The 144,179-nt window shown below is 41.2% G+C and overlaps 2 protein-coding genes across 16 annotated transcripts; both read right to left on the bottom strand.

Annotated features, from left to right (window-relative positions):
* Positions 1-36,029: 36,029 nt before the first annotated feature.
* On the bottom strand, positions 36,030-98,812 carry LOC143022662 (uncharacterized). 4 transcript variants are annotated; one of them, XM_076180987.1, is made up of 9 exons: positions 98,671-98,812; positions 98,108-98,190; positions 96,658-96,700; positions 95,927-96,036; positions 40,045-40,235; positions 39,241-39,337; positions 37,987-38,345; positions 37,185-37,408; positions 36,030-36,709 (listed from the first exon to the last, which is right to left on the bottom strand). In XM_076180987.1, the coding sequence occupies exons 5-9, from the start codon at positions 40,232-40,234 to the stop codon at positions 36,485-36,487; spliced, it is 1,095 nt and encodes a 364-aa protein (XP_076037102.1). In that variant the 5' UTR covers position 40,235; positions 95,927-96,036; positions 96,658-96,700; positions 98,108-98,190; positions 98,671-98,812; the 3' UTR covers positions 36,030-36,484. The 4 variants fall into 4 exon arrangements, with proteins under 4 accessions (XP_076037102.1, XP_076037103.1, XP_076037104.1 ...); XM_076180990.1 differs by having other exon boundaries at positions 36,038-36,709; positions 38,095-38,345; positions 95,927-96,700; XM_076180988.1 differs by lacking the exons at positions 96,658-96,700; positions 98,108-98,190 and having other exon boundaries at positions 98,671-98,799.
* Positions 98,781-141,588, bottom strand: LOC143022663 (uncharacterized). 12 transcript variants are annotated; one of them, XR_012966114.1, is made up of 8 exons: positions 141,449-141,588; positions 130,654-130,774; positions 122,039-122,330; positions 121,261-121,422; positions 119,798-120,034; positions 116,912-117,058; positions 107,189-107,606; positions 106,800-106,922 (listed from the first exon to the last, which is right to left on the bottom strand). XR_012966114.1 is itself a non-coding variant. In XM_076180994.1 (5 exons), exons 2-5 carry the CDS (start codon positions 117,049-117,051, stop codon positions 98,861-98,863), a joined length of 732 nt encoding a protein of 243 aa, XP_076037109.1. In that variant the 5' UTR covers positions 117,052-117,058; positions 119,798-119,955; the 3' UTR covers positions 98,781-98,860. The 12 variants fall into 12 exon arrangements, 4 of the variants coding, with proteins under 4 accessions (XP_076037109.1, XP_076037108.1, XP_076037106.1 ...); XR_012966121.1 differs by having other exon boundaries at positions 122,099-122,330; XR_012966118.1 differs by having other exon boundaries at positions 130,715-130,774; positions 141,449-141,586.
* Positions 141,589-144,179: the final 2,591 nt, after the last annotated feature.

Here is a 144,179-nt window from a genome sequence, read left to right as displayed (position 1 = left end):
AGGCCGAGACAAACATACAAAACTCAAAAAAAAAAAAAAAAAAAAAAAAGTGGCTCTACTCGCAAAACATCGATACTCGAAGGACACAAAGAAAACCATTCAGTCTCATAACGGAAGTTATTGAAGGCGAAGAGTTCCATGCCACTCCCATTCTGAAAGAACTCGGAGTCTTTGGCTGGTGTGAAGGTGTCTCTCAAAGAACTCCGCGGCAAAACGTCACGACGAAAGAAAAGAAAGATTGAGGATTTTGTTGTTATTCTAGTGCAAAGGCATTTCGGGTGGAAAAAAAATGTACCGCTATTGAGCGTAATATAATATGATTTGGAAATAAAAATTTATTCTGTTAAAAAGAAATATTGACCTAGGAGAGAAAGAGAGGGAGAGGAAGAAGATGAGAGAGAGAGAGGGAGACAGATGAGAGAGAGTCACAGAGAGATGGAGAGAAAGAAGCGGAAAGATAGGGTGAGACTGAGAAAAGAGAGTGACAGAGAGAGAGAAAGAGAGAGAGAGAGGAGGGAGAGGCAGAAAGGCAGAGAGAGGGAGAGGTGGAGAGGAGAGATAGAGAGAGAAATAGAGAGAATTTTTATGGTCATTATTTTGAAGAATGAAATCCAGTAAGGTGGGACAGCCAGATAGACAGAGGGAAAGAGAGGAAGACAGAGAGAGAAACAGGGGGTGACACAGAGAGAGACAGAGAGGAAGAAAGAGAGAAAGGCAGATAGGGAGACAGAGAGGAAGACAGAGAGGGAGACAGACAGAGAAGGAGACAGACAGAGAGGGAGACAGATAGGGAGGGAGACAGGGAGACAGTTAGGGAGGGAGACAGGGAGAGAGATAAAGAGAGACAGAGAAAGAGACGGAAAGAGAGACAAAGAAAGAAACATAGAGAGGAGAAGAGAGAGGGGAAGAGAGACAGAGAAAGAGAGAGAGAAAGTAAGACAGAAAGAGACAGAGATATGTACAGAGATAGAGGGGCAGAGACAGGCAGAGAGACATAGAAAGAGACAGAGAAAGAGACAGAGGGAGAGACAGACAGACAGAGAGAAAAATAGAGAGGGAAAGAGAGTGAGAATGAGAGTGAGAATGAGAGTAAGAATGAGAGTGAGAATGAGAGAGAGAGAGTGAGAGAGAGAGAGAGTGAGAGAGAGAGTGAGATAGAGAGTGAGAGAGTGAGAGAGAGAGAGTGAGAGAGAGAGAGAGTGAGAGAGAGTGAGAGAGTGAGAGAGAGAGAGTGAGAGAGAGAGAGAGTGAGAGAGAGAGAGTGAGAGAGAGAGAGTGAGAGAGAGAGAGAGAGAGAGAGAGAGAGAGTGAGAGAGAGAGAGAGAGAGAGAGAGAGAGTGAGAGAGAGAGAGTGAGAGAGAGAGTGAGAGAGAGAGAGAGAGAGAGAGAGAGAGAGAGAGAGAGAGAGAGAGAGAGAGAGAGAGAGAGAGAGAGAGAGAGAGAGAGAGAGAGAGAGAGAGAGAGAGAGAGAGAGAGAGAGAGAGAGAGAGAGAGAGAGAGAGAGAGAGAGAGAGAGAGAGAGAGAGAGAGAGAGAGAGAGAGAGAGTGAGAGAGAGAGAGAGAGTGAGAGAGAGAGTGAGAGAGAGAGAGAGTGAGAGAGAGAGAGAGTGAGAGAGAGAGTGAGAGAGAGAGAGTGAGAGAGAGATAGAGTGAGAGAGAGAGAGTGAGAGAGAGAGAGTGAGTGAGAGAGAGTGAGAGAGAGAGAGAGAGAGTGAAAGAGAGAGTGGACGAGTTGATGGCTGTTACTTTTAAGAGAAGATCCTGCAAGGTGGGGGCAGCCACAGCTCGGAAGAAAGAAGTCGAGATGTATCCACATGATACACGAGACGCCCAACCCATTAAGGGGAGTTACGACCTCTGTTTAGGAACAGACGCTCGTGGTAAGGAAATACTAAAGTTAGCACGGAACATGTAATTTCGCCGAAGTTGTTTTAGCCAACTCGCTGAGGAAATATTGAAGTTAGTACACAACTTCTAATTTCCCTGGCCGTGTCTTGGAGGTTTCTTAAGGTGCTGAGTGTTACAGTTCATGGGCTTAATGGGTTCTTGTTGTGATGGGTGGTGGAGGTTATCCGTAGATGGGTAAGATCGTTCTGTGTCATATAAAAGAATCTATTAAGTAGTAATATCTACGCGCGCGCGTACACGCACATACACACACACACACGCACATACACACACACACACACACACGCACATACACACACATACACGGAAACACACACACACACACACACACACACACACACACACACACACACACACACACACACACACACTCTTTAGCACTGAATTTATGTTATGAAAGAATTGTCAGTGTAGACCATGGCACAGAGTTGTGGGGAGTTTTTGAAATATTTTCAAACTTAAAAGAATGATATCATAAAAAAGAAAAACAATTGATAAACATGAGGGCATAATTTGGGGGCTTTTATCAATTACTATCATTGTCACCAGGAAATGCCACCCAGTTCGAGGAAGATCCTTTCTCCGTGGTCACTGCATAGGACCAATTTCAAGCCGTCGAGGTCTGTTTTAACACACCAACTGCGAAAAGTCATCTAGATAGGTTAACGCCAAAACTGCAGCGGGAATTGGTGTGCGTGTGTGTGTGTCTAAATGAAATTGCTGGCTGGTGGTCAGAACGCCACGAAAGTGGACCAAATGGCGGTCACAGTTTTAAAAGAGATAAATATAAAGTAATCGTTTCTGCTGGGCAGTCGGGTCCTCGCCAAGTCCGTCGGTTAGGTATTGTTGCCTTAGTTGCTTCAGAGGGTCGGATCGCTGTCATAACGTCAAAATCGTTTCAGACCGCGTCGGTCCGACACGCTACCCTCACCGCCCCCGTCCACGATGCTACCATCACAGCCACCACCATCACTAATACCAGTACCAACAACACCACTACCACAACAAACATCACCATAACCACCACCACAACAAACATCACCATAACCACCACCACAACAAACATCACCATAACAACCACCACCACAACAAACATCACCATAACAACCACCACCACAACAAACATCACCATAACAACCACCACCACAACAAACCACCACAACAAACAACACCACAACCACCACCACAACCTATATCATCATAACTACCACCACCAAAAACAAACACCACCATAACAAGCACCACCACAACAAACATCACCAAAACCACCACCACCACAACAAACATCACCACAACCACCACAACAAACATCACCACAACCACCACCACAACAAACATCACCATAACAACCACCATCACAACAAACATCACCATAACAACCACCACCACAACAAACATCACCACAACCACCACCACCACAACAAACATCACCCTAACCACCACCACCACAACAAACATCACCACAACCACCACCACAACAAACATCACCAAAACAACCACCACCACAACAAACATCACCACAAACCACCACCACAGCAAACATCACAACCACAACAACAAACATCACCACAACCACCACCACAACAAACATCACCACAACCACCACCACAACAAACATCACCACAACCACCACCACAACAAACATCACCACAACCACCACCACAACAAACATCACCACAACCACCACCACAACAAACAACACCACAACAACCACCACCACAACAAACATCACCACAACCACCACCACAACAACAAACATCACCACAACCACCACCACAACAAACATCACCACAACCACCACCACCACAACAAACATCACCACAACCACCACCACCACAACAAACATCACCACAACCACCACCACCACAACAAACATCACCACAACCACCACCACCACAACAAACATCACCACAACCACCACCACAACAAACATCACCACAACCACCACCACAACAAACATCACCACAACAACCACCACAACAAACATCACCACAACAACCACCACCACAACAAACATCACCACAACCACCACCACAACAACAAACATCACCACAACCACCACCACAACAAACATCACCACAACCACCACCACCACAACAAACATCACCACAACCACCACCACCACAACAAACATCACCACAACCACCACCACCACAACAAACATCACCACAACCACCACCACCACAACAAACATCACCATAACCACCACCACCACAACAAACATCACCACAACCACCACCACCACAACAAACATCACCACAACCACCACCACCACCACAACAAACATCACCACAACCACCACCACCACAACAAACATCACCACAACCACCACCACCACAACAAACATCACCACAACCACCACCACCACAACAAACATCACCACAACCACCACCACCACCACAACAAACATCACCACAACCACCACCACAACAAACATCACCACAACCACCACCACCACAACAAACATCACCACAACCACCACCACCACAACAAACATCACCACAACCACCACCACCACAACAAACATCACCACAACCACCACCACAACAACAAACATCACCACAACCACCACCACCACAACAAACATCACCACAACCACCACCACCACAACAAACATCACCACAACCACCACCACCACAACAAACATCACCACAACCACCACCACAACAACAAACATCACCACAACCACCACCACCACAACAAACATCACCACAACCACCACCACCACAACAAACATCACCACAACCACCACCACAACAACAAACATCACCACAACCACCACCACCACAACAAACATCACCACAACCACCACCACAACAAACATCACCACAACCACCACCACAACAAACATCACCACCATCACCATCACCATCACCCTCAAAACCTTCGCCACCATCACCACCACCGCCACACTCTCTGATGAATAGCGCCATCCGGCTTACCCAGAATGAAATGCACAAAGTACGCAGTCATGGCATCTGTTGACTAAAATTGTCTGCCATTTGCTAATGAATTTAATACAAAGGAGAGGCCTTCCTGGGCTGGCGTGAATCGTCTGGTCACAATTGCAATAGTGTATGAAAGAACCAAAGACTTGTTTCCGGTTTAATTAAAATGGGTTTATCTTTACGAATGGATAAGGTGGATACCCTTAGATGAATAAAATTGCTTTTGGCGGCACTTAGCACTAGGTACAAAGAGTTCTGGTGCTGTTTAACGTTCGGGTGTGAGGAGAGGTGAAGGAGAAAAGCGTCCGAAGAGTTCAAAGAAGAGTTTTCGAACTAAAGTTTAAGTAAAGAGTTGAGTTTTTGTCGAGAGCTGAGACAGCGACGCCGCAGTTAGAAGAACGTTCTAGAATTAAGTGCAGAAGACTGTATTGGCCGAGGTATATCCTTTTACAGGAAATAGATGTAACTCGTCTAGATTGCCCAGGGTGTGTTTGGTTTGTGATACGGTAGTTCTAAGTGAGCTTGTGGATAGGATTTGTCTCTGTTCTCTCTCTTTCTCTCTCTTTCTCTCTTTCTCTCTTTCTCTCTCTTTCTCTCTCTCTCTCTCTCTCTCTCTCTCTCTCTCTCTCTCTCTCTCTCTCTCTCTCTCTCTCTCTCTCTCTCTGTGTGTCCAATCTCTCTCATTTTCTCTTATTTTCTCTCTCTCCTGTCTCGTTTTCTCTATCTCTCTCCTTTCTATATATGGAAGTAATAGGATAAATTATTTGATAGGGAAAGAATAGAAAGAATAAACAGACAGAAGAGGCTGCGTGCGAATTGATGATAAAGAGCACGTAATGGAATGAAAATAGAGGAGAGGGATTTCGATGAGGAGGAAGTGGAACGGAGAGAGTAAGGAAGAAGAAGAAAAGGAATTGAGGGAAGGGGTTAAAGGAACGAGGAAGAGGACACAGACGAAGGAGACTCAAACGGAGAAGTGAGAGTTAGGCCGGCCACACACGTGCAGTTTAAACTGACAGTTATAACTACTCAGTTATAACTGTCAGATGAAACTGCACGTGTGTGGGTATATCAGTATCACTGAGACAACCACTTATGTGCAGATTCAACTGACAGTTATAATTGAACAGTTGTAACTGTCAGTTTAAGCTGCACGTGTGTGGATATATCTGTATCGTTGAGATACCCACACATGTGCAGTTTCAACTGACAGTTATAACTGTTCAGTTATAACTGTCAGTTTAAACTGCACGTGTGTGGGTATTTCAGTATCACTGAGATACCCACACAAGTGTAGTTTCAACTGACAGTTATAACTGAACAGTTGCAACTGTTAGTTGAAACTGCACGTGCGTTGGTATATCAGTATCACGGAGATACCCACACACATGCAGTTTCAACTGACAGCTATAACTGAGCAGTTGTAACTGTCAGTCTAAACTGCACGTGTGTGGATATATCTGTATCGTTGAGATACCCACACATGTGCAGTTTCAACTGACAGTTTAACTGTCAGTTTAAACTGCACGTGTGTGGGTATTTCAGTATCACTGAGATACCCACACACGTGTAGTTTCAACTGACAGTTATAACTGAACAGTTGCAACTGCCAGTTGAAACTGCAGAAGACCCTGAAGGTTCATCCTGAAAGGTCAAGGGTCATCCTGAAGGGTCGTCAGATGGGTCATCCTGAAGGGTCGTCCAGATGGGTCATCCTGAAGGGTCGTCCTGAAGGGTCATCCTGAAGGGTCGTCCTGAAAGGTCATCCTGAAGGGTCATTCTGAAGAGTCATCCTGAAGGGTCGTCCAGATGGGTCATCCTGAAGGGTCGTCCAGATGGGTCATCCTGAAGGGTCGTCCTGAAGGGTCATCCTGAAGGGTGGTCCTGAAAGGTCATCCTGAAGGGTCATCCTTAAGGGTCGTCCTAAAAGGTCGTCCTGAATGGTCATGAAGGGTCATCCTGAAGGGTTGTCCTGAAGATTCGTCTTGAAGTGACGTCTTGACAGGTCCTGAAGGGTCATCCTGAAGGGTCGTCCTAAAGGATCATCTTGAAGGGTCGTCCTAAAGGATCATCTTGAAGGGTCGTCCTAAAGGATCATCCTGATGGGTAGTCCTCAGGGGTCGTCCTGAAGGGTCGTCCTGGAAGGGTAATCCTGAACGGTCATCCTGAAGGGTCATCCTGAAAGGTCGTCCTGAAGAGTCATCCTGAAGGGTTGTCCTGAAGGATCATCCTGAAAGGTCATCCTGAAAGGTCGTCCTGAAGAGTCATCCTGAAGGGTTGTCCTGAAGGATCATCCTGAAAGGTCATCCTGAATGGTCGTCCTGAAGTATCATCCTGAAGGGTCATCCCGAAGGATCGTCCTGTAGGGTCATCCTGAAGGGTCGTTCTGAAGGGTCGTCCAGAAGGGTCTTCCTGAAAGGTTATCCTGAAGAGTCGTCCTGAAGGGTCGTTCTGAAGGGTCATCCTGAAGGATCGCCCTGAAGGGTAATCCTGAAGGGTCATTCTGAAGGGTCGTCCTGAAGAGTCACCCTGAAGGGTGAAGGGTCGTCCAGAAGGGTCATCCTAAAGGCTCGTCCTGAAGGGTCATCCTGAATGGTCGTCCTGAAGGGTCATCCTGAAGGGTCATCCTGAAGGGTCGTCCTGAAGGGTCATCCTGAAGGGTCGTCCTGAAGGGTCATCCTGAAGGGTCGTCCTGAAGGGTCATCCTGAAGGGTCGTCCTGAAGGGTCATCCTGAAGGGTCATCCTGAAAGGCTTCCTGAAGGGTCGTCCTGAAGGGTCATGCTGAAGATTCGTCTTGAATGGTCGTCCTGAAAGGTCCTCAAGGGTCATCCTAAGGGATCATCCTAAAGGGTCATCCTGAAAGGTCGTCCTGAAGGGTCATCCTGAAAGGTCGTCCTGAAGGGTCATCCTAAAGGGTCGTCTTGAAGGGTCTTCCTGAAGAGTCGTCATGAAGGGTCATCCTGAAGGGTAATCCTGAAGGGTCATCCTGAAGGGTCGTCCTGAATGGTCATCCTGAAGGGTCATCCTGAAGTGTGGTCCTGAAGGGTACTACTGAATGGTCATCCTGAAGGGTCGTCCTGGAGGGTATTCCTGAAGGTTCGTCCTGAAGGGTCATCCTGAAGGTTCACCTAAAGGGTCGTCATGAAGGGTGATCCTGAAGGGTTGTCCTGAAATGTCGTCCTAAAGGGTCACCCTGAAGGGTCATCCTGAAGGGTCATCCTGAAGGGTCGTCCTGAAAGGTCATCCTAAAGGGTATTCCTGAAGGGTCGTCCTTAGGGGTCATCCTGAAGAGTCGTCCTGAAGGGTCATCCTGAAAGGTTGTCCAGAAGGGTCGTCCTGAAAGGTCATCCTGAAGGGTCATCCCGAAAGGCCATCCTGAAGGGTCGTTCTGAAGGGTCATCCTAAAGGGTCCTCATGAAGGGTCGTCCTGAAGAGTCGTTCTGAAGGGTCATCCTGAAGGGCAATCCTGAAGGGTCGTCCTGAAGGGTATTCCTGAAGGGTCGTCCTGAAGGGTCATCCTGAAAGGTCGTCCTGAAGGGTCATCCTGAAAGGTCGTCCTGAAGGGTTATCCTGAAAGGTCGTCCTGAAGGGTCATCCAGAAGGGTTGTCCTGAAAGGTCGTCCTGAAGGGTCATCCTGAAGGGTCGTCCTGAAGGGTCATCCTGAAGGGTCGTCCTGAAGGGTCATCCTGAAGGGTCGTCCTGAAGGGTCATCCTGAAGGGTCATCCTGAAGTGTCGTTCTGAAGGGTCATCCTGAAAGGTCATCCTGAAGGGTCATCCTGAAAGGTCATCCTGAAGGATCGTCCCGAAGGGTCATCGTGAAAGGTCATCCTGAAGGCTCGTCCTGAAGGGTCATTCTGAAGATTCGTCTTGAAGGGTCGTCCTGAAGGGTCATCCTGAAGGGCCGTCCCTTAGGGTCGTCCTGAAAGGTCCTGAAGGGTCATCCTGAAGGGTCGTCCTGAAGAATCATCCTGAAGGGTCGTCCTGAAGGGTCATCCTGATGGGTCGTCCTGAAGGGTCGTCCTGAAGTGTCGTCCAGAAGGGTCTTCCTGAAAGGTCATCCTGAAGGGTAGTCCTGAAGGGTCATCCTGAAGGGTCGTCCCCAATGTTCGTCCTGAAGGGTCAAGGGTCGTCCTGAAGGGTCATCCTGAAGGGTCGTCTTCAAGGGTTATCCTGAAGGGTAGTTTTGAAGGGTCATCCTGAAGACTCGTCCTGAAGGTTCGTCCTAAATGGTATTCCTGAGGGTTCGTCCTGAAGGGTATTCCTGAAGGGTCGTCCTGAAGGGTCATCCTGAAAGGTCGTCCTGAAGGATAATCCTGAAAGGTCGTCCTGAAGGGTCATCCTGAAAGGTCGTCCTGAAGGGTCATCCTGAAAGGTCGTCCTGAAGGGTCATCCTGAAAGGTCGTCCTGAAGGGTCATCCGGAAGGTTTGTCCTGAAAGGTCGTCCTGAAGGGTCATCCTGAAGGGTCGTCCTGAAGGGTCATCCTGAAGGGTCGTCCTGAAGGGTCATCCTGAAGGGTCGTCCTGAAGGGTCATCATGAAGGGTCATCCTGAAGTGTCGTCCTGAAGGGTCATCGTGAAGGGTCATCCTGAAAGGTCATCCTGAAGGGTCATCCTGAAAGGTCATCCTGAAGGGTCGGCCTGAAGGGACGTCCTGAAGGGTCATCCTGAAGGGTCATCCTGAAGGGTCATCCTGAAGGGTCGTCTTGAAGGGTCATCCTAAAGGGTGGTCCTGAAGGGTCATCCTGAAGGGTGCTGAAGGGTAGTCCTGAAGGGTCATTCTGAAGGGTCGTCCTGAAGGGTCGTCCTGAAGGGTCAACCTAAAGTGTCTTCCTGAAGGGTTATCCTGAAGTGTCGTCCTGAAGGGTCATCCTTAAAGGTCATCCTGAAGGGTCATCCTGGAGGGTGGTCCTGAAGTGTTATCCTATGGGGTGGTCCTGAATTGTCATCCTGAAGGGTCTTTCTGAAGGGTGGTCCTAAAGGGTCGTCTTGAAGAGTCATCCTGATGGGTCGTCCTGAAGGGTCATCCTGAAAGGTCATACTGAGGAGTTGTTCTGCGGTCCTGAGGGGTCCTGCGGTCCTGAGGGGTCCTGCGGTCCTGAGGGGTCCTGTGGTCCTGAGGGGTCCTGCGGTCCTGAGGGGTCCTGCGGTCCTGAGGGGTCCTGCGGTCCTGAGGGGTCCTGCGGTCCTGAGGGGTCCTGCGGTCCTGAGGGGTCATGCGGTCCTGAGGGGTCCTGCGGTCCTGAGGGGTCCTGCGGTCCTGAGGGGTCCTGCGGTCCTGAGGGGTCCTGCGGTCCTGAGGGGTCCTGTGGTCCTGAGGGGTCCTACGGTCCTGAGGGGTCCTGCGGTCCTGGGGGGGTCCTGCGGTCCTGGGGGGTCCTGCGGTCCTGGGGGGTCCTGCGGTCCTGGGGGGTCCTGCGGTCCTGGGGGGTCCTGCGGTCCTGGGGTGTCCTGCGGTCCTGGGGTGTCCTGCGGTCCTGGGGTGTCCTGCGTCCTGAGGGGTCCTTCTGTCCTGAGGGGTCCTGAAGGGTGAGAACTAGATTCACAAATGGTCCCACATACCGATAACGAGCCCTTTAGTGAAATCCGGGCGACTCTGAAATATTGATATCTGAATGTTGGTTTATGAGAATCACGTTGGGAACCATACAACTGAAGTGCATTGTTATATCTAACGTAATTCATTTCCATGACTGATTGTCTATCTATATCTATATCTAACTATATATCTAAATCTGCCTGCCTGCCTGTCTACCTGCCTGTCTGCCTGCTTGTCTCTGTCTTCCTGTCCGCCTGCCTGCTGTCTGTCTGTCTATCTGTCTGTCTGTCTGTCTGTCTGTCTGTCTGCCTGCCTGCCTGCTTGCCTGTCTGCCTGTCTGCCTGTCTGTCTTTCTGTCTTTGCCTATCTGACTGTCTGTCTGTCTGTCTAGCTATCTAGCTATATTTCTTAGGACTATGAGTAGGTATAGTGCAATTGGAAGACTGGATAGAAGAGCACACTCAAAGTGGAAATACAAAATTAAGATTACCAGACTAGTGGAAAAAATAAGCTCAGTTAAATCTGACAAGGATATCTTGATAAATTGAGAAAAAAAATGAACGAGACGTTTAAAAGATGTTTTCTCTCGGTATTTACAAAAGAGAAGAGAGATACGATACCTGACCTCAAGAAGGATGATGCAGACATAGTCATCGTATTAAAACAGTAGAGGAGGATTTGTAGAAATTAATTCAAATTAGCCATATTTAGTTTTAGGAGAGTTAGGATGGAATTTGTTTACTATCTGTTTTGAGCTTCTGTAATAGACTTAGTAACCATGTAATTAGTGAGCCCTGAAACTATTAGTTGTTTTAAAAGAAGGTTAGATAACTTCATGGATGGGGATGAAAGGTGTTGATGGACTTGGAACTGCCTAGTGTAGGCCTTATGGTCTCTTGTAGTCTCCTTTACAATTATATTCCTATGTTCTCTCTTTTCTTCTGATGTTCTCTCTCTCTCTGGGTGGTCTTTAATAAGGCGCTATTCACACTAGCGGTTTCAATTATAGTATGAATTAATGGAAGCGTTCACACAAAAATTCACGGTTCTCCCTTGACTATGCAATAACTCCGTGGTTTCCATGCGGTTCAAACCGGTAATGTGAACAGGGCCTAACGCAAGGAGATTCTTAATGCTTTTTTGTCTTTTAAGTAGAGGTATGCCTTACTAACCTATCTCTTTGGGATCTATTTTGGAAAGCCCGAGGGATAAGGTCTCTGTCTGGCACTTAGCTATACTATTCAGTTCCACCGAGATATCGTTGAAGCCTGTTGTCTTACGAATCAGAGTAAAAATACACCGTTATAGTCTACGTTAGGCTTTATGGATTCTACTTGGCAGCTTAGCATGAGCTAAAACAAAGACAGACTTAAGCAGGTAGAAAAAGACAGACGTCAAATTTAGACACAGATAGACGAAGAAAAAGGTAAGGACAAAGGCGCATAGACTGATATATAGACAGACAGACAGACAGACAGGCAGGCAGAGAGAAAAGAAGAGAAAAAAGGGGACAGAGAGAAAGTAAAAGAGAAAGGGGATGACAGAGAAAGGGAAGGACAGAGAAAGGGAAGGACAGAGAAAGGGAAGGACAGAGAAAGGGAAGGACAGAGAAAGGGAAGGACAGAGAAAGGGGAAGACAGAGAAAGGGAAGGACAGAAAGAAAGGAAAATACAGAAAGGAAAAGAGAGAGAGAGAAAGGGAGAGACAGAAAAATGGAAATATAGAGAGAGAAAGGGAAAGGAAAAAAAAAAAAGACATAAGCACACACACAGGTCTAAATCACCACCCGCACAGTCCTAACAATCTTGTGATGCCCCAGTTAAAACAATTGTTAATATGAGTGCGAATATATACCAAATATAATGATTTATTGATATATGTTGTTGTTAATCACACCACCAGCAAATAAGTAATTGACAACCAGGTCGAACAACGAGTACAAACAAATCACTGTTTGAATTGGACAGTGTGAACAAAATGGTAAATTAAACATATAGATAGGTGTCGGGTTGCTCAAGTTGGTGCACACGTATATGTGAACATATGTACACACTTATGTGCACATGCGTAAGAAAGTACACATAAATTCTCCCTCTCTCTCTCTCTCTCTCTCTCTCTCTCTCTCTCTCTCTCTCTCTCTCTCTCTCTCTCTCTCTCTCTCTCTCTCTTTCACACACATACACACGCGCGCGCGTGCGCACACACACATACACACACAGTCACACTCTCTCTCTCTCTCTCTCTCTCTCTCTCTCTCTCTCTCTCTCTCTCTCTCACACACACACACACACACACACACACACACACACACACACACACACACACACACACACACATACACATACACACACACACACACACACACACACACACACACACACACACACACACACACACACACACACACACACACACACACACACACACAGAGCACGCTCGATTACACAGACCTATTGATTGCTCTGTTCCTTGTTATCAGTATTCGGGTTATTTATGGCATTTTTCAACAGATAAAAGTTTTTAATTTCCTTTTTGGAAGATGTATATGTGGAACACACCGCTGCGTCATTTAGTGGACCATTCCACTTATTGCATTGTGGTAAAGTATTGTTTTGGTACGTTAAGGTTCCTCACCATGTCACGATGTTTTATAACTTTGAGCAGATAAAAGTTTTTAATTTCCTTTTTGGAAGATGTATATGTGGAACACACCGCTGCGTCATTTAGTGGACCATTCCACTTATTGCATTGTGGTAAAGTATTGTTTTGGTACGTTAAGGTTCCTTACCATGTCACGATGTTTCATAACTTTGAGCTTTGCTTCAAACATAAGAACATAAGAAATAAAGGAGACTGCAAAAGACCATAAGGCCTACACTAGGCAGCTCCGTATCCATCACCACCTGTCATCCCCATCCATAAAGTTGTCTAATCGTTTTTTAAAACAACTGATAGTTTCAGCGCTTACTACATGGTTACTAAGTTTATTCCATTCATCGACCACCCTATTTGTAAACCAATTCTTGCCTATTTCCTTTTTAAATCTAAATTTGTCCAGTTTATACCCATTACTGCGAGTCCTGCCCTGTTGTTTTATTATGATGACCTTGTTTGCATCACCCTTGTTATAGCCTTTGATCCACTTGAACACCTCTATTAGATCACCCCGCACTCTGCGTCTTTCCAGAGAGTGTAAGTTTAGGTGCCTAAGCCTCTCTTCGTAAGGCAAATTTCCGAGTCCTTGTATCATTTTGGTCATTCTTCTCTGTACTGATTCTAGTGAATTTATGTCCATTCTGTAGGACGGAGACCAAAACTGTGCCGCATAGTCAAGGATGGGTCTAACTATCGCTAGATAGAGTTTAATAATTACCTCTGCACTTCTATTCGTTACCGTCCAAGCAATGAAACCTAATGCTCTGTTTGCTTTATTTCTGGCGCTAATGCACTGCTTCCTGGTTTTAAGGTCCGGACTCACCAGAACTCCCAAATCCCTCTCGCACTCAGATTTTTCTAAACACGTGTTATCTAAGTTGTATCTATTTTTGGGGTTGTGTAGCCCTACGTTTAACACGCTACACTTAGAGATATTGAAGTTCATTTGCCATTTCACCGACCATGTTAACAGTTTATTAAGATCATCCTGCAGAATCTGGGCGTCTTCTCCTGACCTAATTAGGCGTCCTATTTTAGTGTCGTCCGCAAACTTACTAACATCACTATTTAACCCATCGTCTAAGTCGTTTATATACATAGTGAACAACAAGGGACCCAAAACCGAGCCCTGGGGGACCCCGCTAGTAACATTGCCCCACCTAGATTTTATTCCATTTATGGTGACCCGCTGTTTTCTGTTACTAATCCAAGCTCTAATCCATTCTAACACTTTTCCTCCTATGCCATGGGCTTTGATTTTATTTAGTAGTCTCTGATGTGGCACTTTATCGAACGCTTTGCTAAAGTCAAGGTAAATAACATCGTAATTTTCATTTTTGTATGACGCCTTATATACCTTAGTGTAAAAGGATAGAAGATTAGTCACGCATGACTTACCTTTGGAGAAACCATGCTGTGAATCACGAATTAAATTATGCCCTTCAATGTGTTCTCTGAGTCTATTTACTATTATTGATTCAAGCATTTTTCCTATAACCGATGTCAAACTGATTGGCCTGTAGTTGCATGTGGTCGATCTATCTCCCTTCTTAAAAACAGGAACAACGTTTGCCTGCCTCCAAGCAGTTGGAACAGAACCAGTGTCTACCGATTTATTGAATATTTCAGTTAACTGGTTGCAGATTTCAAATTTACACTCTTTAAGCATTCTTGGAAAAATTTCGTCCGGACCCGGAGATTTTGTAGCTTTAAGTCTGTCAATCTGCTTGATAACTTCTTCTTTACTAATGCTGATATTAGTTAGGCTATTTTCTTCATCCCCTCTGAAAATCGGATCGCAGTCAGGTACTTTATCTAACCTCTCATTAGTAAACACCGATAGAAAAGAATTGTTAAACTCCTCACTCATTTTTTCTTCCGATTCTATCATGACATTTTCATCGTTTTTAATTGGTCCTATTTTTTCTTTATTTTTTGTTCTATAGAGGTGAAAGAAACCCTTTGGGTTGGATTTTGCTTGACTGGCAACCTTGATTTCATAATTACGTTTCGCTGAACGTGTATTCCTTTTAACCAGCTTTGCCATTTCGTTATATCTTGATCTAAGGTGTGATTCCCCGTTTTTTATTTCTACGTAAAGTCCTCTTTTAATTCCGATCTCATGTTTCAATCTGTCCGTCATCCATTTGGGAGTATTACTATTTTTCCGTATTGACTTTAGGGGGATAAATGTGTTTTGTGCATTAATAATTAGATCAGTTAGATTGTTATACATTTCATCTAAAGTACTGACCTGATTTTTGGGCCCTCGCCCCGAATCGACCTGACCTAAGGTATGCGTATTACTCTCTGTGACCCAGACCTGACCTAAGGTATGCGAATTTCCCTTCTTGACCCAGACCTGACCTAAGGTATGCGTATTACACTCCTTGACCCACTTCTGACTATCAGCCCCGCAACGAGAATCAAGAATGTTTGAAACGTCCGGATTGTTTTTCGTATTCAATTTCAAATAGGTTTTTATATTGTCAAAGTTTGCTTTCCTGAAGTCTGGTACTTGAACGTTATTTGTACTTTTTATTTTTTCCCAAATAATATTAAATCTTATTTCTTGATGATCGCTAAAGCCTAGACTATCGCCCACTATTACGCTGCTAATTTGGTACTCATTATTTGTTAGAATTAAGTCCAGGGTATTTTGTCCCCTCGTAGGATCGGTAATCATTTGTTTTAGGAAATTATCCTGCACCACATCTAGGAATTTCTTCGCTTCATGATCTCCTATTAAAGTTTCCCAGTCAATGTTTCTATAGTTAAAATCTCCCATGATTACAACGTTTTTGTACTGGGACGCTCTGTGAATTTCATGAAATAGGGAATCAGTCTGTTCAATGCTACGGTTAGGAGGTCTATACAAGACGCCAATGATAACTTTCTTATTCTTGCCTATAATCTCTACCCAAATAGATTCCGTACAGTCCTCTTCCTTAATCGAATTGTTGATAATATAGTTTAATGTATTTTTAACGAAAAGTGCTACACCTCCCCCATTCCTGCCGACCCTATCCTTATGAAAAAACTTATATCCTTCTATTTCGATTTCCGGAAGGAAATGTTTATCAGCCATGTTGATCCAGGATTCAGTAATAGCTATAATATCGAAATTTTCTACGCATGCTTTACCTCGCAGCAAATCAATTTTGTTCATTATGCTCCTACTATTTGTATAGTAAACTTTAAGTTTATCTTCCCTCCACCTGCTTTGGTGATTTTTTATACAGTCCTCTAAGTTGTTTCTATTGCCTAAACTATATTCCGATACTTCCCCCCCTACTCCCACATAATCTACCCGAAAAAACCCTGTAGGATGCCTACTTCTCGCTCAAGGGATTCAGCAAGGAGCCGAAATCCTCTGGGAGACAAGTGCACTCCGTCCCTTGTGTATAGGTGATTCTTACCAAAAAAGCGGTCCCAGTTGTCGACAAATGCCCATCCATTAGCCTTACAATGTTTTGCCAGCCTGCAATTCATTGCAATAGCCCTGGAATGCCACATGCCTCCAACTCTACGCCTCGGAAGGATTCCACATACTACAGGAACACCTCCCCTATTTCTGATCTTGTCTAGCGCATCTCGGTACCGCGCAAATAATTCCTCACTCCCTAACTTACCTATATCATTTCCTCCGGCACTTAAGCAAACTACTGGGTCCTTACCTTCCCCTACTAGACACTCTTCAATCCTATCTCTAACATCACCTATGCCCGCGCCGGGGAAACACACCTGCGTCCTATGCTTCCTATCTTTGTCGCAGAAAACCCTGTCTAAATACCTCACTTGACTGTCTCCTACTACCAAAATCTTACCTGTGGGCAGGGATCCAGCGTCTGCCCTTTCCTTCTTCTCTTGGATTTCATTAGTTCCTTCTTCCTGCAGATTTGCCAGCACTTGAAACGAGTTTTTGCATTTCAGTGGGGCTGGTGAGGACTTTTTTCCACTTTTCCGCATCTTATTTCTCACCGTATTCCATCCATGCTCATCGCTAATATTGCCTTCCGTATCATGGGCCTTCGAGCGGAGAACTCGATTCTCCTCTTTAAGGCACTTAACAGCATCCTCCAAGGCTTCAATTCTACTAAGTAGAGATTGTACCTCTTCGGCGCTGAACACAGTGACACATTCACTCGCCATATCGCTAACCGTTTCATTGTTTTTTTTTTTCATTTTTCATATTCAGCATTAAAGGAAACAGTCTGGTATTTCTGTGATTTATGTCCTGCGATTTATTGTTGATATTGTTACAAATGTTATGTTTTGTAATCATTATTTTTGTTATCGATTCATTTGATTTATTAATTTGTTTATGTCTACATTTATTTGTGTATATAATTTTTGTTTGTTTATTTCTTCATTTATTCATCTGTAAATTTATATTAATTTTTTTAATCAGCTTCTCTAATAACTTGTTATTCATTTGTCTATTTTGATGACAATGAGCCATCCACCATTGGCTGTTGTAGGCTGATAGTTATACAGAGTATATCATACAAATGGGGATGTTTATTCACTGAGGTTGTCTTTGTACTCAAAGGTTGTGGATCAACAAGCCTGTTTATTATCAGATTAAATAATTCTCCATTATAGTATGAGGAAAATAAATAAACAGAAAAATAAATATATTTGATATTCAACTATATAATTATGTTAAAGCTGTCAAGGAGGTTAATTAGTACAAGTTTAGTGAAGAGTACGTATTCCTTGATATTCTATACTAATTACCATCTCATCCTCATTGCTGTCTGTGTTTGAAGAGATATCATATTCTGAAAAAAATGTGCGATTATATTTTGAGAATAAAGGAAATATACTATTTTGAAAATATGTCTTTATATATTAAGGACAGAAGAGATATTGCTTTGAAAAAAAAACGCGTGCACATGTTTTGAGAAAAAATATATGTGTTCGTAACCTGTGAACGTTTTAATCTTCATGTAAATTTTAGTTGTTCCCCATGTGAGTGCCTAAGATGTGCTCAAGATAATCACCTCAATGTGTCTCGAGTCACAAAGGATTATAAAGGCGGATGCGAAAAAAATCATAATAATAGATGAATAAATAAAAACTATAATAATGTAAATAACATATAAAATACATAGATAAATGCATAGGTATAGTTGAATAATAAACAAACAGGTAAATAGTAAATGATAATATATTGACATATACCTAATAATAAATGAAAATCAAACAGACAAATGATAAAAAAAACAAAAACAAATAATATGAAATTTATAATCATCACAGCATCTTGCTTAGGTGTTTATCTAAATGATTCTTAAAGCTTCGAACTGAACTACATTGCACTGCCTCTGCAGGAAGTTGCATCGAATGGAAACCGAAAACCCCACAGAAGCTTCCTACAAACATTTCTAGGAAGAAACTTCGATCTTGTGTCTGCTCTATTAGTATGTGGAACTGTTTATATTTCAAGAACTTGTCGTAGTGAATGGAGGGGAGCAGTCACCGGTTCACAGCACTCCTTGTGTAATTAAGGTTTTGGAAATACAAAGCTCATATGAAGAAATCTTGGGTCTAGTTCGAAGAATGACTGCCAGCCCCTCGAGGACGCACCTCCAAATGAAAGTGATGATATTGGAGATAGAAGGCAAATCGGATGGATACTGCTGGAAGTTCAACAATGTTTCTTTAGCAAAATGAAATTCCTTTCTTTTATACATACTGACTACTTAGTTTACATGGATGATACTACAGTCGTACCTAGGTACTCGACCATAATCCGTTCTGAGGTGGTGGTCGAGCACCGATTTGTTCGAACACCGAAACCAATTTTCCCATAAGAAATAATGGAAAGTATTTTAATCCGTTCTTACCATTAAGAAAAATACCTAAAATATTATAAGAACGTGTATCTAAACAACAATGAAGATGTAAATGTGCACAAGCAGTACATGATAAAGATAAATAAAGCATTATAAACCATTTTGTATAATTTACTTACGTTTTGGAGAGTGGTTGATGGCATACAGGAATGGATGTGGAGAGGACGGGAGGGAGGGTTACTCCTTGGAAGGGGAATCCCCTTCCATGATGACGCTAGGTAACGCGCCTTCAGGGGTTTTCTCCCTTCTCTCTCTCTTCCGTGGAGGTGAATCTGGCTGGGCAGTAGCCTTCCTCTTTTCTTTAAGAAGGAACCTGTCCATTGTCAGTTGCTTCTGCCTTTTCTGCACTATTTTTCGGAAGTGCGCCATAACAGTGTCATTGAAAATTATCACAGCACGGTTACTGACTGCTGTATCAGGATGGTATTTTTCAACAAACGCCTGCAACTCACCCCACTTAGCACACATGTCATTGATCACTGCACTGGAAGCCTCCTCTCTTACATCCTCATCTTCTGAGGATTCCTGCTCCTGAACCAAATCTTGCTGGTGCTGTTGTTGCAGGTACAATAACTCTTCTGTGGTCAACTCAGAAGAGTGGCCTTCCACAAGCTCATCGATGTCCTCCCTGTTGACCTCAATGCCCATACTTCTTCCCATGGAAAGAATGTCCTCCATGACAGCATTTTCTTCAGTAGTACATGTACCAGCAGGAATAACAGCAGCAGTGCTTGGACCAGCCTCATACTGGAAACCCTCGAAGTCCCTCTCAGGTACACACTCAGGCCAAAGTTTTCGCCATGCAGAGTTTAATGTCCTATAAGTGACGTTACCCCAAGCTTGGTCTATTATGTTAACACAATTGAGGATATTAAAGTGATCCTTCCAAAATTCTCTAAGGGTCAACTGGGTATCACATGTCACATCAAAACACTTTCGGAAGAGGGCCTTGGTGTACAGTTTTTTAAAGTTAGCAATTACCTGTTGGTCCATAGGCTGGAGTAAGGGAGTAGTATTGGGGGGCAAGAACTTCACCTTGATGAAACTGTATTCATCTGTTAAGTCATCCTCTAGACCTGGAGGGTGTGCAGGGGCATTGTCCATCACTAAAAGGCATTTTAATGGCAACTTCTTTGCTATGAGGTATGCCTTAACTTGGGGAGCAAACACTTCATGGATCCATTCAGTAAAAAATTGTCTTGTGACCCACGACTTAGTGTTAGCTCGCCACATAACTGGTAACTTAGTTTTTATGATGTTATTTCTCTTGAATACACGGGGATTGTCTGAATGATACACTAATAAGGGCTTGATCTTACAGTCTCCACTAGCATTGGCACACAATAACAGCGTTAGCCTGTCCTTCATAGCTTTCAAGATTCGTAAGGGTAGCCTAACTACCTAGGACATACTTAGTAATATCTCTTAATCAGTCCATTTGTTGGATGACCCAATTTTGTGTTTATTTATTTACTTATTCCTTTATTATTCTGTATCCACTGAAGTCAAAAAGGTAGTTCAGCATGTCTTGTAAATGTATTATACTTTAACTTGAACATATTTTTTCCACCGAAACCTACTGGGAACGCACGCCATGAGAATAAGATGTAAAGCTTTGTCAGGCAATACCAAATGTAAAAGGTGAGTTCTGCCAATTCTGTATCAGTATAAGCTCCAACCAGAGCTGTTTCCCAAATTTTCGTGATCCACAGGGGTTCAATTTAAGGGGACGACCGAGGATGAGGTTGATGGATGGGGTGAAAGGGGCGTTGAGCAAAAGAGGAATGTCTGTTGAGCAAGGAAGGGAGAAGTTGAGATGGGGATGAGTGGGGAGTGGCTGTGTTTAAATGATACTGTTATGCAAAGAAAGGAGGGGCGGGTGATGGGGGGGGGGTGTTTACGTGTGAAGGATATTTTGACGCAGCCCGAAGGAATTTCTCTCCGTCTCCTCTTTTTCTGCATAAAGGGACGGAGAGGAGGGGCTCGCCGATTAAGTGAAGCGGCATTGCTGTGGATGTACTGTGTCTCGCTACATTGCCTCTGACCGAGGGCAGTAAGCGGGATACAGGGATGACCCGTCATCCATGATGACCTAAGATTGCAGAGGGGAGAGGGTGGTGGAGGGGAGTGGAATAGGTGGGAGTAGGTAAGTACTTCCTTAATAAGGGGTGGAAAAGCTCTTGGTATACAGATAGATAGTTTAATTGTAAGCCAATACTGTGTTAACGATACTACTCTCACGATGACACTATATAACCAAACGGATATCAAGATTACACAGATTCCAGTTCCTTTTTCCTCTCAGATGCCACGCCGTCAGGGATAAACTAAGTCTCCCGAGATAAACAAAGCTTCAAAACATTGTAGTGCTTCTGACTCATATCAGTTGTTCTTCTTCTTCAGGCGTCCCTGGGGAACACCCTCCTCATCACCACCTACTGTATGCTTGCCTCTTCCGCTTCTTCCTTTCATCTTTTCATCGCAGGCACGTCCTCCTTTAGCGTCGATTGATCCATCCTCTCCACGACTCCAAACTCTTATCCTTTTTTTTTCTTCTATAATCTTTGGTTTCATTTCCTTCAGCACTGCCTTTATTTCCTTTTTTTTCTCGCAGTCTGTTCTTCAGGTATTTTGATGTCCTGGTTACCTCCTTATGTTATAACTCTTCTCTTTTTATTCTTTCCTCCTGTCCCTCATTCGATTTTCTTTTCCCTCTTCCTTTTCTTCTTGATTCTCCTTCTTCTCTTCCTTTTCTTCTACCTCTTCTTTCTCTTTCCATTTCCCCGTTCCTCCTCACCACCATTTGAATCTCCTACGTTTCTTCCACAACTCCTCTCTTCCTCCTTCCCGTCCTCCTCTTCCTCCATCTTTTCTTCTTCTACCTCTTCTATCTCTTTCCATTTCCCCCGTTCCTCCTCACCACCATTTGAATCTCCTACGTTTCTTCCCCAACTCCTCTCTTCCTCCTTCCCGTCCTCCTCTTCCTCCATCTTTTCCTCCTTTGCGAACTCCTGTTGATATACTCGCCTTCACCCTGTCACTGCTCCTGAAGTGTCAGAGTGTCTCACAAGGAAACTAATTACGCGAATTCCTAATTATGGCGCCGCGCAACAGTCTATTTCCAGTTTCTTCATTTGTCGCCTTTCTATGTAATATTTCCAATTAGGTCACCTTTTCTCAAAGGCGTCTCACGCCCCAGTTTTTCTGCAAGACCTATTGCTTTTTTCACTTCACGCTGTCGCTCTTCTGTCGTGTTACTGTCCTGGGATATACGCCTCCCTCCTTGTGATGGTTACCTTACAGAACAGTGTTGTTTCCCCAAAGTATTATTTACATCAATTCCACCACTTCTCATGTGACTTAAACTTGTAATTGAAGTTTGCATGGTTAGTATAGGCATATTGCCAATGGTCAGAATATAAAGTAAAAGCCGAGTGCGTGAACGAAACAGTTAATCGGGGTTGGCAGTAAACCAATTACTCTGCATGGTATCTTCACCAGACTTGGAAATTCAAGAAATTAATAGTTTGTTAAGGAATACATTGGCATATATATATGTATATATGTATATACATTTGCATATATATATATATATATATGCATGTATGAATGTATGTATATACATATGCATATATGTATATATATGCATGTATGAATGTATATATATATATATATGTATGTGTGTGTGTGTGTGTGTGTGTGTGTGTGTGTGTGTGTGTGTGTGTGTGTGTGTGTGTGTGTGTGTGTGTGTGTGTGTATACAAACATATATATGGAGGCAAATGATGATAGGGGTTCGAGAAATGCATTTTCGTTCTTTCCGTCATGGTCGGCACAATTTTGCAAATCTGTCTCGTCCGCCTTCGAAGAGGGGGAGCCTCGCGTCTGGCGAAGGGCGACTCGAAGTTTGTCCAGGAGGACTCTTCAAAATGCCAAAACGCATCAACCATGAAGATCACCATCATCTACAAGATAAAAAACCGTCCGGACTTGGCGGTTGGTGGAACTTCGCCCAAGGAAGAACCCAAGGAACAGGAGACTGCCTTTCAAGAGAAAGGAAGCCAATAATAAGGCAGCCGGTGCTAAGAGAAAGCGCCTGGAAGTCCCGCCCTCCGGCGGCGGCAGCAGCAGCAGCAGCACGTGTTGCCTGTGACTGCTGTGAGCCAATGACGGACGTGGAGGAGGGAGGCCTGACCTCCGGCATCAGCAGCACCCGCAGAACCTGCGACTGCTGTGAGCCCATGTCGGGAGTGGAGGAAGGGCTCTGAGGTCCCCACAAAAGAATTTCTGATTATTCTATACACAAATGTGACAGGGAAGATCTTCTGGGTATCTTAGGACTTTTTTTGAACACTGAAAATTTACACCAGAGTACTCCAGTAATTCGAAGGTTATTTGAGCAAAGTGCTTATATGTATAGGAGACGCGACAAAGGGCATCTTGAAACGTTCTAGATTCAGACAAGAGTTTCTGGGTCCTTTTCCAGTTCCTGGGCAACGACAAGAGTGTATGGGAACCTCCAGTATCCCACTCAAAAGTGGTTTCTGAACGAGGAGTTTCTACGCACTTTAAGAGTTCCTTAGCATGGAAAAGAGTTTCTGGGTTCTTCGAGATCTGTTGGACGCTGGAAAGAGGTTCTGGCTAATTAAAAGTGTGTCCGAGTACTTCAGGTATGAAAAGGGCATTGAAAAGAGTGTCTGGACACTGGAAGGTTCTGGACACTGACGAAAGTTTCTGAGTTCATTAAGACCTCCTGGGTATTGAGGAGAATTTCTGTGTGCTTTGAAAATGCAGCCTGGGCACTTCCATTATTTCATGAAAAAAAACGGAGGGAAAAAACTGGATATTCTTTTTACGAGTTTGTTGGCAAGTAAAATGTTTGATCACTGAAAACGTTTTCTGGGTACTTGGAGAAAGTCTGAGTACTTTGTGTGTTGCTTCCGGAAAGGGTATTCAAAAGGAATATCTAGGCACTTCGAAAAGCTCTGGGCACTGACAAAATTTTCTTGATTCTTCATTAGCTCTTGGGAACAGGAAAGACTTCCTGGGCACTACGAGTGTCTGGGCATTTCCAATACTCTATGCAAAAATGGCATTAAAAAGAATGGCTCGTTTTTTCCAAGACCTTTGGTCACTGACAAAAGTCTCTAGGTACTTCGAGATTGTTGGAGCACTTCGAGGAGACTTCGTGAATGAGGCATTTTTTCCATAAGAAAAATTTGGAAATAGTTTTACATACCCTTTGTAATTCATATACGTAAGCACATATTTCAAACTGACGAAATCCACTGCATTAGATTTGTCAAAATGAATGGAGTCTCACAAGTAGAATATTCTCCTACTTCATTTCTTATAGCTTAATAAAATCGGCTGGCGTCAGCAAGAATGACATCTCAGTTGGGGGCCACTGAGATTTGTTGGCTTCATGTGCCAAGTCACGGTATTAATCACCTCGCTGCCGAAGTGACGGTGGATGGGTGGGTGCCAAGGTTATTGATAAAATAACATGACTGCAGTCTGTAAGCCTCAATTCTGAAAAATCAATCTAGTGTCTCAATTATTTTTATATGTTTATTTTTTGCCTCACACCAAATTATTCTAAACAACTAAGAAGCTTACATAAGTCAAAAGGATTTGTTAAACGAACTCACTGGACGAATGTCACTCAAGGTTTTTTATCTTTTAATGTAAACACAAATTATTTTATTCAGCTGAGGGAACTTAGCCCAATGAAGCCCAAATCAATTCCGGCGATTTGTTGACAAGGCTCTTCCTGGCCCGCAACTATTCCTTTTAGCCCAAGTAGTCATGAGCAAACTTTACAAAGCCCGTTCAATAAGCCCAAAAACATTTCAGGAGCCCAATTTTTCTCTTCATAGCACAAGAGGCTATTTTCCATGCCCGTTAGCCCATTTGTATAATAGCATATTTCTTTCTTGGTGCCCATAAGAAGACATATCAATGTCTTTTATGTAACGAAGCCTATTTAATAAGCCCTTAAAGCGTTTATCAAAGCCCAGAACATCTTTTCGTTGCCCTTGTCGCTTAAGCATTAGCCCATTCAATTTCAGCCCATATAAGAAAAAGCCCGTTCGTCCTTACAGTCAGTCAGTCACGGGGAGCGTCGGTCCCTTCTATGGCTGCCCAAGCCAAGTCTTCGTAGTGAGGGACTTCGACTCTTGCCCTCGAAGTCGGAATCGGGGTGCGCCGGTCCCTTCATGGCTGCCCAGGCCATTCTTCTCTTGGAGACTCTCTTCGTCGGCGACTTAGCCCCTTGAGGGACGCTCCTTTACGAGCACTTATTAATCCAAAATCTCCTGCGCCCAACTTCCTTGATTTTCCGTAGGGCAGGATCACTCTCGGGTAGAAACTTGCTCATGACACAGATTGATATTATGATCAAGAATAACAGGTGTATAGTAGTAGCACTAGTAGTACCAGCAACAGTAATAGTAGTTGCAAAAGTAATAGCAGTGATAGTAATAGTGGTTGTGGTAGTATCAAAATAGGATATAAATAGGAGTATAGTATCAGTAATGTACTGCAAAATTAGTAGCTGTAATAATCGTAAGCGCGAACACACAATATATATATATATATATATATATATATATATATATATATATATATATATATATATATATATATATATATATACAAAGGATTACAAAGGCGGAGTATGCCGACAGGAGCCATTTTGGTCCATATCTAGGTCGGATGCGAAAAAATCATAATAATAATGAATAAATAAATAAAAACTATAATAATGTAATTATCAAATGAAATACATAAATAAACGCATAGGTACAGTCAAACAACAAACAAACAGGTAAATAATAAATGATAATAAATTGACATATAACTACCTAATAAATGAGAATCAGACAAATGATAAAACAAAAACAAATAATATAGAATAAATAATAATCATTACAGCATCTTGCTTAGGTGTTTATCTAAATGATTTTTAAAGCTTCGAACTGAACTACATTGCACTGCCTCTGCAGGAAGTTTATTCCATTCATTAACTACACGGTTGGCAAAGTTGTTTCTACCCACTTCCAAATTGAATCTATTTCCGGACAGTTTGAGACCATTGTTTCTTGTCTGATTCTCATTCAATGTGAAAATTTTGTCACTTTTGATGTCAATTCCCTTTAGAATTTTAAAGACCTGTATCAAGTCACCTTTGAGTCTACGCCTTTTTAGGGAAAACAGATTCATATGTTTTAGTCGATTTTCGTATGATTTATTTTTGATATTTGAAATCAGTTTTGTGGCTCACCGTTGTATTTTTTCCAATCTGTCAATGTCTTTAATGTGATTCGGTGATCATACGGAAACAGCATATTCCAAATGTGGACGAACTAACGATTTATATAGCTTGTTAATGAGTGATGGACTTTTGAAGTCAAAAGATCGCGCAATCAGTCCTAGAATCTTACTTGCTTTCTCAGAGGCTGAAATACACTGCTTGGATGATTTGAGGTTGTTACTGATAATTACGCCGAGATCTTTTTCACTATCCACTTTTGTTAACGAATTTCCAAATAACTTGTCATCGTACTTACTGTTATTTTTACCTATGTGCATTACCTTGCATTTACTTGTGTTAAATTTCATTAGCCACTTTTCAAACCATTGCTGTAATTGATCTAAATCTTCTTGAATATGTAATTGGTTTGAGTGATCATTTGCCACTCCGCACAGTTTTGTAACATCAGCAAATTTGGAAACAGTAGATTTTAGTCCATGGTCTATATCATTTATATATACTATGAATAGAAGTGGTCCAAGAACGGAACCCTGAGGAACTCCACTTGTAACATTTTTCCATATAGAAGCTTCCATTCTCGTGGGACATCTCCGGATATGATGGATTTCTTGAAAATAATTTCTAATGGAACAACAATCTCATTTTTCATTTCCTTTAATATTCTTGGATGCCAACCGTCAGGCCCTGGTGTTTTATTAACTTTGAGTTTATCTATACACCTTTTAATTTTTTCTTTTGTTATATTTACCGTAGTGAGTAAGTTTACCCTAGACTTTTCACACGTTTCAGTTTGGAATTCACTTTGAGGTGTTTCGTTTACGAATACCGAGCTAAAATAATTGTTTAAGATATCACACATTCCTTCATTTGAATAATCAAGTTGACCGTCAGCAGATAATAGTGGACCAATGTGATTCCTAACAAACTTTTTATCTCTAATGTGACTATAGAATTCTTTGGGATTCTCTTTGGATTTATCAGCGATGTTTATTTCGTATTGTCGTTTTCTTTTTCTTATTGTCTTTTTTAAATCTCTCTGTATTGACACATAACTTTCATAGTCATTAGATGCACCCGAGCACTTATATTTCTTATAAGCCTGTCTCTTTTTAGCAATACTTTTTCAGTTTCCTTGTCGAGCCACTTTGGGCGAGCCTGATTTGGGGGACGTCTGTCCTTAAAAGGAATGTAAGTTTGAATCATCTTAGTGAGCGTATCTTGAAATATTTCCCACATCTGATCTACAGGTCTTTCGATTAATTTTGCATCCCAATCTGTAAGCTGAAGCTCCTGTTTGTTCCAAGTGTCCACTATTCTATGTGGAAAACTGTTTTTCTTCATTTCTCTTCTGTAGCTATGTTTTTTTTTTCTTTCCATGTCCTCTTGTGTTTCTCTTGTCCCAGTTTAGTAATCTTCTCTATCAACTATCTCTGTGCCTTTCATGATTCTGTAGATGGTCAGTAGGTCACCTCTCTCTCTTCTTTGCTCCAGCGTCGGTAACTCCAGTTTAGCCAATCTCTCCTCATATGATAGGTTTGCAAGTGCAAGTGCCATTTTTGTTGCTGCTCTCTGGATTTTTTCTATTTTCTTTATATTCTTTTTGGTACTGGGTGACCACAATGTCGCCGCATACTCTAGTCTAGGCCTTGTTAATGTAACCAATATTTTTTTTTCATGTTTTCGTCCAAGTATGCAAATGCCACTTTTATTAATCTTAGCAAGTTGTAAGCCTCCCCGAAATTTTGTTAATCTGTTTGTCATAGGATAAGTCGTTTGTGATAATTGCCCCCAAATCTTTTTCGGATCCTACCTTCTTTACTTCCTTGGTTCCAATTGTATATTTTCCTGATATTCTATTTTTGCTTTTTCCAAACTCCATTATGCTACACTTCTTAGTATTAAAGTCCACTTCCCATTTCTGACTCCAGTTCCATACCTTATTCAGGTCTTCCTGCAGTGTTTCACAGTCCTTATCAGTTTCTACTTTCCTAACAGTTTGGCGTCGTCTGCTAAGAAGCTCATGTAACATTTCACATCCTCGTCCATGTCATTCACATAAGTAGCAAACATTATTGGTGCCAATACAGATCCTTGCGGTACTCCACCGATCACCTCTTTCCAATCTGAATATTTTTCTCTGAGCACTACTCTCATCTCTCTACCAGTCAGGAAGTCCTCTAACCCTTGTATTCCTCCTATGTGTTCCATTTTTTTTTTTTTTTTTTGTAATTTTCTGTGTGGTACTTTGTCAAAAGCTTTTTGCAAGTCTAGGAAGGCACAATCAGCCCATGTGTGTGTGTGCGCGCGCGTGTGTGTGTGTGTATACACATACATATTATTTTACTTTCTCTCACGCTATGTTTTTCAGTTTCACAAATAACTCTTCTTATTTTTCCAAATATTTTTTCACAGAGAAAACTATTTATGAAATATTTAATTTCATATATCAAACGTTGCATTTTTAGGAAATGCGATTGCGCATTGAAACACAGTGGGCGAAGTCGAGTGTTAGACGTGAAGTGGATGGTGGGAGGGTACTATATTATTCAAAATGGAAAGAAAATGTTACAAATATCCTAGCATAAAGATTGAGAACCTTCCCCCCGGATATAACAGAAGTAAGAAATACTGTAGTGACATCAACAATAGCTACCGGAAAGTTGAATAAGTATCAACTAAACTGAAAATTTATGGAACTAAATTGTATACAAATGGAGTACCAGTTGATTGCTTAGTCGATCAATTCATATATACATTTATAGTCATGATTCAGATACTGAATATAGGAAGAAAAATAAGAATAGTACACTGATTTGGCTTACGACATGTAAAAGTAATACACAATGCAGAAATATGTATTTTGTGAATAATTCTATATAATTATAATAATAGTAATGGTGTCAACATTGATATTTTATGTCAATTATAATAAGGGCATGTGGTCTTCATTAGGATAATTCCCTTGCTTCACCTAAATCTGCATGTTCCCCATAAAAATTGGATCAAAAGCATATTTAACAGAATCAGATTCCTTCATAATGTGCTGTATGATTTTGTGTATAATAATTATATAATACCCAGTAAACATGCCCGAAATGGCCCACTTTATGCCCATTTCTGGTTTCCCTCTTAGCCAAAAGTGGGCCTATTCAGGCTTGCCATTATGCCGTAACGGTACCGTTTTGGAACCTTAATGGCATCGGCAGTGTTTGCACACAGGCTTTTAAATGGGCCGGTTATGGCTGCCGTCATTGTTCAACAAAGGGACCAGTTCTGGCCCCTTTCAGGTTTTCCTTAATGGAGCCGGTTCAAGTCCAATAACAGGCCGGTTACGGCAGCCATAACTGGGCCACAACGCGCCGGTTCTGGGCCTTTTTGGGATTCCCTTAACGCAGCCATTTATATACAGATACAGCCCAGTTATGGCAAATGTTATCCCCCCCGGCAATGGCTCATTCACGGTTAACCACAAATATCACCGGTGCTGAGAAATCATATTTTCTAAATTTGCTAAAATTGTTTGAATAACTATTATATATACACGATGCCAAAATAGAATGTACAAACTATAATTATCAGCGACTAACACACACACAAATGATAAGTCAATGTTTATACAGCCTTTGTCTAAAACTCAGTCCGTTATAAACAGACATAGTAAACATGGCGTTTGTCTCTGATATTAATAAGCTTACATTTTGATATTTTGCATATCGCATATATCCTAGACATACACAAATTTGGAAACAAATTCTCAACACCCGTTAAATTGGTCATATATTTCGGCAGAATTTCATTTTACATGTGATCATTTTAATTTACATACATATACCAAGGCTTTTTCCCCCTTACAAGGGGGGTAGCCAAAAAGAAAAAGGCATAAAATCATTCCCACCCATTCCATCCTTGAATACACTCCACACCCCTCCACCCTCCCTCTTATCTTAGCACCTCCTGAATGACGGGTCATCCCTGCACCTTGTCCACTGCCCTGGGTCAGAAGCAGTGTCACAAGACACAGCACATCCACACCAAGGCCGTTTCATTAAATCGGCGACCCCCCCCTCTCTGTCCCCCCCATTGCATAAAATGAAAGGACGGGGAGAAATCCCTTCGGGCTGCGTCAAATTTTGCTCACACACACTACCTCACCCCCCATCCACCCCCCCATTCCACCTCATGCCATCATAACATCATCCATATACAACCACTCTCCATTCACCCCTGTCTTCTGTCCTCTCCCGTCCTTCCTCAACAAACATTCCCCTCTTCCCCAAAGCCCCCTTCACCCCATCCATCCACCTCATCCTAGGACGCCCCCTCATGTTCACTCCCTCCACATCTGCCTTCCACACCTCTTTTACTAGTCTTTCTTCACTCATTCTTTCCATGTGTCCAAACCATCCTAATATTCTTTCATCAACCCTATCTCCCAGCTCCCTTTCCACCCCTGTTCTCCTCCTCACCTCCTCATTTCTCACTCTATCTAGCCTAGTAACCCCCATCATACTTCTCAGACACCTCATCTCAAACACATTCAAACTCCTTCTCTCTTCTTCTCTTATGTTCCATGTTTGTACCCCATACAGTGCTGTTGGCACAATCACTCCTTCATACAGTCTCCTCTTAGCATCCATTCCCAAATGTCTATTCCTCATCACACTCTTTAATCCACCAAGGCATTTACTCGCTTCTCTCAATCTACAATCTACCTCCACTTTCACTCCACCTTTCCCTGCCACATTTGCACCCAAGTATCTAAAACTATCCACTTCCTCCAGTCGCTCTCCCTTAATGCTCACTTCCAGTCTACTGCCACTTTCACCCCTTGTACATCTCATCACCTTACTTTTACCCACATTTATCTTTAGCTTTCTTCTATCACATACTCTCCCAAACTCTGTCACCAACTTCCTCAATCCCTCCTCCGATCCTGCCACAAGCGCAGTGTCGTCCGCAAACAACAACTGGCTCACCTCCCACTTTTCTCCATTTTCTTTAACCATCTCCAATCCCTTGCCCACTACCCTTGCATTTACCTCTCACACCACCCCATCCATGTATAAGTTGAACAGCCAGGGTGACATAACGCATCCTTGATGAAGTCCCACCTTTACCTCGAACCACTCACCCTCTCCATTTCCAATCCTGACACAAGCTCTACTATTCTCATAAAAACTCTTGACAGCTCCCAGAAGCTTTCCTCCTATCCCGTATATCTTCATAACCTCCCACAGTGCCTTTCTGTCTACCCTATCATAAGCCTTTTCCAGATCCATAAAAGCCCAAAAAACATAATTCCCCTTTCCTATAGCTTTCTCACATGTCTGTCTTACCACAAAGATCTGATCTACACAACCTCTACCTGTCCTAATTCCACACTGTTCCTCACCAATTACTCCATCTGTTCCTCTCCTAATCCTCTCAACCAAGATCCTCCCATAAGCCTTCCCAACTACACTCAACAAACTAATCCCTCTGAAACTACTACATTCACATTTTAATTTAGTGTTTGGAATTAGGCAAATGCATTAGAACCAATTGTCATTTTCACAAATGTCTAATATATAGTAATAGCTGTTGATCACGAGTCCAACACGTGATCCAAAGACCTGGTGAAAGACCAGGTGAATACACAATAACAAGAAATATTAATTTAACAAATATTATTTTATTTGCAATTGTACAGAAGAACTATGTATGTTGTACGTTATCTGACTTCTAGGTGTCGACTGGGTCTGACTTAATGGCATTATACTTATTTTAAACTAAGACCAATTAAGACTTCTATTATCAAACGGATGTAGCAGAGTCCTGCTTCCTCCTTTTTCTGCCTCCACATCTGTCTGAGGCATTTCTCAGATAAATCATGATTTCCCGCTCTACATGGGCTTGCACAGCACCTTCAATGCAAGTTAAACGGAGGATAGCACCTGAAAAGTGGAAAGAATTAATTATGTTAATAGATATTTATTGGCTGCTTGTTATTGTGGCAAAGTAGCATGCAGTCGATACTTTAGGGTCTATATGGGGCGCCCCTACGGACCAGAGCCACACATCATTTTGTCTATGAGAGAAGAAATTCTGTTCATAGAGAAATGATGACACTTTTATACTACGACTGTCCCTCCGTTATGCTGTCCCCCAACCCCTTGTTGCTGTCCTGTACCATTTCTCTGAGTATTCTCTTTCTGATTGGGGGAATTCCCTGTGGTGGGGGAAAAGAATACTGCCACCAAGTTTTCCCACTTGGATCGTAAGAGGCGAGAAGAAAGGGATGGGGAGAGGGACTAGGCATCCTTCTCCCTGTAGCCCCAAGGGGCAATTTCCTAAAACGAAAAGAAAAGGCATAAGGGGTGCTGGCGGGCCTCGGGCCAGCACCCTAAGGTTTGGGTCTTTTAATGTGCGTGGATGTGGTACAGATGAGAGTAAAAGGGAAGAGATAGGTAGTATGTTTGTGAGAAGAAAGTTGGATGTGTTGGCTTTGAGTGAAACTAAGTTGAAAGGGAAGGGTGAGTGTAAGTTTGGGAGTGTAAGTGGGAGGTTATCAGGAGTGAAGAGAGGGCGAGGGAGGGAAGGGGTGGCTATTCTAGTAAGTGAGGAGATAGGTAAAGGGATAGTGGAGTGGAAGGAGGTTTCCTCAAGGATAATGTGGATGAAGGTGAAACTGGGAAAGGAGATGTGGGTCTTTGTAAGTGCATATGGGCCGGGCAGTGAGAAGAGCATGGAAGAAAGGGAGGCCTTTTGGATAGATTTAAATGAGTGCATAGAGGGTTTAGGAAGAAATGTCAATGTAATAGTACTGGGAGACCTTAATGCTAGAGTGGGAAATGGTCCAATCGATGGAGTGGTTGGGAAGTGTGGAGTTCCAGGAAAGAATCGGAGTGGAGAGTTGATGGTGGAAATGTGTCTAGAAAGAGAGTTGATGATAGCAAATACAGTGTTTCGGAAGAAAGTCAAGCATAAGTACACATGGGAGAGGGTGGTGGAGGGAAGGGTGGTAGATAGAGCGCTAATGGATTATGTAGTGGTAAATAGGATTATGATAGGAAGAGTTAAGGATGTACATGTGCTAAGGGGAGAGGGTGGGGGAATATCAGATCATTTTTTGGTGGAAGGTAAGTTGAAAGTGGAGGATAGATGGAGAAGGAGGAAAGGGACAAAAGGTAGGGAGGTTCTTAGAGTGAACTCCTTGAATGAAAAGGAAAAGGAGAAGGAGTACGAAAAGAAGCTGAAGGAGGAGTGGGAGGGAGTAAAGGATAGAGCAGAGATGGGTGTGGAGGAGGAATGGGGATGGTTCAAGGAGGGAGTCACAAAGTGTGCAAGGATGGTGTGTGGAACAAGAAGGACAGGGGGAAATAGAAGAAAGGGTAGTGAATGGTGGGATGAGGAAACAAAGAAGGTTGTAGAAGAGAAGAAGCGAGCATTCACAGATTGGTTACAAAAGAGGACAGGGGAGTCATATGAGACGTACAAAGAAAAGAAAAGAGAAGTAAAGCAAAAGGTAAAGGAGGCAAAGAGGAGAGCAGATGTGAAATGGGGTAGGAGTATGACAGAAAATTTTGAAAGTAATAAAAAGATGTTTTGGAAAGAAATTAAGAGAGGAAGAGGAGGCGAATCAAGTAGAGAAGAAAAGGTAAAAGGTACAGATGGAGAGTTGATAATGGAAGAGATGGCAGTGAGGGGAAGATGGGCAGAATATTTTAGGGAGTTGCTGAATGTGAAGGAGGATAGGGAAGGAAAGATAGCTGCAGTGGGAAATACGAAGAAAATGAGAGTGATGAGTGAGGAGAATGGAGGAGAAATAAGGAAGGATGAGGTGAAGGCAGTTGTAAAGATGATGAAAGCAGGTAAGGCACCTGGTCTGGATGGATGTCATGCAGAATGCCTGAAAAAGGGAGGTACAGTGATGGTGGACTGGTTGGTGAGATTATTTAATGTTTGCTGGAGAGAGGGTAGAGTACCGGAGGACTGGAGTAGTGCCTGTATAGTTCCTCTTACAAGGGAAAAGGGGACAAGTGTGAATGTAGTAATTTCAGAGGGATTAGCCTGTTGAGTGTAGTAGGGAAGGCTTATGGGAGAATCTTAATTGAGAGGATTAGGAGAGGAACAGAAGGAGTAATTGGTAAGGAACAGTATGGATTTAGGACGGGTAGAGGTTGTGTAGATCAGATCTTTGTGGTAAGACAGATATGTGAGAAAGCTATAGGAAAGGGGAAGGATGTTTTTTGGGTTTTTATGGATCTGGAAAAGGCTTATGATAGGGTAGACAGAAAGGCACTGTGGGAGGTTATGCAGATTTATGGGATAGGAGGAAAGCTTCTGGGAGCTGTCAAGAGTTTTTATGTGAGTAGTAGAGCATGTGTTAGGATTGGAAATGGAGAGAGTGAGTGGTTTGAAGTAAAGGTGGGACTTCGTCAAGGATGTGTTATGTCGCCCTGGCTGTTCAACTTATACATGGATGGGGTGGTGCCAGAGGTGAATGCTAGGGTAGTGAGTCAGGGATTGGAGATGGTTAAAGAAAATGGAGAAAAGTGGGAGGTGAGCCAGCTGTTGTTTGCGGACGACACTGCGCTTGTGGCAGGGTCAGAGGAGGGATTGAGGAAGCTGGTGGCAGAGTTTGGGAGAGTATGTGATAGAAGAAAGCTAAAGATAAATGTGGGTAAAAGTAAGGTGATGAGATGTACAAGGGGTGAAAGTGGCAGTAGACTGGAAGTGAACATTAAGGGAGAGCGACTGGAGGAAGTGGATAGTTTTAGATACTTGGGTGCAAGTGTAGCAGGAAAAGGTGGAGTGAAGGTGGAGGTAGAATGTAGATTGAGAGAAGCGAGTAAATGCCTTGGTGGTTTAAAGAGTGTAATGAGAAATAGACATTTGGGAATGGATGCGAAGAGGAGACTGTATGAAGGAGTGATTGTGCCAACAGCACTGTATGGGGCAGAAACGTGGAACATAAGGGAAGAAGAGAGAAGGAGTTTGAATGTGTTTGAGATGAGGTGTCTGAGAAGTATGGTGGGGGTTACTAGGCTGGATAGAGTGAGAAATGAGGAGGTGAGGAGGAGAACAGGGGTGAAAAAGGATTTGGGAGATAGGGTTGATGAAAGAATATTAGGATGGTTTGGACACATGGAAAGAATGAGTGAAGAAAGACTAGTAAAAGAGGTATGGAAGGCAGATGTGGAGGGAGTGAACATGAGGGGACGTCCTAGGATGAGGTGGATGGATGGGGTGAAGGGGGCTTTGGGGAAGAGGGGAATGTCTGTTGAGGAAGGAAGGGAGAGGACGGAAGACAGAGGTGAGTGGAGAATGGTTGTATATGGATGATGTTGTGACTGCATGAGGAGGAATGGGCGGGGGTGGGGGGTGGGGTAGTATGTGTGAGTTAATTTTGACGCAGCCCGAAGGGATTTCTCCCCGTCCTCGCCTTATATGCAAAGGGGGACGGAGAGGGGGGGTCGCCGATTAAATGAAGCGGCCTTGCTGTGGATGTACTGTGTCTTGCGACACTGCTTCTGACCCAGGGCGGTGGGCAGGGTGCAGGGATGACCCGTCATCCAGGAGGTGCTCAGATGAGAGGAAGGGTGGGAGGGGTGTGGAGTGTATTTAGGGATGAAATGGGTGGGAGTGTTTTTATGCCTTTCCCTTTTTGGCTACCTCCCTTGGAAGGGGGAAAAAGCCTTGGTATATCTATGTATGTAAAAATCAGTTGAACAAATAGAATTGATAAGACATTCAGAACCTCTAAGTTAGTATTTTTCCTTAAAACGAGTGAAGAAAGCTGAAGTAGACTTCGATCTACATAAAAGTTCAAAACGTTTATGGGGAATTATAAGTTTTTTGTACTAAGATTAGGTTTCAGTAAGTACTGCTTGCTAGCTTGCAAGAAATGCATAGTATTAGAAATAGATCCAATTCGACGTTTATTTATTTAAATGCCTTCTAAAGTAAGACAAAAGGGATATAACAAAAAAAACAATCATGCAGAAACATGTGAAATAGACAGTGTAAACACCTATAGCTAATAACTTCAATAAATTACGTTAGTGATCATTGTGCCCAAAACCATATTTCAGCACCCTAACAAGTAAACCAAAATAGGGTCGATATATAGAATCTTGACATTATTAAAAACAACCCCCCAATGGCCCCCATATACCCGGGTTATTCGTTTAATATAACAAGGGGCATCTGATGCACTTTCAACAATCTCAAACTGTAAATAAGAATAAAAAATTAATAACGAAAATGATGCTATTCATTCCCCATACATATCACCAGTATTTCGATATCAATATTCATTAAAAAATAGTTCTCTTAGACCAAAGATAAAACATACCAATCCAGACTGTAGACAGCGTTGTGGATTTAAAACCCCGTTTTGCCTCCGCATCATCCTTGCTCTTCCAGCCCTTCGTTCCAATCCAGTTGAATTTGACCTGGAGCAGGTGGCTTAGTAGCGAAGAGCCCATCCTCCTGACGCAGTCCCGTAGGTCAAAGCCTCCAATCAAGCAGAGCTTGTTCTCCTGAAGTAGAAGAGGTATTACACAGAAATGAACTATGAATGACAAACTTAAGCAGAGACAATTATTAGAAAGAGAAGCCGGGTTAGGGAGCAGGATGGAGCCTAAAAAAAGTATTTAAAAGTCGAATAGCAATAATAAATTAAAAACAAAGAGACACCTACTACAAAATAACTGCAGCAACAAAATGTGCCCTCTAAAATGACACAATCGTAGTTGGGTCAGAATTACCAGTAACAATCCTTAAAATGCTATTGTATGTACTCGTGTAAAACATGACAATAAATAAGGTACGTTCTACAGACACTAGACAATATAAGAAACGTTGGTAAATACAATATTTGGACAGAGTCATCATAATTTTCTAACAGAAGTAATTGGCAAACGATTAAATGCATCTGAGTGGTACTCCTTTTTTGTCGCATATTAATCTAGATAATTTCAGAAAAGCTAGCGTACACTGAAAAAACGTTCTTACCAATATCTTTTGGTGTTTTTTATCTTCATTTAACCAGCCCTCGAATACGTCAAACTCCTCTAAGGAGGTGAGTGGCAACTGCATTGGAAGCTCAGCGTCATCAACCTTTCTGCTCGTTTTATTGAGCTTCTGCAGCTCTGCCCTGCAGGCTCTCACCTCAGCATGCAGCTCCTCCAGATCATGTTTCAATTCCATTAAAACGGTAAGAAACTCTACATCTCGCGCTGCAAAAAGGGTAAAATACGCAAAATGAATACCATAAACTTTTTATTTTTAAAATTATCTTGCATCTTACACAAAAAAAATATTAACATTGTACTAAGCTCATTCGGTTAGCATAAAAATAAATTATTTCACAACTTTTGAGAATGAGAAGTACATTCAATCATTCATATGACAGAAATGATAAGCAGCCCTTAATTGAAATTAAGTAGAATCTATATTATCATCCATAGAATCTATATTATCATCCATTAGAATCTATATTATCATCTATAATCATCCAGGAGGGCTAAGATGGGAGGGAGGGTGGAGGGGAGTCGGGTGTGGGGATGGAAAGGGTGGGAGTGATTTTATGCCTTGTTCTTTTTTTGGCTACCCCCCCCTTAAAGGGGGAAAAAGCCTTGGTATATGTATGTATATTATTTGGAAAAGTTAATAACTCAGGCATAGCTTCAAACCAGTAAAAGTTACCACCAGAACTAGTGCTAAGAATAATTTTTTAAAACAAAGCAAGAAATTTTAAATATATTATTTTCTCGATAGAAATTGACTGAAATAGGTTTAACAGATAAACAGATACCTGAGTTAACAGGTGCTGTTGACGCTCTAATTGGGGTACTGGTTGGAGCTAGGCTGGATGTATGAATTAATATGTCAGACACACCCCCTGCATTGTCGAACATGATACCTGAGCTAACGGGTGCTGTTGAAACGGGTGCTGTTGACACTCTAATTGGGGTACTGGTTGGAGCTAGGCTGGATGTATCAATTAATATGTCAGACACACCCGCTGCATCGTCAAACGTGTCGAATTGCGCAATGTTCACTGACACAACTGATGGCATCTTTTGGATTGCAGGTGCTTTGGCCAACTTTCTTTTTGCTTTTGGAACATAGTCCTCTTCCTCGTCGCTACTAGGAGGGTATCTTGATCTAATCCTGCAAAAAATTCAAATCACCCCTATAATAAAGAACATGATTTTCACCATTCCTAAACAATACACACAAAAAACGTTTCTACATTAATATCCAATAAGGAAAATCACATCTGAAATAAGTAATGAAGCTGGGTATGCACCAAAAATATGGGCACACAAGTTCTAAAATTCATACAATGAATGAAGTCAATAATAAATGAAAAATGTATACCTATGAAAAGCAAATTAAAATCAATGTAATTCTACTGAATATTTTGGTCCACAATCACAGTAACTAAGTACACCTTACCTACTACAAGAACACAACAATAAAATCCAAATATTATCCCATTATATATCTCTTGTATATGGAGTAATATAACCAACTACTAAATATAAGGAATTATTTAAGGTCAGATATAAGCATAGGATTTTACAAGCAATACAAAAGTTACCCATCACCAATTAAAGCACCAATCACCTCCCACTAATTTATACTCACAAATAAAAAAATAACAGCTTCATTATCCTGCAAAATTAGGATGATATACAATATATAAGGGTTTCAACCAAAATATTTCTGATAATATATATATTATCCAGAAAAGCCGGCACAAGATAAATCAGGACAGAAACTTTTCATTCATTTATTACCCTTTTTGAGGATGTCCTGTTTTGTATATCAAATCTGCCTATTATATATAGTTATTGCTCCATCTCAGTTCTTTATGTAATTCACATTGATTAAATAATAGATTGTAATATCTCTTTTTGGTTATGGTTTTGTCAATTTATCTCCCCTCACACTTCTCCTTCACTCTATTATGTAAATAATCATATTTTTGCTTGGAGTTGCAGATCGCAGCTATCTGCCAGCTATACCTGATAAGCTAAAAGTGCATGAAACCAATTTATACCTTCTTGCTCCTCGTCCAAGCTCCTCTTCACCTTGGCTGACAGGGTTATCTGTCTCTTCAGCCTCCCTTGCTTTCCGTCTTCCATCTTCATATGTATCTGGAGGGCAAAAAATACCAAAAACCTCATATGAGTTTTATTGGAGAAAAATAATTTAAGATTATAGGAGAATTCTAGGGAATTATTTCAAAATTGTTCAAAGCCAATGTGATAAAGAGGCACATGTTTTTTAACTGCCTTATCAATTACAAAACCTGAGAATATTTCAAATTAAAAGATACCATAACCCAAAAAATGAACACAGATTCTTTATAACTTACTATCAGCAGTTTTAAGAACAAAAGAAAAAATCAGCAAATGAACTGAATTCAAAGGGGTGATATAATAAATAAGGAAAATAGCTGTAAAGTAAAAAAAAAACAATCAAAAGTTTAGTGGACACTTTATTATTAGAATTAGATCACATGAAATCTTTGCAAATGAATGTATTCTAACAAAGTCATTTACCACCAAAGAATATTTACCTTCAAGTCTCATCAAGAGATATAATTATGGGGGGAAACAATTATTTCTTATCATTTTAACTGACTGAATTTATTTATCAATTTACATATGATATATCTTCAGCATTTAAAATGTTTAAAAATAAGTTTTATACTCAATTACAGAATCGACAGCAACTACAATTACAAAAACTTAACTTGAATGTACCAAGGAAAATCAGAGAGGGGATATATTAAGAGTTAATCAGTCCATATGTCACAAATTTAATTATGTCATTCCAAGAATGATCAGATATTACATACCTGCCGCACAGATGACACGCATCTTATGCCTCTCCCATGTGTGGTCTGGCACCACCCTATCTTTTATCATCTTTGTAATTGCTGTCAACGATTTACTCTTTGGCCACCAGGTCTCATCCTGCCCCAGGATCCATCCACTGGGGACCATCTCAACAGTATTATTATTGGTGAATGCGACAATAACATACATTCTGTGGCAATTAAAGGCTAACATTAGCTTAGGCATAGGTATTGTTTACAGCATAGAGAAAATTTCAAGTGGCAGCAAATAGTATTAATAAATCAAAATATATGATATAGTATCATAAAATCAATAATGACAGAAATATCTGACTGCAGATAAGTTCTAACCATGTTCAGAAAACAAATAATTATATTCATAGCTTACATTTTACAAGAAAGTTTAGTTTAACCTTGTTTTAGGCATTGACATTTGGTTAAATTGTGTATTACGTGATATCATTTATTTGAAACAACAACCCTATCTATTTTTAAAATGATAATGTTTCTAGGCATCACCGAGTGAAAACTTACTTTTACTTTTAACAATAAACATTACTGGTAAGACTGTGTATCTAACATTTGGATATTTTCTACTGCATTTGCACTGAACACTTCCATTTAAAGTTAAAATACACACTAATAGTACATATATTTTTGTCTTTCTAAACACAGTTTAATACCTTTAATTATTACTATATTCTCAAAATATATAGAATGATGTAGATTAATTGTTTGGGCTCAAGCTAAATATAAGGTAAATACAGGCTTGAGGGGTAATAGGGCAAAAAATACTATATTAATCCATAGTATTATATTGGCATTTGACAGTTACAGTTCACTGGTAGGTCGAAAAGTGGGTTTCAGACATTCTCAAAACATGACTATTTTATAATTTTTAGTAATACCTGATATGCATTATCCCAACCTTTGGTAAAATGATTCAGCCAAATGGTATAACACCATATATATTGATATAAATCTTAATAGAATAATACTATCTCATGAAACAAAGAATATATAAATTAAGACAAAATCCCAATTTCAATGTTCTAATGTAATTTTACATAAAAGATAAAAATGACAGCTAAAATGAATGTATTAGAGGAATTGCAGCAGAGTTGGCACAATTGGGCAGTAAGACATACTTGCCTGATATGACTGTAACATTTGCTACTAACAATTCACTGTAAATTAGAAACAGCATGAATATTCAATTTTGAAGATTCTACTGGATAATCAAATAATAAACCTTGAGTCATGAAACGTTTATACACTACAAAAATTTCATCATTTTGGCTAAAAATATTTTGAACCAAACATACTGTGCCTTGAATTTGAAAACAGTTGTTGCCTGTTTTTCTACTTATGACAAATTTCCCATTATGAAATTCAGTATACTGTTTATATTTTGAAAGTAGATACTGAGCTGGGACAGGTCCTTCATAATGTTGGCCTTTAGGATGAAAATGTGCAGCAACCTGAGGCTGCATTATATTTGAAATTTCTGTTAATCTCCTAATTATTTGGGGTAATGCACCACTAGGTTTTCTTAACATTCTCTTCAAAGCTCCAAGAAAATTCTCAAAAGGGAAGGATGAAAATGAATCTAGAGGTCCATGCAACTTTACATCATCAGGAAGATGCATTAGAGAATGTACATTATAGGTCACAAACTCTGAACCATACAATCTCATGAAATGCTGAATAAATGACAATAGAAGCTGCTGTGCATAATCACAATGAGTTGAAGCTAGCTTGGGATTGGCTAAAATATGAACAGCAGCAGATAGAAGCATGAAATTATGGTATATTTCTAGAGGAAGTCTGTCAATTAATGAAACCAAGCCTGTATATAACAGAAACAATCTATATTCAGTAGCTTTTCATCGATCAATATCATCTAAGCCACGAGGTTTTCTTGAAAATTCTCGAGGGATAAATTGTCTTAAACTTTGAAGTCTTTCAGATATACTATCTTTAACTTGTCTCCCTATTCTTACAGTCAATGGTCCTTTCAACCAAAGCCAAATTAGCTTCTTCATTACTCCTAAACACACAAGGTGCACGTAATCCAAAGGCACTTGAGACACAAGACCAACACCTAATCTTTTAAGAGGGGATTCTCCTTTGTGGTGGTCTCTATCATGCATTTCATCAAATGCTATGTCAGTGCGCAACTGTTCATTAGTATCTGGAAATGTTATTTTCTTCTCAAAAACACCAGACTGGTCACACTTTTCACATCCAGTATAGCCAGTGTGCCCTTTAATACATTTGATAAAGGATCGTGCTGGAGCATCACAAACAAAAGCCTTTATAACTACCTGATAGGTCTTATCTTCATATTTTATTCCATTTACCTTTAACTCTCTCATTTCATCAATGAAATAAGAAAGAAATTCTTCAACACTACCTGGCTTTGAATCACCACAAAATATACCAATAGCAAAAGGTTGTGATTTTGCTGTTCCTGGAATTAACCCCAGAATAGGCCAAAACTGAGTTTTGGCACTTTTAAACAGTGGTAGACCATCAATAATTATATGTAACTTTAGTACGACTTGCTCCAGTAAATCACTACGGTATGTCAGCTGATTTAATATACCAGTAGCAACACCAAAATGATAATACTCACCACCTTGTATTTGCACAATTTGATCAATCTTCCCTATTTTAATTAGTGTTCTTGGATCTTTAGGGAGGTATGGTAGTACTAGACTCAAAATTTTAAGTAGTTCTTTTAGTGCAATATGAGTTACATTAAACTGTACTGCCCATCTGGACAATAAATCCATCAACTCAATTTGAAAAGTCTGTGAGTCACCATTTCCATCATTATCGGATGATACATAATCATAGTCAGAAGAATCATAATTATTATGACAATCACTATCATGCAGGATAGTATTGTCTTCCTCAATTTCAAAGCCAACCATTTCTTTATAAGACTCTTGTGAAGTTTGATGTACCTCATTACTATCTTTATATTTAACTATTTTGTACATAAATAGAACTAGATGGCAAACTATGTGCTACTTTCACAATGTTAACATTTTGGTTATGACTAGAATCAACAATATCCACATTTTCTGAAGACTTCTTCATAATATTTTCTAAATGATGATTTACATAATTTTTTATTTTTCGACGTTTTGTCCAAATTGACATTGCTAATTTTTAAAAATATTGAATACTAAATTGTTTAATACTTGAATTATTTTATACAGCTCTATACAGCACAATAAACAAATAACTCAGATATGCTTCAGTGATTATACCTAACAATAAATTTATAAGTAGAGCTCTAGCCTTACCCAACACAACTCACTAGTATTAGTAACAGTAACAAGTAGTATCAAATAGAGCCCACAACTGATATAAAAAAGGCTGTGGTTGAGATGTTTTGACTATAGGCCTACTAGTTTAGTAATATTAAAAATAGAATTATTCTAGTGTAGGTGTAGAATTGTTTTTTTTTAGTTTTTAATAACTGTTAGGCCTAGAGGCTTTTAATAAACAACACTATACATGATAATATTGCTTAACCTAATTTCGAAATTCAGGAATTAAAATAAAAATTACTTAAGCTGGCGTTGATAGCTTACAACGTTATAGGCCCAGTGTCTGATAAACTGATAAAGTGCCAGACTTACACATTGTCGCTCACCCAAGGAAATTTAATGCAACAGACCCGCTATAAAATCATTACCAAACAAACTGCTGCCACTGAAGTGTAATCACTAGGCTATAATGTATACGTTATGTCATTGCTTTGTTACCTGGTAATGAAAAGTGGAATCGACACAGCAAAATGAAAAATATATCAGCCCGTGAAAAAACACACGCTCTTGTAGTTTCTTTGGATTCAAAATGTGAGATCGGAACTCTTTGGAGCATGCTTTGAAGGCTCGGACGTTATCTCCGTAGATGGAATGGCGCGAGATGTAACGTTATAAACACTGCAATCTATCTTAACCGGGCCAGAACTGGCCCATTTGTACGTTATGATTAAACGATAGCATTCCGGTATGATAACGGTACAATTTAAAGTTGGTTATAAAATGGCAGCATTTAACTGGCCCCGTTACAGTTAGCTTAAGGCAAAACAGAACTCGAACTGCCTTAACATGCCGCAAGGAAACTAGAAACGGCCCATTTTAACCATGTTTACTGGGTAGTTATTGTCTTCCACAAAGATTGAAGATTCCATGACTGGGTGTCCACATGGTTGGAAAGTACCTGGTGAAGATTGTTATTATCTGGCCAACTCAACCCATTACACTGACTGGAACAATGCACACCACACTTGCAATGCTTACCATGGAACCCTTGCAACGTTTATGGATGGTAAGAAGTTTTTGGAGGTCCATGATTAAGTAAAAAAAATCAGGTATGACCTTTCTGGTCTTTTGAAGATGAAGTTTAGTGTTATCAGTTGGTATGCAGCAAGTATTTCTTTTGCTTTTAGATGTTTTTCAATAGAACATCCATGATCCTCAATTCCAGATATTCTTTAATTATTAATATGAAAATGTGAAAAATGAGACAACACAACCATGTAATAATATTAAATATGATATGCATGGCTAGATTTAAGGCAGGGCCACCAGGGCCACGGCCCAGGGCCCTGTCTGTGTATTTAGGGGCCCCACGCCAAGTGCATTACAATAGTATAAGCACTTTTTTGGTGTATTGTGTTAAAGCAAATAATCAGCAGACTGTGACTGAGCTCTACCATGAATGTAACCAAACTTCGAGGTGGCTGAGAGCACATTGCATGAAAACTGGGATGATACTTTAATGGGGTAGGTGGGTGAACCTGACAGTGCCCTACATACTTTCAGGGCCCGGGGCCCCGCAACATGTAAATCCGGCCCTGACGAAATGTAATGATTACAGGATTTAGATACGGGTGCATCCGCTCATGGCGCCACCATCACACATGTACTGTTTACAACGCAATCTTTTGTGGCCCATTTAAATAAGTATGTCTCAGTTTGAATGCTTGCATCGTTCAGCGCATGCACATGGTACTCAAATTATCTTGTTGGGCAAGTGTATGCCCAATTCTTGAAATACAAACAAATTTTTACCGATTTAAACGTAAATTTGGATATCAACCTTGGCAAAATAGTTTTCTGAGTAAAAATATTAAAGTAAGGCATTAATAACCAATATTGAAAATTAAAGAACCACATTTTTTAACCTATTTTCTCCCAGAAATGAGAAGCTTAATATCGTTGGTTAATCTACATTTGAACTTCATTGCAATACATGTAGGCATTTAGTCACGCGCAAAACCATGCGCGGCACTGCTGTCACCATCTTTTACGCCCTGTTGGATTTTGATTTTTGTTTGACTTAGTTTGAACAAAAGGACAAAAGGTAGGGAGATGCTTAGAGTGAACTCTTTAAATGAAAAGGAAAAGGAGAAGGCATATAAGAAGAAGCTGAAGGAGGAGTGGGAGGGAGTGAAGGATAGAGTAGAGCTAGGAGTGGAGGAGGAATGGGGATGGTTCAAGGAGGGAGTCACAAAGTGTGCAAGGATGGTGTGTGGAACAAGAAGGACAGGAGGAAACAGAAGGAAGGGTAGTGAATGGTGGGATGAGGAAACAAAAAAGGTTGGAGAAGAGAAGAAGCGAGCTTTCACAGATTGGTTACAAAATAGGACAAGGGAGTCATATGAGAGATACCAAGAAAAGAAGAGTGAAGTAAAGCACAAGGTAAAGGAGGCAAAGAGGAGAGCAGATGTGAAATGGGGTAAGAGTATGACCGAAAATTTTGAAAGTAATAAAAAGATGTTTTGGAAAGAAATTAAGAGAGGAAGAGGAGGCGAATCAAGTAGAGAAGAAAAGGTAAAAGGTGCAGATGGAGAGTTGATAATGGAAGAGAAGGCAGTAAGGGGAAGATTGACAGAATATTTTAGGGAGTTGCTTAATGTGAAGGAGGAAAGGGAGGGAAAGATAGTTGCAGTAGGAAGTGCTAAGAAAATGACTGTGATGAGCTAGGAAAATGGAGGAGAAATAAGGAAGGATGAATTGAAGGCAGTTGTTTAGATGATGAAAGCAGGTAAGGCACCTGGTCTGGATGGATGCCATTCAGAATGTCTAAAAAAAGGAGGTATAATGATGGTGGACTGGCTGGTGAGGTTATTTAATGTTTGCTGGAGTGAGGGTAGAGTGCCGGAGGACTGGAGGAGTGCCTGTATAGTTCCACTTTACAAGGGAAAAGGGGACAAGTGTGAATGTAGTAGTTTCAGAGGGATAAGCTTGTTAAGTGTAGTTGGGAAGGCTTATGGGAGGATCTTGATTGAGAGGATTAGGAGAGGAACAGGAGTAGTAATTGGTGAGGAACAGTGTGGATTTAGGACAGGTAGAGGTTGTGTAGATCAGATTTTCGTGGTAAGACAGATATGTGAGAAAGCTATAGGAAAGGGGAATTATGTTTTTTGGGCTTTTATGGATCTGGAAAAGGCTTACGACAGGGTAGACAGGAAGGCACTATGGGAGGTTTTGCGGATATATGGGATAGGAAGAAAGCTTCTGGGAGCTGTCAAGAGTTTTTACGAGAGTAGTAGAACATGTGTCAGGATAAGAAATGGAGAGAGTGAGTGGTTCGAGGTAAAGGTGGGACTTCGTCAAGGATGCGTTATGTCACCCTGGCTGTTCAACTTATACATGGATGGGGTAGTGTGAGAGGTAAATGCAAGGGTAGTGGGTCAGGGATTGGAGATGGTTAAAGAAAGTGGAGAACAGTGGGAGGTGAGCCAGCTGTTGTTTGCAGACGACACTGCGCTTGTGGCAGGATTGGAGGAGGGACTGAGGAAGTTGGTGACAGAGTTTGGGAGAGTGTGTGAAAGAAGAAAACTGAAGATAAATGTGGGTAAGAGTAAGGTGATGAGGTGTACAAGGGGTGAAAGTGGCAGGAGACTGGAAGTGAGCATAAAGGGAGAGCGACTGGAGGAAGTGGATAGTTTTAGATACTTGGGTGCAAATGTGGTAGGAAAAGGTGGAGCGAAGGTGGAGGTAGAATGTAGATTGAGAGAAGCGAGTAAATGCCTTGGTGGATTAAAGAGTGTGATGAGGAATAGACATTTGGGAATGGATTCTAAGAGGAGACTGGATGAAGGAGTGATTGTGCCAACAGCACTGTATGGAGCAGAAACATGGAACATAGAGAGGAAGAGAGGAGTTTGAATGTGTTTGAGATGAGGTGTCTGAGAAGTATGATGGGGTTACTAGGCTAGATAGAGTGAGAAATGAGGAGGTGAGGAGAACAGGGGTGGAAAGGGAACTGGGAGATAGAGTTGATGAAAGAGTATTAGGATGGTTTGGACACATGGAAAGAATGAGTGAAAAAAGACTAGTAAAAGAGGTATGGAAGTCAGATGTGGTGGGAGTGAACATGAGGGGACATCCTAGAATGAGATGGATGGATGGGGTAAAGGGGGCTTTGGGGAAGAGGGGAATGTCTGTTGAGGAAGGGTGGGAGAGGACAGAAGACAGGGGTGAATGGAGAATGGTTGTATATGGATGATGACGTGATGCATGAGGTGGAATGGGTGGGGGGATGGGGGGTGAGGTAGTATGTGTGAGCAAAATTTGACGTAGCCCGAAGAGATTTCTCTCCGCCTCCTTTTATGCATGGGGTGATGGAGAGGAGGGGTCGCCGATTTAATGAAGCGGCCTTGCTGTGGATGTGCTGTGACTTGCGACACTGCCTCTGACCCAGGGCAGTGGACAAAGTGCAGGGATGACCGTCATCCAGGAGGTGCTAAGATGGGAGGGAGGGTGGAGGGGAGTGGAGTGTATTTAGGGATGGAATGGGTGAGAATGATTTTATGCCTTTTTCTTTCTGGCTACCTCCCTTGTAAAGGGGAAAAAGCCTTGGTATATGTATGTATGTAGTTTGAATGCTTGGAGCATTCAGCACATTTGCAGGGTATCAAAATTATCTTGTTAAACAAGTGTATGCCCAGTTCTTCAAACCTTTACTGATTCTTACCGATTTCAATGCAATTTTTTATATTAGCCTTGGTAAATTAGTTTTCCAAGTGAAAATCTAAAGGCAAGAAACTAAATTATATAATATTTAATGTAATAATGTTGTTTATTAGCCTCTATTCTACCGGATATGAGCAACTTTGAAATCGTTGGTAATAGTGCACTTGTGCAATTTAAGAATCTTGAAGCTTAGATGCCTACTCGACATATCGTTGCCATGGCAACGTGATAGGTGTTGGTAAGAACGGTGTAAGAGGAAGGTCCTTCAATGTTATTGACATGCTCAGGTAATTTTTTTTACCCATAAAATCTTCACATGCCAAGTTGCATGTCAGTTGTGCCAGGGGTTTGGGTTTTATTGATTATTTCTAAATTGACAACAGTTGCTATGGGAACGTGATAGGTGTTAGTAAGAATGGTATAAGAGGAAGGTCCTGCAATGTAAGTGACATGCTCAGGTGATTTGTTAACCCATAAAACCTTTTCATGCTAAGTTGCCTGTCAGTTGGGCCAGCGGTTTGGATTTTATTGATTATTTCTAAATTGACAACAGTTGCCATGGCAATATGATAGATGTTAGTAAGAACAGTATAAAAGGAAGGTCCTGCATTGTTTTTGACATGCTCAGGAGATTTGGTGACCCATAAAACCTTCACATGTCAAGTTGCATGTCAGTTGTGCCAGTGGTTTGGATTTTATTGATTATTTCTGAATTGACAACAGTTGCCATGGCAACATGATAGGTGTTAGTAGGAATGGTATAAGAAAGTCCTGCAATGTTAATAACATGCCCAGGTGATTTGTTGACCCTTAAATTTAACCTTCACATGCCAAGTTACATGCCAATTGGACCAGTGGTTTGGATTTTATTGATTATTTCTAAATTGACAACAGTTGCCATGGCAACATAATAGATGTTAGTAAGAATGGTATAAGAAGAAGGTCCGGCAATATTAAAGACATGCTCAGGTGATTTGTTGACCCATAAAACCTTCACATACCAAATTGCATGTCAATTGGGCCACTGGTTTGGATTTTATTGATGATAATAAAAAAATTGACAACTTAATAGTTGCCATGAAAAGGCAAATATGGTATGATGGAGATGTCACACATTGTTTTTAACATGCTCGTATGATTTGTTGATCCATAAAACCCAAGTATTCCAAATTTCAATAAAATTGGACCAGTGGTTTGGAGTTTGTGTGTATTTCTTTACCAAAATCTTTACAAATTACCACCCTTAATTCTAACATTTTGTCATGGTAAGGTCTAGCCAAAAATGCGAAATTAAAAAATAATTTAAAAAATCGTGTCTCCCTTATTTTTCAAGCTATTTAAAAAATTTAAAAAGCATTTTGTTTCTAATAAAGTTGCCTTTCATATGCAACAATAAGGATTAAAAAAATAAAAATTTTGTGCCCGTATCTACAGGATTACTTCATTTTTTTTACAGAACATCCATCTGCATGGGCTGGAGCCACAAATGGTCTTCCTGATCTACAGTATATATGTGAGTGTGGATCAATGGCGTCTTGGTCAGCATTGATGCATGGGCTGCAGGAAAACCAACACTTAAGACATCAGTAGGCTGCATGGACCTGTGGAGTGCCTGCAGATTACCAACCCCAAGATTTAACTTGCAGTTACAGATACTCATTCATTTGCAGAAAAGAACAGCTTGGTAAGATATGAATAATAAAGTGACATATACTTATCTGCATGATATTAGATATGATATTAATTTCTTGGTCATAGTTGTAAGTTTGTATATTGAATTTAAGTTAGTAAGAAAAAACATGAAAAAATAAATGTTGATTTGAATGAAGCATCATAATCGTGTTCTTAGGGCTCTTCTGGCAGTGTTGTTTATGTTCCGTAATCTGTTTAGACTTTGTAAATGGATGTGCCATTTATTAGACTTTTTTGTATAGTCTTATAAAAGAAGCTCACTGGCTGAGCCGGTTAGGGTTTCATAACTTGCGGCGAAGGTCAAGGGGATGGCTGTTTGAACCCTGCCACCGGCAAAGTTGAACCAAGGGCATAGTGGTTCATTAATTTCCACACTACAAAGTCCTTTGTGAGGGGCACTGTCCTAGCCTTCCAATAAGGGGGAGTTTGTGACATTAAACCATATCTTACAAAACATGCCTCAGTTTTTGGGGATAAGAATATCACCATCAGGTTCCCATGCACGTCATAAAAGGTGACTAATTGGGATGGCAAAACAACCAGGAATCCTCCTGTCTGTACTTTTCTTCTGCAAATGTTAAGACAGAAGAAGGTCTGGAAGGAAGACTGTAACTAAAATCCCAGTAATTGGGTATTTATCTAGTTGTATTTTACGGGACGAGAGCTATGCTCGTAGTGACCTGTTCTTGTATCTCTCTGCATCCAGTGTATTCTTAAAATCCCCCGTTTAGTTTGTTCCAGACATCAATCACTCCGTGTGGGAAGCTATTCTTTTTCAAATCTCTTCTGTAACTGTCTTTCTTTAGCTTCTTCTTAAGTCCTCTTGTTTCTCTTCTGTCCCATTTTGATAAGTTATCTTTATCAAGAATTTCCATCCCTTTCATAATTCTGTATATGGTCAACAAATTACCTCTTTCTCTTCTCTGTTCCAGTGTTGACAGATGTAATTTCTCCAATCTTTGTTTGTATATCAGATTTGATAGTGTGGGTGCCATTTTTGTTGCTGCTCTTTGAATTCTTTCTTATTTTCTAATTTTTTTTTTTTTTTTTTTGTGCTAGGTGTCTTTCAATGTGTGATAATGTGGAATAAGTGAGAACAAAACAGAGGTTGGTGGAAAGGTTGTTATAGATGTGTTAGCACTGAGTAAAACTAAACTGAAAGAGAAAGGTGAGTTTGAATGTGGAAATATGGTAGGTCCCTAGGGTTTCAGGATTGGAAACGTGACAAGAGGAGTAACTCTGTCAGGAAGCGATGAGATATGTGAGTGCATATATACATATATATATACACATTTTCTTTTCAATGCAAATTGTGTTTAAGACAACAGAAATATCAAAATTATTTTTATACTCCTTAAGAGAGAATGAAAAATACATTATTAGAATTAAAGATCATCAGCACTGAAATTTGTCATCTTTAATATATATATATATATATATATATATATATATATATATATATATATATATATATATATATTTAGTTGTATTATACAGGAAGGGAGCTATGCTTGTGGTGACCAGTCTTTGTATCTTTCAGCATCAAGTTTACTCTTAAAATCGTGAATAGTATTTGCACACTTTTTCATCTAAGTTATTCCATATATCCAGCATTCTATGTGGGAAGCTATTCTTTTTCCTGTCTCTTCTATAGTTGTCCTTTTTGAGTTTCTTTTCATGACCTCTTGTTTTTCAATTGTCATTTTTTAGTCAATCTTTTCTGTCAAGGATTTCCATTCCTTTCATGATTCTATATATAGTCAGTAGATCACCTCTTTCTCTTCTTTGCTTTAGTGTTGGTAGTTCTAGCTTTGATAATAATCTTTGTTCGTACGTTAATTTGGAAAGGGCTGGTGCCAACTTTGTTATTGCTCTCTGTATTCTTTCTAGTTTCCTTATATTCTTTTTAGCACTCGGTGTCCATAGTGTCGCTGCATATTCCAGTTTTGGTCTAATCGATATGGCTAATATTTTTTTTATAATTTCTTCATCCAAGTGTTCAAATGCCACTTTCATTGACCTTAGTAGGTTGTATGTTTCACCTACTATTTTGTTTATTTGTCTGTCCGGTGTCATGTCATTGCTGATTATCACTCCAAGGTCCCTTTCCGAGTGCACTTTTTTTTATTTCATTTTCACCAATTCTGTAATTTTTTGAAATTCTGTTTTTGCTTTTTCCAAACTCCATTATGCTACACTTCTTGATATTAAAGTTCACCTCCCACTTTTGAGTCCATTTCCAGATTGTATCCAGGTCTGATTGTAATGAGTCACAGTCCTCATTTGTTGATACTTTCTTTAATATTTTTGCATCATCTGCGAAGAAATTCATACAACATTCAACTCCTTTGTCCATGTCATTTACATATATGGCAAACATGATTGGAGCCAGTACTGACCCTTGTGGAGCACCACTTATCATTTCTTCCCATTTCGAGTATTTGTCTCTAATTACTACCCTAATTTTTCTCCCAGTCAGGAAGTCTTCCATTCATTTTAATAAATTCCCTGCAATGCCACCTATTGATTCTAATTTTCCTATTAATGTCTTGTGTGGTACTTTGTCAAATGCCTTTTGTAGATCTAGATAGGCACAGTCTGCCCACCCATCTCTCTCATCTATTATATCTATTATTCTTGAATAGAAGCAGATTAAATTTGTTGTACATGATCTTCCTTGTCTAAATCCAAATTGGCTTGGGTTTAGTATAGATTTTTCTTCCAAATGTTTAACCTATCTACTTTTAATCACTTTTTCACATATTTTAGCTAATGTGCTTGTTATGCAGTTTTTCTATTTCTTGTTTGTTTTTCAGTTTATCATTCACATATCTGTAAAATAGCTTTGGCTGATCCTTATATTTTCTATAATTTCCTTTTCGTAATTTCTCTTTTCCTCCCTGCGTATTTTTACATAATCGTTTCTAAGTTTGATGTATGTTTGCCATTTGCACTTTTTTTGTCTTTTTTCCATTTTTTCCCGGCTTTGTCTCTTTTATCCTTGGCTTCACTAAAATTTTTTTGTTGTACCAGTTGTTTTTATGTATATTCTTTCTTGTTTTTGTTGTGTGAACATATTTGATCACACCCTCATTATGAATTTCCTTTAGTATATTCCATTTCTCTTCCATCCTTGTTTCTACACTACTAAGGAATTTTTCCCAGTTTGCATTTGGAAAAAATTCTATAAGTTTCTCAAAATTCGTTTTGCTATACATTGGTCTTCCTGTTCTATGTTTCTCATTTCTTCTTAGGTCCATTTGCTCTTTTAATTAGAATTCTATTAGTACATGGTCACTCTTTCCTAATGGTGTTTTGTATTCTATTCTGTCTACAATTTCGGGTTCCATTGTGAGTACTAAATCCAGTCTTGAAGGTTCCTCATTGTTTCTGTATCTGGTATTTTCCTTTATCCATTGGGTCAATGTGTATTCAATGGTCATATTGAGTAGCATGCTGCCCCATATGTCTTCTCCACCTCTGTCAATTCTTCCCAACATATTTCTTTGGAATTAAAATCACCCATAATTACTATATTTCCTCTTTCAGTATATCAGTTAGTTCATGTTTTGTATCTTCTAACAATTTGGAATGATCATGTTCTGTCCAGTCCTGGGTGTGTGTGTGAGTTGTATTTACCTAGTTGTATTATACAGGAAGGGGAGCTATGCTCGTGGTGACCCGTTTTTGTATCTCGCAAGATCAAGTTTGTTCTTAAATTCTTGTATTGTGTTTGCACACACTATTTCTTCATCCAGTTTGTTCCATATATCTCACTGTGTGGGAAGCTGTTCTTTTTCAGGTCTCTTCTGTAGTTATCCTTTATGAGTTTCATTGCATGTCCTTCTGTTTTTCCTCTGTCCCACTTTAATAAGAGTTTGTATGCATATTTGGTTTGGTATCTTACAGAGCCTGCATGTCCAAATGGTTGGTTTTATGCCTAAGGATCCTGCTTCAGTACATCAACGGCTAAGAAGAGCTGGGACCAGGCAAATGATACATGTGGACAGCAGGAAGCAGGAGGAACTCTGGCCTCCTTTTATGAGAGAAATCAGTGGGACGTGTTCCAGAGTGCCTTTGCTCGGTCAGCCCATCTTGGTAAGGAATCATACTTTGTTTTCTCTCCCTATCGTCGTTCTGCAGAGTTTTGTAATTAAGAAGTCAAGGGTGGACAATTCCAGTTTTACAGCTGCGGTTACCTGCAGACAAAATCCACCTGAGATGTTAAAAAAAAATGCCCAAGATTTTTTCTCTTTTCTCATAGCTGTTTTAACCTCAACATGAGCATACTTTATATATATATGTATATATATATATATATATATATATATATATATATATATATATATATATATATATATATATTATATATATATATTATATATGTATATATCTATATATATATATATGTATATGTATATATATATGCATATATCTATATATGTATGTATATATATATATATATATGATATATATATATATATATATATATGTATATATATATATGTATGTATATATATATATATGTGTGTATATATATATATATATATATATATATATATATATATATATATATATGTGTTCACTATAAACCCACTATCGGAGAAATAATAACGGAAGTACAGGAAAACTGTATATTTTGACAACTATCTGTAGTCCTCTTCAGCAGAATGCTTACAAGAAGTTAAGGTACAAGTATATATGAGGTAGTGAGGGGTACATAAAAGGGGATGGGGAAAGTGGGGGGACTCAGGTTACATGCCCTTGAAATGGTTGGGTCAAGGAAGGACAGTTGGTGGTATTTTGTCCGACTGCTCTTGACATTATTTTATTGACCGCTAACTTCGTAATACAATCTGGGGGCCACTGACCTTTTGAAGTATTAAAGTTAGGATAATGTTAATATAATATATTAGCAGATAAGGACACCTATGAAAGCCTTGCTAAAAATTCCCTCAGGAACACCTCCGCAGAGTTTAATAAGAAAGCCCGAAAAATAGTAGGAGAAAAATTATTTCATAATTTAAGAGTTATTAACCCTCAATTACCTAACTTTTATGGGCTTCCTAAATTACATAAAAAAGGCACCCCTCTAAGGCCAATTGTCTCCAATAGGAATTCATGCGCAAGGTATAAAAATGGCTCACAGGGATTTTGTCACCATTTGTGGGAAGTTTCTCAAACTCTCACATAAAACACTTGGAAGATTTTGTTAGTCAAATTAAAAGACAAATCATACATACAAATAGCAAACTACTAAGTCTTGATATAGTTTCCTTATTCACAAGTGTCAACACGGAAGATATCTTAAGTTTTTTGGAAACCAAACTGCACCCATATCAATACAAACTCCCACTTTCAGTATCGAAAATAATTAGCCTGACCCGTTTATGCATCAATACCAATGTTTTTACTTTCAATAATTCTTATTTTAGACAAAGATATGGTTGCAGTATGGGTTCTAACCTTTCACCCGTGTTAGCTAACCTATACATGGAATATTTTGAAAGTACTTTATTACCTAAGATTAAACCACCTGACATGTTTTGGTTTAGGTATGTTGATGATATTTTTACACTATGGAATGATATGTGGGGTTCTTTTAATGAATTCTTTGTTAAATTGAATAAATTAGCTAAGAATATTAATTTTAAGGTCTAATGGGAAGGAGAAGGTAGGATCCCATTCCTGGACATTTCGGTCATAAGAGACCCGGACCAATTGTCCTTTACTGTGTATAGGAAGCCTACCCACACAGGAAATTACCTACACTTTTTTAGCCACCATCCGGATAATATTAAATCTAGTGTTGCATTGGGCCTATATCTCGGAGCCCTTAGGATTTGTAGTCCACAATTCTTGCAAATAGAATTTGACATCATCAATAAACAACTCTCTAAAGTAGGTTATCCGGAATGTTTTTAAAAAAAAAAAAAAGCCCTACATAAAGCCAAATCCAATTTTTATAAACCAAATAACTCCAGGGAGAAGTTTAAATGGGGTAACAATAACATCATTGTAACATTTAATGAATCTATCAACTTGGTCTCCAAACTTCTACCTAATAACCAAATCAAATTTATTTACAATTATCCAAACAGCATTTTTAGAAAGGTAGTAAATGTACACCGGAGGGATGATGTGGACCAAAACTCCGGGGTATATAAATTGCCTTGTAAAGACTGATGATGTCTACTGGGGCCAAACTGATTAAAGGAACATTAAAACTCCATAAAATATGGACAAGTTAACTCCGCTGTGTTCCTTCATGCCAGCCAAAAAGACCATAGATTAGATTGGGATAATGCATCAATTATTTTTAAATCGCACTGTAGCTATCGAAGGAAATTTGTAGAATCTTCTCTAATAGAACATTATCCTAACTTTAATACCTCAAAAGGTCAGTGGCCCCCAGATTGTATTATGAAGTTAGCGGTCAATAGAATAATGTCAAGAGCAGTCGGACAAAATACCACCAACTGTCCTTCCTTGACCCAACCGTTTCAAGGGCAAGTAACCTGAGTCCCCCCACTTTCCCCATCCCCTTTTATGTACCCCTCACTACCTCATATATACTTGTACCTTAACTTCTTGTAAGCATTCTGCTGAAGAGGACTACAGATAGTAGCCAAAATATACAGTTTCCCTGTACTTCCGTTATTATTTCTCCGATAGTGGGTTTATAGTGAACATTAACAAATGTGTTATAACATACCAATTTCCAATATATATATATATATATATATATATATATATATATATATATATATATATATATATATATATATATATATATATACATATATATATACATATATATATATATATATATATACACATATATACACACATGTATATATTGTATATTTCAGGCACATTCTCACTAATACAGTGTTAAACATGACAGCATTTTGACACTGGTTAATTTTCTTACTGAGATTTACAATTTTTCTCACAGTAGATCGTATTTCAGGGGGGTGGGCAAATACAAGCCTTCCATAGTCTTCCATATTTAATTGATATTTTGACTTCAAGGCTTCCTCTTCATATCAGTATACAAGAATTAAGTCACAGTCTTACACAGCTACATAATACACAATTGTGAATTTTGTATGGACAACATGGATTTAAATATAGGTCGCCTGGGAACGCTGAAAGGATTGTGTCAACCTACATGGGCGGACACTTCGCTCAGGAGAGGGAGGGGGAGAGGGGTAGAGTCGGGGGTGGATGGTTCCAATTTCACGGTAGTTGCCCATTGGGATCCTTTGGAACAACTCATGGATTCCCGCAGATGAAACCTGGGTGTCCCGGATGTGCAGGCGACTGAATTGTCTACCTTACCAAGTTCTGTGTGATACCCTATATTCCCCCCCTCCCCCCCCTTTTTTTATATATATATATCTGCATTTGTTGCTCACAACTTACATGGATTGGCTTTGTAATATGGTAAGAGTCATGAGAAAGTATATTTCTTAGTACAAATAAGATTGCTTTGTGATAGAAGCCCTTGCAGTATGTATTGAATGTGCCTACCTGTATTTTTTTTTTTTTCTGGTCTTAAAGATTAATTTTTGTTAATTGATTATATGAAAATTTAATTGAATAATCTTTAGAGTATGAGTCATTCCAGTATATGGTATATTGAAAAGCTTGTGTATTATCTTTTATTTAGTAATTTTTCATTGATACTCAACTTAAAACTACAATAATGTCGTAATGAGAGAAAAGTACTTTTAATATTTAGAATGCTTTGTAGTACCTTGAGTTTTCATGTCATATCATTCATTACATTATGTTTCCAATTATGAGATAGTTTAAAAAAAGGTCTTAGATTGAAGTAGGTAAAAGTAAGTGGGGATGTACAAGGTGACTGAGCATAGAAAATTGCCCCCCAAAACTATAACAGGTTTCGATGTTGGATGTAAGTTTTGGCTGTATTCCTTTTTTTTTTTTTTTTTTTTTTCAAAAATGATGACAATGATAGGTATTGACAAGTTTGTGCATTTATTGGACGGCAGTTGATTTTACAGATTTAAAGGCTTCAAAAAATACCTTCAAGTCTTCCAACTGCACTACAGCATAGGTACACACTTTAAGCCTGACTTTCTTTAAGTGGCCTGCTACAATTGAGTGGGTGGGGATTGGTGGGTAAGGTAATATATATGTGGAATAAATTGACGTAGCCTGAAGGGATTTCTCACCATCTCCTTTTCTGCATGAGGGGACGGAAAGGGGGGTCGCCAATTTAATGAAGCAGCCTTGCTGTGGATGTGCTGTGTCTTGCGACACTGCCTCTGACGCAGGGAAGTGGACAGGATGCAGGGATGACCCGTCATCAGGGAGGAGCCAAGATAAGAGGCAGGGAAGAGGGTAGAGGGGAGTGGAGTATGTAGGGGATGGAATAGGGGGGGAGTGTTTATGCCTTTTTCTTTTGGCTACCTCCCTTATAATGGGGGAAGGGGCCTTTGATATATGTATGCTACAACTGAATCTCCATTATTATTCTTTGCATCCATATCTATTAGCCAACATCCACCCTCACCATAACTGCTCATCATCGTTGAAGTACCAATTCCTCAGAGGGCATCACTAATCCTTATAGCTTGCTGGCTGAGCGAGTGGGTTGGGGTGTCGTTACTTGGGGCGAAGGTTAAGGGGATGGCGGTTCGAACCCTGCCACCGGCGAAGGTGAACGAAGGGCATGGTTCATTAAATTCCACACAAAGTCCTCTGTAAGGGGCACCATCCTAGCCTCCTGGTAGGGGGGAGTTTGTGACATTAAACCACATCATCATCATCATGAATGCAAACTTCATTTTCTTTCACAAATACAAAACAAAATATGTTTCTGTTACATATTAATGAAGGGAAATTTGCGTATAATGGAGTTTGAAAAGCAAAGGATTTGTTTCTTCTTAACCACTTAATTTGGTATGATGATGCCTACATACGTAGGCATCATCACGAGGTGCAACTGGGTACATGTACACCAGGATGCCGGCGGCGTTGGCGTCTTGATAATAGATTTTTTGTAGTTGTACACGAGTTGCCCCCAGATTCTATGAGCTGGTTTGATCATGTTTTCCGTGTTTATTATTACCCGGAGTAAAAGAGAACAAGTAATACAGCAGTGACTTTATATTTCATAATGTAAGCACTGTGATGCATCATATATATATATATATAGCAGCTTATGCTGGGTGCGAGAATTTAACTCGTACTGAAGTGTTAATCACATGGGAAACAATCGTATCAACATCCATGTCAAAATAACTCAGCTCATACAATCAGTGACTTTAAAGCAGCATCTCCCAATTAGTCCAACATATCTCAGATTGACTGAACTAGTCAGCTGTGTTTCATCTTGCTGTTAGTTTCACCAGTCTTGTTCTAGTAAAGTTCTTGGTATAGGACAGCTTGTAGGTACCATATTTGTAAGTTGTTACAGTTAGACTTTTGCAAAGAAATCACAAAACACGCCTGATACACTATTTTTGCAGAAACCACCGGGAAATTGAAAAAACAGACACCGAGTGTTTTTGTCTGTTAGACATTTTCGTCTATCAAGACATTTTCAAAGGTACCTTTGAAAATGTCTTAAAAGACGAAAACGTTTGGTATCTGTTTTTACAATTTTCCTGTTAGACTTATGTATGAGACATGTCTGTTAAACCATTGCAATTTTGTGCAACTGTAGCTTATTTTACTGAAAGGAGATTCACTACAATTTCTGATTGAGCATGGATTACATGAATATCACTGTTTCTCTATATCCATGTGTGATGTGTGAGTATAGATGAGCTTTAACAGCATGTATGTGATTTGCAACTTACTAAGGTAGAAAAAGAGGAGTAAGAAAAAGATACATACATACATACATATACCAAGGCTTTTTCCCCCTTCCAAGGGAGGTAGCCACAAAGGGAAAGGCATAAAAACACTCCCACCCATTTCATCCCTAAATACACTCCACACCCCTCCCACCCTTCCTCTCATCTGAGCACCTCCTGGATGACGGGTCATCCCTGAACCCTGCCCACCGCCCTGGGTCAGAAGCAGTGTCGCAAGACACAGTACATCCACAGCAAGGCCGCTTCATTTAATCGGCGACCCCCCCTCTCCGTCCCCCTTTGCATATAAGGAGAGGATGGGGAGAAATCCCTTCGGGCTGCGTCAAAATTTACTCACACATACTACCCCACCCGCCCATTCCTCCTCATGCAGTCACAACATCATCCATATACAACCATTCTCCACTCACCTCTGTCTTCCGTCCTCTCCCTTCCTTCCTCAACAGACATTCCCCTCTTCCCCAAAGCCACCTTCACCCCATCCATCCACCTCATCCTAGGACGTCCCCTCATGTTCACTCCCTCCACATCTGCCTTCCATACCTCTTTTACTAGTCTTTCTTCACTCATTCTTTCCATGTGTCCAAACCATCCTAATATTCTTTCATCAATCCCTGTTCTCCTCCTCACCTCCTCATTTCTCACTCTATCTAGCCTAGTAACCCCCACCATACTTCTCAGACACCTCATCTCAAACACATTCAAACTCCTTCTCTCTTCTTCTCTTATGTTCCACGTTTCTGCCCCATACAGTGCTGTTGGCACAATCACTCCTTCATACAGTCTCCTCTTCGCATCCATTCCCAAATGTCTATTTCTCATTACACTCTTTAAACCACCAAGGCATTTACTCGCTTCTCTCAATCTACATTCTACCTCCACCTTCACTCCACCTTTTCCTGCTACACTTGCACCCAAGTATCTAAAACTATCCACTTCCTCCAGTCGCTCTCCCTTAATGTTCACTTCCAGTCTACTGCCACTTTCACCCCTTGTACATCTCATCACCTTACTTTTACCCACATTTATCTTTAGCTTTCTTCTATCACATACTCTCCCAAACTCTGCCACCAGCTTCCTCAATCCCTCCTCTGACCCTGCCACAAGCGCAGTGTCGTCCGCAAACAACAGCTGGCTCACCTCCCACTTTTCTCCATTTTCTTTAACCATATCCAATCCCTGACTCACTACCCTAGCATTCACCTCTCGCACCACCCCATCCATGTATAAGTTGAACAGCCAGGGCGACATAACGCATCCTTGACGAAGTCCCACCTTTACTTCAAACCACTCACTCTCTCCATTTCCAATCCTAACACATGCTCTACTACTCACATAAAAAAACTTGACAGCTCCCAAAAGCTTTCCTCCTATCCCATATATCTGCATAACCTCCCACAGTGCCTTTCTGTCTACCCTATCATAAGCCTTTTCCAGATCCATAAAAGCCCAAAAAACATCCTTCCCCTTTCCTATAGCTTTCTCACATATCTGTCTTACCACAAAGATCTGATCTACACAACCTCTACCCGTCCTAAATCCACACTGTTCCTCACCAATTACTCCTTCTGTTCCTCTCCTAATCCTCTCAATTAAGATTCTCCCATAAGTCTTCCCTACTACACTCAACAGGCTAATCCCTCTGAAATTACTACATTCACACTTGTCCCCTTTTCCCTTGTAAAGAGGAACTATACAGGCACTACTCCAGTCCTCCGGTACTCTACCCTCTCTCCAGCAAACATTAAATAATCTCACCAACCAGTCCACCATCACTGAACCTCCCTTTTTCAGACATTCTGCATGACATCCATCCAGACCAGGTGCCTTACCTGCTTTCATCATCTTTACAACTGCCTTCACCTCATCCTTCCTTATTTCTCCTCCATTCTCCTCACTCATCACTCTCATTTTCTTCGTATTTCCCACTGCAGCTATCTTTCCTTCCCTATCCTCCTTCACATTCAGCAACTCCCTAAAATATTCTGCCCATCTTCCCCTCACTGCCATCTCTTCCATTATCAACTCTCCATCTGTACCTTTTACCTTTTCTTCCCTACTTGATTCGCCTCCTCTTCCTCTCTTAATTTCTTTCCAAAACATCTTTTTATTAAAGATACACAGATTATTTGTAGAAAAATGGGTCAGTAAGGTGAATAATTTTTTCTTGATTTATCCCTAGTAAACAAATTTATAGCTCATTTGTTAATTTTTTGCAGATAATGTTTGCACACCTCCAACTTTGTTCCTTATGCTTTTCATGTCATAATGCTAGCAATCAGATCCGAGATGTATCTTTAAGAATTAGAACATATATACATACATATATATATATATATACATATATAATATATATATATATAATATATACAGTATATATATTATCAGCTGTCGCAAGTTCCTTTTTTATATCCAGGAGATGCCAAGATATGAGAGAGGGTGGAGGGGAGTGGAGTTTATTGGGGATGGAATGAGCAGGAATGATTTTTATTCCTTTGTTTTTTGGCTACCTCCCTTGTAAGGGGGAAAAAGCAAGTTCTCTTCATAAGATGTGCTGTTTAACTTCATGAACCAAAGACTTGCTGAAAAGTCAATTGGTCAGTTGCCCCCAGGTCTCTCTCTCTTGCAGGAGACACATGGCCCCTAGCTAGATAACTCTGTCAGTGACCTTCAGCCTGGCCCACGTCGTGTCACTCATTTACCTAGTTGTTGAACTTACCTAGTTGTATTTTATGGGAACGGGAGCTATGCTCATGGTGTCCTGTCATCTGGCCCACATGTCACTCATTTACCTAGTTGTATTTTACAGGAAGGGGAGTTATGCTCATGGTGTCCCATCGTCTGGCCCACATGTCACTCATTTACCTAGTTGTTGTACTTACCTAGTTGTATTTTACGGGAAGGGGAGCTATGCTCGTGGTGTACTGTCTCCATATCTTGTTTTATCTAGACTCGTTTTTGCACACACCACATTCTCATCTAATCTGTTCCAAACATCTATTAAACTTATGGTAGGTATGTTGTGTTGTCAGGATGAAGTGTTCAGTGTCTTTCCATGTGGTAATTGCATCTGGAATATTTTGAATTTGTGGTAAGGCAGATTCTGTGAACTTGGTCATGCTTATGCGACTTGAATTTCTGGGGAGTGGCTTCTCAGTAAGGTTTGTGTCCGAAGGAATTTGATGGGTGCTGTGACAGGATTCCCAGCAGTCTACCAGATGATAAAATTTGATATAAAAAAATAGACCATTGCAATCTCCCACCTCCAACTTAGGGGCTGGCATCATGCAAAATAGTTTTTTTTTTTTTTTTTTTTTTTTTTTAAGACTGAATTGACAAAATTGTTTTGTTACCTAGATCTTATGTTTTATTACACTCATTGTTGAATTTTAAATGATGCAATATTTATTGACAAAAATTATTTCTCAGCATTTCCCCAAGAATCAGTATGCCAGTGCTTACATTTTTATATTTTTGTCAACAGTCATGTATTATTTATTCATATTGTTTTTTAACTTCATGACCCAAGAGCTTGCTGAATAGTTTAGAGCACAGATTTATTTTATTCATTTATTTTCTATTAATTTATCTTTATAGAAGGTTGAATTGCCATAAACATCTTATTACCCAGACCTTGTGCTATATTCGTTCCATTCATAACTAATGAATGGTACAACATTTATTGACAAAAATTATTTTCTCTACATATATAGAGATGAGGTGGCAAAATGAAAAGTTAAGGCTAGAGTAGTGAGTTTATTCAGAGCCAGACGTTTTGACCTTTACGGTCTTCCTCAGTCCACTGAGGAAGACCATAAAGGTCAAAACGTCTGGCTTTGAATAAACTCGCTACTCTAGCCTTAACTTTTCATCTTGCCACCTTCTATATTTGTCAATTTAAGACATTTTTAAAGTCTTAAATAGACAAAAACATGTATTTTATATAAACTTTTGTTTTTATATCATCATCCATCATGTATGAGAAATAAGTTGACGCAGCCCGAAGGGATTTCTCCGTCTTCTCCTTTTCTGCACAAGGGGACAGAGAGGGGGATCACCGAATTAATGAAGCAGCCTTGCTGTGGATGTGCTGAGTCTTGTGACACTGCCTCTGACCCAGGGCAGTGGACAGGATGCAGGGATGACCCATCATCCAGGAGGTGCCAAGATAAGAGGCAGGGAAGAGGGTAGAGGGGAGTGGAGTATGTTAGGGATGGAATGGGTGGTAGTGGTTTTATGCCTTTGTTTTTTTTGGCTACCTCCCTTATAAGGGGGATAAACCCTTGATATATGTATGTACATTCCTGTGGGTAGTAAGTATATATTGTTAGATATGTCTGTATTTTGTAGATCCCATCCTTGTTGCCAGTTTGTTGTATTTGTACTATGACTGCTACATACCTCTGGGTAGTATATACTTTGTAGATCCCATTCTTGGCACTAATTTGTGGTGGTTCTTAGAGAAACTTTTGGGCTTCTTCGTTCCTTTATAGGTATAAGTGGTATAAGTACAAGAATGTAAACAAACATAATGAGTGTTACAGAATAAATGAACATCACCTTTCTGTTCAATCCTATTTATAAAGGATTACATACATACCATTTCCATGCTTTGCTTCTGAGCATTTCTGAAAAGGACACTTTTCACAGTTTTTGTTGCATTCCTTGTTACACTTGTAATAACTTTTCAATCTTAGAGAAGATTTGGCATATAGGTGCCTTTTTATGTTCTAATGCCTGAATTTGTTTTGGACATCCAGCTGCTGTGTCCATATTTCAGTTGCAAAGATCTTTATTGAGAGTAAAACATATCAACTTCTCATCTCAATCTGGAAATGCAACTCTGAGTGGTTGACACTTTCCAGATGGGCCTGTATAGCCACGACAACCATATGGCATGGAGTGCACGTCAAGTCGCCTACATGGCTAGACCTGATGCTCCTTTGACATGGTGACCCTGCTTGACCTAACCTAACCTAGTCCTGTGCAATTATGTAATTACACGCCATGGGTCACTACCCTTGCCGTATATATATATATACAGTACTTGATAAGAAAATATGGATGGGGCCGCCACCATTCGTACTTCTTTCTCCAAAATGGAAAGACCCTAGGAGCGGGGTAAATGATATGGACAAGGAAGTGCGAATGGACAAGTGGGCAGAGCTAAGGGTAGCATTTATGATGCATGCTATCAATCATCCCTCAGTTGCCTCATAGCCTTCGTGGGAAGGCTTTTTGTTCTGTGTGTTCTGGTGACGCCACCTAGGCGGCCAGTGTTTTTTTTTTGCAGACAGAGGTGCTTTCTAGCCTTAATATGGGCAAGAACAAGTATTTATCACAAGAGACAATAACCCAGATCATAGCTTTACATAAACCTGATCACCAAACAAAGGAAATAATAGAGCAGGTTGGGGTTGGCAAGACGTCTGTGTGCAAGTGGGTTGCCATTTTTAAGAGGGAAGGTAGCTGTGACACACCCAGTTACAAACCAAGGAAAAAGTACCCCAAAAAGACATCCCCTCGTGCTACTAATGTTATCAAGAGACAGTTAGAGCATAGTCCACGTGTTACCGCCAGAAAAATAAAAGAAAGTAACCCGGGACTCTTTGGGGAGGTTAGTGTGCAAATAGTTAGCCGCTGCATTCATGACCTTGGGTACAGAAGCCACCACCCGGTGAAGAAGCCTCTTCTCACTCTTAACCAGAGGTGCCATAGGGTCGAGTTTTGCAAGAAATATCTTCAGTGGGATGATGACAAGTGGCTGGATATTCTCTGGAATGATGAGTCCACCTTTACTGTGACTGGCAATAGGGGTGGAAACGTGTATCGGCGTGCGGGTAGCGACCCTCTTAACCCCCGGTACGTTCAACAAACAGTGATACACCCTGATTCTCTCATGGTATGGGGAAGTTTTAGTGGAAGAGGACTTGGGAGCCTTGTTGTACTTCCGAAAAATGTAGAAGTGAACCAATATGTTTATTATGAACTCTTAAACGACCACCTGGAGGATTCTTTTAAGAGCTCAGGTGCTAACATCTTTACATCTTTCAACAAGATAATGCCCAGTGTTACTCAGTGGCTTAAAGACTGTCATATACCTTACATAGCAGACTGGCCAGGCAATAGTCCTGACCCAATAGAAAACCTGTGGAAGCACATTAAACAAGACCTGCAGGGTAAAGATACGAGCTCTGTGCCCAAGCTCGAGGCAGCCATTCGCCAATCCTGTGCTAGTATAACCCCTGCACATCTTGCCAAGTACGCCACTTCCATTCCAAACCGCCTTCGTGAGATCATTGCACGTAAAGGCCACCCATCAAAGTATTAGAGGTACGAAGTGAGCTTTTGTTTATTGATTTATAATTCATTCATTCTCCTCATCACTCATTCTTGCTTACCGTTTGTACTTCCTTGTCAAGCACTGTATATATATATATACATATATATTTCTAAACAGAAATGTGGTAGCACATTTGTAAATGACTTGTCACAGGAAACCCACAGTCAGAGAAAATAAACTTTGAATGAAAGAAGATTCTATATTTTGGCTGTCAACTGTAGCCCTCTTCAGGAAAGTACATACGACAGAGGACAAAGGGGACTTATAAGCTACAGAAACACGTCCTCTCTCTTTCCTGTGTTTCTGTAGCTTATAAGTCCCCTTTGTCTTCTGTCTTATGTACTTTCCTGAAGAGGGCTACAGTTGACAGCCGAAATATAGAATCTTTTTTTCATTTGAAGTTTATTTTCTCTGACTGTGGTTTCCTGTGTGTCATATATGTATATATATATATATATATATATATATATATATATATATATATATATATATATATATATATATATATATATATATATATATATATCGGCTCCTGCCACGTGTAAAATCAGTTCACACGTACCTTACAATTAATTAAGGTGACAAACTCACCAAAACATCCTCCTTCTGTTCTTGCAGTAAGATCATTGCCCAAAATTTTACTATCGCAACCTCATCTGTATGTCTTCCACCTTTAAACGTATCAATGGCTGACAACCAATGACTGTTCCCCTCCTATTACTATTTACCGTAAGTGCTGAAAGGATTTAAAGTGGAAGCACTATCAGAAAGGATACACTTTCAAAAATGCCATGCAATGAAAGGATGAACTACATTGTTGTGCTTATTTTTTTGCCTTTGTCAAATACCAAGAAATAAAAGATTTGTCATGGCCAATGAACATAAAGTTCTTGCTTAGTATTACATTGATTGTGTTTTTACTGCTTAAGCTTTAATTAGGTATGAATTTTATTAATATAGGTCACAACAATTTTAAGTAGCAAATTCTTCAATTTTGACACTTGTTCAAAGAAACCAACACTTATTTTCTCTCATTTTCTTATTCTCTCTTTTGTCATGTATGTATTTTTTGGTTGATTTGTTTGTGGGCGTGATGCAAGGATGACCCATCATCCAGGAGGAGCCAAGATAAGAGGGAGGGAGGGAGGGGGGTGGACGGGAGTGGAGTATGTGGGGATGGAATGGGTGGGAGTGGTCTTTATGCCTTTGTTTTTTGGCTACCTCCCTTGTAAGGGGAAAAGAACCATTGGTATATGTATTTACCTAGTTGTATGTTGCAGGGGAAGAGCTATGCTGGTAGTGACCCACAGTTGTATCTTTCTGCATCCAGTTCTTTCTTAAAATCATGTTTAGTTTTAGCACTCACCGTTTTCTCTTTCAATTTATTCCATGTATCTATTATTCTGTGTGGAAAGCTGTTCTTTTTCAAATCTCTTCTGTAACTGTCCTTCTTAAGTTTCTTCTCGTGTCCCCTTGTGTTTCTTCTGTATGCATGTATTTATGTGTATGTATTTATTTGATCATCTTACAGAACAACCAACAACATGGGTTGTATGGCTGTATGGAACACAGCTAAATATCAGCCCCACGAGACATTGCTTGTACCTACAAGTATCCCTATATTTGTAAAAAGGAAAATCTGAGTAAGGGTGCATCTAAAATTGGCCTGTATTTACCTAGTTGCATTATGTGGGGAGGGAGCTATGCTCATAGTGACCAACCTTTGTATCTTTCAGCATCAAGTTTTTTCTTGAATCCTGTCATGAAAATATAATAAGAGACACAGGTATTTTGGTGAGAACATTAATTTCCATGGTATTTTCTTTCCAGGAAAACCTTGTCCATATGGCTAGTTTTATGTGAACAGAGTGTGTCTTCACATTGCACTTTCCAAGAAATCTTGGAGTGCAGCTAGTGTGGCTTGCAACAACAACTTCAATGCAAGTCTTGCCGTATTTGACGACTTGGACGTTTTTCAAGAGTTTCAGTCGAGCATGGCAAAAAGTGCTGGTGCAGGTCAGTACATACATATACCAAGGCTTTTTCCCCCTTACAAGGGAGGTAGCCAAAAAGAAATAAGCATAAAATCATTCCCACCCATTCCATCCGTAAATACACTCCACCCTCCCTTCCATCTTAGCACCTCTTGGATGACAGGTCATCCCTGCACCTTGTCCACTGCCCTGGGTCAGAGGCAGTGTCGCAAGTCACAGCACATCCACAGCAAGGCCGCTTCATTAAATCGGCGACCCCCCCTCTCCATCCCCCCATGCATAAAAAGAGAAGACGGGGGAGAAATCCCTTCGGGCTGCATCAAATTTTGCTCACACTTACTACCTCACCCCCTATCCCCCCACCCATTCCACCTCATGCATAACATCATCCATATACAACCATTCTCCATTCACCCCTGTCTTTTGTCCTCTCCCATCCTTCCTCAACAGACCTTCCCCTCTTCCCCAAAGCCCTCTTTACCTTCACCCCATCCATCCATCTCATCCTAAGTTGTCCCCTCATGTTCACTCCCTCCACATCTGCCTTCCATACCTCTTTTACTAGTCTTTCTTCACTCATTCTTTCCATGTGTCTAAACCATCCTAATACTCTTTCATCTACCCTATCTCCCAACCCCCTTTCCACCCCTATTCTCCTCCTCATTTCTCACTCTATCCAGCCTAGTAACCCCCATCATACTTCTCAGACACTTCATCTTGAGCACATTCAATCTCCTTCTCTCTTCCTCTCTTATGTTCCATGTTTCTCCCCCATACAGTGCTGTTGGCACAATCACTCCTTTATACAGTCTTCTTTTAGCATCCACACTTTTTAATCCTCCAAGGCATTTACTCACTTCTCTCAATCTACACTCTACCTCCACTCCACCTTTTCCTGCCACATTTGCACCCAAGTAACTAAAACTATCCACTTCCTCCAGGCAGTTGTTAAGATGATGAAAGCAGGTAAGGCACCTGGTCTGGATGGATGCCATTCAGAATGTCTTAAAAAAAAAGGAGGTACAGTGATGGTGGCCTGGCTGGTGAGGTTATTTAATGTTTGCTGGAGAGAGGGTAGAGTGCCGGAGGACTGGAGGAGTGCCTGCATAGTTCCACTTTACAAGGGAAAAGGGGACAAGTGTGAATGTAGTAGTTTCAGAGGGATTAGCTTGTTAAGTGTAGTTGGGAAGGCTTATGGGAGGATCTTGATTGAGAGGATTAGGAGAGGAACAGAGGGAGTAATTGGTGAGGAACAGTGTGGATTTAGGATGGGTAGAGGTTGTGTAGATCAGATCTTTGTGGTAAGACAAATATGTGAGAAAGCTATAGGAAAGGGGAATTATGTTTTTTGGGCTTTTATGGATCTGGAAAAGGCTTACAATAGGGTAGACAGAAAGGCACTGTGGGAGGTTATGCAGATATATGGGATAGGAGGAAAGCTTCTAGGAGCTGTCAAGAGTTTTTATGAGAGCAGTAGAGCTTGTGTCAGGATAAGAAATGGAGAGGGTGAGTGGTTTGAGGTAAAGGTGGGACTTCGTCAAGGATGCGTTATGTCGCCCTGGCTATTCAACTTATACATGGATGGGGTTAGTGCGAGAGGTAAATGCAAGGGTAGTGGGTCAGGGATTGGAGATGGTTAAAGAAAATGGAGAAAAGAGGGAGGTGAGCCAGTTGTTGTTTGCTAAGGACACAGCGCTTGTGGCAGGATCGGAGGAGGGACTGAGGAAGTTGGTGACAGAGTTTGGGAGAGTATGTGATAGAAGAGAGCTAAAGATAAGTGTGGGTAAAAGTAAGGTGATGAGATGTACAAGGGGTGAAAGTGGCAATAGACTAGAAGTGAGCATTGAGGGAGAGCAACTGGAGGAAGTGGATAGTTTTAGATACTTGGGTGCAAATGTGGCAGGAAAAGGTGTAGTGAAGATGGAGGTAGAATGTAGATTGAGAGAAGCGAGTAAATGCCTTGGTGGATTGAAGAGTGTAATGAGGAATAGACATTTGGGAATGGATGTTAAGAGGAGACTGTATGAAGGAGTGATTGTGCCAACAGCACTGTATGGGGCAGAAACATGGCACATACATACATACATATACCAAGGCTTTTTCCCCTTTACAAGGGAGGTAGCCAAAAAGGGAAAGGCATAAAAAACTCCCACCCATTTCATCCCTGGAAGTGAACATTAAGGGAGAGCGACTGGAGGAAGTGGATAGTTTTAGATACTTGGGTGCAAGTGTAGCAGGAAAAGGTGGAGTGAAGGTGGAGGTAGAATGTAGATTGAGAGAAGCGAGTAAATGCCTTGGTGGATTAAAGAGTGTAATGAGGAATAGACATTTGGGAATGGATGCGAAGAGGAGACTGTATGAAGGAGTGATTGTGCCAACAGCACTGTATGGGGCAGAAACGTGGAACATAAGAGAAGAAGAGAGAAGGAGTTTGAATGTTTTTGAGATGAGGTGTCTGAGAAGTATGGTGGAGGTTACTAGGCTGGATAGAGTGAGAAATGAGGAGGTGAGGAGGAGAACAGGGGTGAAAAAGGATTTGGGAGATAGGGTTGATGAAAGAATATTAGGATGGTTTGGACACATGGAAAGAATGAGTGAAGAAAGACTAGTAAAAGAGGTATGGAAGGCAGATGTGGAGGGAGTGAACATGAGGGGATGTCCTAGGATGAGGTGGATGGATGGGGTGAAGGGGGCTTTGGGGAAGAGGGGAATGTCTGTTGAGGAAGGAAGGGAGAGGACGGAAGACAGAGGTGAGTGGAGAATGGTTGTATATGGATGATGTTGTGATTGCATGAGGAGGAATGGGCAGGGGGGTGGGGGGTGGGGTAGTATGTGTGAGTAAATTTTGACGCAGCCCGAAGGGATTTCTCCCCGTCCTCTCCTTATATGCAAGGGGGGTCGCCGATTAAATGAAGCGGCCTTGCTGTGGATGTGCTGTGTCTTGCGACACTGCTTCTGACCCAGGGTGGTGGGCAAGGTGCAGGGATGACCCGTCATCCAGGATACATGGAACATAAGAGAGGAAAAGAGAAGGAGTTTGAATGTTTTTGAGATGAGGTGTCTGAGAAGTATGATGGGGGTTACTAGGCTAGATAGAGTGAGAAATGAGGAGGTGAGGAGAACAGGGGTGGAAAGGGAGTTGGGAGATAGGGTTGATGAAAGAGTATTAGGATGGTTTGGACACATGGAAAGAATGAGTGAAGAAAGACTAGTAAAAGAGGTATGGAAGGCAGATGTGGTGGGAGTGAACATGTGGGGACGTCCTAGGATGAGGTGGATGGATGGGGTGAAGGGGGTTTTGGGGAAGAGGGGAATGTCTGTTGAGGAAGGATGGGAGAGGACAGAAGATAGGGCTGAATGGAGAATGGTTGTATATGGACGACGTTGTGATGTATGAGGTGGAATGGGTGGGGGAGTGGTTGTATGTGTGAGCAAAATTTGACGCAGCCTGAAGGGATTTCTCCCTGTCTTCTGTTATGCATGGGGGGATGGAGAGGGGGGTCACCAATTTAATGAAGCGGCCTTGCTGTGGATGTGCTGTGTCTTGCAACACTGCCTCTGACCCAGGGCAGTGGACAAGGTGCAGGGATGACCCATCCTCCAGGAAGTGCTAAGATAAGAGGGAGGGTGGAGGGGTGTGGAGTGTATTCAGGGATGGAATGGGTGGGAAAGATTTTATGCCTTTTCCTTTTTGGCTACCCCCCTTGTAAGGGGGAAAAAGCCTTGGTATATGTATGTATGTATAAATAGTAGATCTCTTTCTCTTCTTTGTTCCAGAAGTGTGTTTCTTGGTGTGTTCCACCTTAGTTTGGCCGTGGTTAGCACTCCCAAACTACTAAAGCAATATAGGTGCCAGTATAGTATGTGGCCCACAAAATTTTTCTTTGGTATACTATGTGGCCTACCAGACTTTTGTTTCGGTATGAACCTCCTGTCTCTTAAACTTCGATAGTTTGGGAGCGCTAACCATGACCAAGCTAAAGCGGAACGCACCGGGGAATGCACTGAGGAGCGCACCCAGCTCTGGAAGTTGCTAAAAGTTTTGGGCTTGGCTCATGAATTGAGTGTCAGCCCCTCATTGCTACGCCTGCAGAAAGAGGTGTCTGTGTTGACAGGTTTTGAAGATGGGTAGCAAGGAGACAATTCCCTGTTTTGTTGTCCATCTTGCAGGACTACCACATGCAGGTCCACATCATTGGTTCCTAGCTTGTATGATTCTATTGATAATGATAGTAACGTAAGTGTTTTTATGTGTATGTCATTGCACTATTATAGCTTTGTCAATTTTATGACTTAAGGCAGTGGTCCCCAACCTGTAGCTCGCAGGCGCCATGGCGCCCTCGGGACCCTATCATGAGAGACAAAGAGAGAGAATGTGTTGGAGGGGAGGAGTGAGTAAGTGAGTGAGGGTGTGGGACAGACGAATGCTACATACGACACTCTCTCTCTCTCTCTTTGGGGGAAGGCACCCTCTGCTGTGTTTATAATGACAGATGTAGCCAAAAGGTTGGGGACCACTGACTTAAGGAAATAAACTCTCCTACTAGGATTCAAACCCTTGCCTGAGCAGCTTGCTTTTTACAAGACAAAGACAGTACCATCATGGTGACATGATGGTATGTATGGTCTTGTACAAAGCAAGCTGCTCGAGCGAGGGTTCGAATCCTAATAGGAAAGTTTATTTCCTTAAGTCATAATGACAAAAATATTAATGACTTGAACGTTGTTTCAGTGACAATTGATTAGGTGGGAGCTGCAAGCGACTTTGACCTACACCACGGGTCCTGGACCTGGTTGAGTGGAAGCAAAGTTCTTCCTTCCAAGTGGACTTCAGCAAATGCATTTTTGTCATCAGAGGAGTGGATGTACATTGACCCAGGAAAGCAGTTTACCTTTTAATGACTATGGACGTGGATCATGGGTGAATTACATGTGTCAGCGCGAACCCCTCTATTATTTAGGTGGAGATGCAAAACCTCAGCCAAAGCCTTATATAGGTATGCTACATTGTGTTCCATTAATTGTCATACTGAGACTGAACATTGGAATAGCCAAGATGCTTTAATAAAGATCTTATTCCTATGACATTCATCTGCACATGGATATAAATATTAAGCTTCAAGTATTATCCTACAATCATATTGGGGAGCATTGTTTGAATAATCAGATGTTTTAATAAAGATTTTATTCCTATGACATTCATCTGCAACTGAATATGAATATTAAGCTTTAAGTATTATTGTACAATCGTGTTGATGAGCATTGTTTAAATAATCAGATGTCATGTTGACTTTTATTTCAGATAAATCGACTGGGTGCCCACAAGAATGGGTGAAGATTGAGCATCAGTGATTTACATGTCCGACAACAACAACCATGCCACAGACTGGAATAAAGCTGAACAGACATGCGCAGCCTTCCATGGAACACTAGCCGTCTTCTCAAACGAAGCTGAGACTAAAAACATTAGAAAGTACCTGAAACTTAAAGGTAATAATGGATCCTCATAGACTAATAATTTGAAGTACAGTAACTTTGACATTGATGGAGTTTCTGTTCATTGGTGAAAGCCTAAAATGAAACCCTTTCTTTGCAGTATTAACCTCTGATCCAGTGTTTCCCAACCTTTTCCGACCATAGCACACCCCCTGTCGTCATGTCTAAGCAGTCCAGCATTCTTATTGTGTTATTAGAAGGATAAAAGAAAGTGAAGTGTACTGCTTGATGATTTATTTTCATGATTCCTTAGAACTGAAACAAATTGACAATATTGTTTGTAGAAGAAATAAGAACACCCTAGAAAAATAAAATAGCATGGAAAAAGTCAAATATGCACAACTGGGTAATCAATGATACATATATAATTGATTTCAGCACCCCCCCAGGTTGAGAAACGCTGCTCTAAGCTATGGTGATGCATTTTACAAAAAATTTCCTCTATTTTGCTCAATTATCCTACTTAGCTGAGGGTGGGGGCTTGTGCTGGAGGGATTAAGACTACAGTAAAATTCCTTTTATCCGACCTTCGAACATCCGAGTTTCTTCTTCAATATCCCAAGTCGGATAAAAAGTTGAATCTGTCCAAACATCCGACCATCAAGTGGAGGTTTAGTTGTTGCTATCACCACTACCGACTCATGGTGCTCAGGTTGGCTGCTGTTATTGCAGGTATTTCAGCGTTTGCTTACATTTTGCCATTGGTGGTTGTTTCTCCTCCACTCTGTTGTGTTGTTTATTATGCTTTATTGTACCATAAATAAGTGAAAGTGTCCCAAACCATTTTTTTTTTTTTTTTTTTTTTTATAATCTGTTAGTTTACGTCCAAACATCCGATCTAGGGTAGGTTCCACCAAGGTCGGATAAGAGGAATTTTACTGTATCTCAATTAATCTCTTTACTACAGTGGCACACTAAAAACTAGTTCTATCCCATTCCAGACAATTTCATTCAGCTGATATCTCAGTTACTTTGATGTGACGGTGAAGTTTGCAGATTTGGTGTCGGCCTGTCATGTGGAGGGGGTTTCGGGCTCTGAATCTAGATGTTTGTGATATTATTGAACCACTTCGGTATGATGACACCCAAGGAGGCGTCATGAGGCGTGAGCGGGTACATATACGAGGATGCCAGCGTTTGTGTCTTGATTATCTATTTTTTGTAGTTGTATATGACTTACCCCTAGATTCTGTGAACTGGTTTGATCACATTTTCTCTCTTTATTATTACTCAGATTAAAATAGAACGAGTAATACAGCAGTGACTTTATATTTTATAATGCAAGTGGTGTGATGCATTGTACATATGGCAGCCAATGCTGTGCACAAGAATTTGACTCGTACTGAAGTGGTTAAGACAAAATTCCAAACCTTCCGGCACCACTTATTCAATCAAATATACTTTTTATAGCAAAAATCTTCCATTTTTTTCTTTAGATCAGGTAATATAGTCCTAGTCTCTATTACTTGAAAATTCATTAGTTTATCTGGTAAACTTTTCAGATTCATGTTCTAAGTGGGTGGGCGCAAACAACACTCTTTCCGGTACTCACCGCCTCTGGATTTGGTTGGATCGTTCATCAGTGGAGAATCGCATGTGGCCTGCCAGCTACCCAGTGAAGAAGGAAGAGAAGATGTGTAACTACGAAAGCAGGGATATTGCATGCACACTCAAATACCCTTTCATTTGTAGTCAACCAGTGAGAGGTGAGTTGGGGGGGGGGGGATTAAATTCAACTTTAATGGCTTGTTTGTCATAAAGTTGGGTTATTATTATCATCACTATTATTATTGTTATTCTTATTATTATTACTACCCTGGGATGGGGTGGGTGGATGGGGTGAAAGGGGCTCTGGGGAAGAGGGGAGGGGCGGAGGATGGGGGTGAGTGGAGAGTGGTTATATATGGATGATGTTGTGATGCATGGGGTGGAGTGTGTGAGCAGGGTTTGACGCAGCCCGAGGGGATTTCTCCCCGTCTTCTCCTTTTATGCATGGGGGGACGGAGAGGGGGGATCGCCGATTTAATGAAGCGGCCTTGCTGTGGATGTGCTGTGTCTTGCGACACTGCTTCTGACCCAGGGTAGTGTACAAGGTGCAGGGATGACCCATCATCCAGGAGGTGCTAAGATAAGAGGGAGGGTGGAGGGGAGTGGAGTGTATTCAGGGATGGAATGGGTGGTAATTATTCTATGCCTTTTTTTTTTGGCTACCTCCCTTGTAAGGGGGAAAAAGCCTTGGTATATGTAAGTATGTATTATTTTTAGTACTTTTAATATTATTATCAATATTTGTTGGCTTGTTCGTCATAAAGTTCATAATTGTACAAAATTACTAGTTTAATTTTTTTGTTTATTTTACTATTATTATTGCTATTAATATTATTTTTTTTTATATCTTTAATATTGTCACCATTATTATTATCATCATCATCATACGGTGCCGCATACATAGGCGGCCTGAGGAGCAAGCGGATACGCGAGCCTGCCATATCGGCGTCTTGATTATATCTATTGTAGTTGCCCCTGCATAATGACATACTCTCTAAACTGTCTTCATCACATTTTCTATGGTTATCAAAATTCACGGGTGAGAGAACGATCGATAAAAGTGGTGACTATATTTTATGATGCGAGTATTATTACGACACATCGTACGTCTGGCAGCTAATGCTGCCCGCGAGATTTTGCCCCATACTGAAGAGGTTAATGGAAGCTTGCTGGCTAAGCGCGTTAGGGCGTCATTACTTGCGGTAAAAGTCAAGGGGATGGCGGTTCAAATCCTGCCATCAGCGAAGTTGAACCAAGGGCACGATTCATTAAAGTCCAGACTACAAAGCCCTCTGTGAGGGGCACCAACTTAGCCTCCCATTAAGGGGGAGTTTGTGACATTAAACCAGATCATCATCATATCATTATTATTAGCTGTCCTTGCCTTCTGATAGAAGGGAGTTTGTGACGTTAAACCAGGGCAAAGTTCTCAGTGATGCACCCCCCTCCCCCATCACCACTTCCCATTTCTGCCATCCCTTATAGGCTGTTTTAGCTAGTGGCTTGCGAAATAATTAAATAGATTTTATAAATTGTATTTAATGTCCCTATTGTAGAAAGGATAAGGGAAAAAGGTTTCATATTCTGTTGATTCTAATGCAAAATTTGTATATTATGGTAATTTACATTCAGGGCTCCTTTGACCTTTTTGTATAATTGTTTTGTCAGCCTTGTGGGCATGGCCATGTTCAGACTAGAATTGCTGCCCCCCCCCCCCCTACATATATTGTCCCAGCCATATGCAACACCCTGTGCATGACATTATCCTTAAACATAAGAGTACTGGTATATGCTGGAAAATCTTATACATATATGTAATTTTTTTCAGAATTAGTATGTCCATGAGGGTGGTTCTTCATTCACAATTCCTACTTTTTCCTCTCAACTGCGGCGAAAAATTGGAATGACGCTAACCTGAATTGAGACGATTCAGGATCTACCCTTGCAGTGCTAGATGAACCTGTTATTTTCAGAAAACTTGTGGAATATTTAGCAAAAACAGCTGGAAAAGGTAAGGTCCTTGGTTTAGATAAAATTCCTCTTTCCTAATCAACACAAATTTTATTGATAAACACATATACCAAAGGGTCCCCCCCCCCTTACAAGGGAGGTAAGGACATAAAAACCACTCCCACCCATTCCATCTCCACTCCCATCCACCCCCCTCCCTCCATCTTATCTTGGCTCCTCCTGGATGATGGGTCATCCCTTTATCTTGCCCCCTGCCTTGGGTCAGAAGCAGTGTCACAAGACACAGCACATCCAAAACAAGGCTGATTCATTAAATTTGCAACCCCCCCCCCCTGTACTCTCATGCAGAAATGGAGAAGACGGAGAGAAATCCCTTCAGGCTGCGTCAAATTATTTTTCACACATACACCCTCACCCACTCCCCCTCATAGGGTAATCTTGGGGCACAGATTCCAAAAATAAGTTAAGCTAGACTGGGTAATAGGTTATCTAAGATAATAGATACCAGAGCTGGGTGTATTCCTTGGTGTGTTCTGCTTTAGTTGGGCCGCAGTTAGCACTCCCAAACTATTAAAGCAATATAGGTGCTGGTATAGTATGTGGCCTACAAAACTTTTCTTTGGTATAGTATGTGGCCTACCAGACTTTTATTTCAGTATGAACTTGTCTCTCAAGCTTTAATAGTTTGGTGGTGTTCACCATGGCCAAACTGAAGCGGAATGCATCGAGGAATGCGCCCAGCTCTGGAAATTCAGCTCACTCAACCTTTGCAGTCTCAATTCTTTTCACCAATATAGAATATGTATGTTTAAGACAGATTGAACATTTTTAGAAGCTCTGCTTTATTAAACTTTCTACCAGCAGGAAGACTTACTACTGGGCATGCCGGGGTTTTCTTAAATTTCTTACAAATTTCACACTTGTCACTGACTTTCTGTATCTTTTGTTTCCATGCTTCATCCAGCATGCCAGCCTCTTTAATCAACCTTATCAATTTATCAGCAGTGGAATGTGCAAATTGTCTGTGTAGCTTAAGCACCTTCTTTGATATTTGATTTGCTTGCCCTGTAAATAGCACTAATTTGCCTTTCTATTTGGTGCCTTCACAATCCAGAAAACATAATGTCCAGTTGAAGTTATTCCCAGCTCACTTTCCCGACCGAACATTTGCATTGTATCAGTTTCAAAGCTCAAGATCATTCTTCCACATTTCATTGCTGATCTACTCATAAGTAGTGGTATATGGCAATCTACCACTTCAGTACAGATCATGACCTTTTATCCCTGTATATAGCATGGAATAAGAACACTACCTTGGGATATAATCTGTCTCCCATCACAAAGTCGAAAAGTAATGTAAGATGCCTTTCTTGTTATACTTTCACTATCGTATGGAGATAATGTCTCAATGTAAGAATGTAGCCAATCTTCTCCTCAAACTGTCGTTGTACATCCTGAATCTAAAACAATAGCACCCAGAGACTCCATTAGCAATTCCTCCTGCCTCTCAGCATTGTCATCAGCTAATAATGTTAATTATACTTCTTGTTTGCTGGAGAGAGGGTAGAGTACCGGAGGACTGGAGAAGTGCCTGTATAGTTCCTCTTTACAAGGGAAAAGGGGACAAGTGTGAATGTAGTAGTTTCAGAGGGATTAGCCTGTTAAGTGTAGTAGGGAAGGCTTATGGGAGGATCTTGATTGAGAGGATTAGGAGAGGAACAGAAGGAGTAATTGGAGAGGAACAGTGTGGATTTAGGACAGGTAGAGGTTGTGTAGATCAGATCTTTGTGGTAAGACAGATATGTGAGAAAGCTATAGGAAAGGGGAAGGATGTTTTTGGGCTTTTATGGATCTGGAAAAGCTTATGATAGGGTAGACAGAAAGGCACTGTGGGAGGTTATGCAGATTTATGGGATAGGAGGAAAGCTTTTGGGAGCTGTCAAGAGTTTTTATGAGAGTAGTAGAGCTTGTGTCAGGATTAGAAATGGAGAGAGTGAGTGGTTTGAAGTAAAGGTGGGACTTTGTCAAGGATGCGTTATGTCGCCCTGGCTGTTCAACTTATACATGGATGGGGTGGTGCAAGAGGTGAATGCTAGGGTAGTGGGTCAGGGATTGGAGATGGTTAAAGAAAATGGAGAAAAGTGGGAGGTGAGCCAGCTGTTGTTTGCGGACGACACTGCGCTTGTGGCAGGGTCAGAGAAGGGATTGAGGAAGCTGGTGGCAGAGTTTGGGAGAGTATGTGATAGAAGAAAGCTAAAGATAAATGTGGGTAAAAGTAAGGTGATGAGATGTACAAGGGGTGAAAGTGGCAGTAGACTGGAAGTGAACATTAAGGGAGAGCGACTGGAGGAAGTGGATAGTTTTAGATACTTGGGTGCAAGTGTAGCAGGAAAAGGTGGAGTGAAGGTGGAGGTAGAATGTAGATTGAGAGAAGCGAGTAAATGCCTTGGTGGATTAAAGAGTGTAATGAGGAATAGACATTTAGGAATGGATGCGAAGAGGAGACTGTATGAAGGAGTGATTGTGCCAACAGCACTGTATGGGGCAGAAACGTGGAACATAAGAGAAGAAGAGAGAAGGAGTTTGAATGTGTTTGAGATGAGGTGTCTGAGAAGTATGGTGGGGGTTACTAGGCTGGATAGAGTGAGAAATGAGGAGGTGAGGAGGAAAACAGGGGTGAAAAAGGATTTGGGAGATAGGGTTGATGAAAGAATATTAGGATGGTTTGGACACATGGAAAGAATGAGTGAAGAAAGACTAGTAAAAGAGGTATGGAAGGCAGAGTGTGGAGGGAGTGAACATGAGGGGACGTCCTAGGATGAGGTGGATGGATGGGGTGAAGGGGGCTTTGGGGAAGAGGGGAATGTCTGTTGAGGAAGGAAGGGAGAGGACGGAAGACAGAGGTGAGTGGAGAATGGTTGTATATGGATGATGTTGTGATTGCATGAGGAGGAATGGGCGGGGGGGTGGGGTAGTATGTGTGAGTAAATTTTGACGCAGCCCGAAGGGATTTCTCCCCGTCCTCTCCTTATATGCAAGGGGGGACGGAGAGGGGGGGTCGCCGATTAAATGAAGCGGCCTTGCTGTGGATGTGCTGTGTCTTGCGACACTGCTTCTGACCCAGGGCGGTGGGCAGGGTGCAGGGATGACCCGTCATCCAGGAGGTGCTCAGATGAGAGGGAGGGTGGGAGGGGTGTGGAGTGTATTTAGGGATGAAATGGGTGGGAGTGTTTTTATGCCTTTCCCTTTTTGGCTACCCCCCTTGGAAGGGGGAAAAAGCCTTGGTATATGTATGTATGTATGTACTTCTTTATAATCATTATCACCCTCATCTATTGCTTCCATTACACCACTGCTAAGACTAGGCCTTTCTCCCTTTTCAGTGCAGTTTCTAATCCAATGATCTGTTGATCCACATCGAAAGCATTTCGATGAACCACCACCTTGTCCTCTAGGCCATTTTCCAAGACTATTGGTCCACCTGCTTCCGTACCTTGGCCTAAATCCTCAGGGGCGAGTGTCAAATCGGTTTCCACTAGCTTGCAACACAGGTTCACTTAATTTTAACAGGTTCACACTTTACAACTCCATTCGAAATATTTCCACTCAAACTGTGATCCATAATACCATCACCAAACATCCTTTGCAACATATTTCTCATTTCACTAAAAGTAACTGTTGCTGTTGTAGATATTGCCAATTGAATTGAATATCAGAAAGATCACAACTTTTCAGTAGTCGAAATGCCAGAACTTGGTCAGGCAATTCCATTTCATACTCTATTAACTTGAAAAGTCTTCTTTCAAACTCCACCAAGTACTTAGGAATACTCATTTCAAATGGGTGCTTAAACATCTCAAACTCTGAATAAGCGATAAAAGCTCGTCTGTTTTTATTCAATGAAAACACTTCATCTAATCTATTCATTAGTTCCTTCATTCCATCTTTACTGGCTAATTTACCTATTTCAATTTCACTATTCACTTCTCTGGCTTTGCCAGTCAATGTCAAATGCACAGCAAGAGCTTGCTTTTCTTCATCTTCTTCTTGCTTTTCTTCTGCCAAATAGCAATATCCTTCTTCCACTGTTCATAATATTTTTTGTCTACTAATTTAGGTGGATCCTTTATTACCAACGGTGCCATTATCACAAAAGTTTGCCAGCAACTACGGTCTGCTACCAAAGTGCTAAATTACACTTAATGGCAAATCTGCTCAATTACTGCTTTGTAAATTCATGTATACCTTAGCTCGCTTCTCCATAAACTGCCTAGCCAGGTCTTGTATTTTTCTTTAAATTCTTCATAATATTCCAAGTTCACACTGTCTCTTTCCGCTTCCAATTCGCTTATTCAAAACCGATTCGCTTTGTGTCATCAACAGTTGTACGTCTTGAAACAATTTTTACTCCAATATATATATATTTTTTTTCATTACCCTTTACTCTCCATAATACATATCACAAATATGCGTATATTTATTTATAATCTTAACATGCCACATTGGCACCCAAGTATCTAAAACTATCCACAAGCAGTACCAGCTGAAAAATCTTCCTCCTCAAACATGTAGAACAACCTACCTCCCATACCACACAATATACCCTCAAAAAAATATATTCTTCCTCAGATTACTAAAAAGTTCTTCAAGATAGATCACCAAACTCAGTACTCCACAACCCCCCCACCCCCGATGCTAGCCACAGTGAAAATCCCTCCCAAAAGAAATAAGAATGACACTGGCATGCTTACATTGAGGACACCATACATCATTAAAACGGTATCAACTCAAAGTAGGCCTGGCCACAGAATTAAACTGTCTTAGATGCAACCATCACATAGAAGACATCACCTCATCCTACAATGCCCCACACTAACAATCCAGTATGGGCACCTAATCTCAGTGAGACACACCTCAACACCCTTCAGACCGTACAAAACAAAGCATTAAAAACAATTACAGGCTGTACATATACAACACCTACAGACCATCTACACAGAAACAAAAGTCCTCTAAGTCAAAGATCACCTTGACACAAGAGGCACACAGACACTTGCTGCAGCCCGCACAAACACACCAAGACACATAAAGAAAACACCCAAATATTCTCTTCCTCCAAAACCACCAAATACCAGCCTCCAGAAACATACTCATAATCACATCACTCACTGCTCCATTAACACTCTAAAAGACAACACATTGCTGCATGCCAGACCCCCTGATATCCATCCCACAGAATCCTCTCTCCCACGAAAGGACAGAGTCCACCCGGCCAGACTGCAATGTGGCCACCACCCAGCCCTTCTAAGCTACCACCAGAAGGGACTGGATGACTGCATTGTGGACAAATGCCCAGGATGTAACACTTCAACCCATACTATTCAATGTGTCAGGGAAGACTGCATTATACACAATCATGCATGCAAACAACACAACATACACTCAAGATCAATAAAAGTGGCGTTTACATACTTGGACGAAGACATGATAAAAAAAATATTGGTTACATTGATAAGGCCTAGATTAGAGTATGCGGCGACATTGTGGTCCCCCAGTACCAAAAAGAATACAAAGAAAATAGAAAGAATCCAAAGAGCAGCTACAAAAATGGCACCTGCACTTGCAAACCTATCATACGAGGAGAGATTGGCTAAACTGGAGTTACCGACACTGGAGCAAAGAAGAGAGAGAGGTGACCTATTGACCATCTACAGAATCATGAGAGGCACAGAGGTACTCGATAGAGAGAACTTACTTAACCACTTCAGTACGGGACTTAAATCTCGCGGGCAGCAGCCAATGCCAGCCGTATGACGTCACGTAATAATATTCTTATCATAAAATATAGTCGCCGCTTATATCGATCGTTCTCTCTTTCACCCGCGAATTTTGAAAACCACAGAGAATGGGATTCAGGGCGCATTTGGGAGAATGTAAAAACACAGGGGCGACTACAATAAATATAATCAAGACGCCGATATGGCAGCATCGCGAATCCACTTGCTCCTCATGACGCCTACGTGTGCGGCACTGTATGGAAGGGGTTAACTGGGACAAAAGAAACACAAGAGGACATGGAAAGAAAATAAAAAAACATAGCTATAGAAGAGAACTGAAGAAAAACAGTTTTCCTCATAGAGTTTTGGACACTTGGAACAAACTGGACAATGAAATAGTATGCGCAAAAACCATTCATGAGTTTAAAAACAAACTAGACACTGCAAGATACAAAAAGGCGGGACATCACGAGCATAGCTCCCCTTCCTGCAAAATACAACTAGGTAAATAAAGGATTTGTGGGAAAACTTCGTTTCGGCCATGGCATTCCTTGGGGAGACAGGACCACTCGGACAGACAGTCTAGGGAACAACAACAACAATCCCTAGGCAACATTGTATTTCTTCCCTGAGTGACTTATGGGCCCACCCAGTGCCTGTAGCTGGTTACCTGGGAGCTGTGGGTTGTCTCCTGGAGGAGAGATTGGGGCAGAGGATTAGGAAAATTGTGTCCACTGGCATGGAATCATTATTGAAGGTGATGGATGGTGTCAACTTTATCTTGTCTGTTTAGGCAATTCCATGGTGGTCAGGCCTCAGGCAGGTTGGATATAGTATCTCTATCTGATATGTTTAGGTTTGGGATTTTGCCTTCTCTTTGATCTGCTGTTTTTATGTGTAGCTATATTGAGTGGTGTGCATTTATGTCACTTGCCAGGCCATTTAGTGACTGGAGTTGGGGTGTAAGACCTTGGGATGTTGATGTTGATGTTCGCTTTATTTGCATTTGTATGGTAACTGTTTCTGTTGAAGTGTCTATGAGCAAGCTGCCAAGAAAATTCAAACATACCTCAAGGAGCTGGCAAAATTTGACATGAAATGGGTTGCTACAGGCCTTCAGTCACTTTTGTATATATATATATATTTTTTTCATTATGTACATCTCATCTCAGATAAATCCATTTTCTTGCAGGAATCGTGGATAAGATGGGAGCAGTTCCAGGTATCCACCAACTCAGGGAGGTAGGAGGAGAAGGCGTGCAGCAAGGAATGCTTAAGGTAAATTTGCCATAGGTTTTATTATCAAATTTTACAATAATGTATATATCTTCAAAACATTTGCATATTTCCACACTGGCAGCATGAAGGGCTTCAAATGAGACAGGCATAAGTTAACCCTTTGGGTGTTTAAATAGGGCAGATGTTCATAGTGATGTCCATTTTCCCCCCCAAAATCCAAATTGTCAAATGTCCATCAAATTTGCTGTCCATACGCAGTAAAAGTATGAATTTTATAAATATGGTACAAATTTTCAAGTTAAGTAAGTTGAAATGGAGACTCTCGTGAATTTTTAAATTTTTGTGTTGAAAAAGTACCAGGAGAAAATGGGAAAATTTGCCGAGAGTCATACGAGAGGTAAAAAGAAAAGAAAAGAGAAGTAAAGCAAAAGGTAAAGGAGGCAAAGAGGAGAGCAGATGTGAAATGGGATATGATGACAGAAAATTTTGAAAGTAATAAAAAGATGTTTTGGAAAGAAATTAAGAGAGGAAGAGGAGGCGAATCAAGTAGAGAAGAAAAGGTAAAAGGTGTAGATGGAGAGATGATAATGGAAGAGAAGGCAGTAAGGGGAAGATGGGCAGAGTATTTTAGGGAGTTGCTAAATGTGAAGGAGGATGGGGAGGGAAAGATAGTTGCAGTGGGAAGTGCTAAGAAAATGACTGTGATGAGTGAGGAAAATGGGGGAGAAATAAGGAAGGATGAAGTGAAGGCAGTTGTTAAGTACATGGAATGGCTTCAGAAGTGATACGGCCCAAGCTCACACAAGACATGAGTTCAAATCTAAATATGATAATTGGAAATTGAGTTGGGGGGTAAATTCCGACTGTCACCTCCAAGAGGGGCCCCCTGGGTAACGCTAACGACAGCGGTGGGCTGCGACAGGCCTAGCAAGCCGGCAGTTATCTATACAGGTAAACGTCGACTTACGATGGCATTAGGTTTCGATAGAGCCATCGTAAGACGATTTCATCGTAAGTCGATCCCCAATTTGTGTATCACTCTGTTCCGTGGTCACTGTACCTAGCCTACCTGTATATTAACCACCAGAGATACTGAATATAGCCTATTAAACATGCACAGTAGTTTATTTAATTATTTTTATTCTTTTTACCATATTCAAACACTATAATATGTATTTTCAGTACGGGACTTAAATCTCGCGGGCAGCAGCCAATGCCAGCCGTACGACGTGACGTAATAATACTCGCATCATAAAATATAGTCACCGCTTATATCGATCGTTCTCTCTTTCACCCGCGAATTTTGAAAACCACAGAGAATGGGATTCAGGGCACATTTGAGAGAATGTAAAAACACAGGGGCGACTACAATAAATATAATCAAGATGCCGATATGGCAGCGTCGCGAATCCACTTGCTCCTCATGACGCCTATGTGTGCGGCACCGTATGGAAGGGGTTAAATATATCATATCGTCGTCATTGTAAAGTCGAACAATCGTAAGTCGCGGCCATCGTAAGTCGACGTTTACCTGTACTTTGCTCGAGAAACTCACGCTACGCCTTGGAATCAGGTAGACCAAACGGAGACGACTAGGACCGATAATGGACATGTGCTCGGAAAAACTCTTCTGCTGGGAACTATAAACTGTGCAACCCTGAAGGATAAGGAGGAGGAGGTTGTTGAGATGATGAAAAGGAGGAAAATTGATGTACTGGGTCTGGCAGAGACTAGAATTAGAGGAGAAGGTAGGAAGATACATGGCAATTACACTCTTATATGGAAAGGAAAGGATGATGCTCGACATGGAGTGGGAATACTTGTTAGCCCAGACCTTGCTAAAGGTATAGAGAGAATTCACTATATAAGTGAAAGAATAATAGGATGCGTATTAAGGATGAGGGAAGAGAAAATAGGGGTTATACAAATATACGCACCACAGAGTGGAAGAACAACAGAAGAAAAAGAACACTTCTACGAGATGCTACAGGCTGCTATTGATCTCTTTAATGAAAGATTGAAAATATTTGTAATAGGAGATTGGAATGGACACTTCGGAGTAGACAGGGTAGGATATGAGGATGTCATTGGAGCCTTTGGTGTAGGAGACAGAAATGCAGATGGAGAGAGGGTTTTGGATTTTTGTACCCTGAATAATTTGAAAATAATGAACACCTTTTTTCAACACAGAAGAGTCGCATAAGTGGACTTGGTATGGATGGACCAATGATAGAGGGGAATACGTATGCAGATCAATGATAGATCTTATAGTCTGCAATGATAAGAGAAATATATCAAATGTAAAGAGCATTCCCTCGGAGTCAATGAATGCTGACCACAGGCTAGTGGTGGCCAAACTAACTTTCAAGAAATTAAGATAAAAGCCGCCCCCAAAAAGAAGAAGACTCAATCTGGTCAAGCTAAAAGAGGGTGAGATTAAGCAGAGGCTGAACGGAAAAATCGCAGATGAGGTGACAGTACAGAATGATCAAGCTGTTGAACATATGTGGAACTATCTTAAAGACAAGTTGACTAATATTGCAGAAGAAACTATTGGAGTGAAGTATGTTGGGGGGAAAAGAAAGAAACAGACCCCTTGGTGGACTGAAGAGGTGAGGGAAGCAGTGAAACAAAAGATGAAGACTTTTCGCACACGGATGAAAAGAAGAACAAGGGAAAACAGATTAATGTACGAAAGTGCAGGGAAAGAGGCTGAAAGGATAAAGAAAATAGCAAAGAGAAAATTTTGGGATCAATTAGGAGAACAGTTAGAAGATGATTTTACTACTGGAAGGAAATTACTTTATAGTTTAGCAAAAAGCTATCGTATAGGAAGCAGGGAAACTTGTTCAACCATTAAAGATAGGGAGGGTAACATCCTGACAAACCCTGCTGATATAGACAATAGATGGAGAGAGTATTTTAGTGAGTTGCTGAATGTTAATGAGGACGAGGTGGCGGACCATTGGGAGATGGGAGAAGTGAGAAATGATGAGAGTTTGGAAATAACATCCAACGAGGTAAAGGCAGCAATTAAACGAATGAAGAATGGAAAATCTGCAGGATGCGATGGCTTGCCGGCTGAGATTTTTAAAGAAGCAGAAGAGACTTTATTGCCATATTTAGTGTCTATGTTCAATGCAGCATATAAAACAGCAACAGTGCCTGCAGAATGGAGTAAAGCTCTGATATGCCCTATCTTTAAGAAAGGGGACCGGACAGTCTGTAGTAACTACAGAGGAATATCACTTTTGCCGCATATAGGAAAGGTATATGAAAGAATACTGGAGGCCAGATTAAGAATTGTAGTTGAAAAGAAGCTGGGTGAATGGCAATATGGTTTTCGACCAGGAAGAAGCACCACAGACTTGATTTTTGCATTGAGGATGCTCGTTGAAAAGGCATGGGAATGGAATGTTGAGAAACATGTGATCTTCCTGGATTTACATAAGGCTTTTGATAGAGTGCCAAGAAGGAAACTATGGGGTGTGCTTGAGGATCCCCAGTATGAGGTACCTACCCACCTTGCAAATGCAGTAAAAGGACTTTATCGTACATCTGAAAGTGCAGTGATCTCCGAATATGGAGCTAGAAATTGGTTTGAGACAGGGCAGTGTGTTGTCACCATTGCTTTTTATTGTGTACATGGACTATATAATGAAAGAAATAACTCAGATGGAGGATAACACGGTTACTTTTGCCTATGCTGATGATGTGGCACTTATAGCTGATGATCTAGAGACCTTACAGGAAGCTGTGGACAGATGGTCTGAGCAATTGACAGAAATGGGAATGGAGTTAAATGTCGGAAAATGTGAATACATGAACGTAAGCAGAATTTCGGGAGATGGAGGAGTTACAATAGATACCCAAGAAGTAAGAATAGTACACAACTTCAAATATCTGGGAGCTGATTTTAACAGCGGAGGGGATATACTTTCGGAAATAAGTGAAAGAATCAAGAAGTATAATATAGAGCTGCAGTCACTATACCCACTTCTTAAGGATCCCGCGATACCAAGGAAAGTGAAGAAAACTATCTATATAACTATATTAAGACCAGTACTGTGTTACGGATGTGAGACCTGGAAATTAACCAGTAGGACAAGGAGTAAAATACAGGCCGCAGAAATGAGAGCACTAAGGGTTATCTACAGATGTACAAGGGTGGACCGAATAAGGAATCAAGTTATAAGAGAAGCATTGGGGTTTGAGAATGTGCTGGACTATGTGGAGAGAGGACAGCTGAGATGGTACGGACATGTTATGCGGATGGAAGAGCAAAGATATCCAAAGAAGTACTACTTATGGGAACCAGAAGGAAGAAGACCTGTGGGACGTCCAAAAATGAGATGGAGAACAAATATCCAGCAGGCCCTGTACAAGAGGGGAACTTCACTGGAGGAGGTTGAGAGGGATAGAAAATACGAGGAACGTCAACAATGGAGAGAGCTAACGAGACGTGGCAACTGACAGACCTATCAGGTCTAACAGGAGGAGGGTGAGAAGGAGAAGAAGGAAGGAAATTGAGGGTATAGATTAAGGTGGAAATGTACATGAATTTGAGGCTAGGTAGAGGAGGGGCGGGTCACCGATTAAGTGAAGTGGCAATTGCTGTGAATATGGTGCGTCTTGCTACGTTGCTTCTGACCCAGGGTAGTGGGCGAGATGCAGGGATGACCCATCATCCAGGAGGAGCCAAGAAAAGAGGGAGGGAGGGGGATGGATGGGAGTGGAGTATGTTGGGGATGGAATGGGTGGGAGTGGATTTTATGCCTTTGATTTTTGGGCTACCTCCCTTGTTAGGGGGAAAAAGCCTTTGGTATGTATATGGAAAAGTGTATTTCTTCACGGCCCTTTGACATGTGGTCTTTCTCTGTGTCACCGCAGGTCTTCTGCAAGAGAGACAAGGGGCAACGGGAAGGATGGATCAACGGATGACTGGGTCGTAGTAGTAGTAGGAAAAGGGAAATCCAGGCGAAATTGATACGGGAGACCTCAGGCCTGGTCTGGAGATCAAAGGGTTGACGATCTCCAGACGAGAGTGGGGACGTTGGCAGAATTGGAAAATGGGTGACAATTCTCCAACGTCTGGGGCCCCCTGCTGGCAGGCAGGCAGGCACTCGTCATTGGACCCCGTACGAGTATTTGTTCAGTGACACAAATCATACGCGTATTTGTTCAGTGACACGAGTCGGGTGATCCTTGCATTCGTTTCTCCTCCCAAGAAGCTGGTGGAAGTTTCAGTCGAGAGGTTGGCGATGGTGTGCAGCAACTTCAGCACTGCCGTCACAGGGCTGCTGGAAGGAAGGCAGGGAGGTCCTGCGGTATCTTATGGTTGACGTCCAGGTGGACCAGTTGCATCAGGACCTGGACACAGAGAACTGGAGGGCGGCTGAACAGGTCTGTATTCGTTTTTGTACCTCTGCTTCTTCTTCCCCTCCCTCTCTCGCCTTTCCCCTTTAAAACCCTCCCCTTTCCTCCATTTCCCTCTCCTCTCCTCTCTTCTTGTCTCTCCTCTCGAGGGAGAGGAGAGACAAGAGGAGCGGAGATAGGGGAACTGACCTCCTCTCCTCTCTCCTCCCATCTCATATCCACTCTCCTCTCCCCTTCTCTCTCTTCTCCTCTCCCCCTTCTCTCTCTTCTCATCTCCTCTCCTCCTCTCTATTCTGCTCTGCTCCTACTCTCCTCTCCTCCTTCTCTCTACTCTCCTCCTTGCTTGTCTCTCCTCTCCTCTCAGTAGAGGGGAGAGGGGATGGGGGAGGAGAGAAGGACAGGAGAGGGAAGGGGGAGGAGAAATTTTCTCTCCTCCCCCTCCCCTCTCCTCTCGTCTCTCTCTCCTCCTCCCGTCTCGAGAGGAGGGAGGAGACAAGAGGAGAGGGGACAGAAGAGGGAGGGTAGAGAGGAGGGGGAGGAGAGAAGGACAGAAGGGGGAGGGTAGGAGAGAGGAGAGGAGGGGAGGCGAGGAGAGGAGAGAGGACGGAAGAGGGGAGGTTCCCTCCTCGTCCTCTCTCTTCCCCCTCCCCTCTCCCGTCCTTTCTCCTCCCCCTCCTCTCTCCTTCTTTCCTCTCCTCTCGTGAGGAGAGGGGAGGAGAGAAGGACAGAAGGGGGAGGAGATGAGAGAGACGAGGAGGGGAGGAGGAGGAGAGGGGAGGTGGAAGAGAAATTTTCTCCTCCCCCTCCTCTCTCCTTCTTTCCTCTCCTCTCGTGAGGGGAGGGGACAGAAGAGTAGAGAGGGGAGAGAACAGGAGAGGGGAGGAGAGTGGACGGGGGAGGAGAGGAGATAAGACGGTCGAGGGGAGGGGGAAGAGAAATTTTCTCCTCCCCTCTCTACTCTTCTGTCCCCTCTCCACTCGTCTCCTCACGAGAGGAGAGGGAAGAGGGTAGAAGAGAGGGGAGGAGAAAATTTCTCTTCCCCCTCCCCTCTCCCGTCCTATCTCCTCTCCTGTTCTCTCCCCTCTGCTGTCCTCTCTCTTCCCCTCTTTTCTCGTATCTCCTCCCGTCTCCATTCTCCTACCCTCTCCCCTCTCCTGTCCTCTCTCCTACCCTCCCCCTTCTGTCCTTCTCCTCCCTCCTCCCGAGACGGGAGGAGGGAGTAGACGGGAGGGGGAGGAGAGAGGACGGGAGAGGGGAGGAGAGAGGACGGGAGGGGGAGGAGAGAGGACGGGAGAGGGGAGGGGGAGGAGAGAGGACGGGAGGGGGAGGAGAGAGGACGGGAGAGGGGAGGGGGAGGAGAGAGGACGGGAGGGGGAGGAGAGAGGAGGGGAGGGGGAGGAGAGAGGACGGGAGAGGGGAGGGGGAGGAGAGAGGACGGGAGAGGGGAGGAGGAGAGAGGACGGGAGAGGGGAGGAGGAGAGAGGACGGGAGAGGGGAGGAGGAGAGAGGACGGGAGAGGGGAGGAGGAGAGAGGACGGGAGAGGGGAGGAGGAGAGAGGACGGGAGAGGGGAGGGGGGGAGAGGGAAGGGGGAGGAGAACATTTCTCTCTCCTACCCTCCCCTCTCCCGTCTGTCCTCTTTCCTCCCCTCTTCTGTCCCTTCTCTCGTGAGGAGAGGACGGGAGAGGGGAGGGGAAGGAAGAGAGAGGACGGGAGAGGGGAGGGGGAGGAGGAGAGAGGACGGGAGAGGGGAGGGGGAGGAGGAGAGAGGACGGGAGAGGGGAGGGGGAGGAGGAGAGAGGACGGGAGAGGGAGGATTTCTCCTCCCCTCTCCCGTCCTCTCTCTTCCCCTCTCTCCTCTCGTATCTCCTCCCCTCCCCTCTCTCCTCTCGTATCTCCTCCCCTCCCCTCTCTCCTCTCGTATCTCCTACCCTTTCACCCCTCGTCCTCCTCTTTACCCTCCTCCTTTCCTCTCCTCTCGAGACGAGAGGAGAAGGGACAGAGAGGGGAGGAGAGAGGACGGGAGAGGGGAGGGTGAGGCGAGAGGGCGGGAGAGCGGAGGGGGAGGAGAGAGGACGGGAGAGGGGAGGGTGAGGCGAGAGGACAGGAGAGGGGAGAGGGGATGAGAGAGGACAGGAAAGGGGAGAGAGTAGGAGAGAGGACAGGAGAAGGGAAGGGAGAGAGTAGGAGAGAGGACAGGAGAGGGGAGAGGGTAGGAGATACGAGAGGGGAGGACAGAGGACAGCAGAGGGGAGGAGAGGAGAGAGGGGAGGAGAGAGAACGGGAGAGGGGTAGAGGGAGGGGAGGAGAGAGGAGAAAGGACAGGAGAGGGGAGAGGATGGGATAGGGGAGGAGAGAAGACAGGAGGGGGGAGGGGATGAGAGAGGATAGGAGAGGGGAAGAGAGAGGCCAGGAAAGGGGAGGAGAGGGGAAGAGAGAGGCCAGGAAAGGGGAGGAGAGGGGAAGAGAGAGGCCAGGAAAGGGGAGGAGAGAGGACAGGGGAGGGGAGAGGGGATGAGAGAGGACAGGAGAGGGGAGTGGAGGAGAGAGGACAGGGGAGGGGAGGAGAGAGGACAGGAGAGGGGAGGGGAGGGGACAGGAGAGGGGAGGGGAGGAGAGAGGAGGGGAGGGGACAGGAGAGGTGAGGGAGTAGAGGACAGGAGAGACAAGAGGAGATGGGAGGGGAGAGGAGTGGAGGGAAGGAGAGACAACAAGAGGAGATGGGATGAGAGGGTAGGAAAGGGGAAAGGGTGAGAGAGAGAAGGGGTGGAGGAGGAAGAGGAAGGAACAGAGAAAGAACGGGAGCGGAGGAAAAGGAGGAGGTAGAGAGGCAGAGAAGAGGAGGAGGCAAAGGAAGAAGAGGAAAAGGAGGAAGGGGAGTGAACAAAAGAAGGAGGAGAGAGTGAGGCAGAGACAGGGAGGTGGAGGAAAAGGAGGAGGAGGATGCAAGGCAAAGAGAGCAGGGAGGGGGAGGGGCATTCTACGTGAAGTGTACACACCCTCCTGACAGCTCGGTCACAGAATATTATAAAATTGATACAATTTGTTGGTTATGATGAATAAAGTTCACATACCAAGTATGAGGCCTACCAGGTCATTGAGGTCATATCTATGGCCAGGTCAATTTGGAGTCAAACTGATTGACCCTAAACCTTTGATAAGTCATAACTTTGGCCAGAATGCACCAATCTGAACGATTTTGGTACCAAAATGTTCAGGAAAGAGAGATCTTTCAAATGAGTGAAAGCACAACGTTCTTGGGACAATTTTGCCATGATGACCTTATTTTGAACTCTTTGACCTTTGACCCTAGCCAAATTGCAACTTTGATCAGCCTATTTTTTTTTTTTTCTTAAATTAGCTCTGTTTATCTTCTGTAGCCCCATAAAAAATAAAAATGGGATCTCCATGGGTTTTGAAAATATGGGTATTTATGTACCAACATAAATGTTATGGGTGCGGGAGTCGCGGCCCAGAACTTTACACCTGCAGTGCTATTGTCGGTCTACCGACATAAATATTTAGCTTGGACAGCATGCTGCACAAGCCATTGAAGCCAGCCAAGACTCAATCAAGAGGTATGTAACTTATCATCATACTTATTTACAGACTATTACCGCTAATGCTAGCCTACAAAATTTTGTGTTGTGTGAAATAAAGGAAAACACATGGTATTGTGTTGCATTTTGGTATTAAGAAGCAGCTATATTGATATATTGATCCAAAGATAAAAGACAACAACAAAAATAGTGGTTTATTAAAAAAAAAAAACATGGTTTAAACCACTTGGTTTAAACCAATCCACCCTGATTGGCACTTTTAAATATAGCTGTATAACTGAAATTACATATGCTATTGTGATTTTTGAGTGTATGATGCGTTCAGTTGTATGGACTTGCAGTTGCAATTGCAACATTATAATTGTGATGTGCTAATGACGAGAGCAGTGAAGTTGCAGAGAGAGAAAATGTATTTGTGTGTGCTGCTACTGCAGGCTGGTGCAAAGGATTGGTAAACTGGGAGTCGTGTTGCAGTGTTTGGTGAAGGTGCAAAATGCTGTACGGTGTACTTGTGAGTTGTTTATTCAGTATGAGCGTTTTGGTGCTTGTTTTACAGTTTTTGTGTTATCAAGCGTTTGTCGGATTCTGTTTGAATTTATAACATTACAGAAGCATACTACAAGTTGCTTCTGTCTTAAATTTGTATAAGGTAATTTCAAATAATATTTTTTATATTATTTATAAACCGTAAATTTTTGCTTTTTGGATCTTTTCAGACTCATCTTCAAAAGTACTGCAGAGATCCATAAATCCCTGCAAAAGAAAGATCTAAGAAATGTTTCTTCTCAGCTTTTGCAGAAGTTCTCATCTTTTCTTAGCAAGGGTGATAAGCTTTGTTCTGTTTGTAGAAAGAGGCTTGCACAGTTATCAATTGAGGAACTAACTTCAGAGGAGTCTCAAAGTCCAGTATCTGAAGCGGAGCTGAATGTGATGAATAGCCAAGAAGAGGATTCAGATGTTGTGGAAGGAGAAGTTGAAGTTGAATTACTGAACAAATCATTGTCTTTTATCGGTGAGAGCCCCTTTTATAAAAGGAAGCCATAAGGCATCCGACTTACGTGGATGAGAAAAGGTTGAAAGTTGAGGAATCTTTTAAGAGAAAGCTGGATTTGGTAGCTGGTAGTAGTTCAGGAAAACAAGATGTGCCACAAAGGTGTAATGTCAACTGTATGCCAGAAATCATCCAGTCTTTAAAGGATAAGTATCAACAATCAAGCCGTACCAATCAAATCAGAATTCTAACCAAAAAATATTTCTTGTCCAGTGTTCAATGGAAAACTTGCAGGCTATGTCACTGTGATTTACGATGGACATTGGTGGCTTGCTTACATTTCTGAAGCTTTTCCAGAATCACAAGAAGTGAATGTGAAATTTCTTCACCCGCATGGACCCTCTCCCAGTTTTTGCTTCCCTGAAATGGAAGATTCTTGTTTGATGGATATCTCTGACATTTTGTTGTCAGTAGAACCGAAAACTGCAACCGGAAGAACCTACATGATTAGCAAGGAGTCTTTTTTTTTTTTGAATACATACATACATATACCAAGGCTTTTCCCCCCTTCCAAGGGAGGTAGCCACAAAGGGAAAGGCATAAAAACACTCCCACCCATTTCATCCCTAAATACACTCCACACCCCTCCCACCCTTCCTCTCATCTGAGCACCTCCTGGATGATGGGTCATCCCTGAACCCTGCCCACCGCCCTGGGTCAGAAGCAGTGTCGCAAGACACAGTACATCCACAGCAAGGCCGCTTCATTTAATCGGCGACCCCCCCTCTCCGTCCCCCTTTGCATATAAGGAGAGGACGGGGAGAAATCCCTTCGGGCTGCGTCAAAATTTACTCACACATACTACCCCACCCCCCCGCCCATTCCTCCTCATGCAGTCACAACATCATCCATATACAACCACTCTCCACTCACCCCCGTCCTCCGTCCTCTCCCTTCCTTCCTCAACAGACATTCCCCTCTTCCCCAAAGCCCCCTTCACCCCATCCATCCACCTCATCCTAGGACGTCCCCTCATGTTCACTCCCTCCACATCTGCCTTCCATACCTCCTTTACTAGTCTTTCTTCACTCATTCTTTCCATGTGTCCAAACCATCCCAATATTCTTTCAATTTTCAAATATTCTTTCAATAATTTTGTTTTGCCTCTATTTTATTTTTCAGTATTAACCAAAATGTGTATATAACTGATTTAATGTTTTCGACATGTGCCAAATTTCTAAAATTGAATAAAATATCTCCAATTACAGCTTCTTTATTCTTTTGGTATAGGTGTTACAAGTGCTTTGTTTCCAAGAAGTGGCAACCTAGAAAGGGGGAGAGGTTGTATTTGGAAAGACTGAAATATGATGTGTCAAGATAAATCATACACTCTCAAAACGACTATTTACAAACACTATCTGATGTTATAAATGACCCCAGTAGTGACATAACTGAAAATACCACCCACCTGGTGGTACTTAAATGCCCATGAATTAAAAGTCTTTGGAGATCCCATTTTTATTTTTCCTGAAGTTATGAAAGATAAAATGGAGCTAACATTAGAACATTTTTGGCCAGATCGAAGCTGCAGTTTGGCCGGGGTCAAAGGTCAAAGAATTCAAAACAAGGTCATCATGGCAAAATTGTCCCAGGAATGTCGTTCTTCCACTCATTTGATAGACCTCTCTTTCCTGAGCATTTTGGTACCAAAATCATTTAGGTCGGTCAATTATGGCCAAAGTTATGACCTCTCAAAGGTTTAGGGTCAACCAGTTTGACCCAAAATTCACCTTACCATAAAAATGGTCATAGGTGACCCAGAGCCATAAAAATTGGTATTTAATGTTTTCTCATCAGACTCAACCTGCTTGCAAAAAATTATCAAAATCGATGACCTAGTGTCAAGATTTTGCCAAAAAGTGTGCACACTTCACGTAGAATGCCCCGGGAGGAAAAGGAGGAGGGAGAGAGGAGAGAAGGGGGAGAATTCCTTCTGTAGCAGCCTCCTGTGGACAGACAACTGGCCTACTTCCTACCTTCCATTTCTCAAAGATTTCTGCTTCCTTGACCAACTGCTGCTTCTTCTGCTTCTCTCCTGGAATGGCAGTGGGGGGCTGGAACCTCGTGCAATTCTTTGATGTTAATCCTGATGCACATTTCACACCCAGAATAAAAAAAAATAGATAAATAAAAAATAAATCCATAAATAAAAATAAATGTATTATTAAATTAAATAAAATATAAATTACAAAATAATAGTGAAATCAATCAATCCATTAATACAAGTACAGTGCATTCGAAGATCTGAGGCAGTGAAATTCTGATGGACATTTCATGCCCGAAAAAAAAAAAAAAAAGGGAAATCAATTGATCCGTTAATACAAGTACAGTACACTCAAAGAAGCTGAGGAAACAAAATTCTGATGCAAATTTCATGTCCCCCCCTCCCTCCCCCCAAAAACAATAAATAATAAATATATATATGTATGTATCCATAGGGGGGTCGTCGATTTAATGAAACGGCCTTGCTGTGGACGTGCTGTGTCTTGCGACACTGCTTCTGACCCAGGGCAGTGGACAAGGTGCAGGGATGACCTGTCACCCAGGAGGTGCTAAGATGAGAGGGAGGGTGGAGGGGTGTGGAGTGTATTCTGGGATGGAATGGGTGGGAATGATTTTATGCCTTTTCCTTTTTGGCTACCTCCCTTGTAAGGGGGAAAAAGCCTTGGTATATGTATGTATGTATCCATTAATATAAATATGGTACCTTTGAAGAAGTTGAAGTGAAGTTCTGATGCACGTTTCACATGCTAAAAAAAAGAAATCCATTAATATATGTATGGTACATTCGAAAGTTGAGGAAGCGAAAGATGGCAAGTAAATTTTCAGCAATAACCAATGCTTCCATCTCGACAACACTGCACCAAAGAGGCAGAGTTGGAGGAAATATCCAAGAATGAGCAGCAGATCAGAAGGATGGCAGAGGTTGAATGACGAGCGTTCGTCTTTTTCTGGGAAGCAATTGGCTTCTCTAATTCAGTGGCCGTACCCCTCGATTACCTCGGAAAATTTTCTCGTACCCCCATCCAATATAAATACAATACAAACATATGAAAAGGATTAGTGATACAAACCTTGCTGAGAAATGATCAGATACATTCAATTACTGAACATGGGTAATTTTTTTTATTTCAAATTAAATTTGTCAACTTGTAGGATCCAATGAATGTGCATTGTGCTTTCTCATGGCAAATATGTGCCATGCACTGGCCATCATGTCTCGTACCCCGGGATTAAGGTTTCGTAGCCCCTGGGGGTACAGTTACACCCCCCCCCTCTCCCCTGCCAGGTTAAGAATCACTGAGCTAATCATAAAAATATTGAGTGGGTCCAAGACAATTGGTCGCAGCCCAACTGGCCATGGACTAACCTAACCTAACCAGCCCTAACTTTACCAACCTAACCAAACAAACCTAACCTAACCAGCCTTATCCAAACCTAACCTAACCAGCCCTAAATCCCCTAATCCAAACCTAACCCGAAACCACCCCCACCAGTTTCCTGTGGCCAGTTGGGCTGCGACCAGTTGTTCCATTCCCAACTAGGTCTGTTGTGATGTCATGAGTTCCTAAAACATCGATTGTGGTCACAATGCCCCGTGTGGGAAGGTAGACAAGATGGTAGAAACAGAAGAAGTCAAATAAGAAGACAAAGAAGAAAAAAAAGTTGAGGAAGAGGAGGAAGAAAAGGTGGAGGTGGAGGAAGAAGAAAAGGTGGAAGAGGAGGAAGAAGAAAAGGTGGAAGAGGAGGAAGAAGAAAAGGTGGAGGAAGAGGAGGAAGAAAAGGTGGAGGAGGAGGATGAAGAAAAGGAAGAAGAGGAGGAGGAGGAGAAAGAGAAGAAGAAATTGAAGGAGGAAGAGAAGGTGAATGAGGCACAGAAAGGAGGAGGAGGAGGAGGTGAAGAAGACAAAGATGACGAAGAAGAGTAAGAAGGAACGAAAGAAGTATAGATGACTTCAAGTGATGTTATGAATGCTGACCACTTTCACATGTGTACAAATCTACCTTGGCTGACTACCTCCCTCATAAGGGGGACTAATCCTATCGGTATACCAAAACACTTTTCCCCCCTTATCAGGAAGGCGGGCCAGGCAAAGCACAACCTAGTAAAAGCTACCTACGTAACCACAGGTCACAAGAGATGAACAAAATCTCACCTCCAGAGACAAGGGTTGTTCTTCTGGACTGTACTGATGCACCTCGACTAGGAACGGCAAACCTGGACCAAACCCTCACTTTCCTGAAGACAAAAAACAATGGCAGAGTTCTTCAACAGTAATTTCAAACTAGGTTCTTCCATTAAAATATATGGCACACTCTCTCTCTTAAAAAGAAAAATAAATAAATGATAAAAATAAAAATAGATAAACAAATAATAATACATACATACACCAAAGGCTTTTTTGCCCTTACAAGGGAGGCAGCAAAAAAAAAAAAAAAAAAAAAAAAAAAAAAAAAAAAAAAAAAAAAAAAAAAGGCATAGAAACCACTCCCAACCATTCCATCCCCAACATACTCCACTCCCATTCACCCTCCCTCCCTCCCTCCCTCTTATCTTGGCTCCTCCTGGATGAGGGGTCATCCCTGTATCTCCCCATCACCCAGGGTCAGGAGCAATGCAGTAAGACAGCAAGGGCACTGAATTATAATAATAAAAAATTAATAAATAAATAGAATAAAACATATATAAATATATATTTATCTTCATCCTAACCCTGACCTGAATCTTTAAAGACGCAGATTCCACGAACTTGTTTGCCCGTCCTAACAACTGCCTGCAGTCAATCACGTCTGGTGGCTTCTCATGACTCTGTCCATCTGTGGAGGGCAGCTGACTCTCTGTCCTCGAAGGCTGCTGTCTGCAGTTGTTCATCTTTACGGCAGTTAATCCTCACTGGACTGATTCGAACTTACAAAACCGTTCTGAGACCCTGCCTTACATTCATGGTCGTCAACACATGGTGCATCTGCCGAGAGGTAAAGGAGAGTTTGACCTCTTCAATACGAGTCAAATATTCGCACACACGTCAGGTTGCCTGATCTATGACGATGCATCACAATACGCGCATTATAAAATATGTAGTGGGCACGTGTAAAGTATGTTGTACACTCACTATCCGAGTTACGACCTAGATCGGTTCTGACCAACCGGTCGTAAGTCGAAACGGTCGTAACTCGGACCGTATACATTCGAGGTGTATACTCAAGGACATATGATGCAGAGCGTAAATCCAGCTCAAATGTTTCGTTTGTGGCCTCATAGTAGAACATTCTCAGCGTATGCAAAATATCCAATACTCTTTGATTGTTATACTAAATAATAAATTAATAATGATAAATTAATAGGATAGGGTAAAGAAAGAAAATATATTACACAGGATTCTTATTAGAGACCGAAAATACAAATTAACACAAAGATACAAAATATAAAAAAATAGAAAATATGCATGTAAAAAACAAAAAAATTAAAATCCACTTTTTGGTTGCACGTCATCTACACTTCGTGCGTACGGTCGAGGGAAAGATCAGGCAGTAGGTCTGGCGAGGCACCATGGGGGATCCGTTGGTATCCGCTGGTCGAGGCATAATTGATCAAAAGAGGTTGAAGTGATAAAGGTCTAATAACATTTAAAATAATTCCCTCAAATGTACATGAAAACAAGTACAAGATTCGCTTCTATGCACTGGGCTCAATCGTCGCCTCCCATGCGAAACGTTATTTCATCAAATAAATATTTTATGCATGGAATAGTACAGTGAGATATATTGTCTTATTGAATATAAGATATTATACTTCAGAACTCCAGGAATATCATAGACTTGGGTTAAAGCTATTTGTATCCATGTTCGTACACTACAGCTTTCGACTTTCCGAATATCACATTGGTTTTGCTCAATCAGGTCAATTTTTTGAGATACAGCCATAGGCCTACCTGATGAGCTATACATATGATAATTTGAAGGGTTTTGAGTTCAATCCTATTTTTCTTGAAGAATATAGCGAATTATTCATATATAAATGGTTGCTTCTGGTGTGTTTCTGTTTGAAATTGACTAATTGACTTATTTCTTTCTTTTCAGGGTATTGATAGGGCTTTGGCATGACGGTCATGCAGGAATAATCCTGACATTTTCTGCTACATTTGCGGAGAATACATGCTGTCAATGCACAGGAAGAGCATCACAAGCTTTGTGAAGCGCGCATACCAGGCTTACTTTCAAGTCAAGCTGGGTGACCAAGATAAGTCCTGGGCACCGCACACGGTGTGCATGACGTGCGTGGAATACCTCCGGCGGTGGACGAAGGGCACGAAAACTTCACTGAAGTTTGGGATTCCGATGGTTTGGAGGGAGCCGTCTGACCATGAATCGGATTGTTACTTCTGCGCCATCAATACTACTGGCATCAACCGGAAGAATCGGAGCAGCCTCCAGTACCCCGACCTTCCATCTGCCCGCCGTCCAGTTGCTCACTGCGAAGAACTTCCTGTACCAGCGTGCAGAGAGCTTCCTGACAGCGACGACGAGGCCACCACTGCATATGAGGGAGGAGATACAGAAGAAGAGTATGAAACACAAGATGGTCCACAGCCCTTTTCACAATGTGAGCTTAATGATCTGGTTCGGGATCTCAGCTTTTCGAAGACTTCCGCCGAGCTGTTGGCCTCCAGACTCAAAGAGAAAAATCTACTCGGTGAGGACGCGCGTATCACGTTCTTTCGTAGAAGGCATCAGGACTACATGGGCTACTTCTGCCAGGAGGAGGACCTCGTGTACTGCCGAGATGTCGCCGGTCTTCTTGTTAAACTCGGCGCTCCTCAATATGATCCGAGAGATTGGCGACTCTTCAAAGACAGTAGCAAGCGCTCTTTGAAGAGTGTGCTCATCCACAACGGGAACGAGTTCGCCTCAACTCCTCTTGCGCACTCCACAACTCTCAAAGAGAAATATGAAGCAGTCAAGTACGTGCTCGACAAAATCCAATATGAGCAGCACCAATGGCTCATCTGCGTCGACCTTAAGATGGTGAACTTTCTACTTGGTCAGCAGTCCGGGTACACAAAGTACCCATGCTTTATATGTAAGTGGGACAGTCGAGACAGAGCCCAGCACTATGTGAAGAAAGAGTGGCCGGCGCGAGAGCAGTTAGTACCTGGGGCGAGCAACATCATAAACGAACCTCTTGTTGACCGGGAAAAGATTTTGTTCCCACCGCTTCACATCAAGCTTGGGTTAATGAAACAGTTCACGCGCGCTCTGGACAAGGATGGGAGGTGCTTCAACTACCTGTGGCGAGCCTTCCCTGGAGTGACCATTGAGAAGCTGAAGGCCGGCATTTTCGATGGCCCACAGATACGGCAGCTCATCAAGGACACAGAGTTCGAAAACTCCATGAACACGCTAGAGTGCGCCGCCTGGAGGTCGTTTGTGCAGGTGGTGAACAACTTCCTGGGGAACAAGAAGGCAGCAAACCACGCCACACTCATCAACAGCATGATAAAGAACTTCCAAAACCTCGGGTGTTTGATGAGTATAAAGATGCATTTCCTGTTCTCACACATGGAGAAGTTTCCTGAAAACCTTGGTGCGGTCAGCGACGAGCAGGGAGAAAGGTTCCATCAGGACATGCGTCAAATGGAGGAGAGGTACCAGGGGAGGTGAGACGCAGTCATGCTCGCGGACTACTGCTGGTCGCTGAAGAGAGACAACCCAGCAGCTGCTCACACACGGAATTCGAGGAAACGGCGATTTACGCCGTGAACTCCGAACTTTTGTGTCACGTAACGATTTAAAAAATGTTACCCAGTGTTATCATTTATTTTATATTATTATTTTTTTTTTCCGCATCAGACCTAGATATGGACCAAAAGGTCTCCTGTCGCCATGCTCCACCTTTGTAATCCTTTCTTAATGAACCATACTGCACTTGGTTTGACTTCGCCACCGGCAGGGTTTGAACTGCCATCCCCTCGACCTTTACCAAAAGTAACGATGCCCTAACCCGCTCAGCCTTAATGAAGACAAAATAAGTCGACAACCTACCATAGGATCATCTTGGTCTATATCTTTAAATTCCAATGGTCATATCAAGATTTGGGTTATATCATCTAAGTTATTCTAAGTAGAAAAATTAAAGGTATCAGTCAGGGGGATGTCTGCATAAGGGGGCGGAGATGGTGATGGTGGTGGGGGGAGGTCACTGTTTAAGTGAACTGGCCCTGCTGTATATGTGCTATGCCTTGCTGCATTGCTTCTGACCCAGGGCATTGGGCAGGAGACAGGGATGACCCATCATCCAATAGGCACTAAGATAGGAAGGGGGAAAGGGTCATGGAATAGGTGTGTGCCTTAGGCTTGGCTACCTCCCTTATAAGGGGGAAAAAGCCCTTGGTGTATATATATATATAAATGATATAATGATATGGTTTAACATCACACACTCCCCCCTCCTATCAGGAGGTTAGGATGGTGCCCCTCACAGAGGGCTTTGTAGCATGGAATGATTATCATTTACAGGTAAACGTCGACTTACGATGGCATTAGGTTTCGATAGAGCCATCGTAAGACGATCTCATCGTAAGTCGATCCCCACTCTGTTCCGTGGTCACTGTACCTAGCCTACCTGTATATTAACCACCAGAGATACTTAATATAGCCTATTAAACATGTACAGTAGTTTATTTAATTATTTTTATCCTTTTTACCATATTCAAACACTATAATATGTATTTTCAGTACGGAACTTAAATCTCGCGGGCAGCAGCCAATGCCAGCCGTACGATGTGACGTAATAATACTCGCATCATAAAATATAGTCACCGCTTATATCGATCGTTCTCTTTCACCCGCGAATTTTGAAAACCACAGAGAATGGGATTTAGGGCACATTTGAGAGAATGTAAAAACACAGGGGTGACTACAATAAATATAATCAAGACGCCGATATGGCACCGTCGCGAATCCACTTGCTCCTCATGACGCCTACATGTGCGGCACCGTATGGAAGGGGTTAAATTATCATATCGTCGTCGTCGTCGTCATCGTAAAGTCGAACAATCGTAAGTCGCGGCCATCGTAAGTCGACGTTTACCTGTATTTTATATATATTTTTTTTTTCGCATCAGACCTAGATATGGACCAAAAGGTCTCCTGTCGCCATGCTCCACCTTTGTAATCCTTCCTTAATGAACCATGCTGCACTTAGTTTAACTTTGCCACCGGCAGGGTTTGAACTGCCATCCCCTCGACCTTTACCAAAAGTAACGACGCCCTAACCCGCTCAGCCTTAGTGAAGACAAAATAAGTCGACAACCTACCATAGGATTGCTCTGTAGAACTCTGTGCTCTGGGTCCGTTGAGGCACTTGTCGAGTACCTCTTCTCCAAGTTGTCCAACTCGGGTCGAAGATTCTGCTGGTACAAACAGACCTCCCTGTGGCTCGGGATTTGGCTCGTGCTGTACAGAGAAATACAGGAAGGATGAGAATTAGGAAGATATAATGTATATACATACATACATACACCAAAGGCTTTTTCCCCCTTACATGGGAGGTAGCCAGAAAACAAAGGCATAAAAAACATTCCCACCTATTCCATCCTTATCACACTCCACTCCTCTCCACCCTCTTCCCTCCCTCTTATCTTGGCACCTTCTGGATGACAGTTCATCCCTGCATTTTGTCCACAGTGTCGCAAGACACAGCACATCCATAGCAAAGCCACTTCATTAAATCAGCAATCCCCTCTCTCTATCCCCTCATGCAGAAAAGGAAAAGACAGGGAGAAATCCCTTCGGGCTGTGTCAAATTTTTCTCACACATACTACCTCACCCCCCATCCCCCACCCATTCCACCTCATGGAACACATCATCATCCATATACAACCATTGTCCATTCACCCCTACCTTCTGTCCTCTCCCATCCTTCCTCAACAGACATTCCCTCTTCCCCAAAGCCCCCTTTACCCCATCCATCCATCTCATCCTAGGTTGTCCCCTCATGTTCACTCTTTGCACATCAACCTTCCACACACCATTCACTAGTCAACAAAGGATTACAAAGGCGGAGCATGCCGACAGGAGACCTTTTGATCCATATCTAGGTCGGATGCGAAAAAAAAATCATATTAATAATAAAATAATAAATAAAAACTATGATAATGTAAATAACAAATAAAATACATAAATAAATGCATAGGTATATTTAAATAATAAACAAACAGGTAAATAGTAAATAATAATAAATTGACATATAACTAATAATAAATAAAAATCAGACATGTGTCAAAACCATCCCAATACTCAACTCTATCTCCTAACTCCCTTTCCACCCCCATTCTCCTCCTCACCTCCTCATTTCTCACTCTTTCCAGCCTAGTAACTCCTATTATACTTCTCAGGCACCTCATCTCAAATACATTCAAATTCCTCTGTCGGCACAATCACACATTCATACAATCTCCTCTTAGCATCCATTCTCAAATGTCTATTTCTCATTACACTTTTTAACCCCCCAAAGCATTTACTTCTCTCAATCTACATTCTACCTCCACCTCCCCTCCTCCCTTTCCTGCCACATTTGCACCCAAGTATCTAAAACTATCCACTTACTCCAGTCTCTCTCCCTTGATACTCACCTCCAATCTGCTGCCACATTCTCCCCTTGTACATCTCATCAACTTACTTTTACCCACATTTATCTTCAACTTCCTTTTATTGCACACCTTCCCAAACTGTCACTAACTTCCTCAATCCCTCCCCTGATCCTGCTACAAGTGCAGAAAAAAAAAACAAGGAGAAATCCCCTCGGGCTACATCAAATTTTTAGTCACACACACACAGGATGAGGAAATGATCAAAAAATTTCAACTACACTAATAAGACCAAAACTCGAGTATGCAGCAACACTATGGACACCCAATACCAAAAAGAATATAAAGAAATTAGAAAGAATACAAAGAGCAACAACAAAACTGGCACCAACTCTTTCCAAAATGACATATGAACAAAGACTGTCCAAGTTAAAATTACCGACTGGAACAAAGAAGGGAAAGAGGAGACCTACTAACTATCTTTAGAATTATGAAGGGAGTGGAAATCTTAGATAAGTGATTTATTGAAATGGGACAATGGAAAAACAATAAGACATGAAAAGAAACTAAAAAAAGATTACAGAAGAGATCAGAAAAAAATAGCTTCCCACACAGAGTGATAGATACAGACATATACCAAAGCTTTTTCCCCCTTACAAGGGAGGTAGCCAAAAAGAAAAAGGCATAACATCATTCCCACCCATTCCATCCCTAAATACACTCCACTCCCCTCCACCCTCCCTCTTATCTTAGCACCTCCTGGATGACGGGTCATCCCTGCACCTTGTCCACTGCCCTGGGTCAGAGGCAGTGTCACAAGACACAGCACATCCACAGCAAGGCCGCTTCATTAAATCGGTGACCCCCCTCTCCATCCCCCCCATGCAGAAAAGGAGAAGACGGGGTGAAATCCCTTTGGGCTGCATCAAATTTTGCTCACACATACTACCTCACCCAACATCTCCCCACCCGTTCCATCCCATGCATTACATCATCCATATACAACCATTCTCCATTCACCCCTACCTTCTGTCCTCTCCCGTCCTTCCTCAACAGACGTTCCCCTCTTCCCCAAAGCCCCCTTCACCCCATCCATCCATCTCATCCTAGGACATCCCCTCATATTCACTCCCTCCACATCTGCCTTCCATATCTCTTTTACTAGTCTTTCTTCACTCATTCTTTTCATGTGTCCAAACCATCCCAATACTCTTTCATCACCCCTATCTCCCAACTCCCTTTCCACCCCTGTTCTCCTGCTCACCTCCTCATTTCTCACTCTATCTAGCCTAGTAACCCCCATCATACTTCTCACACACCTTATCTCAAACACATTCAAACTCCTTCTCTCTTCTTCTCTTATGTTCCATATTTCTGCCCCATACAGTGCTGTTGACACAATCACTCCTATCACTCCTTCATACAGTCTCCTCTTAGCATCCATTCCCAAATATCCATTCTTCATTACACTTTTAAATCCACCAAAGCATTTACTCGCTTCTCTCAATCTACATTCTACCATCCACCTCCACTCCACCTTTTCCTGCCACATTTGCACCCAAGTATCTAAAACTATCCACTTCCTCCAGTCGCTCTCCCTTAATACTCACTTCCAGTCTGCTGTCACTTTCACGCCTTGTACATCTCATCACCTTACTTTTACCCACATTTATCTTCAGCTTTCTCCTTTCACACATTCTATCAAACTCTGTCACCAACTTCCTCAATCCCTCCTCTGATCCTGCCACAAGCACAGTGAGTGATAGATACCAGGAACAAATCAAAGAAACAGTGAGTGCAAACACTATTCAAGATTTTAAGAAAAAACTTGATGCTGAAAGATACAAAGACAGGTCATGAGCATAGCTCCCTTCCCATTTAATACAACTAGGTAAATACACACACACAAAAAAAAAACTGTATACTGATGAAACGTAATCAACTTCAGGGGGAGAACCTGCAGATTTAGAAAAAGGTACGACTCACCTGACCGCCAATTCAGATTCTTGTATGGCACAGTACACTTCAGGAGACTGCCTTTCGTAACTGCTGCCCCCTGGGACCAGGGTCGCTATTGCAGCAGGTGCCCCGTGCCAGCCGAAGAGTGGCTCCTTGGTAAAACACTGAGATCTCTGAGGATGAGTCCGGTGACTACCTGGTCCCTTCTTCCCTTTGAAGTTGTATCTAGCTTTGGTCGTCTTTGGCGAGGCCATCAGGCACGGGGATGTGGATCGTGCTTGAGAGGAGCAGGTCTCCGATAGTGGGGAGACACCAGGTGGATGGAACAGCTGGATAAGTCCCTGGGACAGTTCTTGTGCATGCTGCTGGGGCAACACTCCACTTGGCCGAGACAGTAATGAGCATGGTTGGGACCGGGGTGCACTGGAATTGACCAAAGACGACTGTATGAGCTGCTGACTCAGTGATGCATGAAGATGAGGCAGTAAAACGAGTGGTGGTGGGGACATGTACGCTTGGTGTGGCGAGAGAGGAGCTTGAAATTGGGACAACACACAAGGCTGCGGTTGCGGCGACACGCAACTTTGGAATGCTGGCACGTACCCTTGGGATGTAGGCATGTATACCAGAAGTGGTGGGGGGCACGGGGGTGAGGGTGATCCAATAGGGTTGAGAGGGGCAAGGCTGACCTGTCGTAATATACCCCTGGTATGTCGGCATGCACGGCTGTGGAGAGGACCCACAAGGATGAGGGTGTACTGTGGATGGCTGGGATGAAGCCTGTGGCTGTACTCCATCCTCCTCCAGGAGCACCTCGATATCTGGAGAAGAAACAGTACTGCCGTCCCTTGTAGTTGGCTCTTCATATGCCACAGGCCTCTCCATAACAGAAAAATCATTTACTGTAGCCACCTGTCCATTACGATCTGGCAGATTCGTGTCTAAAATCAGCTCATTCTGTTGTGATTCCTCTCCTTCCAACAGGTCCTCTTCAGGTTCCTCCCAGCTCTAGTACAAGTCTGTTACGAAGGTATCTGGCGAAGGAGAACTGCCGCTCTGCCCGTCCACGTGGGTGTCCGACAGAGGTTGGAAGGTCAAGGTGTCCATCTGAGGGAGGTTTTAGATATTGTAAGGTCTTTATATACCAGGGGTGGCCAAACCGTGGCCCTTTGACCTTTAATATGCTGCTCATGGGAATATACTGGCCTATTATTTTATCACAGTTAATGTAAAAGGTACATATGTACATATACTTAAAGGCTTTTTCCCCTTCACAAGGGAGGTAGCCAAAATACAAAGGCATAGAAACCACTCCCACCCATTCCATCCCCTACATACTCCACTCCCATCCACCCCACCTCCCTCCCTCTTATCTTGGCTCTTCCCGGATGAAGGGTCATCCCTCCCATCTCTTAGGCACTGTAAGGTCTCTATTTACCAAGAGAGGGAGGGGGAGAGGGGGCAAAGGGAGAGGAAGAGGGGGAGAGGGAGGGGGAGAGGAAGAGGGGGAGGGGGAGAGGGAGAGGGAGGGGAGAGGAAGAGGAAGAAAGAGAAATTGAGAAAGAAAATGATTAAGTGAGAAAGAGAAAATAAGAAAGAGTGAGAAAGTGAAAGAAAAAGTGTGAGAGAATGAATGAGAGAAATTGAGTGAGAAAGTGAAAGAAAAAGTGTAAAAGAGTAAATGAGAGAAAATGAGTGAGATAGAAAAAGAGAAAGTGAGAAAAATAGAGATTAATTGATTTATGGAATTTTTGGCTTGAAGGCCAAGCACCGGAGCCGATAGGCCGTTCAGCACATGTCCATCATAAATGAATATATATAATTTCAAGTAAAAAGTAAAAACAATATCCATTCACAAAAACACATCAAAACAGGATACACTCTCAAGCAATCATACACACAATTTTAAATTTCATCAAATAAATTGACGTCTTTTAAAAATTTTAAAACATTCTTTACATGAGCCTCTTCCCCTAAAATTTCTTTTAAAGATAAATTTGTTAAAAAGTTTGTCCTGCGCTTATTAGAGTATGCAGGGCACTGAGTCAAAATGTGTTTAATTGTAAAAATGACTTGGCAAGTGGGGCACTGGGGGGCCAGCCTTTCTGCTCCACTTGCCATAAAAAAATTATGAGTAATATAAGAATGGCCAAGTCTTAATCTTGTTAAAATAATACTTGATCTTCTGTCCAAAGAATGAGACTTCCAAGGTCTCACCAAGGGGTGAATCTCTTTTAATTTGTAACTACCGTCCAGCCTTGTCCATTGTTCTTGCCATTTCTCCATTGCATAGCTATGAATTACTTGTTTGAAGTCTGTATGTGGGATTTTAGTGTCTTATATGGCTGAGCCTAGTAGTGGCTTTGGCTGCAACATCGGCCTGTTCATTTCCAGTGATACCCACATGGGACGGCACCCAACAAAAGTTTACTTTTATCTTTTTCCAGTTCTTAATAAGAATTAACCAGTCCTGTATTTCTTGGACTAAATAGTGAAGAGCCAATAATTCATTTAGACAGGATAAAATGCTCATAGAGTCTAAAAATTACAACATTCTTATTACATGGAATAGAATTAAAAACAAATTTGAGGGCGTTGCTGACTGCCAGCAGTTCAGCAGTAAAAACAAAGCTAAAATAAGGCAGCTTCCTCCTTAAAACTGTGCTATCAGATACAACAGCACAACCAACACCATCTTGGGATTTTGATCCATCTATATAAATAAAAAATTGAATCAGCATGTATTGATAAGTGTTCTAAAAGTTCACTTCTTAACTCTGCAGCAGTTCTATTTTTCTTGTTTTTAATAGGACAGATTACAATGGGGCATCGGTTCCACTGAGGGAATTTGGGAGGCGTGATCTCAGCAATTGTAACAGGAACAAGTCCTACCTCCTCTGCCCCAACTTCACATCTCACTTCTAGAGGTTTCGGCAGAGTACTTTTTCTTGGAGCTCTGTCTACCAGCTGCTTTACATATATGAAGTTTGGATGTTGTTTTGATGTTAACACATGAGTTGAAGCAAGACACTACCTATAATATATTAAGTCGCTGTTCAACAGTGCATATAACCTCGTTTATGTGATGAGTGAATGTCAGCCTTTTGTCCAAAAACAGACCCAAGTATTTTACTTGATCTTCATATGGTAATATGACACCCTCTAAGAATAATGTTGGTATCTCTTCCTTGCATCTTAGTCTAGAGAACCTAATGGCTTTTGTTTTTTCAGCAGAGAATCTGAAGCCCCTGCTATTAGCCCATGCTGTTGCTAATTTAATAACCTCTTGAATCTTTTGGCCTGTTTCTAATGTTGTCGATCTGCTGCACACAATAGCGAAGTCATCAGCATAAGCCAATCCATGAACTCCTGCGGGAACTTGTTCTAACAAACTATTAATGGCTATGCTGAACAGTGTAGGACTCTGAACACTTCCTTGGGGAATCCCTTCCTCTTGAAGATATGCAGAAGAGAAAGAAGGGCCCACTCTGACTTTTAAAGGTCAGACAATAGATCCTTTAAACAATTGAACATATTAGCCCCGATACCCCACTCTCCAAGTTGCTTCAGAATGCCTCCCCGCCAGGTAGTATCGTAGGCACTTTTCAAGTCAAAAAACACAGCAATGCTCGGATTCTGAACTGCAAAGGTATTCCGAATATCACAAGTGATAAAAAGTATGTGATCCAGAGTGCACTTATTTCTTCTAAATCCAAACTGTTGGTTAGATAGGAGATTTTTAGATTCCAAAAACCAAACTAAACGCATATTAACCATTCTTTCATGGATCTTACAAATCCAGCTAGTGAGATCAATAGGTTTGTAACTTTGTGGGTCATGAGAGTCTTTTCCTGCCTCTAAAATTGCTGTGATAATTGAAGTCTTCCAAGATTTAGGAGAAGATCCAGACGACCAAAATTTGTTCAGCACATTTAAACGGAATTTCTTCGAGGATATGGATAAATGAGCAACCATGGAATAAAGAATGTCATCTTCTCCAGGAGAGGTTGGGGAGGATAAAGATAAAGCATGATCCACTTCATCTAAGGTGAACAGAAGATTATATGCCTCCAAGTTCGTATTGGTGGGAGGAATAATCGTGGTCTTGTCTCTAATTCTTCTGAAGTCATGTAAATAATGCAGTGGACTTGAAATATCAGCATAGTGTCTTCGAAAAGCCTCTGCTACTTCTCTTGTATCTGATATAAAAGAGTCATTTATCTTGAGAATGGGCAAAGGAGATGGAGTAAACTTTCCTTGTACTTTTCAAATCCTATTCCATACTAAGGTAGGGGTAGAGTCATATTTCAATTCGCTAATAAATTTAATGAAGGATTCCCTCCTTGCTTTCTTGAAAATTTTCTTCAACTTTGCTTGAGCTCTTCTGTATGTTATCTTATTGACTAAACAAGGATATCTCCGATATCTCTAATAGCAAGTTCTTGTAATCTTTCTGCTTAAAGCACATTCATCATTCTACCAGGGGACTACTGGGTGTTGAGGTTTACCAGCTGTCCTAGGAATGGATGAGAAAGCACCAGAAAGTATGATGCCTACCAGATAATTATATGCATCAGAGTTACTAGAAAAGTCACTAGTCTTATTATTAATCTCTGTGGATCTCCTAAATAATTCCCAATTAGCCTCTCCTGTCTTCCATTTAGGTAAGCAAGAGGAGGGAGTGTTCTTTAAATATTTGATATGGATAGGCCAGTGGTCGCTACCATGTAGATCTTTATCTATTGACCAACTGTAGTCTAATCTTAAGGATGATGAACAAATAGTTAGGTCTATAGCAGAACTTGAGTTGTGAAAGACATCAAACCTAGTTTTGGAACAGTCATTCATCAAAATGACATCGTTATTATCAATAAATTCTTCAATTATATTGCCCCAGGGGTCACACCTTGATTCATCCCATAGAGGATGCTTGGCGTTAAAGTCACCCATTAAAATAAAAGGCTGAGGGAGCTGGTCAACCAAAGATTGTAGGTCATTTAATTCAAACTAACGGGAGTGGTTATATATGTCTAGGAGTCGATCTTCCAGTTCAGGTTCCAAATACAAAGAACATAAAGTGGTCCATTTAGTTGTAAAGATTTGTACTGCACAAGCCTGCAACACCGAATGTAGCTGGACACTTCTGTGGTTTACAGATTTGTTAACAATGATACCAGTACCTCCATAGGCATGGCCCCCAATCATAGGAGGAGATCTGTAAAATTTATAATTAAGTCCAACATCAGGGGATAAATCGCCAAGCATAGTTTCTTGGAGACAAATAGCAGACACATCATGTTCTTTAAAGAGAATCCGAACCTGCTCTCGCTGAGAATTAAAACCTTGAATATTCCACTGAATTACATACTTTTTTTTTGGGGGGGGGGGGGTCGTCTACTGGTCTGGTAAGAGAAGTCTGGGAGAGAGAGGGTCTACAAGATGGGTTCTTTTCTAATTTCTTTGCTTTCGCGGGTGGCATCCTCCTCTCTGACAATGGTCCAACAGACAAAGTAGAGTCTGGAATATTAGTTCCTTTCTTAACCCCTTCCATACGGTGCCGCACACGTAGGCGTCATGAGGAGCAAGTGGCTTTGCGACGCTGCCATATCGGCGTCTTGATTATATTTATTGTAGTCCCCCCTGTGTTTTTACATTCTCTCTAATCTGCTCTTAATCCCATTCTCTGTGGTTTTCAAAATTCACGGGTGAAAGAGAGAATGATCGATATAAGCTGTGACTATATTTTATGATGCGAGTATTATTACGACACATTGTACGGCTGGCATTGGCTGCTGCCCGCGAGATTTAAGTTCCGTACCGAAGTGGTTAAATTCCTTATCAAGATATGGGAAACGAGATGGAGATGAGGGTGGACTGTGGAGTCTTTTACTGCACACAGCTTCAGACTCCATAGCTTTGCTTCTGTGCACCTCAACCGAGTAAGGCACACCAGTCCGTGATCCCTTTATTAGGGAGCCCCCCCAAGATTGGAAGGTTGATTGATTGAGAGGAAGCTTTATTGAAGGAACCCTGTGAGGTTTCAGCAATGGGGACTTTAGGTGTCCCTCCAGATGGGTCAGGAGACATTCCCTCAACTGGGGATGAGAGAACCTCTGCAGAGGAGGGTTGAGGAGTACTAGAATTTCTAATTATTGGAGAAGAACGATTAGGTCTAATAGTGACTCTTTCGCAGAGGCTTGGGTTCAGCATTAACAGCAGAATTCGTATTAGTATTTACTTTTCTATTACATTCTAGAGTTGGTTGATCCTCATTGCTTCTGTGCACCTCTACTGAGTGAGGCACACTAGTCAGCAATCCCTCTACTGGGGAGTCCCCCAAGTCTGGAAGAGAGATTGCCTGAAACGAGGCTTCATTGGAAGAAGCCTGTGAGGTTTCAACAATAGAAACCTTAGGTGCCCCTCCGGATGGGGCAGGGGACACCCCTTCAACAAGGGGTGAGGAAACCTCCGCAGAGGAGGGTTCAGAAGTATTAGAAATTCCAAGTTCAGAAGAAGAAAGACCATTAGATTTGATAGTAACACTTTTACACTGAGGATTGGGTTCAGTGTTAACAGAAGAATTCATATTGGCAATTTTATTTCTATTGGGTTCTACAGTTGGCTGATCCACTTTATTATTTGTTTTAACAACATCACTGTATCTTTTGGAATTAGTAGTCTTTTAGCATGTCCTACACTCATATGTTCTGCATGGGCTTTTAGTAGTATTTCCTGTTCCTTCTTATAAATTACGCAGTTCTTATCTCTGGCATCATGCTCTTCTTTACAATTTATACAAACTGTTGCGCGGGAACAATCCCCATGTTCAGGCTGAGCACATATCAAACACAGTTTGTCCCTTGCACATCTGCGGGAAGGATGGCCAAAACCACAGCAGTTAAAGCACTGAAGGGGACGGGGCTTAAACTGCTTCACATAAACAATCTCTTTTTCTATCTCTACATAATGAGGTAGATCTTCACCAGAAAAAGTTAGAAATCATAGAACAAGGGATTTTAACAACCTTCCAAACATTAGTTGGGCACATTTCTAAAATTTCTTCTTCATCAAAGTCATAGAGATCTCTATTAAAAATTACCCCTTTGGCATAACTAAAGGTATAGTGGGGTTTAACTTCCTTAATGTCTGATTTCTGTCTCAAGTTTAGCACCATGGCAGCTTGTTCATAAGATTTTACATGAATCAAGAAGGAATTTCTTCCAAATCATGATACCTGCGAGTTAGTCAAATTACCAGAGCCAAGACTACTCTTCAAGAATCTTCTAAACTCGAACAAGTTAGCACGTTCCTTTGCAAGAGTGATAATAAGCCACTTAGCTGGACTGGGAGGCCTCTGCACACTTTCCTTCCTTGCCTCTACTGGGTTTTCTGGATAAAAGATATCCTGGTTAGGTGGCACTCTAGCAACAAGTTGGGCCGAAGATTATTTTTCTTTGGAATTATTATAATCCAAGCAGGCAGCCACTGCATCCTGATTATAAAGAAATGAGATCCAGACTAGCCAAGCTTTAAAGTTGTCAGTCAGTTAAACCCTGATCTCTTTAATTGGTCCAAATTTACAGAACTTTTCATGTAAGTCAATATAACTCTTATAAAGAGAGACATATTTTAAATGTAAGACTCTATGACTATTAGGGGCAATATTTAAGCTATCTATTGGTTTCTGAGTATCTAAAGATGTTTTTGTCACTTCAGAATCCATTCCAATAGTAAGTTTTTGGGCTACAGAATTATCTGTCAATGAAGTCTTAGTATTGCTACCGATGTCCTTTTTCAAGCCAAGTCAATATCGTCAACATTAGGATTGATCATATCAGGAGAGGGATTGGGGGGTTTAGGAGGAGGATCAGGTAGTGGTGGAGGTTTAGAATGTACAGTTTGAACAGCCGCCATGATCATGTATATTTCTGAGGCCACACCATATATTAAGAAAGATCAATACATAGAAGAAGATACTGCAGTTGCCTGATGCCTCAAGCAATAAAAGAAAAGTCTCTGCAGAGTTGGGAAGTTCCAGAAACGACTATTTACACATGCAGAGCCTTGGAGGTGAGTTAGAGACTTTGTCAACCCGGGGTTTGTCCTCTTTTGTTTTGTCCCATTTAGGATGGGTCCAGCGTATTCACTCTGCATGTGTACTGGATAGGGAGAAAGGAAGTCGGCAGCCTAATACCTACCTCACAAACATGCGTTCCCCAGTCGGTGAGCTTTCGGCCCTCACAGGGAGTAGTGACCTCGCGGTATACATCCCCACATGACTGGGTTCAGACATACAGCTTGGGAGGCACTAAGATACCAGAACCTTCCTTAACAAGTATTGGAGAAAGATGGTGAAAAAGGGGAGTAGGGTAGCAAATATGAAGGATAGGGATAGGGGAATTCACAAAGGAAAAGGGTGAGGGACCCCCTATCTATTCACTACCCCAAAAACCTCATCCTAAAACATCTGTCATAGGGTGAGGGCGGCAAATCCTATGAGCATTCCTGTCCATGGTCAAAGACAAGCTAGGGTCATCAACAAAAATCTTTTGGCTAAGGGGTGGGGGTGGGGGGGTGTTTATGGGGTGACTGGGTGTTTGACCTTGTTGAGGAGTTTCTTGGCTTTCGTAAGGTGCTCTTGTACCTTGAAAGTAAGTAGTTGGCCCTTGCACCTCTTGTATGGGGACTAGCAAAGATCTTGTTCAGCACTTTCTTCATAGTCACCACTCCAATGCCCATCTCTCTCGCCAAGGTCTGCATTGCCCTGCCTGGTCTTGCCGCACCTTTTTTTGTAGATTCTCAACAAATTTCATTGTGTGGACAGAGTCAGGACACCTGCTATGATCCTTCCTGCTAGCCACTGCTTCGACATCTCCATCACAATTCTCCAGCTCACATCTCACAGCCTTCACTGTATTCAGGGAGCACTGAGCTGCAGCTAGGTTTTCCGAATTTTTTAATCCAACGCGAATCATCATGATGCAGGTCAATCTCTTCCAATATTCTGGTGCTTTCCATTCGTCCATGCTCTCTAGCTCTCACACCCACCAATAGTACACAGAATGAGCTATCCATTGCACTTTACCACTGTTAAATCCTTCAAATGGTTCTGAATTGACAAAAGATAAAAAAATTATCAAATTTATCCCGAACACCCTGTATACATACACAGTAACATGAACCACTCTACATACATACATACATATACCAAAGGCTTTTTTCCACCCTCTTCCCTCTGGGCAAACAGGTGAACCGCTCTAAGGAAATAAAAATCGGTAATGCATTGACAGAAATGCACCCCAGATTTTTCGGTAACACATTGACGGTAACGCACTACCTGTCTGGCCGTAATATGCTCAGCTCTGCAAACCCTACACCAGTCAATAACATTGTTCAACTTAAGTTTGAGTCATAATTACTCATAAGTCAGCAATGCCAGAACAGCTGCATCCCTATTCCTAGCAACCGATTTCGAGTTCTGAATAAATCTAATGCCCATTAGTTTGCACAATTCCAACTAATTGGTGTTGAATTTACACACACTTGGCATCAGGCAACAGAATTTCAAGGTTAATGGTCTAAAACAGTTTCTTTTGGCTAGCAACTGACCCGTCATCCACAAGGAGCTAAGATGAGAGGGAGGAAAGGGTGGTGGATGGAAGTGGAATGGGTAGGAACGAAATGTGTGGGAGTGGTTATGTGGCTCTTGTCTTGGCTAGCTCCCTGATATGGGGGGAAATGCCCTAGTTATACAGATAGATAGAAATAGGGTATGACTCATAATTCAAAAAATCTTATGAGTTGGCATGAACTGTGCCCTATTATGGCGATTTATAGAAGGTTTACTGTACGTGTATTTACCGAATTGTAGTATACAGGAACGGAGCAATGCTTGTTGGGTCACATCTCCTATTCTTTAGTTTTTTTTTTTTTTTATTCTACCTAACCTCAAATTCATGTACACTTCCAACTTGATCTATATCCTTGATTTCTAATTATCATACAGTAGACCCTCGATATACCGGATATCAGATATAACAGACAAAAAATCTGACCGGACAATCCCTCGCTTTAACGGATTTTCCTCTGTTATAGCGAGGGATCCTCGGTTATAATGGATCTTCAAATATAATGACAGACCCGTCCCCATATCATCCGTCATAGCAAGGGTTTACTGTAATTTCTAATACTACTCATTTCTAATACCATACAAATTTCGGGATATGACAGATATATCGACAGACCCGTCCCCATATTGTCCATTATATCAAGGGTTTACTGTATTTAGACTTTAACTCGTGTATTGTTTAGCCACGGCTATATCACCTTTTAAGTATTCCACATGTTCATGCATCTATGAATTATGTGTGATGTATGAAAGAACACATGTAAACAATACAAACTATACAAACCATCCTTTATTGAATGCCTCCACAAATCCCAATTCCGCTTCTCTGCAAATGTTGGACGTGTCGCCCTTCCTCCTCGTCAGGTCAGCCACGTGCAAGTGGAACTCCGTCACCAGTTTGTGGTACTTGTGAGCTCCTTCCATCGTATCTCTGCAATGCCGTCACATCATATCAACAACAGGGACATCAATCTTTCTACACAAGTTTGCAAACATAATAGAAGTTAAGATTTCCTGAGAGAGAGAACTGGAATTCTCTATATATCAACCTGAGAATATATTTTTAGAATTTCTCCTAAAATATACCTCCCTGGATACAGATACGTCACACAAATACGTACATAATTCCGTCATGGACATGGGGAGGTCCAGATAAGTATTTCTCGGATACGGTGATTTTTGCTAAATTGTCACTCCCTTTGAATGCAAGCCATAAAAGGTAGGTCGTTTACCCACAAGGTTGTCAATGTTGGCATCTTGATTATATTCATTTTGTAGTTGTAACTAAATGGCCCCCAAATTCTGTGAACTGGGTTGATCACATTTTCTCTGTTTATTATTACTAAGTGAAAGAGAACGAGTAATATAGCATCCGTGACACTTTATATTTTATAATGCGAGTAGTGTGATGCATCAATTGTTGTACCTCAGGCATCCAATGCTGTTTGCGAGAATTTGACTCGTATTGAATAGGTTAACGCCCCATCTGACGATTTGATTTGGTTTAACATCATGAACTCCCCCTATCAGGAGGCTAGGATGGTGCCCCTTACAGAGGACTTTGTAGCCTGGAATTTTACCATGCCCTTGGTCCAACTCGCTGGTGGCAGGGTTCAAACTGTCAATACCTTGACTTTTGGTGCAAGGAGTGATGCTCTATGAGCATCCCCATACGAAGTCGAGGTAACAAGCCTATTTTGACTTGGCATGAGGGGACAGAGAGGGGGGGTCAGGGTTACCGAATTAATGAAGAGGCTTTGCTGTGGATGTGCTGTCTTGCGACACTGCTTCTGACCCAGGGCAGTGGACAGTATACAGGGATGAGTCGTCATCCAGGAGGTGCCGAGATGAAATGGAGGGAAGAGGGTGGAGGGGAGTGGAGTGGGTGGGTCTGGTTTCTATACCTTTGTTTTCTGGCTACCTCCCTTATAAGAGGGGAAAAAAGCCTTTGGTATATGCATGTATGTACCTTGTCTCATAACTGGGAAGAAGCCTCTTGGCATATAATAGATCTATTTGTATATATATACCAAGGAATTCTTCCCCCATATAAGGGGGGTGGCCAAGTCACAGAGACACACCTACTCCCATCCACAACCTTTGTTTCCCTCTCCATCTTAGCTCCTCTTGGATGACAGGTCATCCCTGTCTCCTGCCCACTACCTGGGTCAGGAGCAATGCAGCAAGGCACAGCACATCCACAGCAAGGCCACTTCACTTACATAGTGGCTCCCCCTCTCTGTCCCCTCATGTGGAAACAAGACAAGGGGAGAAATCCCTTTGCTTGTGTCAAAATACCATCCACACACAACCATTTCCCACCATCCCATGTTCTTTCTCTTGGTATATAATGTAACTATCATAAGACTTAATTTTCTTTCTTGAACTCCCGTGTAAGCACATACATACATATACCAAAGGCTTTTCCCCCTTTACAAGGGAGGTAGCCAAAAAGAAAAAGGCATAAAAACCATTCCCACCCATTCCATCCCTAATACACTCCCCTCCCCTCCACCCTCTTCCCTCCCTCTCATCTTGGTACCTCCTGGATGACGGGTCATCCCTGCATCTTGTCCACTGCCCTGGGTCAGAAGCAGTGTCGCAAGACACAGCACATCCACAGCAAGGCCGCTTCATTAAACCGGCGAACCCCCATCTCCGTCCCCCCATGCATAAAAGGAGAAGACGGAGAGAAATCCCTTCGGGCTGCGTCAAATTTTGCTCACACATACTGCCTCACCCCCCATCCCCCCACCCATTCCACCTCATGCATCACAACATCATCAATATACCATTCTCCATTCACCCCTGTCTTCTGTCCTCTCCCATCCTTCCTCAACAGACATTCCCCTCTTCCCCAAAGCCCCCTTCACCCCATCCATCCATCTCATCCTAGGACATCCCCTCATGTTCACTCCCTCCACATCTGCCTTCCATACCTCTTTTACTAGTCTTTCTTCACTCATTCTTTCCATGTGTCCAAACCATCCTAATACTCTTTCATCAACCCAATCAAGACACATACCAGGCTTAAATACATATGAAGAAGGTATATTCATTTCATACAAATTTTCCTGTTATGCTATGTTCATTATTTCTTTTTATCTATTGAGGAAGGGAGGGAGGGAGGGAGGGGTGCTGAGTGGGAGTGCAGTGGGCAGGGCCCTGACGAGGGTAAGTCCCCCCCCCCCCCGGGGCGAGTCCAAAAGTGCCCCCACCCCCCTCCACACACACACCACCACTACCATCACCACCTTCCACATCTGATGGTCACTGGCACGATTCACATGTCACTTTCATCCACAAAACAATGTTTATACACACAACTCAAAATAAACAAATCATGCATTAAAAGTACATTAGGGGGAATTTGCCTTACCTTCTTTTCACCAAAGATCCCCCCCCCCCCAAAATAAATAAATAAAAAAAATAAACAAGTAAATGCCACCTTGGGGCATTGCCCCCACCTGCCCCTCCCCTTGTTGGGGCCCTGGCAGTGGGTGAGGATAAAATGGGTGGGAATGGAATTATACCTTTTGACTTTGGCTACCTCCCTTGTAAGGTGGAAAAAAAAAAAAAAAGAAAAAAAAAACTTGGTATATATATATATATGAGTACTTATCTATTTACTTTTTTTTTTCTTTCATTTTCTTTTTAAGAAAATACTGACCTGTGTGAATGTCCACAGAATCTCCGAGTATGCTGGATGCCATAGCAGAACACTCAACGTGCCACCCGGGTCACCCGGGACCCCAAGGCGAATCCCAAGAGGGTTCTCTAGGTTTGGAAGCCTTCCAAAGGGCAAAGTCGTTGGCGCTTCTCTTCTCCTTCTGGTAGTCTTCCGATAAAGACAATCTCCCTCACCTTCCTGCAACACTTCTTGGTTGCCGTAAGCTTCTGGTACCAACTGAGATCGAGCAAAAAAGTCGACGATTAATTTTACATACATACATATTATACCAAAGGCTTTTTTCCCCCTTACACAGGAGGTAGCCAAAAGAAAAAGGTATAGGAACCACTCCCACCACCCATTCCATCCCTATCACACTCCACTCCACTCCCCTCTCCCTCCCTCTTATCTTGGCACCTCCTGGATGATGGACGATTAATTGTACTGGACCAATTATGTAAGCCTTAATCCTCTTCATAATGGGGTAATTCAATCAGTGTACTTTTCCCTCGACTCTGAATATTACAAAATATGGGAAAGTTTCGAAAGTCTATTTACCTTTTATAACCTACTGGGGAACATAGTGGTATTATTCTAATCCCCTAACATAGTCTGACCAGTTAACACACAACTAAGTGGGTGGTACTATAGTGTGAGGTCTACCTACCGCCATATGTCACCTACCCAGGTGCAGCCTGAACTCTACCGCGTGATCTGCGTTGTTCCTCCGGGACGCTCCCCTCACCTGTGGTCCAATCAAACATGTGTCCTACCCAAATACATAAAAAATGTGACCTGTCCACATGACCTGACCTGACCTAACCTATTTGTGTCAGTCTTAGAAGATGTACAAAGTATGTATCACTAGAATAAATGTATGGAAATATATGATAACATGTTTATTTTTACATTTCTTCCTTTAATATAAATGTAATTAGAAATCCAATTATCTATCCAAGCTGCTCCTAGGATATGTACAAAATACGTGTTTATTGCTAAAATAAATGCATGGAAATGGTAGACCTCACGCTATAGTAGCACCACTAAATGACTGTCTAAATTAGAATTACAGACTCTGGAACAAAGAAAGGTAAGAGGAGACCTACTATCTATAGAATCATGAAAGGAATGGAAATCTTAGATAAGAATGATTTATTGAAATGGGACAATGAAAAAACAAGAGGACAAGAAAAAAATAAAAAAAGAGAATTACTAAAAAGAGATCTGGAGAAGAAAAAAGCTTCCCACAAAATGTGATAGATACTTGGAACAAATTAGACAAAGAAACGGTGTGTACAAACACTATTCAGGATTTAAAGAAAAAACTTGGTGCTGAAAGATACAAAGACGGGTCATCACAAGCATAGCTTCCTTCCTGTATAATACAACTAGGTAAATACAGCACGAATCATTACAATGGACTGAGGGAGACTGAGTGACAAACGAGAAATGCTTTGACCTACCTTAGCATAGTAATGTGCTTTGTCTGCGTCGAATTTGGCGACGTCAAAATAGACCGATCCATTAGACGAATGTGCAAAGCCATTGAGAATAATCTTCTGTACAAAGGCTACAATTTCCGGCACATACTCAGACACCCTCATGATGATGCCAGCAGGGAGCACCTGCAAGAGCGTCAACAGTGTGTAAGTAAATATGAAATACCATCAGTTGACATCATCCAAGTTAAAAGGTGAATTCTTACTAGAGCTAAACATAGATACATACATACATACACCAAAGGCTTTTTCCCCCTTACAAGGGAGGTAGCAAAAAAAAAAAAATAAAATAAAAATAAAAAAAGGCATAGAAACAACTCCCACCCATTCCATTTCCTATATCTTCCACTCCCCTCCACCCTCCTCCCTCCCTCTTACCTTGGCACCTCCTGGATGACGGGTCATCCCTGCATCTCGTCCATTGCCCTGGGTTATAAGCAGTGTCGCAAGACACAGCACATCCATAACAAGGCTGCTTCATTAAATCGGCGACTCCCCCTTCTCCGTCCCCTCATGCGGAAAAGGAGAAGACAGGGAGAAATCCCTTTGGGCTGTGTCAAATTATTTCTCACACATACTCCCTCAGCCCCCATCCCCGCTAAACCAATTTTAAAATATAATTAACAAAACAACTCCTATGTCATTCTCTCCTGCAATCCTCCGTAACACACGAACCAACTACGGCTTTGTGTGGTCAGAGAAGGGAGGACGAAAAAAAAAAAAAAAAAAAAAAAATGATCACCTGAGGAAAAGATCGCACTGGATCAGGAGTCAAAAAGCTTGTTCCCACACCTGTCCTTACATTGAGAGCTTTCATGTTGTTGTTGAAATCGTTCTCATGGTACTGCTGCAGGGCCATGAAGATGCTGCAGGGCCATGAAGATGCTGCTGTCCATGATGGCATGTCCTTCCACTGCGTCGAGCCACTCTCCGAGAACGTCGTGGCTTGCATCCATGAGCGACTTCTCCTCCCCTATTGCCTCGCCATTTGATTTGTCCACCACCTGCTGAAGCCTGGACAGGGGTTCCTTCACCTGCAAATGAAATTGTTCGTAAAACGAGGGTGCGGCTCCACGGCTAACATGACGTAAAGATGGACGAGCAAGTGATAGGTGGGGAAGGGTAAACGAAGATGGGCTAAGAATACGTTTATTGTCCTAACGCTTCAGTCTCTATGACCCAGTCCTCCGAAGAAGGTCACAGAGACTGAAATGTTAGGACAATAAACGTATTCTTAGCCCATCTTCTTTTACCCGTCCCCAGCTATCACTCTCTCATTTGTCTCAAATAATTCTTAAAAATGGATGAGTAAGACTACAGTCTACTGAAACACTCAACAATTTCTGGGTCCCCAGAACTCCCAAAAGATCTCTCTGGGAAAAAACTTTGGACTGTTGGTCTTTAGTGTGTTAGTGTGTGACTGTTTCCATGAAAGTGGGAAGGGAATACCCCTTTTACCCCATCCATCCACCTCATCTTTGGTCACTCCCTCATGTTCACTCCTTCCACTTCTGCCTTCCATACCACTTTTACTAGTCTTTCTTCACTCACTCTTTCCATGTGTCCAAACCATCCCAATACTCTTTCATCCACCCTATCTCCCAACTCCCTTTTCCACCCCACTCTCCTCCTCACTTCCTTTCTCACTCTACCCAGCCTAGTAACCCTTAGCATACTTCTCAGACATTTAATCTCAAACACATTTAAACTCATCTCTTACACTCCATGTTTCTGCCCCATACAGTGTTATCAGCACAATCACCCCATTATACAATCTCCTCTTAGCATCCATTCCCAAGTGTCTATTTCTCATTACACTTTTTAATCCCCCAAGGCATTTACTTGCTTCTCAGTCTACATTCTACCTCAACCTCCACTCCTCCCTTTCCTGCCACATTTGCCCCCCAAGTATCTTTCTCCCTTAATACTCATTTCCAAATTGCTGCCACTCTCTCCCCTTGTACATCTCATCACCTTTTACCCACATTTACCTTCAACTTCCCTTCTTTTGCACACCTTCCCAAACTCCTTCACTAACTTCTTTAATCCCTCCTCTAACCCTGCTACAAGTGCAGTGTTGTCAGCAAACAACAATTGGCTTATCTTCCATTTTTCTCCATTTTCTTTAACCATCTCCAATCCCTGACCCACTACCCTTGCATTTACCTCTCACACCACCCCATCCATGTACAAGTTGAACAGCCATAGTGACATGACACATCCCTGACGAAGTCCCACCTTTACCTCAAACCATTCACTCTATTTCTAATCCTAACACAAGCTGTACTGCTCTTGTAAAAACTCTAGACTGCTCTAAACAGCTTTCCTCCTATCCCATATATCTGCAGTACCTCCCACAGTGTCTTCCTGTCTACCCTGTCATAAGCCTTTTCCAAATCCATAGAAGTAAAAAAAAAAAAAGAAAAAAAAAAAAAAAAAAAAAAAAAAAAAAAAAAAAAAAAAAAAATCTTTACTTTTTCCTATAGCTTTCTCATATATCTGTTTTACCACAAAAATCTGATCTACACAACCCCTTACTGTCCTAAACCCACACTGTTCCTCACCAATTACTCCCTCTGTTCCTCTCTTAATCCTATCAATCAAGACCCTCCCATAAGCCTTCCCGACTACACTCAAAAAGCTGATCCCTCTGAAACTACTACACTCACACTTCTCCCCCTTTTACTTGTAAAGCAGAATTATACAGGCACTCCTCCAGTCCTCCAGCACTCTACCTTCTCTTAAAGAACCATTGAATAACCTCATCAGCCAATCCACCATAACTGTACCTCCGTTCTTCATTCTGCATGGCATCCATCCAACCCAGATGCCTTACCTGCTCTCATCATCTTAACAGCTGCTTTCACTTCATCCTTCCCTATTTCTCCATTTTACTCACTTATCACTCTCATTTTCTTAGTGCTTCCCACTGCAACTACCTTTCCCTCCCTATCCTCCTCCAAATTTAGCAACTCCCTTAAATACTCTGCCCACCTTCCTCTCACTGCCTTCTCTTCCATTATCATCTCTCCATCTGCACCTTTTACCTTTTCTTCTCGACTTGATTTGCCTCCTCTTCCTCTTTTAGTTTCTTTTCAAAACATCTTTTTATTACTTTCAAGGTTTTCTGTCATACTCTTACCCCATTTCACATCTGCTCTCCTCTTTGCTTCCTTTATCTTATGCTTAACTTCCTATCTCTTTACTTTGCACCTCTCATACGATCCCCTCGTCCTAATTTGCAGCCAATCTATGAATGCCAGCTTCTTCTCTGCTACACCCTTCTTTGCTTCCTCATCCCACCATTCACTACCCTTCCTTCTATTTCTTCCCGCCCTCCTTGTTCCACACACAATCTTTGCACACCTTATGACTCCCTCTTTGAACCATCCCCATTTCTCCTCCACTCCTAGCCCTACTCTATCCTTCACTCCCTCCCACTCCTCCTTCAGCTTCTTCTTGTACTCCTTCTCCTTTTCCTTTAGAGTTCACTCTAAGCACCTCCCAACCTTTTGTCCTTTTCCTCTTTCTCCATCTATCCTCCACTCTCAACTTACCTTCTTCCAAAAAATGATCTGATATTCCCCCACCCTCTCCCCTTAGTACATGTACATCCTTAACTCTTCCTATTATACTCCTACCTACCACTACATAGTCCATTAATGCTCTATCTACCACCCTTCCATCCACCACCCTCTCCCATGTGTATTTATGCTTGACTTTCTTCTGAAACACTGTGTTTGCTATCATCAACTCTCTACACACATCATCAACTCTCCACTATTTTTCTTTCCCCTCACTCCACATTTCCCAACCGCTCCGTCAATTGGTTTATTTCCTACCCTGGCATTAAGGTCTCCCAGTACTACTTCATTGATGTTTCTCCCTAATCCCTCTAGGCACTCATTTAAATCTACCAAAAAAGCTTCCCTTTCTTCTACACTCTTCTCACTACCAGGCCCATACGCACTTTACAAAAACCCACATCTCCCTTCCCAGCTTCACCTTCATCCACATCAACCTTGAAGAAAACTCCCTTCCATCCACCACCCTCTCCCATGTGTACTTATGCTTGACTTTCTTCCTAAACACTGTATTTACTATCATCAACTCTCTTTCAAGACACATCTCCATCAATTCTCCACTACGATTTTTACCTGGAACTCCATACTTCCCAATCACTCCATCTATTGGTTCATTTCCTACCCTAACATTAAGGTCTACCAATACACCTACATTGACATTTCTCCCTAATCCCTCTATGCACTCATTTATATCTACCCAAAAAGCCTCCCTTTCCTCTACACTCTTCTCACTACCAGGCCTATACGCACTTAAAAAAAACCCACATCTCCCTTCCCAGCTTCACCTTCATCCACATCAACCTTGAAGAAACCTCCTTCCACTCCACTATATGCTTACTTATCTCTTCACTTCCTAGTAGAGCCACCCCTTCTCTCCCTCGCCCTCTCTTCACTCCTAAGAACCTCCCAACTACACTCCCAAACTCAGACTCGCCCTTTCCTCTCAACTTAAGTTTCACTCAAAGCCGACCCATCCATCTTCCTTTTCACAAACATACTGCCTATCTCTTCCCTTTTACTTTCATCTGTACCACATGCACACACATTAAAAGACCCAAACCCTAGGCTACTGGTTGGAAAACTCCCAGACCTTCTTATGCCTTTACCTTTTCTAGGAATGTCCCCTTTGGGGCTACAGGTGGCAGGACTCCTTATCCCATCCCCTGTCCCATTTTTTGTTGCCTCTTACGACAAAACAATATAGTGAGCAAAAGCCATACACAAATTTAAGAGCAAACTAGACACTGCTAGATACAAAGATGGGACACCACGAGTGTAGCTCCACTTCCCATACAACACAACTAGGAAAATACAGTGATGTCAAAGTCACTTCACATCCGAGGTGAGCGGCAGTCGTTACTCAGAACAGATGCCCTTTTTACCCCTTATTAGGGAGGTAGCCAACCCAAAGGCCACTCCCATCCACCACCCTCATTTCCCTCTCATCTTAGCTCCCCGTGGACGAAGGGTCTTACGTGTGCACGCCCTAATTCCCCCACCTTTAGCAGCGGCAAACCCATAGTACTGGACTCATTCATTCTCTTGGGGAACTTGCACTTGAACATAACATAAGAACATAAGAAATAAAGGAGACTGCAAAAGACCATAAGGCCTACACTAGGCAGCTCCGTATCCATCACCACCTGTCATCCCCATCCATAAAGTTGTCTAATCGTTTTTTAAAACAACTGATAGTTTCAGCGCTTACTACATGGTTACTAAGTTTATTCCATTCATCGACCACCCTATTAGTAAACCAATTCTTGCCTATTTCCTTCTTAAATCTAAATTTGTCCAGTTTGTACCCATTACTGCGAGTCCTGCCCTGTTGTTTTATTATGATGACCTTGTTTGCATCACCCTTGTTATAGCCTTTGATCCACTTGAACACTTCTATTAGATCACCCCGCACTCTGCGTCTTTCCAGAGAGTGTAAGTTTAGGTGCCTAAGCCTCTCTTCGTAAGGCAAATTTCCGAGTCCTTGTATCATTTTGGTCATTCTTCTCTGTACTGATTCTAATGAATTTACGTCCATTCTGTAGGACGGAGACCAAAACTGTACCGCATAGTCAAGGATGGGTCTAACTATCGCTAGGTAGAGTTTAATAATTACCTCTGCACTTCTATTCGTTACCGTCCTAGCAATGAAGCCTAATGCGCTGTTAGCTTTATTTCTGGCGCTAATACACTGCTTCCTGGTTTTAAGGTCCGGACTCACCAGAACTCCCAAGTCCCTCTCGCACTCAGATTTTTCTAAAAACGTGTTATCTAAGTTGTATCTATTTTCGGGGTTGTGTAGCCCTACGTTTAACACGCTACACTTAGAGATATTGAAGTTCATTTGCCACTTCACCGACCATGTTAACAGCTTATTAAGGTCATCCTGCAGAATCTGGGCGTCGTCTCCTGACCTAATTAGGCGTCCTATTTTAGTGTCGTCCGCAAACTTACTAACATCACTATTTAACCCTTCGTCTAAGTCGTTTATATACATAATGAACAACAAGGGACCCAAAACCGAGCCCTGGGGAACCCCGCTAGTAACATTGCCCCACCTAGATTTTATTCCATTTATGGTGACCCTTTGCTTTCTGTTACTAATCCAAGCTCTAATCCATTCTAACACTTTTCCTCCTATGCCATGGGCTTTGATTTTATTTAGTAGTCTCTGGTGTGGCACTTTGTCGAACGCTTTGCTAAAGTCAAGGTAAATAACATCGTAATTTTCATTGTTGTCTGCCGCCTTATATACCTTAGTGTAAAAGGATAGAAGATTAGTCACACATGACTTACCCTTGGAGAAACCATGCTGTGAAACACGAATTAAATTATGCCCTTCAATTGTTCTCTGAGTCTACTTGCACTTGGCACAATTCAAGAGGTCAGCGGCATTCTTTGCACCGCAGTGAAGATCTGGACACTTCTAACCCGTTTCTGATGCGGCAGTGGATGCACCTGCTGGCACAAACAAACTCGTGTAAAAATCAGACATTCAAAATCCTACTCAGCCAAAACGGGGAGTCACTATTATAATTTTCTTTTCTAATCCATCTACAAGGAGGCTATATTCTGACAAAGATTAATCAAAGTTACACAATTCAGTTTATCCAACAAAGCAATGAAATAACCTTCCAATATATGGTTACAATTTAAACTACAAACTTAAAAACTATATATGATAAGGAATCTTTCTAGTTGTATCAAATTTAATATTGTACTGATATACTAAAAAAAAAAAAGTAATAAAAAATATATGTATAAATAATAAAGTAATAAAAACTATATTTACACACACATATATATATATATATATATATATATATATATAACAAAATAATACATAGATATACCAACAGCTTTTTCCTCCTTACAAGGGAGGTAGTCAAAGGCATAAATCCACTCCCACATAATAATAATAATACATATAACCCTAAAAATGCGACAATGCCCAAAGCATGTTCCAGGAATCAAACTAATTGGGCTAATGTATGGCTCATATACACATACATATACATACCAAAGGCTTTCTTCCCCCTTACATTGACCACCACGACATGAACCCCCCAATGAACACATTAATACACAACACTATTATACTCCACAAAGAAATAAATCTTAAAAGATTGCAGATCGCTGAAGCTGTATCTATCACAACTCAACAGCCCTCCATCAACATACAACAAGCCACAGACTTCATCCTCCCATCAGCCCACCCCCAGGAACACCTTGCCCACCAACGATCTCATAGACAACTTGACCCTGAACCCCCTCAGGAACATAGTGGTTGCCAGGACCCTCAGCAACACCAATACCCCCATCACACAGGACCAAGAACTAGAAGCCAAGCTAGAGCTTCCTCTTTGCAGTCTGTGATGAGAATGATGACCTTCCCTATCCCTCCTAGTGACCTCACCCAGGGACTCCTCTCAACATCCTCTACTCCGCCTAGTGATCTCTCCCAAAGTCATTCTTCTTCCTACACCACCTTCTCTTGTGACCTCACCTAGTGACTTCCTCGGACCCTGTCTTTTCCCGGTGACCTCACCTAGGTACCTTGTATACTCATCTATAGGTCGAAATCTTAAGGAAAAATATTTAGGCCAAAACCTAGGGGTCGACCTATACACAAGTAATAATCTTGTTAGGTTGAAATCCAGACATGACAAGAAAGGCTAGGAAGAACTCTTACCTTTTCTTTAGGTTCAGAAATCAAAATATTTACCTACTAGTTACTACCAGTAAACAATGGGGACATGAAATACACGGTATGTACCAAAACATGTGAAATTCCTTCTAGGTTGTTAGGTTAGGTTGAAATCCAGACATGACAAGAAAGGCTAGGAAGAACTCTTACCTTTTCTTTAGGTTCAGAAATCAAAATATTTACCTACTAGTTACTACCAGTAAACAATGGGGACATGAAATACACGGTATGTACCAAAACATGTGAAATTCCTTCTAGATACGGTAACCCCATACTGTGGGTTTACCTGTTTGTTAAAATTCTTAGCACAGGCAAGCTTATTATATCATGTATACTATTATAGTGCCCATAGTTGGTTGAAAAATAATAAAATGCTGTGATATTCTCAAATTTAGCTTTCTATATGGTATATATTATTGTTACCATTACCAAAACAATGTAACACGAGACGCCTTGTTGTGCTGTCCTGCTACACAACAAGACGTCTCGTGTTGCCAACCAGCGACATTGCCACCAACCTGACACATATTTTAAGAACCACCAATTTGGAAGTAGTGTGCCAGACAAGCAGGACGATGAAAGACATCACGAAGACGAAAATACACAACAACCAAACACTGGGCACCAAAGCTGGTGTTTATCGTATTCCGTGTTCAGGATGTGATAAAGTTTACATAGGAGAAACATCACACAACCTGAATACAGGAATACGTGAACATCATTACGACGTCAGACATGATGTCACCACCTATGTATGTGTGACACATAGAAACAAGGAAAACCATCTTATGGACTGGAAGAATGCAGAGCTGCTGATAAAAGAACCAGACAAAATCCGCAGGAAGTGTTTAGAAGCAGCGATCATTCAAGGAACGAACACTATTGAACAAAATAGGGGTATGTTCAACATCTCGCCCCACATAATTCCCCTAATACCCATGGCCAGCAAAAAAAATTAAAATATTTAAACCACCCTTTGTGAACATTTTGTCCACGGACGTTTGGGCCAGCATTCTCAACCTTTCCCAGTGTTCAATCACCCTCCTCCTCCTCCTCTTCCTTCCCCCCATTTCTTTTCTCTCCCCGTTCCCTCCTTTCCCCTTATTTAATCTCAAGCATATGTATCTCAACTTGTACTTGAAAAGGCTGTAATAAGCGAAACATTGTACAAATAAAGGCTCCGTCCTCATATGGTGTTTAACTCGTCAGTCTTGTCGGCAACTGCTACTTTCATGAAAAAACAACAACTTGGTAATCTGTTCAAGTTTTTCACTCTGCTGAAATGGCAACTTCAGTGAAACTTATTAGATATTAAAATCAATCAACTTGAAAAAACATAAACCAAAATACATCAGAATTAATGAAGTGAAAAAACCATAATAATCAATTGCTATACCAGGCAAGCCACGCCACTTCAAAGCATTAAGACAGTGGAATGCTCAAAGCACCAAAATAAAAACAAGCCACTCGACCTATGCATGAGGTATATGGAAAATTCTAGAGTTTTTGGCCAAAAATGGGGGGTCAACCTTTACACGAGATCGACCTATAGAGGAGTATATACGGTACCTTCGGTGATCTCTCCTACTTCCAACTTTCCCTGCTTCAAAAAGCGTGACGGTCAGCTTACTCTTCATCGATAGTAGACCTTATAGCCATCGGAGTTGTAGTTCTCGCCCTGAAGAAGCCTCTGCAGGAGGCGAAAAAAATTAAGTTTTCGGTGTCAGCTTTTTGTACTGTTACATAATATTATTATATTTTTCGGCATTCATCAGCATCATTGACATCATGAATGATTTTGTTCATACTTTGAACTATGGAGAAAAAAAGATATTCTTCCAACTGAAGAAGTTGTATCTTAAAATAGCCAAAGCTATTAGCGCAGTTGACTTTAATCAGAATATATATATATATATATATATATATATATATATATATATATATATATATATATATATATATATATATATATATATGGAAATAAACACCACCGAAAGGACTTGAACCTTTGGCATAGTGACTGCTTATTCTGAAACAAAGGCGATAGCATCAAGCCACCAAGGCTGTACTATAAAAGGAACCACCATCTCAACCTGGAGGTTCCCTGACGGTACTAGGCCAGCTCGGTCTCTATTCTAATTTCACCAAGTCTTTATTATGGCAAGCCCTCCAATAAGCTGTGTCATTTTGACAAATGCTATTGCCTTTGTTTCAGAATAAGCAGTCACTACGGCAAAGGTTCAAGTCCTTGCGGTGAAGTTTATTTCCATTTGTCAAAATAACACACACACACACACACACACACACACACTTCAACGAATGGACGGCTTAGAAGACGTTCTGAAGAAAAGTGAAGTCTGTGGATCCCAACGCAAAGAGAAGTGCCTAGTGTTTTTGCAGGGTGGGGGGAAATTGCTCGTGGAGTAGTGGGAACGTAGGGAAAGAGGAAAAGGGGAGGGATTACTGAGGGAAATGGAAGGAAATGAGGAGGGAGTAGACTTTGCCCAGCCAGACAAGCGGAAGGTAAACAAAAGACTTAGCGAGGATCAAATGTCTAATAAAAATGTAAAGATTAGAAGTATAGAGAGGAGCAATACAGAAGAAAGTGACGAGAATATGTTCCAGGGATTTCAAGAGGGTGGGGGGGGACACAACCCCCCCCCCCCCCGACTGATAAGACTAGAGGAGAGAGTTGATAAGGTGATCGAGGACTTGGAGCGTAAGTTAGGTAACGTAGACTCCATTTTCCAAAGAATTGAAAGGTTGGAACAACTAGAGAAGGCTAACAGAAACTTAACTGAAGAAATAGAGGACCTAAAAAGACAGTTAGGAAATGTAAAGGAGGAGAATGAGAAATTGAAGAAGAATAGTAATGAAAACAGAGAGAAAATAGCTACAGAAGCTAAAAATTGGAGAATAACTCAAGAAGGGAATAAGGTTTCATTCACTGACATAGTCAAACAGCAATTGAAAGAACATAATGAAGACTCAGTTATTAAAGTGATGAGACAGAAGGAGAATATAGTAAGAGAATTAGCTGACAAAAAGAAATGTATAATTATATTAGGAATGGAAGAGAAACATAACCCAGATAGAACCGCAAGAATCAAGGAGGAAAATGAAAGAGTAAGCAGTTTATTAAAATTAGTCCAGGAAGATGAACCAGAAATTATAAAGGAAATTGAGGAAAAATTCAGACTCGGAAAATATAGTACAGATAAGACCAGACCAATTAAGATTAAATTCAGGTCACAAACAACAGCAGAGAAAATTCTATCCAAGACAGGGAAACTAGCAACAAATGATCAATATAAAAAGGTATGGATAAAAAGAGAAATGAATAAGGAGGAAAGAGAGGCAGAAAAGCAGAAAAGAATTGAAGCTAAGGCAAAAAACGAGGAAAGAACGGAGTCAGAGAAAGAGAGATTCTATTGGAGAGTAGTGAACATGAAAATAAAGCAGTTCGACATACTAAAGAAAAACATAAGGGAAACAGAGAATACAATGGAAGTGGCAGAAAACTAAGAGTGTCTTACACAAATATAGATGGATTGATAACAGGATTGAATGAACTGAATGATTATTTGAAAGAAAAAGAACCGGACATAATGGGAATTGTAGAAACAAAATTAAAAGGCCCACTACCACCCAACAGTGTAGGACATGATACATACAATTATTGGATTAGAAACAGAGAGAAAAAACAAGGGGGTGGAGTTATGTTCCTGACTAAGAAGGATATAAACGTGAAAGGTGTCATATATGGAAAGAATACAGTAGAGATGATTATGATAGAAGTGGAAGACCGAGATAAGAAGAGCAGACAATTTGTGATCAATTATGTGCCTCCGAAAACAGCCTCATGGGAGGAGAGTGAACATAAAAGTATGTTAGAGGACACAAAGATAGCATTAACTAAAATAATGGAAGACGGAGGAAGAATAGTTATGATGGGCGACTTTAATTGCAAAGAAATCTGCTGGGAAGAAATGACAGTAAAGAGTGGTGATGACTCATGGGGAAATGCTCTACTTGAGATGATTACTGACCATTCAATGACACAATGGATACAAGAGAACACTAGGTATAGAAATGAAGAAGAACCATCGAGGCTAGACTTAATAATTACATCTGAACCTAGAATAGTGGACAAGATTGAATATAAAACACCAATAGGTAAAAGTGACCACATATTGATTGAACTGGAACTTAATGAAGAAAAATATATGAAAAGAAATGAACAATATAGAAAAGGAAGAATGATGTATGAAAAAACAAACTTTGATAAAATAAGAGAATTCTTCCAACAAGAAAACTGGGAAGAAATATACAAAGAAGAAACAACAGTGGAAGAGAAATGGAATATTTTGACAAAAATTTACAAAAAAGGAGTGGAAAAGTATGTCCCAAGACAAAAACAAGAAAAAGAATATGTAAAATGCTGGTACAACAAAAGTTGTAGGGAGTTAAAAGACAAAAGAGACAAAGCCTGGAACAGATGGAAAAAAGACAGAAGACCTGAAAAATGGAAAATATATACTGGTTATAGAAATGAATATGTACAAAAGTGCAGAGAGGAAAAAAGAAAATATGAAAAAGATGTTATAGAAAAGTGTAAAGATCAACCAAAACTATTCTACAGATTTGTAAACAATAAACTGAAAAACAAACAAGACTTAGAGAAATTAAGACAAGGAGGAGTTGAATACACTGAGGAAATGGAAATGGCAGAAATTATGAACAAACATTTTAAATCAGTGTTTACAAGGGAAAATATACAACCTGAAGAGATTGAGTGGAAGGAAAAAGTCCCCCCTATGGAAGAAATAGAAGTAACAAAGAATGAAATATTGACACACTTGGGTAATTTTGATGTCAGAAAATCGCATGGGCCAGATGAAATAGCAAACTGGATTCTGAAAGAATGCAGGAATGAACTGGCAGACAAAATACATAGCATAATAAGCAGTTCCTTAAAAGAAGGAAAAGTTCCAGAAGATTGGAAAAAAGCAAATATAGTACCTATATATAAAGGAGGAAATAAAGAAGAACCTACCAACTATAGACCAGTCTCTCTAACAAGTACAATAGCAAAAATATGTGAAAGAATTATCAAAAGTAGATGGGTAAAATACTTGGAAAAAAACAACGTACTAAATCCAAGGCAATTTGGATTCAGACAAGGACGATCATGCGTCACCAATTTAATATGTTTCTATTCAAGGCTAATAGATATAATACAAGAAAGAGATGGATGGGCTGATTGTGCATTTCTAGACCTAAAAAAAGCTTTTGACAAAGTACCACATAAGAAGTTGCTTAAGAAATTAGAATATGAAGGAGGAATACAAGGTAAATTGCTAAATTGGATGGAAGACTTTTTGCAAGAAAGAAAAATGAGAGTAGTGATAAGAGATCAGCACTCAAAATGGAATGAAGTAATAAGCGGTGTCCCGCAGGGAACAGTTCTGGCCCCAATAATGTTTGCTATATATATTAATGATATGGATGAAGGAATTGAAAGCTATATGAGCTTCTTTGCAGATGATGCAAAATTACTGAAAAGAGTGAAAACTGAAGAAGATTGTGAATCACTACAGAGAGATCTAAATAAAGTACAAGAATGGAGTAGGAAGTGGGAGATGGAGTTCAATACAAAAAAGTGTAGTATAATGGAATTTGGAAAAAGCAAAAACAGAATAACAGGATCATATAATTTGGGAAAAGAAGGAATAAAAAAAGTAGAAAATGAGAAGGACCTGGGAGTCATTGTTATGAATAATATGTCACCTGAGAAACATATAAATAAGATTTTTGGAGAAACTTATAATTTAATAAGAACAATCAAAGTGGCATTTACATACCTGGATGAAGAAATGGTGAGGAAAATCCTAATCACCCTGATAAGACCAAGATTGGAATATGCAGCAACGATATGGTCACCAAGTACAAAAAAATGTATAAAAAAACTTGAAAGAATACAAAGAGCAATTACAAAACTGGCACCAACACTCTCAAAACTATCATATGAAGAGAGACTACAAAAACTTAAACTACAGACACTAGAGCAAAGAAGAGAGAGAGGAGATTTGATAGCTATTTACAGAATCATGAAAGGCATAGAAATTACTGATAGAGAGAATCTGATAAAATGGGATGACAGAAATACAAGAGGACACGGAAAGAAAATAAAAAAAGACAGCTATAGAAGAGATTTTAAAAAGAACAGCTTTCCTCACAGAGCAATAGACAGTTGGAACAAGTTAGATGAGAAAGTGGTGTGTGCAAAAACAATACATGAATTTAAAAATAGTTTAGATAAAATGAGATATGAAGACGGGACTCCACGAGCATAGCTCCCCTTCCCGTAAAATACAACTAGGTAAATACAACTAGGTAAATACACACACACATAGAAGAGAACTGAAGAAAAACAGTTTTCCTCATAGAGTTTTGGACACTTGGAACAAACTGGACAATGAAATAGTATGCGCAAAAACCATTCATGAGTTTAAAAACAAACTAGACACTGCAAGATACAAAGGCGGGACAACACGAGCATAGCTCCCCTTCCCGCAAAATACAACTAGGTAAATACTAGGTAAATACACACACACACACACATATATATCAATGGCTTTTTCCCCCTTATAAGGGAGATAGCCAAAAACAAAGGCATGAAATCCACCCCCACCCATTGCATCCCCAACACACTGTACTCCCACTCACCACCCCTCCCTCCCTCTTTTCTTGGCTCCTCCTGGATGATGGGTCATCCCTGCAATCCGCCCACTGCCCTGGGTCAGAAGCAGTGTCGCAACACACAGCACATAATAATAATAATAAATAATATATGAAATTATAATAAATGGTACCACAGCACATAATAATAATAATATAAAGAATAATAAAAAATAGTTACAAACATTAAGAGAGGAAGGGATTTGCTGGAAAGGTACAATAAGGGCAACGGATGACGGGGGAGGAATAATATTTGCCGTTGCCTCGAGATTCCCCGACTGAAATTCTGCAGACCCAAAAGGGGAAGAGTCCCTTGGGTTCTCCCTTACAGAAACACTTGGAATGTTGTTCGTATTGTATTGACATGATATGTTTTCTACGTCACCAATGGTAAAAGGAGGAGGAAGATAAGGAGGGGGAGGAGGATAAGGAGTGGAGAGGGAGGAGGATAAATAGGTGAAGGAGGAGGAGGCAGAGGATGTGGTGAAGGAGTAAAAAAATAGCATAGACTCCAATGTGACTTGATACAGGTATTTAAGATTCTAAAGGGAACTGATATCAAGTGATCAAATTTTCACACTGAATGAGAATCAGACAAGAAAAAATTATCTCAAACTGTCAGGAAATATATTCAATTTGGAAGTGGGTAGAAACAACTTTGCCACCCATGTAGTTAATGAATGGAACAAACTTCCTGCAGAGGCAGTGCAATGTAGTTCAGTTCGAAGCTTTAAGATTCATTTAGATAAACACCTAACCAAGATGCTGTAATGCCTGCCATTTATTTTATATTGTTTTTTATTATTTGCTTGATATTTATCATCAATTATCTGTCAATTTATTATTATTTACCATTTACCTGTTTGTTCATTATTCAACTACACCTATGCATTTATTCATCTTATTTATTATCATTTATATTACTGTATTATCATTTTAATTTATTTTTCTTTTATTCATTTATCATTATATATTTTCTGCATCCGATCTAGTTATGGACCAAAAGGTCTCCTGCCACCATGCTCCTCCTTTGTAATCCTTTGGAATGAGGAGAGGGCAGAGGAGGGGGAGGAGGAGAAGAAGGCAGAAGGGGAGGAAGAGAAGGCAGAGGAGGAGTAGGAGGAGGAGCAGGACAAGGAGGAAGCGGAGGAGGAAGGATGATAATGAAGAGAATGAGGAGGAGGAGTAGAAGAATGGGGAGGAGAATGAAGAGAATGGAGGTCACGGTTTATTTTATTACTTATATTACGACTTTTGAGCAAAGAAGAGAGGCGACCTACCGACCATCTATAGAATCATGAAGGGCACAGAAATACTCAAGAGAAGACTTGTTAAACTGGGCCAAGAGAAACACAAGCGGACATGGAAAGAAACTCAATAAACATTATTATAGAAGAGATCTGATGAACAGTTTCCCACATACAGTGGTGGACACTTGGAACTGGACCAAAATATAGTGTGTGCAAAAACCATTCATGAATTTCAGAGCAACCTAGACACTGCGAGATACAAAGGCGGGACACCATGAGCGTAGCTCCCCTTCCTGTAAAATACAACTAGGTAAATACATACACAAACATCGCAGAGGCAGTGCAATTTAGAATAGCTCAAAGCTTTAAGATTCCTTTACATAAACACCTAGAAAATATGCTATAATACCTGCCATTTATTTCATTTATTAGTTTATTATCATTTACCATTTTTATGTATTATCATCTATGTTTATTATTATCTACATTAATTAATTACTCATTTCATATTTATTGATTTGTTTATTTTATTTTTTTTTGTATCTGACCTAGTTATGGACCAAAAGGTCCCATGTTAGGATGCTCTTCCTTTGTAATGACACCCTGCTTATTTCTTTTCATCAGTATTTATCATTCATTAGGAAGCTCGCTGGCTGAGCGGGTTAGGCCATCATTACTGACAGCGAAGGTCGAGGGGATGGCAGTTCGAACCCTGCCATCAGTGAAGTTGAACCAAGGGCATTATGGTTCATTAAATTCCATGCTACAAATTCCTCTGTGAGGGGCACCGTCCCAGCCTTCCAATTGGGGGGAGTTTCAGTTTGTGTTGTTAAACCATATCATCATCGTCATTATTAATGATTGTAGGCCTAATTATACTTGAAATAAAATCGGTCAATTTATAGTTTCACCTAACCAACGATTTTCATGTGTGGCTTATGTGTTTCTGGTGAGAAATGTTGTGAAATGAACAATGGTGTACATCATTTCCGTCGCAAATGCATACTTTTCAAGTAATTAATTATTGAAGTTGAACTATGTCTACATCTCCCCAACGATGTGGGGGGACCTTTGGGAAATCAGGGTTTTTTGGGTTGGGAGCACTAATAAATTGAGTAATGTATATTGCAAAACAAGTATAAAATGAACAAGAACACAAAAAAAAAAAAAAAAAAATCACCTTTGAGGCCTGGGGTGTGGTCAGCTAACACGAGTGGTAGCCATGTTTGTTTACCAATGATTCAAATTATTTGTTGTTATATCCACTACATTTAGTGAAGGTCACTCCATCCGCGCAGGAGTTGCTAACCATAAACTAACGTAACCTAACCTAATGTAACATAACCTAACCAAACCCAACGTAACCTAACCAGACGTAATTTAACCTACCCAAACCTAACCTAAGCAAACCTATTCTAACGTAACCTATCCAATCCTAACATAACCTAACCCAACCAAACCTAAATGAACGTAAACTTACCTAACCTAAGCAAACTTAACCTAACCTAAGCAAACCTAACCTAACCTATCCTAACCTAACCAAACCTAATGTAACCTAACCTAACCAAACGGTTAGGTTACGTTAGTTTACGGTTAGCAACTCCTGCGCGGGTGGAGTGGCCTTTGCTAAATGTGGTAGATATAACAACAAATATTTTGAATTGTTAGTTAACAAACTTGGTTACCGCTCGTATTAGCTGACCACACTCTGGACCTCAAAGGTGAAATTTATGTTTTTTTAAATCTTTTTTTTATGTGTTCTTGTTCATTATATATCTGTTTTGCAATGCGCATTACTCGATTTATTAGTGCTCCCCACCCAAAAACCCCAATTTCCCACAGGTCCCCCCAGACTGTTGGGGAGATGTGGGCATAGTGCATAAGTTCAATAATTAATTACTTGAAAAGTACGCATTTGTGATGGAAATGATGTACACCATCGTTCATATCACAGCATTTCTCACCAGAAAAACATAAGCCATATATCAAAATCGTTAGTTGGGTGAAACTATAAATTGTCCAACTTTTGGCTGCCTTGGCCTTAAAGGGCTTTTACTGCCCTGCAAAACTTCTTTTGCTGTTCTGGCTAACAGATGGTAAAATTCTCCTGCTAATGTGACATGTCCTTCAGGGCTCTGAAGAAACTAATCATCTAATGCACTTAAAACAATTACTCCAAAGCAGGGGATGTTACTTATTTTCTTTTTAGATAATAAGACAGTGCTATCACTTTTCATTTGTTTCTTTAATAAAATGAAGAAAAAGTGAAAAAAAAAATATATATATATAGGTACCCCCACAAAATTTTCAAAAAAAAATTAACCTTTATATTATTGTTGCATATGAAAGACAACTTTATTAGAAACAAAATGCTTTTTAAATTTTTGAAATAGCTTGAAAAATAAGGGCGATACGATTTTTTGAATTATTTTCTTAGCCCGCATTTTTGGCTCGACTTTACCATAACAAAGTGTTAGAATTAAGGGTGGTAATTTGTAAAGATTTCGTTGAAGAAATACACATTAACTCTAAACCACTGGTCCAATTTTATTAAAATTCGGAATACTTGGGTTTTATGGATCAACAAATCACATGAGCATGTCAAAAACAATGTGAGACATCTCCATCATACCATATTTGCCTTTTCATGGCAACCATGAAGCTGTCGCTAAACGCCGACCGAAGTCGACCGACGCCGACCAAAACCACACAATGACGGTTTTTGCTCAAATGCATAATTTATATATAAAAAATAGCACATGGTTGCATTATTTGACCTATTTTCTTTAAAATGGATAATTTCCACGTAAAATGATCGAAGAGAAGTTACGTTTTTATCCTCTGAAAAATTATCAGCCGGCAACCAACGCCGACGAAACCCAAACAATGACGTTGGTTGCCGGTTGATAATTTTGTAGAGGATAAAAACGTAACTTCTCTTCGATCATTCTACATGGAAATCACACATCTTAAAGAAAATAGGTCAAATAATGCAACCATATGCTATTTTTTATATATAAATTATGCATTTGAGCAAAAACCGTCATTGTGTGATTTTGGTCGTCAATGGTAATAGTAAACAAAATCGAACGCGAACTGGACGCATCAGATTCATGGTAGAAGTAGTAGTAGAAGTCTTCTACTACTACTACTAGACTAGACTAGTAGTAGAAAGTAATCAAGTAGTAGTGTGTGTCAAGACTAGTAACTAGTCTTGACACTTCTCATGGACATGGCATGATGGTGATGTGTAAACAACAACAAACACGAACTGGACGCATCAGATTCATGGGTGATATAGCTAAATTCCGGGGACTTTAGCTCAAACACGAATAAGTCAATGATATTAAGCTTCTCAATTCCGGGAGAAAATAGGTTGAAAAACTTGTTTGTGTAACTTAAAATTATGTTTAGACATTCCTTACCTTAATATTTTTACTCGGAAAACTATGTTGCCGAGTTTGATAACCAAATTTCCGCTTAAGCCGCTGAAAAAAATTTCTATTTCAAGAATTAGCCTTACACTTGCAAAACAACAAGGTAATTTGAATATCTTGCGCATGTGCAAAGCGCGGAAAGCATTCAAATTGAACTAAACAAAAGCTAGTGGGCCGCAACATTTGGCCATGAAAACAACACATGATCGACAGTGGCACCGCGCGCGGATTCCGGGGTACCTAATATTATATATTTGCATTATGATTATCATGGGAAGTAAAAACCTACCCAAATCTATAAATAGAAATTATTCCCCTATCATATGATATGAGCAAGTTTAACAACAGCCACAATCTCAGTAATAGAAAATCAAATACAATTATAAAGGAATTAAATACAGCATATTGATATTTTAAATGTGCCATTTACCTAATCTTAAATCAGGTAAGACTGGATAACTTGTTACTATCTATATACCACTCTCATTGATAACTGCAACCTCTACCATTTTTGTACAAAGATCTAATTAAATCGAAATAATTTCATTTTTGTACTGAGTCACAGTCGAAAGCTACTGGACAGTCACAGTGACAATCATCATGATTGTGACTGTCCAGTAGCTTTCGACTGTGACTCGGTACAAAAGTAAAAGTCAGTGACAATGCAGTCAATACAGAATTATTCACAAATATATATTTCTACATTGCATTACTTTTACATGTAAGCCAAATCAGTGTACTATTCTTATTTTTCTTCCAATATTCAGTATTTGAATCATGACTTTAGATTTTATATGAATTGATCGACACAGCAGTCGACTGGTCCTCCATAACCATTTGTTAAAAGTTATAGAAATTCCACAAATTTTAAATTATCAGTTTTGTTGATAATGATTCAACTTTCAGTTAGCTATTGTTGATGTCACTATTTCTTACCTCTGTAATATCTGGGAGAAGGTAACAGGTTTCAATCTTTATACTTGGATGTTTATACCATTTCCTTTCAATTTTGAATAATTTAGTAACCTTTCACCTTTCAGTTTTCTCCCGACGCTTACATTCGCCAACTGTGTTTCAATGCGCAGTCGCATTTGCTAAAAATGCAACGTTTGATATATGAAATTAAATATTTCATAGATAGTTTTCACTGTGAAGGAATATTTGGGAAAACAAGAGGAGTTATTTATTAGACTGAATAACATAGCGTGACAAATAATATGTATGTGTATATACACACACACAAAATACAGACCAATATGATAATATCCCTTACAAGCACAATTGCAAAAATATGCGAAATAGTTATTCAAAAAATGGACTAAACACTTGGAAAAGAACAAAATATTATGCCCCAACCAATTTGGATTTAGTAGTGGAAGATCATGTACTCAAGATAATAGATTGATAGACATAATACAAGAAAGAGATGGCTGGGCAGATTCTGCCTTCCTGGACCCACAAAAGGCTTTCGACAAAGTATCACACAAAAAACTACTAAGAAAAATTGAACTAATAGGTGGAATACAAGGAAAAGTATTGGAATGGATGGGAGACTTCTTGAAAGGAAGAAAAATGAGTGATACTAAGAGAAAATAACTCAAATGGGTAGGCATGATAAATATACCCTCAAGGCTCTGTATTAGCTCCAATAATGTTTGCTATTTATATAAACGACATGGATGAAGGAATTAAATGCTACATATACTTCTTTGCAGATGATGCAAAACTATTGAAGAGAGTGAGTAAAGAAGAAGACTGTAAATCTTTTCAGGGAGATCTGAACAAAATCTGGAATTGGAGTAAAAAGAAGGAAGAGAATTTCAACATTAAAAATGTAGTATAATGGAATTTGGAAAAAAAATAGAATACCCGGTAAATACAAAATTGGAACAAAAGAAGTTACAAAAGTAAATTCAGAAAGAGCCTTAGGAGTGATCATTTTAAATGACATGACACCAGACAAACATGTAAACAAAATAGTTGGAGAAACCCACAACCAAGATAAATGAAAATGGCCTTTAACTACATAGACGAGGAAATGGTGAAGAAAATACTAGTTACACTGATAAGACCAAAATTAGAGTATGCTGCGTCACTATGGACACCCAGTATGAAAAAAATATATATAGAATTCAAAGAGCATTAACAACGATGGCACCAACACTCAGTATGTTGACATATGAACAAAGATTGGACAAACTAAACTTATTAACTCTGGAGCAAAGAAGAGAAAGAGGCGATTTGATATCCATATACAAAATTATGAAAGGGATGAAAATCCTTGACAGGGATGATCTACTTAAATGGGACAGTAGAAATACAAGGGGACACAAGAAGAAACTTAAGAAGGACAGTTACAGAAGAGATCTGAAAAAGAATAGCTTTCCATCTAGAGTGATAGATACATGGAATAAATTGAAATTGAAAGAGAAAACAGTGAGTGCTAAAACTATACACGACTTAAAGAAAGAACTGGATGCGGACAGATACAACTGCGAGGTCCTACTCTCATAGCTCTTCTCCCTCACAATACTATCTAAAAACTAAACACACACACACACACACACACACACACACACACATATATATATATATATATATATATACATATATGTATATATATATATACATACATACATATATATATATATATATATGTATGTATATATATATATATATATATATTATATGGTGGGAACGTAGAAAACACCAGACTCAGAAGTAGGTAATTTATTCCCGACGTTTCGAGTCCTGTCCAGGACTCGTCCTCAGTGGATACAGTGGGATACAGATATCACATGGTCTTAATATACTAGTGCTCCTATCTGAGAGTTGACACCTTGACGTGGTGGATAGGCTTGAGAATCTTCATGATTACAAAAGCTAGGTCGATAGAGAGGAAATCTCTGCAGGGTCACCCATATCGAACAGGTTTTGTAGGAAAGATTAGATAAAGAGCAGCTCAAACACACAGTTGCAGGACCCACTGGTAACTGACACGTCCCTGATGGCAAACAGGGAAATTCCTCATAGATATATGGGGTACCGTCATAATGACGGCGTGGACCATTGGGCACCCTATAGATATAGGACTTCACCGAATATAATGAATAAGGTGACACCAGAGAAATATCTCACCAGAAACCAGTTGGCAAGGAGGTGAGATTACTGCCAACCCCCCTTCATAGCCAACATGAATATGAATAGCACAATCAAAAGAAAACCGGGCGTTCCTGTTGGATCATCATCACCCAAAGGTCCAACCGCATTGCCTCGTGTGCTTACGGGCAGTGTGCCACCGAATGTGAGTAAGCACTGTCCAAGCAGATCCAAGTCTTGGACATTAAACAACATGAAGAAAATGAAGATCTACACTTACAACGTAAGAAGTCTCTCAGAAGACCACAGACTGGAGAGTTTAATGGAAGAACTAGACAACATCAAGTGGGACATCGTAGGACTGAGCGAAGTCCGAAGAACGGAAGAAAAGCTTATACAATTACAAGATGGTCACCACCTGTTCTACAATAGAGGTAAGGACAAAGAAAGATCTAGTGGAGTAGGATTCTTGATCAACCGAGAGGTTGCGGGTAACGTAATCAAATTCAGTAGTTTATCGGACAGGGTAACTTGGATTGTGATTAGGCTGTGTAAAAGGTACACTCTA

Source organism: Oratosquilla oratoria, unplaced genomic scaffold, assembly GCF_046742065.1.
Source record: "Oratosquilla oratoria isolate Oo_2021 unplaced genomic scaffold, ASM4674206v1 SCAFFOLD135, whole genome shotgun sequence".
In the NCBI taxonomy this organism is placed as follows: domain Eukaryota; kingdom Metazoa; phylum Arthropoda; class Malacostraca; order Stomatopoda; family Squillidae; genus Oratosquilla; species Oratosquilla oratoria.
The sequence above is the reverse complement of the archived record's forward strand: the minus strand, read 5'-3'. Positions and strand labels throughout refer to the sequence as shown.

What these genes read in the sequence shown, in the direction of transcription:
- LOC143022662 (XM_076180987.1), bottom strand. Translation starts at nt 40,234, where the DNA reads ATGTATGTTATTGTCGCATTCACCAATAATAATACTGTTGAGATGGTC. An exon ending in GCGTGTCATCTGTGCGGCAG is followed by an intron (nt 39,338 to 40,044) that starts GTATGTAATATC and finishes TTTGCCCTCCAG; the next exon opens with ATACATATGAAGATGGAAGA. An exon ending in CTTGGACGAGGAGCAAGAAG is followed by an intron (nt 38,346 to 39,240) that starts GTATAAATTGGT and finishes AATTTTTTGCAG; the next exon opens with GATTAGATCAAGATACCCTC.
- LOC143022663 (XM_076180991.1), bottom strand. Translation starts at nt 107,398, where the DNA reads ATGATTTTTCTGTTATGGAGAGGCCTGTGGCATATGAAGAGCCAACTA. An exon ending in GAATCTGAATTGGCGGTCAG is followed by an intron (nt 103,407 to 106,526) that starts GTGAGTCGTACC and finishes TTCTCTGTACAG; the next exon opens with CACGAGCCAAATCCCGAGCC. An exon ending in TTCTACAGAGCAATCCTATG is followed by an intron (nt 98,918 to 103,267) that starts GTAGGTTGTCGA and finishes ACCTCTCGGCAG; the next exon opens with ATGCACCATGTGTTGACGAC.